This window comes from Protomyctophum bolini, assembly GCF_963924005.1.
Source record: "Protomyctophum bolini genome assembly, chromosome: 20".
Classification (NCBI taxonomy): Eukaryota; Metazoa; Chordata; class Actinopteri; order Myctophiformes; family Myctophidae; genus Protomyctophum; species Protomyctophum bolini.
The window spans coordinates 24,955,708-25,073,842 of NC_137881.1; the positions used below are offsets into that span (position 1 = coordinate 24,955,708).

The 118,135-nt window shown below is 43.0% G+C and overlaps 6 protein-coding genes across 9 annotated transcripts; 5 read left to right on the forward strand and 1 right to left on the reverse strand.

The window, feature by feature from the left end:
* The first annotated feature begins 25,024 nt into the window (after window positions 1-25,024).
* LOC308335664 (RNA-binding protein 4.1-like) lies at window positions 25,025-29,384 on the forward strand. Of its 2 annotated transcripts, XM_080792781.1 has the most exons (5): window positions 25,044-25,149; window positions 25,245-25,372; window positions 27,051-27,491; window positions 28,261-29,046; window positions 29,249-29,384. In XM_080792781.1, exons 3-4 carry the CDS (start codon window positions 27,080-27,082, stop codon window positions 29,022-29,024), a joined length of 1,176 nt encoding a protein of 391 aa, XP_080648907.1. In that variant the 5' UTR covers window positions 25,044-25,149; window positions 25,245-25,372; window positions 27,051-27,079; the 3' UTR covers window positions 29,025-29,046; window positions 29,249-29,384. The 2 variants fall into 2 exon arrangements, with proteins under 2 accessions (XP_080648906.1, XP_080648907.1); XM_080792780.1 differs by lacking the exon at window positions 25,245-25,372 and having other exon boundaries at window positions 25,025-25,149.
* Window positions 29,385-32,442: 3,058 nt separating this feature from the next.
* sf1 (splicing factor 1) lies at window positions 32,443-59,513 on the forward strand. The gene is made up of 15 exons (XM_080792293.1): window positions 32,443-32,485; window positions 34,943-35,389; window positions 36,036-36,934; window positions 42,756-43,128; window positions 44,747-44,878; window positions 47,044-47,119; window positions 50,482-50,634; window positions 51,626-51,715; window positions 52,107-52,290; window positions 52,469-52,584; window positions 53,908-54,015; window positions 54,253-54,469; window positions 55,147-55,405; window positions 56,289-56,438; window positions 56,969-59,513. Exons 2-15 carry the CDS (start codon window positions 34,984-34,986, stop codon window positions 57,301-57,303), a joined length of 3,498 nt encoding a protein of 1,165 aa, XP_080648419.1. The 5' UTR covers window positions 32,443-32,485; window positions 34,943-34,983; the 3' UTR covers window positions 57,304-59,513.
* Window positions 59,514-61,405: 1,892 nt separating this feature from the next.
* On the forward strand, window positions 61,406-92,145 carry LOC308335603 (glycogen phosphorylase, muscle form-like). Of its 2 annotated transcripts, XM_080792693.1 has the most exons (20): window positions 61,406-61,817; window positions 66,549-66,650; window positions 67,471-67,549; window positions 73,892-73,995; window positions 74,444-74,575; window positions 75,514-75,625; window positions 77,508-77,590; window positions 79,417-79,560; window positions 80,058-80,150; window positions 81,662-81,808; window positions 82,262-82,425; window positions 83,058-83,172; window positions 83,927-84,028; window positions 84,503-84,650; window positions 85,904-85,962; window positions 86,403-86,544; window positions 87,001-87,208; window positions 87,644-87,778; window positions 88,185-88,251; window positions 89,534-92,145. In XM_080792693.1, exons 1-20 carry the CDS (start codon window positions 61,575-61,577, stop codon window positions 89,693-89,695), a joined length of 2,541 nt encoding a protein of 846 aa, XP_080648819.1. In that variant the 5' UTR covers window positions 61,406-61,574; the 3' UTR covers window positions 89,696-92,145. The 2 variants fall into 2 exon arrangements, with proteins under 2 accessions (XP_080648819.1, XP_080648820.1); XM_080792694.1 differs by lacking the exons at window positions 61,406-61,817; window positions 66,549-66,650 and adding an exon at window positions 66,691-66,705.
* Window positions 72,264-73,447, reverse strand: LOC308335846 (arrestin domain-containing protein 3-like; the record flags this gene model as incomplete). Its single annotated transcript, XM_080793065.1, has 2 exons — window positions 72,264-73,263; window positions 73,443-73,447. The coding sequence occupies 2 exons, from the start codon at window positions 73,445-73,447 to the stop codon at window positions 72,264-72,266; spliced, it is 1,005 nt and encodes a 334-aa protein (XP_080649191.1).
* Window positions 92,146-95,046: 2,901 nt separating the features above from the next.
* LOC308335791 (uncharacterized protein) lies at window positions 95,047-106,239 on the forward strand. Of its 2 annotated transcripts, none has more exons than XM_080792991.1 (8): window positions 95,047-95,253; window positions 97,925-98,135; window positions 99,460-99,580; window positions 100,052-100,122; window positions 100,576-101,073; window positions 102,696-102,820; window positions 103,076-103,347; window positions 104,428-106,239. In XM_080792991.1, exons 1-8 carry the CDS (start codon window positions 95,164-95,166, stop codon window positions 104,765-104,767), a joined length of 1,728 nt encoding a protein of 575 aa, XP_080649117.1. In that variant the 5' UTR covers window positions 95,047-95,163; the 3' UTR covers window positions 104,768-106,239. The 2 variants fall into 2 exon arrangements, with proteins under 2 accessions (XP_080649117.1, XP_080649118.1); XM_080792992.1 differs by having other exon boundaries at window positions 104,431-106,239.
* Window positions 105,734-114,764, forward strand: LOC308335276 (transforming protein p54/c-ets-1-like; the record flags this gene model as incomplete). Its single annotated transcript, XM_080792294.1, has 8 exons — window positions 105,734-105,761; window positions 109,753-109,866; window positions 110,314-110,517; window positions 110,698-110,775; window positions 111,446-111,610; window positions 112,216-112,452; window positions 112,852-112,970; window positions 114,555-114,764. 8 exons carry the CDS (start codon window positions 105,734-105,736, stop codon window positions 114,762-114,764), a joined length of 1,155 nt encoding a protein of 384 aa, XP_080648420.1.
* Between the last annotated feature and the right edge of the window lie 3,371 nt (window positions 114,765-118,135).

Consider the following 118,135-nt stretch of genomic DNA (forward strand, 5'->3'; position numbering starts at 1 on the left):
TTTCTCCTCGCCTCCACAGAGAAAGTTCCTGATGAACAGCAGGAGAGGAGCTCCAGTCTGTTCCAGGAGGAACCAGAACCTCCACAGATTAAAGAGAGACCAGAGGAGGCTGATGGTTCAACATTGACATTACTAGAAGTAAAGAGTGTACATGATAATGAGAACAGAGAGACAGAGCCTGTAGCCGGTACCTCAACTGAACACATGAAAACACAAGCTAATGTAGAAGTCTGTAGAACATCACAACCAATTAGTGATGACCAGCTCCTCTCTTCACACTGTTCTGATTATGACACTGGAGAGAAAAGTGAAGGTCATGATAAAAACAATGAGATGGAGCCTGTAGCCGGTACCTCAACTGAACACATGAAAATACAAGCTTGTATAGTAGGCTGCGTACCATCACAACCAACTAGTGATGACCAACACCTCTCTTCACACTGTTCTGAATCTGAGGCTGAAGAGAAAGGTGAAGAAGATGTTGAAAACACCTCAGTTGAACACATGAAAACTCAAGATGATGTAGAGGACTGTGGAACAGACCAGCTCCACTATTCAGACACTTCTGAATCTGACACTGAAGACAGTGATAACTGGGAGAACACCAGGGAAGGTCAGTCAGCTTTAAACTATCTGAAATCAGACTGTTCTGAATCTGACATCACTGAAGACAGTGATGACTGGGAGGAGACCAGGCAATGTCAGTCCGATTTAAACTCACTGAAATCTGACGAAAATGTGGAAGGATACAAAAAGCTGTCTCAAGACCTGAAAACTACCGCCACAAGGAGTCACACAGGGAAGAAAAGCTTGCTTTGTTCATTTTGTGGCAAAATATTTATTCAAAAGCGTGATCTGAAGAGACACACAATGATTCATACGGGGGAAAAACCCTGTACATGTACAGTGTGTGGTAAAGGCTTTAATCGAATGCATCATCTAAAAAGACATGCAATGATTCATACAGCGGAAAAGCCCTTTAGCTGTAAAGTGTGTGGCAAAGGCTTTATTCGAATGCATCTTCTAAAAAGCCACGCAATAATTCATACAGAGGAAAAATCCTGTCAAGACCTGAAAACTGCCTCCATGAGGAGTCACACAGTGAAGAATAGCTTTCTTTGTTCATATTGTGGGAAAATGTTTATTGAAAAGCGTGATCTGAAGAGACACACAATGACTCATACGGGCGAAAAACCCTTTGTCTGTGAAGTGTGTGGCAAAGGCTTTATTCGAATGTATATTCTAAAAAGACACGTAATGATTCATACACAAGAAAAACCCTTTACTTGTAAAGTTTGTGGCAAAGGCTTCAGACAAAAAAACGATATAAAAAGACACATGATAACTCATACAGAGGAAAAACCCTTTACTTGTACAGTGTGTGGCAAAGGCTTTTGTCAGAGTAGTACTCTAAAAGAACACATAAGAACTCATAAAGGTAAAAAACCCTTAACTTGTACAGTTTGTGGCAAAGGCTGTAGTCATAAGCGTGCACTAAAAATACACATGATGAAACATACAGGGGTAAAACCCTTCACTTGTACATTGTGTGGCAAAGGCTTTAGTCAGAGTTGTAATATAAAAATACACATGATGGAACATACAGGGGAAAAACCCTTCACTTGTGAAGTGTGTGGCAAAGGCTTTCGTCAGAGTTCTAATCTAAATACACACATGAAGACTCATACAGGGGAAAGACCTTTTACTTGTACAGTGTGTGGCAAAGGCTGTAGTCAGAGTTCTAATCTAAAAACACACATGAGGACTCATACAGGCGAAAAACCCTTTACTTGTAAAGTTTGTGGCAAATGCTTCAGACGAATAGACGATATAAAAAGACACATGAGGACTCATACAGGTGAAAAACCCTTTACTTGTAAAGTTTGTGGCAAATGCTTCAGACGAATAGACGTTATAAATAGACACATGAGGACCCATACAGGGGAAAAGCCCTTTACTTGTACAGTTTGTGCCAAAAGTTGTAGTCAAATGGGTGATCTAAAAAGACACATGAGAACTCATGAAGGGGGACAAAACCCTTAGTTCCACTTTGTGGCAATCGCGTTGGTCTACTCTAGATCAGGTGTTCTCAACCTTTTTTGGCTGGGGACCCCTGGAAATGTTTTGGCCATGTTGAGTTGTTATTGGACATTTATACATTTTTGACAGATGACAAATGTATGATCATTCATTCTAATCCAGGATGAGTACTAAAGCTGAGGAATCACAGATTATTTTTAGGTCGATGGAATTCATACGTGATGTTTTGACTCTGGCTTAAACATTTTGTTTTTTTTGTCACATCACATTACAAGTAACATGGGTGATATTCTTGTTTGTGCAGGCTCATCATTGCAGTTAAATGAAAAGAAAGTGCATAGTACATGACTAATCTACATGATACAATATGTATGCATAAAAAAAATAAGTAGTAGTGATGTAGCCTACGCGTGTGTGTATATTTTCTGTCACTTTCCCAGCCACCATTGTCAAATGAGAATGTGTTTATAATGACCTGATAAAAGAACCCCCCCCCTCTTATCATACAACAGTCAAACATCACATTCCGTGCTCCGCCAATCAAATCATCACGAATGTCATTCCAGCCAATCACAATTTGCGTTTTCACTTTTCTGTACTCACTTTTTTCTTCAATGTTTCTCAACATATCTATTCTACATTTAATTGGCCCTCACTAATGATCATGATGAAATCGGTCTGTGTCTCATAGGAGGCCTGTGGGCAGTTCAGAAACTTATTCCAGTGACATCATCGATGGGGAATCCAAGCTTAAAGAAACTGCAGGCTTTTTATTCCTGAAAAGTTGCAACGCAATAATGGAAGCCAACTAACTACCGGTATACTTAAAAAAAATCTCTGAGACACAAAACATTGTGCTATTTTATAATGAACATTAGTGAGGACCAATTATATGAAGATGGGTTGAAAAGTGGTGAAATGGTCCTTTAAGTGTTTATTCACATCTTTGGATGTATGTTGTCATATATTGTTTCTGTCAGCCAGAAATCCCTTATCTCCATCTTCAAACTTTTTGTGTTTTTTTATAAATGAATATCCTACCTGATGCTACAGCGTAACACAAAAGCATCAGAAGTAGAGCTCTTCAACGGGGCCCCCGATTCCGAAAAATATAAGTTGAACGTGTTTTATCATAATCACTCGGGCAGGGTCGAAATAGACCGTATCCACCGCAGACCTCGGGTCTGTCAATCATTATGTGTAATGCCTGAGTGGATCCGAGAAAACCCATAGGGCATAGACTACTGTGTGTGTGTGTGTGTGTGTGTGTGTGTGTGTGTGTGAAGAATGCCTCCTCCTTTTGTGTTTGTGTCTAAAACTCTCATACACTATTATAGCAATTATAACAATATAGAGCGCAGCAGTCCCGCCCCCTTTCAGAAAAGCGAGTGGCCCAGGAAATGAAACTCCAATGCATTTTTCCATCGGCACTTCGAATATAATTTATTTAAAGACGGTTACGCCGCGGACAAAGCCAATTCGGATCATGACAAATCATGACAATGAACACAATGTTTTGGGACGATCAAATAATTTATAAGACGAAAAACAAAACAAATAGTGTTGTCTCCTGCCTTTATTTTCTTCTTTCTAATGATTTGATCGTCCCAAAACATTGTGTTCATTGTCATGATTTGTCATGATCCGAATTGGCTTTGTCCGCGGTGTAACCGTCTTTAAATAAATTATATTCGAAGTGCCGATGGAAAAATGCATTGGGGTTTCATTTCCTGGGCCACTCGCTTTTCTGAAAGGGGGCGGGACTGCTGCGCTCTATAGGCTTAGACTACATCAGCGGTTCTGTGTGCATGCCGCAATGAGCACATGTAGGCGCGTGCGTGTGTATTCTGCCCTCGTCAAAACGTTCCCCCTTTTTCAACTAGGCAGACAGACAACTGGGAGTACTTTTACTTTCTCACAAGCAATGGATTTATTCCTCTCCACTCACTTACAGTAGCAGCTAGGATACACACACAGTACAACTGCAAAAAAGGAAAAGAATGTTGATTGGTTATATATTCTATACTGCACACATTAAACAAAGCTGTCAAATTGCACATGAGTGTAAACTACAATTCAGAACACAATGAATGATGCCTAATGTATAAACAAGTACATACTGTGCAACCCCAAACAGAAAGCTGGCTTATGCAATGCTACACCAGCTAAAGGCCTAATGCCATACACATGTGTAAAGAAAGCTAAGCTACAATGTCTAATGTAGTTCACAACTGAAGCCTAAGTCAGAAAATGTCAAACTATAGCATTTGTACAATAAAATAACAAACATAAAAGAAGAAAAACAAGAAAAAAAGTGTTGTTTGTTGTCATGATTTCTCACAACTCCAGTTGGCTTTGCACAACGCTTAAAAGGTCTTTAAATAAATACTTTTTCAATCAATCAATCCATTGCCTGTTTAAAATTAGTACATCACATCCGATGAGATTGTTGTGGGCTTGTAGATCTGCTATTGTCACTATTTTTGTGACGCATTGTAACCTTTATCTGCTATTTTTACCTTTTCAAATGTAAATATTAAAGAAAGGACATACAAGGTTTCCACCCTGACAGCATCTCTCTCTCTCTCTCTCTCTCTCTCCCTCTCTCTCTCTCTCTCTCTCTCTCTCTCTCTCTCTCTCTCTCTCTCTCTCTCTCTCTCTCTCTCTCTCTCTCTCTCTCTGTCAGTTATACACCTCCTCCACCAGGGGGTGGGAAACAGCGCCCTGTGTCTTTTTTTTGCGCATGCTTGGAACACGTTGACCAGGAAGTAGGGTCGTGTAGGTAATCTATGGCCGCTGGCGTCGTTTCGCCTTTTGTCTCTGTGAAGAATGTCTCGTGTTCATAAAGGAGTAAAAAGTAAAAACGTCTTTTAAAGGAGGTCAAATGTCTCTTAAAGGAGTTAAAACGTCTCGTAAAGGAGGAAAAACGAGTAAAATGGAGTCTGTACGACTGGAGATAAATGGACACATGACGTCGGTGGGAGAGCAGATATTGTGTGTTTTGGAGAAACACACAAGCGGTGATGTTTGTCAGGTCAAAGTGTTTGTGTTGGAGCGCCTCGGTGCCGCCGCACAGTTCATTTTCAGCCTCTTCCAGAGGGAGATGGAGACGCTACAAAACACCAAACTACAGACTGCAGGTATGTGTGTTAATGTTGCATAGGCAACATCAAACTACACAGTACACACTGCAGGTATTTGTGTTAATGTTACATACTTTGTTTGTTACTGCAAGTATTTAACCCCCCCCCCCCCCAGTATATCCATAATGCTTCCAGAGGGAGGGATCTAAAAAGAAGAGAGGTTACACGTAGGGTATAAAACTACCTTTTGTGCTGGATTGGTTTTCTAGTGATATTTGGCAGTGATATTCACTAGCAGCACTGGTTATAACAACTCAAAACATGCTGCTACAAACAACAAAAAAGTATTGTACAGGCATGCAAGGAACATCTAGGCCAGGGGTGCCCACACTTTTTGACTTGAGAGCAACTTTCAAAATGACCAGCTCAACAAGATCTACCCAATGAAAACATTATAATACCATTGCTGAAAATGGCTTTGGAATAGCGGCGCTGGCATTACATTTAAGACAAATGCACTTGGAATGGGAAAGGGGATAAATGGAATAGGTAGGCCTAGAGTTTTTTTGTATTTCATTTGTAATCTACCGACATTTGTGCACAGCAACACTCTTGAAAACAAAGTATTGCATTATGGGTTTGAGCTGACAGGCCCTTTTTTATGTCAGTCAACTTAATTGAAGTGGCAGATGCCAAACATTTAAATTAAACATTATTTAGGGGCATGTCATGTGATCTACCTGTCGGAGTCAGATCTACCTATTTTGGACACGAAGAATGTATTCTTTGAGCACAGACGCAGTTCACTTAATGTGGTCTGCAGGTTAATATCAGAATACTGATATGTTATTGATTTCAGCTGTTCCAATTGCAATTCCAAACATGCGAACATGACCCACTTTAATTACTTCAGTCTAATGTGTTAATAGCTTAATGACTAGTACTAGTCTCTTTTTATGTCCAATATTTGCATTTCAGTTCATAATCATAAAGTTAATGTATTTGAAATTAAATTAAAAAAAAGATTACTTTTCTGGATTCCAATTAAAAAATAGGTGAAAATAATTCAGGATTCCAATTAAAAAAATAGCAAAAAAGCAGATCTAAAAGCTCAAAATGCATTGCACTGCGACACGTTTTGAGCTTGTAGATCAGCTACCTTTGACTTGACATTGTGGCCCTCTGGAGTGAGTTTGAAATACAGTGGCCCTCTCCATCATCAAAGTGTCCCACCCCTGCCCTATGCAATGTTTTGTTTTGTAGCCTACTGCTGATGTTGGCAAATGGCAATAATAGCACAGTAAAGATGATAATAATCTAATATGATGTGTGTAGTTCTAGATCTAGCCTCTTCATTTTTTTTATCTCAAAGTGCACCAGATTGAAGCATTTTCATGGCAAAAAATAATAATCTGGAGCCCAGGGGGCCAAGCCCCCCCCCCCCGGACCCCCCCTGGTGGGTCAGCGCTATCATTCTAATCTTGCATAGGACCGCCTGAGTCATACAACTGATACTGCCTGCTTGATTTAACAACGCAATACAATCTCAATTGACCCCTCAGTCATTTCATCCTGGCGCCGGGCCTGGTCCCGTGCCATCTCTCCCAAGCTAAATGTTACACAGACGTACATACATTCGGAAACGTCACGGCGGTGCATTCTTGATGGGGGTTTGATGGGGGTTTCAAAAGAAGCATATAGGAGCTATAGGAGACAAAGGAAACGTCTAGCTGCGACAGAGCAGATCAGAGGAAGGAACGTAGGGACGGGCAGCTAGCCACTGTCGGTGCGAGAGGCGGTACAATGGGATGTCAATAAGGAAGTCAAGGAAGGAAGGACGAGAGCATTGCAGAGCTGCCAAAACGGTCAAACAAAGTACTTAACGGCTTCTGCGCCAAAGGAAAATTCTCAGACGTTTCCGTTGTCTCCTATAGCTCCTATATGTTTATTTTGAAACCAATCAATCAACCAATCAACCAGAATCAACCTTTTGCTCATTTAAATAGACTACTATAGGCTCTGGTAGACAGGATTTGAATTCCTCTAATAGGACTAATTCTCGCATCTGATTGAAAGTAAAAGCTTGGCTTGCTCAAGGTTCAAGGTTACTTTATTTTGTCTCCCGAGGATTACATTTGTCTCAGACAAGGACCTGCATGCAAGCGTGATCCATGCCCATGTCGCCGCACAGCAGCGCCACATACATCTTTCTTGCAACATCAAGGAGAAGCAGCGTGTGATATTGCCGCAGATTGAGTGTCCAGCTTCTGATTGCGACCGCCCTCTTCGAGCTCCGAGGCCCTGATACGAAGTTGCAACGCCTCAACTGCCTTAACCTCCGTATCAAACTCCAGCTGTCGAATGCAGACCGCCAGCTTGAGAGTCTCCCCCAGCAGTCTAGGAAATTTGGCATCAGTGGAAAATGTCAATTAAAGAAATGCTCTGCTTTTTTCTCATTTCATTTTCCCCTCGCCTCCACAGAGAAAGTTCCTGATGAACAGCAGGAGAGGAGCTCCAGTCTGTTCCAGGAGGAACCAGAACCTCCACAGGTTAAAGAGAGACCAGAGGAGGCTGATGGTTCAACATTGACATTACTAGAAGTAAAGAGTGTACATGATAATGAGAACAGAGAGACAGAGCCTGTAGCCGGTACCTCAACTGAACACATGAAAACACAAGCTAATGTAGAAGACTGTGGAACATCACAACCAATTAGTGATGACCAGCTCCTCTCTTCACACTGTTCTGATTATGACACTGGAGAGAAAAGTGAAGGTCATGATAAAAACAATGAGATGGAGCCTGTAGCCGGTACCTCAAATGAACACGTGACAATACAAGCTTATATAGTAGGCTGCGTACCATCACAACCAACTAGTGATGACCAACACCTCTCTTCACACTGTTCTCAATCTGATGCTGAAGAGAAAGGTGAAGAAGATGATGAAAACGGAGAGATGGAGCCTCTTTCCAGCACTTCAGTTGAACACATGAAAACTCAAGATGATGTAGAGGACTGTGGAACAGACCAGCTCCTCTCTTCAGACACTGAAGACAGTGATGACTGGGCAGAGACCAGGGAAGGTCAGTCAGCTTTAAACTCACTGAAATCAGACTGTTCAGAATCTGACATCACTGAAGACAGTGATGACTGGGAGGAGACCAGACAATGTCAGTCCGATTTAAACTCACTGAAATCAGACGAAAATGTGGAAGGAAACAAAAAGCTGTCTCAAGACCTGAAAACTACCCCCACAAAGAGTCACACAGGGAAGAAAAGCTTGCTTTGTTCATTTTGTGGCAAAATATTTATTCGAAAGTGTGATCTGAAGAGACACACAATGATTCATACAGGGGAAAAACCCTTTAGCTGTAAAGTGTGTGGTAAAGGCTTTATTCGAATGCATCATCTAAAAAGACATGCAATGATTCATACAGCGGAAAAGCCCTTTAGCTGTAAAGTGTGTGGCAAAGGCTTTATTCGAATGCATCATCTAAAAAGCCATGCAATAATTCATACAGAGGAAAAATCCTGTCAAGACCTGAAAACTGCCTCCATGAGGAGTCACACAGGGAAGAATAGCTTTCTTTGTTCATATTGTGGGAAAATGTTTAATGACAAGAAAAGTCTGAAGAGACACACAATGACTCATACGGGGGAAAAACCCTTTATCTGTGAAGTGTGTGGCAAAGGCTTTATTCGAATGTATGTTCTAAAAAGACATGCAATGATTCATACACAAGAAAAGTCCTTTAGTTGTAAAATGTTTGGCAAAGGCTTAAGTCAAACTGGTACTATACAAAAGCACATGAAGAACCATACAGAGGAAAAACCCTTTACTTGTACAGTGTGTGGCAAATGCTTTAGTCTAAAGGGTGGTCTAAAAATACACATGATGATTCATACAGGGAAAAAACCATTTATGTGTACAGTGTGTGGCAAAGGCTTTCGTCAGAGTAGTACTCTAAAAGAACACATAAGAACTCATACAGGGGAAAGGCCCTTTACCTGTACAGTTTGTGGCATAGGCTCTAGTTCAACGTCTGATCTAAAAAGACACATGAGGAGTCATAAAAATGAAAAGCCCTTTACCTGTACAGTTTGTGGCAAAGGCTCTAAATCAACGTTTGGTCTAAAAAGACACATGATGATTCATACAGGTAAAAAGCCCTTTACTTGTACAGTTTGTGGCAAAGGCTGTAGTCATAAAGGTGCACTAAAAATACACATGATGAAACATACAGGGGAAAAACCCTTCACTTGTACATTGTGTGGAAAAGGCTTTAGCCAGAGTTCTACTCTAAAAACACACATGAAGACTCATACAGGGGAAAGACCTTTTACTTGTACAGTGTGTGGCAAATGCTATAGTTTAAAGGGATGTCTAAAAACACACATGATGACTCATACAGGGGAAAAACCGTTTACTTGTGAAGTGTGTGGCAAAGGCTTTGGGTACAGTGGTTACATGAAAGAACACATGAGAACTCATACAGGAGAAAAGCCCTTTACTTGTAGATTATGTGGCAAATCCACCAGTTCAGCGTCTGTTCTAAAAAGACACATGAGGACTCATACAGGCGAAAAACCCTTTACTTGTAAAGTTTGTGGCAAAGGCTTCAGTCGAATGGACGATGTAAAAAGACACATGATAACTCATACAGGTGAAAAGCCCTATACTTGTAGAATTTGTGGCAAGGACTTCGGTCGAACGCACATTCTAAATAGACACATGAGGACCCATACAGGGGAAAAGCCCTTTACTTGTACAGTTTGTGGCAAATGTTGTAGTCAAACTGGTGATCTAAAAAGACACATGAGAACTCATGAAGGGGGACAAAACCCTTAGTTCCACTTTGTGGCAATCGCGTTGGTCTACTCTAGATCAGGTGTTCTCAATCTTTTTTGGCTGGGGACCCCTGGAAATGTTTTGGCCATGTTGAGTTGTTATTGGACATTTATTAATTTTTGACACATGACAAATGTGATCATTCATTCTAATCCAGGATGAGTACTAAAGCTGAGGAATCACAGATTATTTTTAGGTCGATGGAATTCATACGTGATGTTTTGACTCTGACTTAAACATTTAGTTTTTTTAAACTTTGTCACATCACATTACGTGACATGGGTGATATTCTTGTTTGTGCAGGCTCATCATTGCAGTTAAAAGAAAACAAAGTGCATAGTACATGACTAATCTACATGATAGTATATATAACATGTATGCATATACAAATAAATAGTAGTGATGTAGCCTACGCGCGTGTGTGTGTGTGTGTGTGCGCGTGTGTGTGTGTGTGTGTGTGTGTGTGTGTGTGTGTGTGTGTGTATATATATATATATGGAGTTTGTACTAAAACAAGAGACAATGTCTGTGCAGAGTCATCATACTTGGTTTACTTGTTTCTTTATTTATTTATTATTTAACCCAATCTGTGACAGATGCAGCTAAAAAGATTTTTTCACACATAACATACTGTTTCACAACCTGGTCACAGATAAATCAGATAACTTTAAAACGCATAGAATTAAAAACACTCGACCAAAAGTTCAAAAGTACAACTTAGGACGGCTTTAAACATTTTGCAGCTGCTTGTCTAATTTTTAGATCTTACTTAAATGGACTTGCACCTCCACCACTGAAACATTCAGTTCATTGGTCGAAGGGACAGTGGTGCCAGATCTACCAGAGGGGACTGTGAAGTACCAACCAGATGTATTGTGTTTGGTAAAACAGTCTTCTCTTTTAGAGCCTCATCACTGGAACATCTCCCTACATAAGAGAGATCTCCAACTAGTTGACCTTCAAATTCAACCTGAAGATGCGGCCAAAAACAAATCAAATCAGTAATCATGAGTAATTATCAGCTTTTTGGTTGTTCTGCGGTTGTTCTGTCCCCTGTACAATGTTTATAATTTATCTTGTATTGTATTGTAAATGTATTGTATGTGTTTTTGTCCCTGTCAAACAATTAATAAAATTAATCATTATTATATTAACAGTTTTATTGCCAGGATTATATGACCGTGTTTCAAGCTTCCCTGCCTATGTTTAAAGTTGCCTTTGAACAGCCACTGCACCGACCGCTGATTTGCTTGTCATGAAAATCCAATTTAAAACGGTGTAATTGCTTGTTGTGTTGAAAAGAATTCCAAAGTGCATGGCGATCACAACAGAGTGGACGAGTAATGAATAGGGACTCAATTTCCCTTAATGTACCAATATTTGATATCTTAATCTATATGACCCAATAATTATTTTCACTTACTGTTTGCTGCCATACTGTTTCAACATATTGGACGCCACTGAAAGAAATGCAGTGTATTTACTTGTAAAAAGCACAATCATGCTCAGCGAGGTTGAAAAAGTTAATATTGGTTGCCCGAATGAACATACAATTATCAAATTTATATAAAAACAAGCTATTTAATATAGTTCTTTCCTACAAAAAACAGACGTAGTAAGAAGTACAAACATGTGTGCACTGTGCACTGAATTTCTTTTGAATGTTGAAACATAGCTTGCACATGCATAATAGAAAGGTCAAGTTGAAATATAGTCAAGCTATGGAAACATCCTAGTTTTTAAGTTGCTTGATTCAGTATTTAGATATTTTATATTCCTTCCTATAGTCTTCATGGTTCTGGTGACTGATATTGTTCTTCTAATATGTGAGGAGAGCGTGTTTTTACTCTTTTCATTTATTTTTTCTGGGAAATGGAAAAATTAAGGATCTATAAAAAAAAGGAAAAAGTGATGTCATGTGGCAGCCAAGTCTATGGACGTTTGTTTTAATAAGCATGCCCCTCCCATCCCCATGACTTGTAGCTCTAATTCCACTGTCAGTCCCATCCCTGTGATTTGTAGATATATTTCCATTCCCATGATTTGTAGATCTATTTCCATAAAAAGTCGTTGACGTAAGCTCAGCTGGCGGTGACAAGACTCGTACTAACCACGAAACTAATTAAATATCAATAACATGTCAGTTTATGTTGGGCGGGCAGCTGCAGCCACCCCGTCTACCCGGAAATGTAGTCTATGGGTTGTTTGACTCGTTTCTAGCGCATATTGTGTTACTCTTTGGGTATATTTGTACATTTCCACCTTCAGTCGATGCTTCATATCCATATGAGTGAAAAGGCCGGGATGATCGGTTTATTTTTCAAACACAGTTCTTATATGAAGAGATCTAAAATCCCCCTATGGGGATTTCAATGCAAATAAAAAGTACACGAACCTGCGGACTGGCACCCTCTACTGACAGTGACGTCAGGACTTCGGTGCTCTATAGTAACTATACTATAGAGCATCGAAGTCCTGACGTCACTGTCAATATAGAGTATACATCGTACATGTATGATGGGATGGTTCTGCATGCAGTGGGGACCTCATGTTTTTGTATCGTCTTGGTGTTATGTGCTTGAAACACTATTGTAGGCTACTGTAAAAAGGTCTCTTTTCCCTTGATCTTTATCTTTTTTAGTATAATAGTATTAGTTTACTATAATAAGATTAATACACGATAATCAACACTAACACTTTCATTTAGAACACACCCAAATCATACAAATATGTATTCAATCATTCAATCAAATCAAACGGCATGAACAATATTAGTTTGCCTCTTCTACAAAAATAAAAGTTACAAGTTACTGTCACTCATGCCAAGCTGTCATTCTCTTGTACTTATTTCCCACCTCGGACGGAGCACCGTCTGGTGAGACCAGTGGTATTCTGTAGTAGGCCAAATCAGTGGCAGGCGGGGCGTTACCATGTCTATGCTCGGACGTAGAATAGATAAACGCGATGGTGATATAATCTATCAGGTTGTGACGAAAGGATGAAATTTGGCATGAGTGGAAGAGTGGATGAAGGAGAGACAGAAAATGTCAATAAATAAAATGCTCAGCTTTTTTCTCATTTAATTTTTTTCCCCTTAGACTTCCTGTCCTCCAGAGAGGAGGTTCCTGATGAACAGCAGGAGAGGATCTCCAGTCTGGTCCAGGAGGAACAACAACCTCCACAGATTAAAGAAAGACCAGATGTAAAGAGTGTACATGATGATGAGAACAGAGAGATAGAGCCTGTAGCCGGTACCTCAACTGAACACATGAAAACACAAGCTTATATAGTAGGCTGGGTATCATCACAACCAACTATTGATGACCAGCTCCTCTCTTCACACCGTTCTGAATCTGACATCACTGAAGACAGTGATGACTGGGAGGAGACCAGAGAAGGTGAGTCAGCTTCCAACTCACTGAAAACTACCAGTCGCACAGAGAAGAAAACCTTTAGTTGTAAAGATTGTGACAAAATGTTTCATCTAAAGGTATGCCTGAAAAGACATGCAATCATTCATACAGGGGAAAAACCCTTTATCTGTACAGTGTGTGGCAAAGGTTTTAACCGAACACATCATCTCGAAAGACACAAAATGACGCATACAGGGGAAAAACCCTTCACCTGTACACTGTGTGGCAAATGCTTTATTCAAAAGCATCATCTAAAATGTCACGTTTGTGAAAACAGCAGTACTCTAAAGAGTGATCGAAAAACACACATGAGGACTCATACAGGAGGAGAGTCCTTTATTTGTCAAATCTGTGGCAAAGGATTAAATAAAATGTCTGCTCTCAAAACACACATGTTGATTCATACAGGGGAAATCAGAGAGACAGAGCCTGTAGCCGGTACTTCAACTGAACACATGAAAACACAAGCTGATGTAGAACACCGTGAAACATCACAACCAACTAGTGATCGTCAGCTCCTCTCTTCACACTGTTCTGAATCTGACGTTGGAGAGAAAGGTGAAGGAGATGATGAAAACAGAGAGATGAAGCCTCTATCCAGCAGCTCATCTGAACACATGAAAACACAAGTTGATGTAGAGGACTGTGGAACAGACCAGCTCCTCCCTTCAGACTATTCTGAATATGATGCTGAAGACAGTGATGACTGGGCGGCGACCAGGGAAGGTCAGTCAACTTTAAAATCACTGAAATCAGACTGTTCTGAATCTTACATCACTGAAGACAGTGATGACTGGGAGGAGATCAGGGAAGTTCAGTCAGATTCAAACTCACTGAAAACTACCAGTCGCACAGCGAAGAAAACTTTTAGTTGTAAAGATTGTGGCAAAATGTTTAATCTAAAGGGATGCCTGAAAAGACACACAATCATTCATACAGGGGAAAAACCCTTTAACTGCAAAGTGTGTGGCAAAGGTTTTAAACTAACACAACATCTAAAAAGACACGAAATGACACATACAGGGGAAAAACCCTTCAACTGTACACTGTGTGGCAAAAGCTTTTTTCGTAAGGATAATCTAAAAAGACACGTTTGTGAAAACAGCAGTTCTCTAAATAGTGATCGAAAAACACACATCAAGGCTCATACAGGAGGAGAGTACTTTATTTGTCAATGCTGTGGCAAAGGATTACATAAAATGTCTGCTCTTAAAACACACATGAGGATTCATACAGGGGGAAAACCCTGTATTTCTACAGGGAAGAAAACCTTTAGTTGTAAAGATTGTGGCAAAATGTTTAATTTAAAGGTATATCTGAAAAGACATGCAATCATTCATACAGGGGAAAAACCCTTTCTCTGTACAGTGTGTGGCAAAGGTTTTAACCGAACACATCATCTACAAAGACATGAAATTATACATACAGGGGAAAAACCCTTCACCTGTACATTGTGTGGCAAAGGCTTTATTCAAAAGGATTATCTAAAAAGACACGTTTGTGAAAACAGCAGTACTGATCGAAAAACACACATGGGGGCTCATACAGGAGGAGAGTCCTTTATTTGTGAAATATGTGGCAAAGGATTAAATCAAATGTGTGCTCTTAAAAGACACATGAAGATTCATACAGGGGAAAAACCCTGTATTTGTACAGTATGTGGCAAATGCTTTAGGCAGAGTGGTACTTTAAACTCACACATGAGAACTCATACAGGGGAAAGGCCCTTTAATTGTATGGTGTGTGGCAATGGCTTTATTAAACCGTCTGATCTACAAAGACACACAAGAACTCATACGGGTGAAAAGCCCTTTCCTTGTGGAGTTTGTGGGAAGGGCTTCAGTCGCCTGGACGAATCAAAAAGTCACATGAGGACACATACAGGGGCAAAGCCCTTTACCTGTGACGTCTGTGGCAAAGGCCTTAGTAGTCAAAAGCACATAAAAAGACACATGATGACTCATACAGGGGAAAAGCCCTTTACTTGTATAGTGTGTGGCAAAGGCTGTAGCCAAAAGGGTGATCTAAAAAGACACATGAGAACTCATGAAGGGGTTAAAATCGCTTAGTTCCACTCTAGATCAGGTTCTCAACCTTTTTTGGCCATGTTGAGTTGTTATTGGACATTTATTAATGTTTGACACATGACAAATGTATGATCATTCATTCTAATCCAGGATGACAATGACAAGTCATAGATACTAAAGTTTTTTTTTTTTTAGGTCAATGAAATTTAATACGTGATTTAACTGTTTTCTGACTTGGTTTACTTGTTTCTTTCTTTATTTATTATTTAACCATTTCTGTAAACTGTAAATGATGGATGTACGAATTGCACCCGCTTTGACAATAAAGATGAATGTGATAATGGAATATCAAATTTTGTTTTTTTTAAGCAACTCAGAGGTTTTGGTAGAACAATTTCAAGATTAAAAAAACATCCACACGCCGGTTTAAAGCTCCCAAGGTGTATTTTATTTAATGGTGCAACATTTCCTTCATCAGGCAAATAGTAGACTGACAAAGGAACACACACACCGATATTGTCTTTCTAATGAATGTTAGACTCATTGAAAACATGCATCTGATTCTGGTGACTGATATTGTCCTCCTAATGAATGTTAGACTCATTGGAAACACACTGATATTGCCCTGTCAGAATCTGCTTTGTTTGCAGTATATCTTTACAAGAGGGCGTTTGTTTATTCAACTGAACATTAACTCACACACAAACCCACCAATATCATATTCAATATTAACATAGCCGATAGCCTATATACAGTAATATAGGCTCAGCCGGCGTTGTGCAGTTGGACATTTGGTAGTCTTTTTATTTGCCTAAAATATTGTCTATCATAACTCCACTTTTGGACATATGAGTGTCTGTCCCAATATGACTACATTGTCCATTCAACCTTATAGCCCTGAAACATGACTGTCATAATCATGACATGCTGCAACTTAAGCCTGTTTTTTGGGACCGCTACATTTACAGAGAAAATGTGTAGATTAAACGTTCAGATTTAAAATATATTGTGCTCATCCAAGGTGCCACAGGTGCAGCGCCGTCGCTACGTACGTATACCCGCAAGACGCACTCACTGCGCGTAGGGCAACACGTCGTGAGGGGCAACAGAATGTGCCAAATGACACAGAGGGGAGAACACGCCCCCAGCGCCCACAGCATCCCCAGCGGGAATCGAACCCATGGGACCTTAATTCTAGCTGTGAGGCGACGCAATATGTAGTTTACCTATGTGGTAAATGTGTGTCTCCATCCATTGTGAAACACATCATATAGGCTACTGTATAGTAAACGCCAGTAGAATTACCCCTCTCTCTCTCTCTCTCGTGCCTGCCTGCCTGCCTGCGTGCGTGCGTGTGTGCGTGTATGTCTCAAATGAATATGTGAACACCACAGCTGTTAATGCATTGCGACCAGAGAAGATAAAACAAGAGCCTAATCCAACCCAGGCTCCACTGTGACACAGAGACCATCGCCTCAGGCTGACATGCTGCTGGCTCCTCAACTCCTACTGCTGGGTCTCATGGCACTAGGTACATTTGAATTATATGCTTCTTTAAAAGGACATGTATGGTTCCATGTAACAGTGGTTGTCACAGACCCCTGTTTTTTCACGCTTTCTCTGGAAAGCCTATATCTGCTCTGTAACATCCGTAAATGTAACTCTGTGACTTTGAGTGCACATACGTACGGTAGTAGCATATGTAGCCTACAATGTATGGCAAGTTCACGACGTTTCACGACTCACTCCCAAATCCCTCCCTTGCGTCGTAGTCTGAAAACCCTTAGTCCTTAGCACTTGCCGTATAGCACTTGCCATATAGCCTCGACGACCTTACATAAGTTAACTTATGTAGAGATAGCACTCTATAGTGTAGGCCTATATACGCATAGCCTATAGTTTCATTATATAGATATTCCACTGTTACATAGTATTTTTGAATACTATTTTTTATATAGGCTATTAATGTATTACCTTGTTTGTTCTTGCTTACTGTAAGTCACACTGGAATAAGTGTGTCTGCTAATTTAAATGCATAAATTGTATATTGTGTGTGTGTGCGTGCGTGTAGGCACTCTGCACGCTGCTCCCTCTGCTGAGCTGAAGCTGGAGCGTGGATCCTGTCCAATGTTCTGGTTCGGCCTCAACGGTCGCTGCTACAAGTACGTCCCTGCGTCTCTGACCTGGGCAGAGGCGGAGAAGAACTGCGTGTCTCAAGACGCCAACCAGGTGTCCATCCACAGCCAGGAGGAGCACGAGTTCGTCCAGTACCTCAGCGCAGACGGGAGGCCCACCTGGATTGGACTGAGCGACACCCAGCTGGAGGGCTGGATGATGTGGTCCGACGGCTCCAAGGTGACCTACACCACGTGGCACGGCACTGAGCCAAACGGTGGTGCGAGTTCAAACTGTGTGACTACAAGCGCTCGTACGAAATGGGCTGACTATGAATGTTCCAAGGTTTTCCCTTCTATCTGTGCACTCCGTACAGTCTGTCCTTGATGAGCTGATTGGTCTGACTCAACCTGCTGACCTGTACTAGGCTACTATAATGGTGTGTCAATAAACATATGCATGTGTTTACCGGTTCATTCAGTGTGTCTCCATTGTAAAGAACATTCCATGTAATGTGTGTGTGTGAGAGAGAGAGCAGAGGTGTAGGCCTATGTGAACGCCACAGCTGTTAATGCCTTACGACAGCGGTTCCCAAACCTTTTTGGCTGTGCACCCCTGTTAACTCCTGACCTAGCTGTTGCACAACCCCCCCCATCATATGTCACATATGTTATATGTTTATCATATGTAATTATTCAAAATTGGCCACCTGCATACCTGTATATGTTGCATAAGCTATAGAGAGACATAATATATTTCCTCTATCCACAATCAACATATGTGTATGTGCATATATCCACATGCACATAGGAACCTGAATATGGCATATATTCTGTATATACTTGCAATATATTGGCATAATATGTTCATATATTTAAAATAACATCATCACCACCATTAGCCTATTCAGGTCATGCACCCCCTATAGGAGCTGGCGCACCACAGGGGGTATACAGGCACCGCAGTTTGGGAACCGCTGCCTTACAACCAATCAAATGATGCCAGCTGCAAAGGTGTCCTCGTGTGGAGCAGATAAAAAAGACCCCAATCCAACCCAAGCTCCACTGTGAGTCTGTGACACAGAGACCATCACCTCTGGCTGACATGCTGCTGGCTCCTCAACTCCTACTGCTGGGCCTCATGGCACTAGGTATTTAAATGATTAAAGTATACATTACCCCACAGACCCCCATTTCACGCAGGCTTTTTATCTCTGGAAAACATATTTGCATGCTGATCCGTAAAGGTAACTCATGCTGCATGTGTACCAAATGTAGTTCTTATATGCCAGGGGCAGGGCTTGACATTAACATTTTACTAGTTAATTTAGTACATTTCCCATTCACTTGTCCGGGCACAAAAGTCACTCAGCCGGAGCACGAGCACACACATTTTAAATTATCTAACTAAGTTGGTTTTCGTAAATACATGTTTGAATATTAGTTGAATATTCTAGTTAAGTTAATAGCCCTATGTCTGTGATCTAACATACATTTCATGTATTCCAAATACACAGCCATATATCGTTTCTTTCGTTAGCAGACTGACCTTGTCGGCATTTAAACTTGTAGTACTGCGTGCAGTCGTGCACATGCAGTGCTACAAGTTTAAATGCACACTGTGCACTCACCCAATAATTATTTCCTAAGGCTTGGAGTCGTTTGGGGACTAGTTTCATATTCATTTGAAAGTTCTGTCATTTAGTAAAATATCTCAACTTTTCCACTGGCTGCACACGGATGACATTCTCTCCAGTGAGGGGCCCGGAATGAGAGCAGGACCAGTGTTGCCAACTCCCCAGTAACGGAAGTAGACTTTTAGGCGCCCTATAGCAAAATATGGAGAAACTTCATCCATAGCTCAAATTAAACTTTAGAAAGCTATTTTGTTTCCGATCCATATACAGGAGTACTTAGAAGGTTGCTTTATGCATTTGAGTATGTACAATCTTTTTACTAGCAGTGTGAGAGTAAATGCCGACATGGTCAGTATGCTAAACGTGCGTGGATAGGACCAATCGATTGCTGTATATTTGGAATAAATCTATGTAAGACATTCACACAGACATTCTAGGGCTATTACCAATATTGGAAAGGTGATTATTAGGAAAGCCAGAGAATAATGCCAGACAATATTGTTGACTGCTAGGAGCATCACAGAAAAAGTGAAACCAAGAGTCACTTTTCCAAAGTAAAAATTTGATGCATTTGTCTGGAAAGATTTATTCATACTTTTTATTTTCTAATATATGGCTTCCTTTGTGTGAACGCCCCTGTTCTATGCCAACCTTTATCTTCTTGTGTGTGTGTGTGTGTGTGTGTGTGTGTGTGTGTGTGTGTGTGTGTGTGTGTGTGTGTGTGTGTGTGTGTGTAGGCACTCTGCACGCTGCTCCCTCTGCTGAGCTGAAGCTGGAGCGTGGATCCTGTCCAACGTTCTGGTTCGGCTTCAACGGTGGCTGCTACAAGTACGCCCCGTCACTTCTGACCTGGGCCGAGGCGGAGAAGAACTGCGTGTCTCAAGGCGCCAACCTGGCGTCCATCCACAGCCAGGAGGAGAACGACTTTGTCCGGTCTCTCATCAAGAACTTTGGCGCAAATGTGAGGGGCGCCTGGATTGGACTGAGTGACAACCACTTGAGGGGCTGGTGGAGTTGGTCTGACGGCGCCAAAGTGACCTACACCTCGTGGCTTGGTGATCAGCCTCAGGCTGGTTCAGGCTGCGTGGCTACAGAAGTGGCAACAACTAAATGGCTTGACTTGATGTGTTTTGATAACAAGCTTCCGTCTGTCTGTGCACTCCGTACAGCCTGTCCCTGATGAGCGGAATGTTCTGATTCAAACTGCTGACTTGTACTATAATGGTGTGTCCATAATAAAAGTACATTAAACATATGCATGTGTTTACTGATTGATTGATTGATTGATTGATTGATTGATTGATCAGCCTTACGACCAATCAAATGATGCCAGCTGTGAAGGTGTCCTCATGTGGAGCAGATTAAAAGAGCCCAATCCAACCCAAGCTCCACTGTGACACAGAGACCATCACCTCTGGCTGACATGCTGCTGGCTCCTCAACTCCTACTGCTAGGCCTTATGGCACTAGGTACATTTAAATTATGCTTCTTTTAAAGGACATATGGTTTCGTATGGCAGTGGTTGGAAAACCTTTATTATTTTTTCAAAAGCAGTGAAAGTAAATGTTGTGTTTTGACAAGATGGGACCATGGGGAAGCATGTATAGTATATGGAAAAGGAGTGGGCCCAGTATTGAGCCCTGGGGCACCCCACATGTGAGAGGGGCTGGAGGAGAGGAGAATTGGCCTACTTGGACAGAGAAACTCCTATTGGATAAGTTTACACCTTTTGTCTTCAATGCTAGTTATTCTATGCCAACACTGACACCGTTACCGTTGTGTGTGTGTGTGTGTGTGTGTGTGTGTGTGTGTGTGTGTGTGTGTGTGTGTGTGTGTGTGTGTGTGTGTGTGTGTGTGTGTGTGTGTGCGTGTAGGCACCTTGCACGCTGCTCCCTCGGCTGAGATGAAGCTGGAGCGTGGATCCTGTCCAATGTTCTGGTTCGGCTTCAACGGTCGCTGCTACAAGTACGTCCCTTCACTTCTGATCTGGGGCCAGGCGGAGAAGAACTGCGTGTCTCAAGGCGCCAACCTGGCGTCTATCCACAGCCAGGAGGAGCACGACTTTGTCCTAACCATCATCCAGAACTTTAGCGCTTTTACCCCTCTATCACACAAAACTATGTTTTTGTGTCCATATCACTATGCCCAAAAATAGTTCCATGTGATAGAGGGGTCAAAGTTGCGCTAATATTTTAGAAATAGGTCAACAATACAAATTATCCTAGTTTTATGGATTAATTTACTTTTAATGCGTGACCCCAGTGCCCCCTCACAAAATGACCGCCAAAACCAGAGCAGAACTCCCACCACTGGACTCGGGCAATCAATTTATATTAATGGCAATTTTGGCAAGTATTTCATACAACTTAAGTTCAAAAATTGTGAACTATCCCAATGATTAGTAACAACAAAGGTGGGTAAGAAATCAATCAATAATAATTATGCAAAAAAATAGCCATGGATTCAAGTCTCCATGCATGTTGAGAGTAATATCTATGGGGGGGGGGGGTCATTTTGGGGGTGAACTGGCTTTAACTAAATCAACAATCACCAAGATCCACCAGAGGCACATTCGAGATGATTAAGCAGGGTATGATGGGGCACATAATGTAATAAATATAGAGCATATAAGGAAGGAACAGAGTCGACTGTAAACCACTAGAATTTCGTGCGCGCTACGCGCGCACTCATCCCAGAGCGACTTTGCCACGCACTATGGGAAGAAATAAATGGCGGGAGTTGACTCCACATGTAGTAACGAATGGGTTATTGGAAATGTACCATTGTTTTGTCCTGAATATTTCCACAGCCTAAGTACTAAAGGATTGTGACTGTGGGACAGACATACAGTCTGACATACAATAGGCTACACGTGTGCACAGTGAATAAACAATGACCTATATGCCCAGAGTTCTTAAATTAACATAGTTGGATTTTAACAGAAAGACAATGCCATAAATCAGTCAAAGTAAGTGACAGACTCAACAGTAGCACACAGCATGCAAGGCAGCGATGCATGCATGCAAACATGTTTGTCCAGCTGAGATTTAGTGTCTCCATCTCTCTGTGGAAGAGGTTGCACATGACCTGTACGGCCACACTGAGGCGCTCCAACACAAACACAGACACAAAACAACACCACGCTGTTTGTCCAGTTGACCCAAATCAACACCAATACCTAGCCTGTTTGTCCAAAACACAGTATCTGCTGGCCACGTGTCTACTTCGCCACAACCTAATGTTAGTAACAAATGTAGGGGAGAGCCGCCAAGGTTGTAACGCTTCACGGTTGTAACATGGACGTTATATCTTGATTGGTCAACGCCACCATGACGCCATCGCGTCAGTATGTGTACAGCAACGTACTCTACGTGGCCAGGAGTTTGAAGTTTGAAGTGTTTACCTTCAAAATGCGTCTAATTTTACACCTGGAGTATATGTGTGGTACAATTTTTGTCTTTGGTGTTGGTGAATAAAAATCCACATGGATGTGTTCATGCTTATGTTCTTCATTAGTTTGCATCGTGTTTAGACGGAATTCACGTTCATTCTGGTCTGTAAGCAACTGCAAAGAAAACTTGCAAAAGCGGGTCATTTGTAACATGTGTTACAAATGGTCCGCTTCCATTCAATGCCATTATATGTAATATTTACATATTTGACATATTGGCCAATATTATATGTTCTGAAATGGTATTGTATCGTGTAGTGTATTCTGAAATTAGTTTAGGGTTGTATAACGTTGTACAACTCAATCAATCAAACGTTTGTTTAATCAATGTATTGCCCCATTGAAAAAAAAGAAATGGCCAAACTGGTACTGGTACACCCGATACTATTTAATATTTCCCTTATGTTTGATACATTTTCTTATCACATCCATGGTATAAAAACAATGCTAAGGAGTTGCTTCAATGAAATGTAATTGCTTTAAGCTGAGAACGATATGTTTAATGGTGTTTTTTAGCGTTGTTACATTTATCATGCATGCCGTTACAATTGATCCGATATGCGCAGCAAATGTAACACTGAAACAGCGTCCACGTTCGGTTGAATAACTCCCGACCTGTTTTATCAAAAAAATAACTTGAAGTGGTTTATGGTAGCTGACATGTGTAGGTCCGTTGCCTGAAAATATTACATGTGTAGCTAAACGGATCTCTGAGTAAAAGAATGAAACGTGCAAAATGTTACATCCTTGGCGGCTCTCCCCTATTAGTTTACTCACAGCACAGCACCGTCACTCCTGTCAGTTATTTCGTCCTAATAACTTGAAGTGGTTTATGGTAGCTGACATGTGTAGGTCTGTTGCCTGGAAATATTACATGTGTAGCTAAAGGGATCTCTGAGTAAAAAAATGGAACGTGCAAAATATGTTCTAAAATTGTATTGTATTGTGTAGTGTATTCTAAAATTAGTTTAGGGTTGTATAACGTTGTACAACTCAATCAATCAAACGTTTGTTTAATCAATGTATTGCCCCATTGAAAAAAAAGAAATGGCCAAACTGGTACACCCGATCCTATTTAATATTTCCCTTATGTTTGATACATTATCTTATCACATCCATGGTATGAAAACAATGCTAAGGAGTTGCTTCAATGAAATGTAATAGCTTTAAGGTGAAAACGATATGTTTAATGGTGTTTTTTAGCGTTGTTACATTTATCATGCATGCCGTTACAATTATTCCGATATGCGCAGCAAATGTAACACTGAAACAGCGTCCACGTTCGGTTTAATAACTCCCGAGCTGTTGTGTGTATTGCGTGGTGAAAAGGCCGTGTGTTTGTGTTGTAAACAACTCATGTTATGTCTGCGCACACTGTATGTTGCTATGGCTGCTGACGTTAGCATGTGTGCTATCAGGCAAAAGCTGAGATAGATATGCAACTACTACTGGGGAAAATGCCATACAAAACACAACACCTAATTTCGGAATGTTATTGTGACCTATTGAGCACAATCAGACCATCATGATTTGCTTGCTGGACCTATAATTAATTTATTAGCATGAAATGTCCACTCGCCCATCCAAAAGAAAAGCAAGATGGCTGCGACAGATTGTGAGCGCGACGGACTACGGAGGCCAGGAGGAGCAGAGCTGGTGACGTAAGAGGCAGGCAGTGTTGCCAGGTTTGCGAATTGTAAGCGAGTTGCAGTGTATGCAAGTAGCGTGGTTAAATTCCTTGTTTCTCGGCGTGTTGTGGCACCCGTTTATCTGCTGGCTCGATCGTGATTTTCATAAAAGTAATATTTGCAGAGTAAATAAGAAACTTGAACGGCTAAAAAATAGGCTATGTCAGTTCGGGGAGGGTGGCGAATTTATTTTGCATATAGAGATGTGTGGTAAAAGTGTGGTTCGGTCGGAGATAGAGCATGAAGAATGAGTATGGGTACACCTTTTCACTTGTATATAAGATACATTTACAGAAGCAGCAATACCAGGATCATTCCTGAGGGTGTCGCTGTTGACTGACTCTCAATGACATGATGCATTCGGAGCCCCAAGCAGTACTCCCTCTAGTGATTGATTGATTGATTGATTGATTGATTGATTGATTGGGCCTACTTTTTCTAGCAGTTTGAAAAAAGGGGTCCTTTGTACTAAATTAATCTCAAAGGACCCCAAAGCCATAGCCTCAGCCTGGCAAGCCATGGCATACCTCCCTGTGCCTGTCTTTGCAAACTGTTTGGCTATTAAATAAACAATAAATACACCGTTCATTCAATCAATCAAATGTATTATGTTAAACGTGTGATGATCAGATAAACTCGAGTTAGAATATTGTTATTAAGAAAAAAAGGCTTGTGTGAACGCCATTACGCCCACCGTCGTCAACTCAACGTCACACATGCACGCATCTAGGGAGAAAGAAAAAAAACGTCGTTTACCACCACCTCTATGCTTTTACCGATACCGCCATTTTAGACCATTTCATTCATTGAGGCCAACCAAAGGAACGGCGCGTCGTTCATAAAAAGGTAATTTCCACTGTTTAAACCTCGTTTTAAAAGAACAGCTCTTCTGCGTTTTGCTTTTTAATTTAACACGCGTTTTTTGTTTTGTTCGTTAACAGGCGCTGCCAACTAAACTTAGCATTATTAGCTCGTTAGCTTAGCTTCAGGCTAGCGAGCTGGTACACGAGCCGAGCGTAGCAACGCCATTACAGGACAGACGGGAGGACACAGTGGCCTGTACTCTGCGGTAAATTAACGCTTTAATAATTGAAATGGTTTAATTACAGCAACACGGAGAATGTTCAAAACTACGGTGTTGTTCGACGTGATGCAGGCTAGCTCTCAGTGTGTTGCTAATGTAGCTAACGGTAGCGCAAGGCGGCTGGTAACCGTGTAGCATCGTGTTACTACTTGGCGTTTAGCATGGTGCTTAGCACAGCAATGAGTCTAACGTAACTAATGATTAAATACCCCGATATTTATTTGTATTGATTCTCGAGTGAATCAGTCTTGGCTTGTCATTTTCTTAATGCACCAAAAACATCGCACAGCATACATCTATAGCACGTCAGACTAGCACTAGCATAAGATCCACAAATCTCAACAACATGCTAGTTTCACTTTAAAAAGTAACTTAAACGTGACGTTATTTTTGATGGATTGATTGAATTATTAACAATTTGCAGAAAAAAAGCACAGGAAAGTACAGTTCAACACAATCTTCTAAGATGATTAACAAAAAATCCTAGTATGGGCTTGTTTCCATTGCGGTCCTTCGTGTTCAATTCTTAGGAATTCGAACCGATGAAACCACAGTTTTATAGTATTATACCGCTCCAAGCCTCCAACAAGAGGAAAGCCCTTCTTTATGTGCTTTATATGAGATGCGGCCATTTACCACACAGATCGGTTAAATTATTTCGTCTTTATGGAGTTGAAATCTCTGTTACGTAACGTATCTGAGTCAAGGGTTGCACGCTAGTGACGCCACACACACACACACACACACACACACTGTATTGTGTACACTGTGATGGAAAGTAACTAAGTGCATTTACTTATTTCCAATACATTTGCTTCTACTCCAATACATCTCAGATCCAAATATTGTACTTTACGCCACTACAATTATTTTAAAACTTTAGTTACTCGTATTATTACAAAACATACATTAAACACTTCAGCCCTGTATACATTTTGTCCATTTGAACTACTGATCTACAAGCTTCACAATGTGTCTCGATGAACAAGACGATAGCAGGATTGATATATCTTTCCATCTGATAAATAATATACTGTAAAATCAATTGTGCAAATTGAACCAAATGCACCTGTGAACCCATACCATTTCATTGGCAATTTCGACATGTCTTCGTGCTTCGCCCTGTAAAAGCAGCCTAATTATAGTTTTGAATTAAGTTATCTGTTGAAGTGTAGATATAGATGCAGGTCTGCGTAATTATATGCAGGTCTGCGTAATTATAGTGGGTGAAATGGTCATTTTCCTGCTTTTTTCAATGTCAGTGTTTCCCAATATTGTTAAGCCCTAAGCCATGCCGCAGTCTAGCGCAAGCTAGGTTACTGTGGTAACGAACAGGCCTACTCAAGATTGACCTTTTTATTGATCGATTTAATTCTTTATTAAAACTTTGCAGAAAATTGCACAGGAAAGTACAGTTCAATACAAGGTTTTAAAACATTCATTAAATTCCTCAGAACATTTAATGACACAAATTAAAACATACAGTACTATGCAAAAACATGTGAATGGTTAGAAATACAATTAATTGTACATTAAAGGGGGGGACACATTGACTTTTTACTAGGGTCAGTTTGAATTGGGCCATTGGACTTTGCACCCGTTACACCAGAAAAATAACTGATAATCACACACAACAAATGCTCTTCTGTCTTATGTTTTCCAGGGTGAACCCCCCAAGGTGCGACCGCAACCATGGTGAAGATATTCGTGGGCAACCTGGCCTCGAGCAGCACGGTGGAGGAGCTGCGCTCGCTCTTCGCGCAGTACGGCAAGATCTCCGAGTGCGACATCGTCAAGAACTTCGGCTTCGTGCACATGACCAGCATGACGGAAGCCGAGGAGGCCATCCGCAACCTGCACCACTACGTGCTCAACGGCGAGGGCATGAACGTGGAGATGAGTAAGGGCCGGCCCAAGGCCACCACCAAGCTGCATGTCAGCAACCTGGGCGAGGGCACTGGTGGCGAGGACCTGCGCGGCAAGTTCGAGGAGTATGGCACGGTGGTGGAGTGCGATATAGTCAAGGACTACGCCTTTGTGCACATGGAGCGAGTGGAGGATGCCATGGAGGCCATCAGCAAGCTTGACAACACTGCCTTCAAAGGTGAACAAACTCTTTGGTGCAGAAACTAAGGGGGAGGAGCTTGTTAAGTTCTTTGCTAGCCCTCGAGTCGGTACCCAGGCTTTTATTTTCGTTCGCATTTGGTGCAAAAAGAAAAGCCTGGGAGAGAAACCCTTTGGAAAATCTGGCATAGGAAGTGGGAGAGTCACTTGTATTTCGCTAACCAATAACAGTGCAGAGGGGCGTCGCTCCAAATTTGGAGACATCAGTGTTCTCCGCTGTTCCGCTGTTTTCTAACGGGGAGGGGGACGGGCGCTAAGATCGGTGAACCAATAGGATCCACCGGTTGTCTTCGCCGGCACCTGCCCCTCTAGACCAGAAATCACACAGGCTGGGGCAGTCTTAAGTCTTTGCTAATCTAGTAGTAGGCCGAAAGTCCTTTTTTCCCCTTTTAGTTGCCGTAAACATAAAAAAGAGCTGCCGTTACTTTAACAATTCGCTCTAGTTCCGCCACTTAAAAAAAATAGAGAAGATGGATGGATAACCCTTATGTATGACTTTTAATTGACGAGATGGACAGTTAATCGGTTCGTAATATTGGCCCAGTGAGTTCTGTAACAAATCTACATTGTAACTGGTGAATACGTTGACCTTTAAATGTGCTGCGAGTGGCTTCGCTTCGCTCTGTCAATCAATTTGTCGGTGAAATGAATCCTCTTTTCTTTAACGTGTTTGTCTGATCGGTTAAGCAGCTTTCTCTCGTGCCAGACGAGCCCATCGGTCTCATGCGTGTCTTCTCTTTCCTCACAAGGCAAGCTGATGAGCGTACAGCTGTCCACCAGTCGGCTTCGCACGGCGCCCGGAATGGGAGATCAAACCGGATGCTATGTCTGCGGGAGACAGGGTCACTGGTCGAAAGACTGCCCCGTCGGTCGGAACGGTCACAGCGACGGCATGAGGGGTCGCAGCGGCCGCGGCCTCCCCCGTGGTCCCCCGGGTTACGGCAGGGGCGGCGGTGGTGGCTACGGGATGTCCCGAGACCCGCCGTCCAGTTACATGGACGGGTACAGTCGGGCTAGTTACATGGGTGGGCTGCCTCCCCCGCCTCGCAGGCTTAGTAGCTACGGGTCCGAGATGATGGCGGATCGGTACGCCGGCCGGGCGGCGGGCTATCTGGAGAGGTCCTCGGTTTACGACCGTGACCGCTACGCCAGCAGCGTTGATTACTATGAGAAGTACAGAGCACGCCCCGCCTACGGTGCGAGCTATTTCGAGGACCGCCGTCTCCCCTATCCTCCCCCTCCCCCACCCCCCGCTTCCTCCCTCTCAAGGCTCTCCAACAGCGTCGACCCGTACGACCGCCGGCCTCCACCCGCCACGGCAGCCACCGCCGGCGCATACTACGCCGCTCGAGACCGCAGCCCGATCAGACGAGTGCCCGCCACCTCGGCCACCTATTCCTACGAGCGCTCAAGGCTGTCCCCGGTGGGCGGCGCTGGCGCCCCCAGAGCCACCTCCTATGGTGCCGTACCGCGAGCCAAGGAAGCATATGCGCCACGCTATGCGCCTTACTAAAAAAAATAACCACACTGCCAAGGTGAGCAAAACACACGAATAACGGCAGCTTGTTGCATCTCCCAACAGTGACGTTCTGTGACACGAGTATGCTCGGTGGGAAGTGGGGTTTCTCAAAAAAAAAGAAGCTTTTCCTGGCACTAGGTCCTTTTGAACCAGTGCTGCGGGAGCGTGAAGTTTAAATGCACCGTTTCTCAAAAGGGAATGCTCTGCTCTCTTTCTAGGTGTGTTTGTGAACTGCAGGACTTTTCCTTTGCTGTCATTTCTCCGAGCTGCATGGTTCCATCGATCTGCGTGGTGTGCCGCCGCCGCAAAAACAACACCGCGTGCGAGACGGAATGTGCTGACGCGCGAGAGACGTGTTCGGAAATTGTCGCCGCGGGCGTCTCCCTCGCCTGCAGCTGAGTTGTCCTCTCAGTCATTGAATCAATCCACATTCACACACTCTTCTTTTACAGATTTCAATACAAAAAGATTATTTGCTATTTTGAACCGTTTGTATGACATTTATACCGAGAGTGATGTTAACTTACTAGCTTGCTCAGCGAATTCGAACTCATTTTTTCTCATGTGTCTCACTATTGATTTAATTTTTAAACCTGTGTTTCTTCCTCACACATTTTAATTTAAGGCTTAATAAAAGCACATGTGATTTGTCAGACGATAAACAAAAGTAATTTACGGAAATGTTTGTTAAAAGAATTATTCATATTTTCCTAAAATCTATTGGATTGTTTGGACAGCAATCAATAGTGTGGGTCTTTTTTTCCCTTCCTATTAACTTGGCCCCAAATTAAGACATTCTGAACCGGTTGCAAGGGACTTGGAATAAGTAAAGTCCTAGGCTGAATATGATCATAACTGTGCATCAGGCCAAAAAGGCACACTATTAAAATTGCTTTCACTATTTACTAACGAGAGAGCACATAAGGATCTTGATGGAGGTAGGAATGTTGGTCACTCGTTAAGAAAACACTTGGAGCAAATGTAATGGTGTGCAAATGCTGATAAACTTTGATTTGGTCCATCCTGCAGCTGTCTGATCGGATATGCAGCTCCCCCACGTGCCAGGCCCTTCAAATTTTAATTTTAAACAAACCCATAGACCTCACCATTATTTGATTCTGTTTTGAGTTTGTCTGATTATATTTTATCAAAACAAACATTCCAGCCTTGTTCTTTTTTTCGTCTCATTTGACTGTGACTTCAGTGCATAAGACAATGTCGTCGTCCTCTGATAATTAGAAGTCGGAATGCTTGAGTTTAAAATACTGTTTTATTTTGTTGCCGTCACAATTTAGGTTTTCGTGTTTTGTGATTAGGTTTTTACCAAAATAAGAATGTAGGCTGTCATTGAAAGAGTGAAAGCCAGTTAACATCCCAATTATATAACTTCTGCTCCTGTAATCCTGGTTTTAATGGTGATGGCAAGATGGTCCAGCAGCAGCAGCAGTAGGAAATCCAATGTGAGGCAGAACTCAGGGCTTTGGCCATAATGTTGTTCTCTGGGCATTTAGGTTTGGGGTGCCTTTGTTAGTTTTGAATATGGGTGGTGTTGGAAGTTTGTATTTTTCCTACTAGCTGTAATAGTCACAGCATACAGTTTATGTCTAAAATGCATATGATTTTTAAATAAATCCAAGGTTATTTTGGTGACACCCCTGAACATTTTTATTTTATTTTTACCTCCTTTGATTGGGCAATATGCTGTTATCTCCTATGCGGGGGTGTTAAGCGCCTACCAGACGTACCACAATTACAGAGGAACTTAAAACATCGTTCTCGTGCTAAAACTGGTAAGTTCGGTCTTTTAACTTGGTGTTGAATTATTCAACTGAAGGTTTGCAAATGGTACACATATGCACTATGCAGTACTAAATATGACGACACTATTGTCGCTGAAATCGATACAAATAAAATACCATCATGCTGGACTCTACCCTAATATATAGTTTAGTATGAACATTTAACCCTGATGTCCCTCTTTTTGTCATGCATGGGCTTAACGTTCTCAATTTTCACCATTTGTCATACGACAATGTGTATATAGGGTTTAGTGGTAAAAAACCTTTTATTTGTTGATTTTACATTACACTGAGCTGAATACTTAACCAATCTAAACAATTTATTGTCCAATCGCTGAAGAAAGCCACTTTGATAGAACACTAAACCCAAGCGGTTTAGGTTCTAAACACTTATTTGCAACACTTTTTAAACGTGTCAGTGTTTGAGTACCAATATTTATTATGACAGCAGTTAAGACAGGAATATCCAAAGTGTTTAGATTATAAACAGAAGAGCATGTTTAAATGCCATGATTGCACTGACTCATCTGGCTACGCCTCCTTGTGAACAAGTAGCCTATTGCAGTCTAGTACAGTACAGTACTATGCATACCCTACCTGGCAAGTGAAAAAAACCCACCAGATTAGCATTTGAATACCTGATCTGCATGTCTACAAGTGGACAGGCAACGCGGTCCACCACCCCCCGGGCCAGGACAAGAGGTGTGAGGCGGCTGTTTTTACGCGCGGCGTGTGTGTTGTTGGGCTATAGTTGCAGTAGCAGATCATGTTATTAATTAGAATAGTCTACTAATGGAAATATATCAGTACAGATAGGCTTACTGTACTAACTGTAGTAATCTGTATTCAGACAGTGCTTGTCAAGCTTGGTCCTTCCTTGGCCAAATACAGGCTAATTTGGTGATTTTGGTAGTCCTTGAAAATTGAAATTGTGAATTGAAAATATTGTAGAACCAGAACAACTGGGTGTAGATGGATGCGTTTGGAAATGCGCACCGAGAGCGCACTCGCCTATTAGTTTGCATTGCACAGTGCGCTATTTCCGAACGCGCCCTAATGCCGAATTTCATTAATGTGTTGGGTGACCGGTTAAACGATGTTGTGACTAGATGTGCCCTGACATGTGTCCCGGACGGTCCGGGACACATCCGGGCCGGACCCCCAGTCAGTCAGCCAGTCTTATTTGTCCCTCCATATAGCCATGGTTCACAATCACATGATCGTCATGGCATTTTAATCCGATCGCCGGTCATTTTATCAATTAGCCTACTCTGTAATCGGAGTGCAATACACCTCCCAACCAATTGGATCGCGTATTTGAAACGGAGAAAATGACCACCGATCGGATTAAAATGCTTTGTAAGTGAACAATAAAAAATACAGGCCTACGGGTACTTATACCCACAGGAGGCGAATTGTAACATCTGGGATGAGCACTTTATAAAATCCGAAATTAAGCAAGTTGCAAAAACAGGTTTAAATTCCGTCACGACTGTCATGTTTCGGGGCTAATGAATCTTGATGATAATCTATCTGTCCCTAGTTCATTTTTAACGTTGTAGCATTTGCGCTGCACACTGTGCGCGCGCACGCAGCAGCAGCCATTTCACGTTGTTGGGAGGGACATTGACTGCACTGCAGGGCAGGCACACCAAGGTATGAGCGGCTAAAGGACATATTAATGCAACCTCTTAACGTGACTTTATCATGGCATTATATCAGCCCTGTTTAATGCCGTTGCACTTCACGTAGCTTTAATGCAAATCAATTAAAGCTAGCTAGCAGCGGGCTAACAACTTCTCCTATGAATGGGATGCTAGCTTTAGCATGCTGGCTAACTGTTGTGTTGTCCCTCAAAGAATAGATGTTGGTTTATGTGTTTTATGTCGTAACCGTAAAGTGCTGGTATTCTCCTTCTAAAGTGTTTCCTGACCGTGCACCCGGAAAAGTGTTCTTTGGATTAGGAGTTGTGCGTGCTTCCTTCTTTTCGATATGTCGTAAACCAACATCACTTTGTGGTTTGATTTATTTAATTGGATTGAATTCCTTTTAATTTCAAGGAGGGACCCTCAAGTTTGATTTGCATACCATCTTTACCACTATGCAGTAAATTCCACGCTTCTTGTTGTTATTGTTGTTATTATTATTATTTTTTAAATATATTTGGTTATTCACTCTAAAACCAATGTGGGTACCCATCGGCAAAACGAGGAAAAACAGAGCCCTCGAGTCTGATTGAAGTATTTATTAACAGTTTGCAGAATTACAGTACATTTCAAGCACAACTCAATACAACCTTTAGAGATGTACAAATACACACTTCTATATATAGTAAGGGCATTTTATCAGGTATTTGACCAATCTGGGAACTAAATTGTTACCAAGAAATGTATTCACCAATGTGTTTCTAAAGGTGTCTAATAACATGTACTAAAAGTTTGAAATTCAACTCCCGGGGGAAATTGAGTTATTAGCATAATATGTGACCATACCCATAACATCCTATATAAAGAAAAAAAGTCCAAATTTCATCATTCTTTCAGTAGCATGTGACATATGAAACTAGGGGGTTTTCATGATTCTGAATCCATTCCAAGCATTAGTTTTGCACAAAAAACACTCCTTGGGAGGAAAACAGCCATAGCCGTCATCACAAACGTGATGAGGTCAGCACGTGGATATGGCCTAATTTAGCCCAAGGAGTGTTTTTTGTGCAAAACTAATGCTTGGAATGGATTCAGAATCATGAAAAACCCCTAGTTTCATATGTCACATGCTACTTAAAGAATTATGAAATTTTGGCTTTATATAGGATGTTATGGGTATGGTCACATATTATGCTAATAACTCAATTTCCCACAGGAGTTGAATTTCAAACTTTTAGTACATGTTATTAGACACATTTAGAAACTCATTGGTGAAGAAATTTCTTGGTAACGATTTAGTTCCCAGATTTTCATAGATTTCTCTTACTAATAGCCAAAAACAGGAAATCATTATAAAGGGGGAAAAACATACAGTAAGGGGGGAAGGGGGTCGGTGGGGGATTCAGATTTTACCGGGGCCAGTTTCGAAATGCAGCCGTCCTTAGGTGCCCGTTGAGAGCAGTTTTTGAAGGAGTCCAGGGATTCACATGTCTTAATGGCAGATGGTAGGGCATTCCACATTTTTGTGGCATAGGAGCGAAATTAATTTAGTCCCTTGTTTGTGCCGAATCTGGGTTGCACTTGGTTTGTTGAACTCCCTCTGGGTGTGTGGACTTCATATTGTGTGGATGACTTTTGGACTTATTGTCTGTATAATAACTAAATAATAAAAGAGCTATGATACTTGGGTAAGTAACATCAGGTAAATACTTCACTTATGACTCATATCTACCTACGATATTTACCATCTCGTCGTGATATCAATATAATTTTGACAATTTAACAATTTTGTCCGGCCCTAGCCTGTATCAGCAAAGTGCCTTTCTGAAACTGAACATCTTTCCCCTACCATGGTGGATTCTAGGTTCTGTTCAGTTATTCATTTTTCGTTTTAATTTTCTGACTGTGTTTGGCATACTTCTCAGATCAGCAGGCTTCATATTTTTCATTTTTATGCATGCCTGCAACTATCGAGTATCATCTTACCAATTCTATTTTTTTATTAAAAAATAATTATGAATATGAATCAGATATTGTGAAATGCAGTTTATTATATTTGTAGACATGTGATATTGTTGGCTTGTGGTGGACATTTTTGTCAAAATAAAACAAAATGCCACGACCATACAAAATGAGAGGTCAATATTATTACCAGAAACACAGAGCTATCCCTGAATGATCATAACAGGTGACTGTAACTCGGGTCCATCAGAGTTAAGGGGGTCCTTGCAAATAAAACATTTGAGAAGTTGAGAACTACTAGTACTACTTGGACTCCTAATATGCCATACATGGTGTCATAGTTACGTGTCATAAATATTCTGAAGAAAACCTGGAGACTTGTATGATCAAAAAAGAACGATAACGAAATGATGATAAAAATAATATTCCGATATATATTTTTTTGCCATGGACAAGCCAAGTACGGACATATTGATGACCCCCTGCTCATAATTTCTTCCCACAGTGTTGAAAAAAATAAAACGCCCAAACTAGCCCGCCGCAACAATGGTGAAAATATTCATCGGGAACCTGGCGCAGGACACCACGATGGAGGAGCTGCGCTCGCTCTTCTCGCAGTATGGCAAGATCGCCGAGTGCGACATCGTGAAGAACTACGGCTTCGTGCACATGGACGACAGGGCGGAGGCCGACGAGGCCATCCGCAACCTGCACCACTACATGCTCAACGGGCAGCCCATGAACGTGGAGCGGAGCCACGGCAAGTCGCGCGGCTCCGCCAAGCTGCACGTGGGCAACCTGGCCTGCAGCAACCAGGAGCTGCGGGCCCGCTTCGAGGAGTTCGGCAGCGTGTCGGAGTGCGACATCGTCAAGGACTACGCCTTCGTGCACATGGACCGCATGGAGGACGCCATGGAGGCCATCGCGAAGCTGGACAACACGGCCTTCAAAGGTGTGAACTCTTAGGGTGTGCGGCGAGGCCAGGGAGGGGCTGCTGTGGAAACCATTCTTGAGCCTGTTAAAGGGGGGGGGGGGGGGGGGGGGGGCAGCATTGGCAGCCATTTTCTGGTTACAGACCCCATTAATCTTTACAATAGAGATTTCCATAAAAAAATATATTTTTTATTTTTTTGTATATTACCACCAAGAACAATGGCTTCCATTATACCATATATTCTGTAACTTTTCAGGAATAGAAAGTCTTGGATTCCCCAGCGAAAAGTGGGAAAATATCTACAGGCTCACAAAGAATTGCATTGCAAGTGCAACACGTTGTGAGCTTATAGATCAGCTATTTTCCCAAGAATGTTGAATACCCAAAATAGGGAAAAAAAGTAATTTTATCCCACTGAGCAGGGAAGTTATTGATACAGCAAAGGTAAGTGAGCTAGGAGAAAGGGTAAGACATAAAGACATGGTAAAGGTAAGCCTGACCAAATGCATTCGTCAGTCTTTATAGCTTCGTAGATTGCTTTATAACAAAGTACAATTATTTTTTTCTTTTTCAGCACAAACCAAAAAGGCAGGCAAGAAATGTCAGAATTGCGTTGTCTGTCATTACTGCACGAGTAATTCCTTATGCATCTTTTCTTTTTAAGGAAAACTGATGAGCGTGAAGCTTTCCACTAGCCGCCTGCGTACTGCGCCGGGAATGGGAGACCGTTCGGGTTGTTATCGTTGCGGGCAGGACGGCCACTGGTCCAAAGAGTGCCCTCTAGACCAGAACAGCTGGCGCGGTGGTGGGGCGAACGACTCCGAGCCGAGGTCAAACGGATACGGCGCCTCCTCGAGGTTTGGCGGGCGCGGTGGTGGGCGCACTCGCGATTATCACCCGGGCTATGGCGGCGGCGGCGATCCAGATTTCGGGGACGGCTACGCTCCCGTGCATGGGTTCCCCCGGGGTTCTGCGGCCGGGTACGGCAGGGGCGCGGGCTACGAGAGCGCCATGGGTTACGGGGTTATGAGCGCCGCGGCCGAACACAACATGGCTCAGATGTACGGAAGTGCATCTTCCGCATACGGGAACGGCGGCTCACACTACGGCGCACCGCCCTATCCGATGGCAGGGCGACGGTCGTCCGGCGAGGACAGGGATCCGTACGGGGTCGTGGATTTCTACGAGAAGTACCGGGCGCACCCACCGTACGGAGCCGGGAGCTATTTCGAGGAGCGCCATTCCGTCCCGCTGCCCCCACCGCCTTCGTCTCACTCTTCCGCTGCCGCCATGATGCGGGAGCACCACCTGCCACCCTCAGGCCTCGACCCGTACGAGCGCCACACCCTCCCCCCTCCTCCCCCGCCGCCAGATGCCGCCCTCCCCTCGTACTACGCGATGCGTGACCGGAGTCCGATTCGGAGAGTCCCGGCCGAGGCGCCGCCGGACGGGTACGCGTTTGAGAACTCGCGCCTCTCCTCCCTGCCTCCGGCCTCCTCCGCCCCGAGAGGCTCAGCATACGACCTCGGACCGCGGAACGCCTACGCTGAGCGGCCGCGCTACGCTTACTAACAAAGCTAGCTGCTACAACTGCCGAACTGAGAGCTTGGCCGGCTTCTTTGCGATTCTCTGGAAAGCCCGAGAGTGCCATTGGACTTACTAATCAAAACACTAGCTGTTTGATAGTACTGTATATTTACTGCTAATTTTTTGTCTATATTAGGTCTTTGGATTATGTAAGCTCTCATGACGCCACATTAATGCTTGCTGACAAATGGCCAAGTGGACGCCCCCCCCCTCTCTCTCTCACACCTTGATGGATGCAGGTTGTGTTGTGGTCATGACCCAGGTGGTGGTGGTGTCACAACAACTGATGCTCGGACGGACGGCCGCCTTGCGTTGGTCTCGTTATCGGCTTAACGTGATTCTGAGGTAGTTTAGCGACGTCACGTGCAGGCGAGTCACTAATATCCACGTCTGAGCTCCCCTGTCTCCTAAAGGAGAATTTTGGACTAACCATTTCTCTTCACCTTATTATATCCTGGAAAGAACGAGAGTGGTACAGGTGAAAAATAACATAACTCCATCCCGAGTCCATCTCAGCGCTGACATACATTACAAAACCAGCTTTGCTACTGTACACCACCGTCTTTGTAACTAACAGTTCTCTCGCCCATCTGACCTTGCTTACTAGTGCTGCACTTATTAATCAAAACATATTGTGATCTAAATTCAGACACCTATGCAATCTCATTTCTATATTTTAGCAAGAATCGTGCAGCACTAGTTGGCTGTCCAATACATTTTAGTTACTCTTATGTTTTTGCTACAAGAGAGACTGTAAGAGAGGTTTAAATTGAGCACTTTGTTTAAAGCCACTGTAGTTGGCTCCAGGTGCCACATTTTGAATGTAGTACGGTAGTAATGTTCAGCAACTAAAAGACAATAAATATTTTCATGGAAAAAATTTGAATCGTGTGAGAATCGTGATCTCAGTTCCTGTGGAGGAATGTCGAGATTCACAAACTAGTGTCAAACCACAAACTAGAGTCAAACCATCTCGACGTTCCTCTTTGACTCGGGAAACGCAGAACATGGACTTGCTGGGAAATGGGTAATAGTCGCAAATTGGAGAAGGCTTTGAAGCAGGCACCCTTTAATCTATAAAACCTGGAGGAGCTCTCATCTGTATACTGTATACGTAACGTGTGCTTTCTCTGTACAAAATAATGATTTTGTTTTTGTTTTTGTGGATTTTAGGTTGTAAAAAAGACACTGAATGCAAAAGTTTTTATGCTTTATTTGTCCCATGACCTGCGTTACACTAGGTACAGTACTACTACTAGGTAGTAAAGAGGTCATTAGGAGACCTGTTATTGCAGTTGCTAGCAACATGCAGTCCAATACAATTTAACGTCTAATCAAGTAGTAAAAAGTGTTTGTGTTTTCTAGCTCAAAACTTGCCCACATCATTGTCTTTGCTATTTCAGACGTTGAGCAATATGGCTGCCCATTACCAACAATAACATGTGACTTAAGCCTGATTTATTGTTAGTGTTTCTACTTCCAGTAGTCTTGCAAAACGAGATTTCCTTCGTGATTCCATCCAAGGTCCCATTTGGGCCATCTGGGACACACTGGAGAGTATTAAGTCATTGTGAAAGACACATGTCTACAACAAAAGTTAATTTTTGAGCGATCAAAACAAGCTCAGAGCTGCGGTGGACTCGGGAAGGAGTTACGAAACGTTTCACCTATAGGCCTACCACTCGTTCTGGGATAAAATGGCACCAGATTAAACCGTTTAGTCTGGAATTCTCCTTTTAACTACTTCCCATTGGAAGTAGATTTGACCCACGGTAGACTAGATTACACGAGGAACAAGGAATCTGTTTAATGCATGCTACGTGTTTTAAAAGGTGAGTCTTGTAAGTACTGTATTACTATATTGTAGTATCCTCACTCAGCAGCATTTTATTGTATTAATGTGGTCAATTTTATGTTTGTGTTTTGTTTCGGCCACTTAACCCATTAAGATCGGCTGCCGCATACCTTTCCCTTTAAGACCGGCTGCGGGGCCGGGCAGCATTGCTTTATTCCTGAAGCCGAGAATGCATGCAGCCGTGCACGTTTTGTAGTCTTTTAGGGAATGTGCTTGTCTCCTTGTAGTCCTTTTCTGTACTTTTCCGGATACAATTCTGTGAAGTTTCTCAGAAAGACCTCAGGTTTTCGTGTGTCTTTCATAAAACTGCTGTAGGTTTTAGAAAGCCTTTTCAAAATTGGCCTCGGGTCTAAATGGGCTAAAGATACATTACGGTTCACATAAGGGCTGGGCAATTAACAGAAACGTATGCAAACCGATATTTAGATCCAGACTTAATCCTTGAGAATTGAGGAGCAAGTTTCAGTTTTTGTCACACACATCGAATCGAACAAAAACTTGATTTGATTAAAATCGACTCAATCAAAGTATACTACAAGGTTAAGTGGTGGTAGAATCGAAGTATAATACAAGGTTAAGTGGTGGTAGATAACTACCACCACTTAACCTTGTATTATACTTCGTTGTGAATGATGGCGTACAAAATATAGAAAATAGCTAACATCTACAGTGCCACATTGTGATGAGCTTGTAGATCAGTTACTTTTCACGTTTCTTTTTTTTAAATCTTTCATTATCATAATCAAGGCAATTGTTTTAAATAACCGTGCTATTAATTTGAAGACATATCTGCCCTAGGTGACATGCCTGTGCAACTCCATTAAAAAAAAAGCATGATTGGGGACACAATAGAATGTTGAATGATTTGTTTTCTGTGACATTTCATGTTTAACTTACAAAACAGGTTTTGCGTACAAGCTGGCAGTGTACACATAATTTGGATATAATTTTCTTATGTGTAGGTAGTAGTCTGCAGGTTTTAGTTTTTTTTTTAATTTTTTTTATTAATTAGATTTATCTCTGAACATTAATACTTCAGTTTCTTGTCCCGCCACAAGGTTACCAGTATACAAGAGTTTTAGTGCATTGCAGTAGTGTATGCTATCTTAATGCAATTGAATTTCACTTATCGATAATGTGGTTTTCATTAAAACTGGGCTCACAAAGATTTTTGTTGTGTTTATTTTGTCCTGTGAATTTCACCTGTGTTCCTACAGTAGCAGAGCATGTGAAGCTACCACAGATGAAGCAGACCAGTGGTGTAAACTAATGCAGTTGTTTTCAACCCTTTTCATATCAAGGTCCAATATTTATTCAGCATTTGAGCCACATTTGATTTGACGATTAGACTCAGCCCCAAAACTTAGAATAGGATTTTGTCCACAATTCCATGCTGTATTGATGTTGGTAATGAGAACAGGCAAATGTTGATCAATATAACAATTCTTCTACATTATCTAATTGTGTAGACTTGTAAATTAACTAATACACATGTTTAAAGATAATTTAACACTTAAGAGCGTAAAATGAAACCAAATTGGCCCATAAGGTAAGGATCCATTTGGTTTAACTTTACACTTATATCATGTACCGGTATGTATGTACTGTATATAGGCGATGAGAAAACCCTTCAGCATTGTAGATCTACTAGTTTTGGATATCGGTGGTAGCCAACGTATACAACACCTTTCCAAAAAAATAGAATAGCATGGAAAAGTTGGTTTATTTCCATAATTCCATTCAAAAAGTTTAACTTTAAATAGATTATAGATTCGGTGCACGTAAATTATTTCAACTATTTATTTGTTTATCTTTACACAAGTTTGGCTTCCAGCTCATAAAACTCACTAAAACAGAATTTCCAAAATGCCACATTAAGAAATTAGGATCGCATCAAATCAATCAAAATATGGTACTTTCAAAACAAATGTCAATCGCCAATACTTGGTTGGGAATCCCTTTGCCTTCATCACTGCCTCGCTACGCCGTGGCATTGAGGCAATCAGCCATGTGGCATTGCCTGGGAGTTATGGAAGCCCAGGTTTCCTTGATGCTTGCTATCGGCTCTTTTGACCTAGTACATTTTCTCCGAAACGTTAATAGGTCTAGGTCACGTTTAGCTTGGGAGAGAGGGTTGATATTTCACACTGGATCTCAAGCAGCTTGGATTCTGTTCCTCACCCGTCTTCCTCCAAACCCTTGGACCTTGATTCCTTCTGCTGAGGATCTGTATGTATATGCAGATTTCATCTTCTAGCAGGACCTGGCCCCTGCCCATACCGCCAGGCGCCAGAAGCACCACAACCTGTTTTGATGCCCATGCCATCACAGTGCTTGGCTTGCCAGCCAACTCACCGGACCTAAACCCCATTGTCAAGAGGAAAATGAGGGGCACCAGACCCAAAAACCAAGAAAAGCTGATGGCAAGCACCAAGGAAACCTGGGCTTCCATAACTCCCGGGCATAATAATACAAATTGTAAAATGGGTGCCCAGATTGGACCAAACCAAAGACTATAAAAATGAGACCCAATGCCTCCCCTGCTTGGCGCACCGCATCAAGGGTTGCACGTTGGATGGACACTACTTGATCAAGTAGTGGTGTAAAGTACATTTACTTAACTTACTTAAACTACTAGTAGCCGCTACTGTACCTAATTACAATTTTGAGTACTCCACTATATACTGCATCTATGTGAAAACTATTTAGCTAAAGCTATTTACTTTGTAGATTTGGGTTATTAATAGCCTAGTTTATTACATTAACCACTTCAGCCCAATGTATTTGAAAACATTTTGATGTCAATACTTTTGTACTTTTAGTCAAGTACATTTTTAATTCTGGGCTTTTATAGGCTATACTTAACAGAGTATTTCTACAGTAGGCCTATTGATAATTTTACTTAAGTAAAAATGTGAGTACTTTTCCCAGCACTGACATCATGCATGCTACAGAAACAGGAGATGGGCTAGGCTCCTCCTGCATGCTCCTGCCTTATGGGCCACACAGATGAGGCTGGGACCGACGACCGAGGCAGGGTGCCTGGGACCGAGGCCACATGGCTTGGCAAGAATTACATAGCCTGGGTTCCAGCCTGAATCTGAATTCACTCATTCAGATAATAGGAAACGCAGCGATTCACTCTGGAACCCAGGCTAGGAATTAAGTTAGTTATTCTATAGTCTTTGAACTTTTTTTAAATGATATTTTCTTAGTTGTTTTTGTTTGTTTTGTGTTTTATAAAGAGAGTTTGAGTAGCAGAGAAAAGTACTTGGATGTATTGTAAAAACACAATTTGGTCACTTTCTACAAACTTTCTTTTAATCAGGCATTCTTTATATAAAACACGTTTTATAGGCCTACAGATGAAAAAAAGAAAAGAAAAAATGATATGAATCACAGAATCAGACAACAAAAAACATTGACACAATACAATAGTAGTGTAGCCATGTTACCCCTCAGTAAGGCCACAATGTGCCTTAGGAAAAAGCCGATCTACAAACTCAAATCGACGCGGATGCGACCACAATGGCTTCCATGTGTGCTTGTAGATCAGCTATTTTCGGCGCGTGACGCCGTCGTACGGAAGACTGAGGGTCAAAGTAAAAAGCCAGCATGGATGGGAAAGTAGGCGGGAACCTTAATGCGATTGACAACCCGAACGGCCAATCAGCGTGCAGCGTGTGCGCCGGCGGAACCGCGCTCGACCAATAGCAGCGCGTCACGATGACGCGGCCGCTCGTCCTTTGTGGTTCAGCGCGGTGCGCCATTTTGACCAGAGATACACGACACAGTGACCGTACGTACACGTACCGCTAGAGAAACACTAATTTAAACCATTTCTTGTATATTTATATATAAAAAACCACGACGTGTAGGAAAATCTGCTGGCGTTTCTCACGGAGTAACATTTTTGTTTTTGTTTTGGCGGTGGTTAAATAAATGGCCACGGGAGCGAACGCGACGCCACTGGGAAAACTGCACCCCAGCATCGGCGCCAAGCGAGGCTTCGACGCCGGGCCGGGCGGAGGAGGCAACGGTCTCATGCCCACCCCGCAGGGCGCTCTCCCCGTGCCCTTCGCGTCCCTCGGGGCCTTCCAGGGGGCCACCGGGGGACCCGGAGGCGTCGTCCCGGGCCTCATGCAGCAGCAGCCCGGTGTTGTTGGCGGCCTTCCGGGCGTCGCCTTCCCGCAATTCAACCCCGCGGTGGCGGCGGCTGCCGCTGCCGCGGCCGGGTTCGCGCAGCAGGCCGCGGCGCAGCACGCTGCCGCCGCCGCAGCTGCTGCTGCCGCTGCAGCGGGGATCAACAAACCAGGTAGGCTATTTATTGATGCTAATGCTAATAGTGTGTCCATGCTGCTGGGGTAGTCAGCCTATACCCTTTCGGGACCGTAGTCTTTGTTGTATTTGGAATAGAATAACACACCCCCAAATACAAAAATAGGTAAATAAGGTCCCGAAAGAGCTAGGAGAATTATCCCGGCTCGTGGCTAGTACGCAACTACGAGGCTTTAAAGAGGCCTGTTCGAAACGCAAAGGGGGCTCGAGACTCAAAATGACGTAATTAATTTATGAGCCGCCAAAAACACTAGTTATGTATTAAGACTCTAAAAAATGATTTTAATTACTTAACGAACCCTCGAAATGACTCATTAGAATATGGACCTTTAAAAATGACTAATTCGTTCTCAAATGTACTACTATCATTAGGCCATGCATCCCCATTTCAAAATTATTCTGGACCAAGGACCCCGATAAGAAAATGTGTTTTAGATAAATCCAAATTGACTTGCTTGTGATATTGAAGCATACTGTTATATATGATATGATATTTGCTTTATTTTCATTTGTATGTATAATTTCAATTGAGTTTGAATTATGCTATTATAAACGACTACCCATGGACCCCCTTACTACCCAGAGACCCCTCATAAGTCACAGAGCCACAAACAAATACAACAGCTGGTAGCACACATATTTTGTTGATTGATTGAACACTTAGTTAGAAATGTAAACATCACATGCTAAAGGATAACACAAAAAAAAGTAATGGACTTGTTTCCATTGTGGTCTTAAATGTAAGACAAGTGAGATATTAGCAAAAGGTTTAAATCATTTCTACACTGCTGTGTATTTTGAGTCCTCTGTTTACAGGGGTCTCTTTCCAGTTTCCAGCTCTTTCGTAAACAAAATATGAAATTTATGTCATCTTCATCTATTTCATCCAATCAGGAGAGAGAAACCATTCATCTGATTTAACGTTATAGTGTCCAATTTTGTCTGCTCATTTTGTGAGTATGAGTTCTCCCTCCTGTGTGGATCAAATAGTTTTTTGCTGACCTGAATATGTATTTTGTGTTCTGTTTACTAAAGAATTTGTTACAGAACGCTGTATTCGGAGCCACACTTATTTTAACAACATACGTTTATTGAGGTACTTTGATTTAAGACTTAAATCAACCTACCTCAACAAACATCTTGGTTTTAGCATGACTGAGTGTGCGTAACACGAGCGTTCCCCCATGTTTTCATTTCTAACGTAGACTTGGTTAAACATAAGTCTAGTGCTTCACGATTCTTGCTCAAATGTGAATCTCAATTTTCCTCCAACAATTTAGATCACGATTCTCACATGATTATTCTTTTTTCATTAACATACCGGTATATATTGTCCTTAGTCTGTAGTTGCTGAACATTACTACATTCAAAATATATCACCTGGAGCTAGTACTATGGCTTTAAACGGACAACAAAGTGCTTGATTTAAACTATAATGAATTGGACAGCAAACTAATGCTGCACGATTCTTGCTCAAATTTAGAAATGAGATCGCATTGGTGTCTGAATCGATGTTGCAAACCTTTTTTATTTATTATTTATTGTGCACACTACATAAGTCACTGTGCTTTGTTGTTTTGTATTGCGTCACACAGACTTCGGTAATAAGAAAGGCAGGAAGAGGAGTCGATGGAGCAGCGAGACGCCGGACCAGAAGACGGTCATCCCCGGCATGCCCACGGTCATCCCGCCGGGCCTGACGCGGGACCAGGAGAGAGCCTATATAGGTAAACTGGACCTCAATGTCATTAAGTTAGCTTGTTGTAATATATCACACACCAATATTATAATGTATTATCATACATTTTTGGGATGATCTGTGACTTGGTTATTGCATTTCTTGCATTTGTTTTAGGGATTTTGTTCATGGTTGCTGAGTTCCCATTAACTGCACCGGTGTAATTAATTATGATAGTAGTCCCATTGTTATTAAATGTCTATTACTATTACATTTTATAATGCATCTTACCCGTTGGCATTCGGCCAGCTCATTCCACAAGCCGGCTACTAGAAGTGTCGGAATTCAGCAACCAAAATCCAATGAGCATCAGTAACATGAACCTTTTATTCATAAAGTGTTAATTCTCCCGTGTTGGCAAGTGTTTTTTTTCTGTGATGTCGGTTGGGGGGGTTTGCATACCATTGGGCATCCATTAGCAAGTGGAGCTTGCAGAGAGAGAAATGGCCAGATGCCACTGCTTGCAGATTTGATCATTGTACTGAGAGCGTCAGCGGGTCACTCACTGTCTTGCCTGTTTCCCCCATCCCGCCCTGCCCTGTACATCATCGGTATCGTTCCCTTCCCTTAAGTTGCATGGAGAGGATGACGCTCATGCCGTCCTTCTAAACATGCTAAGTTATGCTTCTGTTTCCCCCTGGGTATCACGTGTGAGCAATGCTGCTTCAATGGCAAAATACTAGCAACACTCCGGTTTGACCCCATCCACAATTTATGTTGGTGGATCTCGCTTAAACAACAACTTATGCCATGTGTACTTTGGTCTTGCGATCAATGATGGAATTGGCTATTTTACAAACTCACAACGTGTCAACCTTGTGAGCCTGTAGATAAGCCTTCATTATGACCAAAATGGGGTCGACACGCCAGCGTGAAAGTGGTAAAACAACCAAAATTGTAGCTAGACGAGGTCTACCCCCCAAACCAAGTCAAATGGTTTAGTCTGCCCCCAAACCATATCAAATGGTAGATAAGGACACGTGTATCCTGGCGATGCCTTCCAGCAGCAGTGTTGGCACCGACGCGCTGCCTTCATGCACCCTCACGGGGCGCCGTGAAGCCAGACGGATTCCTTTGTCAATAACCCGGGAAAAAAAGTTATTGATGTGCCGTTATTTATTATCTCATTGTTAATGGTTGGTCTTCCTTGGTATGTAAACATTCACTTGTGCCTACCTTCCGTTGTCACACACTTATACTTTTTTGATCATTCAGTAGACCCTCCCCCCCCTTTAAAAACTAAATATATATATATATATGAAATAGGGGGCTGTACTCATCTCTCTGCATCCGCAGTACTGATCTCAATGAATGTTGACTGTCTGTCTGGGTGGGGGTGGGGGGTTCATTCTTAACCTCATAATGTGCATGAGATGAGTGATGTCCTTTTTTCATTCCTTTTTCTGAATGTGAGAGAGTTGCCTCGATGTAACAGTCTGTGGCCCCCTCTCTCGGGCTTCTAGCTCTGCAGAATGTTATCACCTGTCTTATTATTAAACCCACTCGACTGATTAGGGACTTATGCGACCTTGATGTCTCCTTAAAATGCCAGAGCCACGTTTATATTACGAAACGAATGGCACACAGACCGTAGTAGAGTAATCCTCTCTTTCAGAGGGAGAATGGTATACATTTAATTTAAATATATGAGTGAGTGGCAGGCATTTTTAGGAGGAACCCTGGTCCTGTTCATTGACTGAGATTTTGCAGTTTTGTTCTTGAAACCTTCCATCGTGTCTGGGATGCCAAAAGATACTTAATCTTAATTAGAAACAATTACACAAAACAAAATAATAAAAACGGATATATATATTTTTTAGAATTCTAAAGTGTACCAGCAACATTTCAATAATTTGTTCTGATTTCCCCCAGAAAGGATCAAGGGTTTTCATGTTCTTGCTATAATCTGCTGATGAGATGTTTTTTTTGTTTGTTTTTTGTTTAATCTCCCTTTGTGTTTTTAACGTAAAATTACTTCATCATCATGTCTTCTCTGCCTGAGTTATACAATTATATAAAAAAAGAGACAGTGCTCTTAATGTTGAAGTGCACCGTCTCGCCATGAATGATGTTGTTGTTGGTTGTTTGTTGTGGTAACCACATTTCTCCCCATCCTTGTTTTTTTTTTTTCTTTCCTAACCTGAATTCTTCCAGTCCAACTGCAGATCGAAGACCTGACTCGTAAACTGCGAACAGGAGACCTGGGAATCCCTGTTAACCCTGAGGACAGGTCGGAAACACAGATTAAACCCCCCTGATGTTACAGTAACACTTTCTCTACCTTCTTTGACCGTTCTCTTTACGAAGACAAAACAGTTGTTGAACTTACTCGTTAACGTGCTAGTTCCTTGATTAGCATATATATTCTCTCAGATGCTATGCTAAATGTAGCTGACTACTCTTGGTGGTATTTAAGCCTATTGCCTATTCATACTCCAGTTTTAGGTGATAAGGTGGTTAGTAAAAACGGAAAGATGTGTTCGTGTGAGAGGTGACCACCGCAGCGTGATGTCATGTTGTAGTTTTCGGTGGTCACCTTATCACCTAAAACTGAGTAACAATAGGCCTTTAGTCACATATTTACTCTAGTGGAAGCAGCATTTATCCTAGAAGTTTTGGAGGCTGTATTCTGTGAAAGATTAACGCCCTATGTCAGTAAGACTAAACTCTGAATTCATACTCAGCAGTGGGTGTGATTCTTTTTTCTCTTTTTTTTGGACCCACTGAAATATCGTCGTCATTTTTCCCATAGAGAGATTATTTTAAGCCTAGAATCAATCCTGGTGAGTCATGAACATAACAATTTTGATTCTGTAAAAAAATTAAGAATGCTAAACAAGGGGTATTTATTAAATGTAGTATATCATTGAATATTCAATTATCTTTTCCCCACAGAATCAAAGGTTCTGATTCACCAGGATCCTGGATGGATTGATTCTAGGCTTAGAATAATTTATATATTTAGTAAATCTCTATGGGAAGAAATAAATTAAGTTTTCAGTGGGAATGAGTATAAAGTAGGCATAATTGTAGTCTTACTTACTTTCTATATCTGCACCCCTTTTTCTCTTGGGTCTCAACTATAATTTTTAATATGACAATGTTCATAATATGCTTTAAAGTTACTTTCTGCATGCTGAGATTTAGTGTCAGGCAAATTAGAAGAAAAAAAACCCATAACTGACAGGAATAATAAACGTAAGTTTTAATCATTGCGGTTTCTGTTAAGTTAGGAGCACAGGAGAGTGGTTACGCAAGTCCTCGCCTGACAGAAGCTATCGCAATTTAACAGACAATATAGTTATTTTTACGTAAACATTCACAAGATTAATTAAGTGGCAATGTTTTAGTGATATAGTACCATATGTATAATTGCATGCATGTCATCGCTACATAATGACGCTGTCTTGGGTGTACTTGTCAGTTGTGCTTGCCAACTCCGCTGACGTTGAGCTAATTATTTGCCTCCCAAAGTTCTTAGTTTTCCTAGACGGTCTCGAGTCTTGATATGTTTTTCATTACGTCTCAAACTTTGCATGACATGCTAAGTAGTCAATGTTGACTGACTGACTGTTGTGTGGATGATTGTGTGAAATATTAATGATGCCTATATGTATATGTATATGAAGACACATCTTTCCCTCAATCATCCTGATTCCTGAACACAGGTTTTGGGGGCAAATAGTTCTGACCAATAAATGATTAATTTAAAACCCTGTATACCAGGGTACCCCAGGGCTCTCTATATTAGGTCGGCACCCTCCCCCCCCCGCCTCCCCCTCTTAATAACAAATCTCTCTGCCGGAAATGGCCGATCTACAAGCTCAACATTGTGAGTTGTAGACCTGCTATTTACGTCCAATGTTGGCCCCCTCTAGCATAGGAACGTCCTGGTTAGTGTGTGGCTAAGCTCTTTATGAGCTGCTGAGGTTTAATGTGGATCATACACCCCCTACTTCTGTTTTGAGCAAAAAAATATTTATTTGTACAAGATAAAGAAACAAATTTAAAGTCCCACACTGATAGTTGAATAGTTGAGTATTTAATATTTTATAATCTGTAGTAATAGGGCTACATTTCAAGTATTTGACTATGATTCCACCTGAGAAATGCATTGCTTAATGACTATATTACTAAGCATTGGTCATGGCCATTGAATGGTGTTCCCATTATGTGACTTCCAACATTTCCCACCAAAGGAAGGGCTTGGTTCCAGTTTTCCCCACGTGTAGGACGGTTGGGTTCTGGAAGAAAGTGAACAACTCCCAGAATCCTCCTGGGGTGTGTTCTGGGGACTTAACCACTTGGGCTGTGGCTAATAACAATAACAATAATAATAGTGTCCATTTATAAGGATTTATTCCTGCAGGAAAATGCCATTGTGCTCAGAAGTGTGTGTGAGACTTAAAAGTCCCGGTCCTTATTTTTTTTATTTACTTTTTACATGCTATAGTTTCTTCATCATAATCTTTAATCAGACATTTCCACAGCGATCGTAAAAAGTTGACTCCAGGTCACTTCTATACGCTCACTCTGAACCTCAACCAAATAACCAGGGTTTCAGGTCCTCACCGCTGGAACTTTCAAGCATAACATTGAAAGACCTATTATTTTTTATTTTATTTTTTTCCTCCTTACTCTTACTTCCTCTTCTGAATTAATCCAAGTGGTCACTCACTGACTCGTTTTTTTGGTTCTCTCGTCTTAAGAGAGAGCGCATTATCATCCTAGGAAAAGGGTTGAAACATCTAATCTTAATAATTCCTTTTCTCTAACCCTCAAATTACCCCCACGACGACTTAACCCCCTTCTTCAAGCACAGAGCCTCCTCTTAACGAAGCAGGTTTTCAACAGCCATCATGCCTGCCACCACGGGGAGGTAACACGGACCTCTGCACCGGCCGAGCCTCAAAGCCCCCCCCACCTCAACGGGCAGCTTTCAAAGCCAGCATTTCACTTCAAACACTTAACTTTAACATTGCCCCCAACCTTCCTTTTCTGGTAGCCACCAGGCCAACAGTCCTGTATGCAGGTTTATATATATGGCCATTTCACGAAGGTTTTATCTCCTTTAGTTCTTTATCTTCTTAATATCTTTTGTTGTAATCTACTAGTGTATTGGTTTTATATAACCGCTAGTCCACTACACACTTTTAGGTTGGCACCCCCTGCCGCCCCCTTTTTATTTTTTTACCTGAAATTGAGTGATAAATGGGACTCGTAATTTGGCTTGCACACTCTTTTCTATTTCAAATTGTTGCTGCATTATCATCAGCATGAGTTACATAGATATACCCAGCCCCATTGAGATAATGTTTTATCCATATTTCTAAATTCCTTTTTTCCCTAAGTGACGGCTTTCATAAGTTATATCCACTTTTATCCATTATTAAAGAGTCTATAGCACGGGACATGTCATCGTCGCTCTGATCCTAGAGTTTCCATACTGGTTAACAACGAACATTGTCTTGGTAAAAAGGCTCAGGTTAGACTGTAGACAAGTTTAGGGAATGTGTGTGAGTGTCGGCGCCGTGGCTTCACGTCCAGAGCGATGCTGATGGTGTCGGCCGGTCGCTTCTGTGTGCTCCGCAGGTCGCCCTCTCCGGAGCCCATCTACAACAGCGAGGGAAAGCGGCTGAACACCCGCGAGTACCGCACGCGCAAGAAGATCGAGGAGGAGCGCCACTCGCTCATCACCGAGATGGTCGGACTCAACCCCGAGTTCAAGCCCCCCGCCGACTACAAGTAGGAGCTACATTTGACTATTTAGGCCAGGGGTGCCTGCACTTTTTTGACTTGAGAGCTACTTTCAAAATGACCAGCTCAACAAGATCTACCCACTCAAAATTGTATCTCATTGCTGAAAATAGTTTTAAAATGTACCTAAAGGGGCTTTGGAATAGCGGTGCTGGCGTAACAAGCCCACTCAGAATGAAATGGAGGTGGAAAATGGAATTGGTACTGTTTTTTATAACTTATGTAATGCTACTGACGCTTGTGCACAACGCTCTTGAAGGCCCTATTTGACTTGCAGTAAGCAAGGTAAAACACATGGTAATACATCAAATACATAGAAATGGTCATCTAGCATCAATAGTAAACCATCAGTCTAAACGGTAGAATATATCTGCTTTTGGGAAAAAACCAAACTCCAAAATGTTCATTTATCAGGAAATTAAAAATATATTTTCTTTCAGGAAATGAAGAAAAACATATTTTTAAAACAAAGCAATACTGCCTCATCAAAGTTGGTGTTGTGACTTTGTCAGCCCCCTGCCTCTGTCACCACCAGCTATGGGACGTTGCAACTCCTCTCCATTTACCTCGGTTCAAAGCAGGATTTTCAAACCTCCATAAGTCTGAATCTAGGAGAGCTGTCCTTTCAGCCATCCAAAGTTCGGATGTCATTTGTGGCTTTGTCTCTCATCGCTCCCGACATGTAAACATTTCTGGCAACAGGTAAACGGTGTGCACTAATGATAGAAAATGGTTGCAGTAAGTGTGTGCAGGAGGCTACAGCGAGACTCTTAAAGTGGACGCAGGTGGTGGAACAGGTTAACTACATTTATGCGAACGGCTAGCAGCAAAGAAAATGAGTTAAGCTCCTCTAAAAGACTCCTCGGCTCCATGTGTATCTTCGTTCACCTCACTTGACACTTGTGATGTTATTATTTCCCACATTGCTCGCTCCGTGGTTGGTCTTGATATATTTTAATGTCCTTGTTGTTCTCCACAGACCTCCAGCCACCAGAGTGAACGACAAGGTCATGATCCCCCAGGATGAATACCCAGAGATCAACTTTGTTGGTCTGCTCATCGGACCACGGTGGGTTTAAACCCAACACTCTGTTCTGGTGCCTGCAGGAGATTTGACTTTACTTATTTTCAAAGTGTAATGGATAAGAATCGGAAACAAACTTTATTGTCAACACAATACAAATTGCATGGCTGAAAGTCTTAATTGTCTAGGTCCATCTATCTATATATATATATATAATATATAGAGTGGCAAAAAAAGACTTCTGGCCTTGTCAACCCATACATCCAAACAGAATAGTCCTATCTGATTGCATTAAACAACGTTAAACTCACTTTGCCACTCCCATTATGCATGTGAATCTCCATTGCTGATCTACAAGCTCACACTTGACACTGTGGCAAGTTGATCATAAAAAGGATGCCATCTTATGGTCTGTCCTGTGTGTGTGCATGCGCAGTGGCAACACCCTGAAGAACATCGAGAAGGAGTGCTGCGCTAAGATCATGATCCGTGGCAAAGGCTCCGTGAAGGAGGGCAAGGTGGGCCGCAAGGACGGCCAGATGCTGCCGGGTGAGGACGAGCCTCTGCACGCTCTGGTGACTGCCAACACCATGGAGAACGTCAAGAAGGCCGTGGAACAGGTCAGTACGGCCTATTCATACTACAGTTTAAGGTGATAAGGTGACCACCGTTGGACAAAATCAGAGAGATGCGTTTGGGTGAGCAATGAGTCGCTTATCACCGCAGTGTGATGTCGTCATGTAGTTTTCGATGTTAACATCGGTCGCGTACTAATTGTCCGAGGTCTGTCTCCAACAGATCCGCAACATCCTGAAGCAAGGCATCGAGACGCCCGAGGACCAGAACGACCTGAGGAAGATGCAGCTCCGAGAGCTGGCCAGGCTCAACGGAACCCTGAGAGAGGACGACAACAGGTCAGCTTTATGTCCACTAAACTAACTGAGAGAACAGGTCCGCTTTATGTCTAAACTAACTGAGTCACTATGTGAGAGAACGGCTCAGCTTTATGTCCACTAAACTAACTGATTCACTCTGAGAGAACAGCTCAGCTTTATGTCCACTAAACTAACTGATTCACTCTGAGAGAACAGCTCAGCTTTATGTCCACTAAACTAACTGATTCACTCTGAGAGAACAGCTCAGCTTTATGTCCACTAAACTAACTGATTCACTCTGAGAGAACAGCTCAGCTTTATGTCCACTAAACTAACTGATTCACTCTGAGAGAACAGCTCAGCTTTATGTCCACTAAACTAACTGATTCACTCTGAGAGAACAGCTCAGCTTTATGTCCACTAAACTAACTGATTCACTGTGTGAGAGAACGGCTCAGCTTTATGTCCACTAAACTAACGTGATTCACTCTGAGAGAACAACAGGTCAGCTTTATGTCCACTAAACTAACGTGATTCACACAGAGGACAACAGGTCAGTTTTAAGCCCAGTCTGATAACAGTTCAACTAAACTGATTCAGTACATTTTCATTTCAGTTTTTTACGTTACTTTAAGTAATAATAATATATCGGGAAGATGCCAGACTCAATGTCAGGATACAAACGTCATTTTTTATTGTCAATTTCAGAGAGGTAACAGATGGCTCCCCTTACATGGGCATGGGGCTACTTTAGGTACCTCTCTCATTAGTGACTTGCATAGTTTAAGATATTTGTAAATAGATTGGGGCGAGTCGGCTGTCTGTAATGAGTTTATCATGGAACAACAGGTGATCATTAGCACCCTTGCAGTTTCATATAGTAATACATTAAATTAATCAATAATACGTTATGTGAATTTTGTCCACATTGCATATTTTATAAAAGCAATGGTTAAAGAATCAGACTTATTTCTTCAACTGGTTGGCTTCATGTAGAACAGCAAGAACATAGGTTTAGAAACATAATTCTACATAGTTTGCTAATTGTTTAAGCAAAGCACTTTTCTTTTTATAGCACATTTCAACAAGGTAATTAAATGTGCTTCACGTCATTTGGATGCAATAAAACAAGAAGTAGGGCCTAAATGGAAACAAGACAGCGAGGACTAAGATTGTACCTAGTTGCTGTTTTTACATTTCTGTCAAATAAACTATTCAATCAATTAAAAAGCACATCAGTTTGTTTGTTCTTTGGTCCGTTGAAGACTGTATAATTGCCTTATTTATGGAAAAAAATAGTTCACTGTGGTTGTAGTGTCTTTATCTTCCATTAGTAAAGTTTCATGTGTTTTTGTGTTTCAGGATCCTGCGTCCGTGGCAGAACTCTGAGCCTCGCAGCATCACCAACACGACACTCTGTACCAAGTGTGGAGGAGCAGGACACATCTCTTCTGACTGCAAATACACCAGGTACACACATGAGATAAACCTCAGGGTTTTACTTGATCATACTACTATCGCTACACGAAAGCATCAAACGTAGCAGATTCAGAAGTCGCTGAGTGAAGTTGACTCACAAGGTCTAAATCAGGTTTTCACTTGGCAAAAACGAAAAATAGCTGTAAACAGTAACACCTTTTTTTTGCTATTCACTGTATGGCAGCGTTTTAGAGCTTTAACGTGGTTAATAAAGTGTTTGTGCTGCAGTTCGTTTTCAGCTCACGGGCGTTCGGGCGGCGGAGGAGGAGGAGGAGGTGGAGGAAATGGGGAGCCTCCCCAATCGGCCCAGGACAAGGCCCGCATGGACAAGGAGTACCTGTCCCTCATGGCCGAGCTGGGGGAGGCCCCCGTCCCCTCTGGGGGTGGAGGAGGAGGACACAACAACCATGGAGGAGGACCGCGAGGAAACAACCAGCCCCCGCCGGTCAGTATCTGTTCACATGGATTAACCCATTTAGGACTGAGACCAGATTCTACAAATGTCTTCTAAATCCTGACAGATTTCTGGAGAACCATATGTGTCTACATCAGTGGTTCTCAACCTATTTCATGTCAAGGAGCCCAGAATTATGTTATTTGGCTATATGTTGTTACAATTTACAATCACTCTTGATTAGTAGCCCCTCTTAATCCAGAGCGACTTGCTGTAAGCAACATCAAATGCATAGAAATATTCATCTAGAATCGTATGTAAACCAAGAACCTATTGTCAGTATAAAGTATCTAAACAATATAATATCAAGAAAAAGAAGAAGAAAAAAAAGTACATTGAAAGTTCTCAGCCACGACTGTCATTTGAAAATAGCCAATCTACAAGCTCTCAATGCATCTGTGACGCATTGAGAGCAAAATGTGTTTACATAACATCTTAAGTCTCGGATATTTAATCTAAAAGCAAAGGTTTTAAGCCTCTCTCTGTGATCTCTTCACCTGCTTGGCAGTGTGTAGAACAGCAGGAATGATATTACTAAAACATAATTTAGCATATTGTGCTAGTATTAGTAAGTATTGTCATCAGAATTTAGTTTTCTTTCCAAAAATGTATACTTGTGACCGGCCTGTGACAATCTGTTGTGTGTGTGTGTGTGTGTGTGTCCATAGAACCGACCTCCCTGGATGAACTCGGGCCACTCGGACCGGAACTTCCACAGCATGCACGGGGGCCACGGAGGAGGTCATGGAGGAGGTCACGGAGGAGGTCATGGTGGTCACGGGGGTCACGGCGGGGGCCACCACAACTACCCTCCCCCCATGTCCAACATGGGAGGACCCCCCATGCCCCCCAACCCCAACGGCATGCCCCCACCCTGGATGCAACCCCCTCCCCCGCCCATGGGCCAGCAGCACGGACACCCCATGGGTAGGAAACGCTCATCTGCCTGAGTTGTACCGAAAATAGCAGATCTACAAGCTTGCAACATGTCGCACTGCGATGTGTTGGCGGCTTGTAGATTGGATATTGTCTTCATGTCAACTTGTATCGCAGTGGAAATGATGGATTTTCTTCTTTTCTTGTTTTCAAGAAGTATGCACATTTATTTTCGTGCCATTATCTTATTATTATTTTTGTCATTACCGGTAGTTCATCCACATCCCCCAATGCGTAAATACCTCTTAATACATACCGTACATGTCAAAGAGGACGGTGCAAGAAAAATATGAAATATCTATCTAACTTGTTATCCATGTAACTGCCTGGATTGTCACCTTTTAATAAGCCTAATTACCTCTTGTTTAATAAGCATAATTATTGCTTTTAGGCAAGTTGTGCAATGGTTACATTCTGGTCAAGTCTGCATCTGTATCAATGATATGCCAGTAGACTTGGAAGAAAGTATGAAAATAGGTAATTGTTTGCTCATGACTCGGACACCGATGTAGGCATTTATATAATATAAAGCCTATTCTCAGGTGCAACAGTCCCGACAGAGCTACAATATTATCAACTGCCAACTTTGCTATAATCTAGTAGATTACATCAATCATTGCCTCTTAACCCAGATACATAGCACGAGTAATGTGCGTCACGGTCGGTGTCCAAAATAACAAACATACAAACCATCCACTCATGCCGTGTCTCGACAGCATACAGATTAGTTTTTTTGGGCACAGCCACATATGATAGAACAACGAGGCGCGCCGACGGCTACAATACTAAGCATTTTGGAAACCAAATTGCCTTGTGTTTATACACAGGTCTATATAAAGGTTTAATTTGAACCAATGTGTGTGTGTGTTTCCAGGTCTCCTGCCTCCTCCCATGCCCATGATGCCCCCTCCCCCTCCTCCCCCCAGCAGCCAGCCCCCTCCCCCCTCCGGACCCATGCCGCCATGGCAACAGCAGGCTCCGCCTCCTCCTCCCTCCAGTAGTGCACCGATGCCATGGCAACAGAGTAAGCACACACACACTGCTCTGTGTTTTACAGTAAAAGCAGAGCCTGTTTCACTGGTTTGATTAAAGGCCGACAGATGGCAGATTCCGGGGTCTCTTCCGGGGTTTTTAGATTTTTATTCTGGGAATGAAGGAACGAAAAAGTCTTAATCGATTTGAAGTTTTATTTGAAAAGTTTACAAAGTGCTTCACATAATGAACATAAACAGGGGGATTACAATAAGTGTAGTGTAGCAGGAATAATACAGCTTGTGGACTACCTTAAATTGGATCAACTTGTCTAGAGGTTATGGAGCAACTGTGTATGGCTTTAAGATATGATTCCCAGGCCAGCTATCATCATCAATTGTTATAACAAGATCTTTTTTGTGCATTCTGTTGGCACTGCTGCCACAGCACCGCAGTCGATGCTGGCATGTTCGGTTAACGGGAGTTTCGTCACTTGTTATAGAATCTCTTTGATAAGCCGTCTCTCTCTCTCTCTCTCTCTCTCTCTCGCCATGTTAACCAGATGTGTCTCTCTCTCCCCAGACACGCCCACCTCCTCCAGCGGGGGCGGTAACCTCCCCCCGTGGCAGCAGCAGGCCAATCAACAGCAGTCCTCGGGCTCGGGAGGTGGCGGGGGTGCCGGTGGTGGGCAGCCCCCTCCCCCCATGGGCGGGGTGCCCCCTCCACCGGGCGTCCAGCCGCCGCTCCCCCCCGGCGCACCCCCTCCCCCGCCTCCCCCCCCGCCCGGCTCCGCCCAGATGATGTATGCCCCGCCCCCTCCCCCGCCTCCCATGGACCCCTCCAACTTCGTCATGATGGGCATGGGCATGCCCCCGTTCGGCATGCCCGCGCCCCCCCCACCACCCCCGCAGAATTAATGAACCCGCCCGCTGGGTTCTCAACGGTAAGGTCCGGGGACCGCCGGTTGGCCTGAGTGAGGACCCTCGACGGGTCTGTTGAAAATAACGTAGCAGTGTAACGATACATTCTAAAAAGTCGGGGCATAACAATGCATTTTAACAGCGATATATGCGCATCACCATACATGGTTGACGATGCATGGACGATATTGGTTCATTATGGCGATACGATTCTACCGGCCAAGTTGATTATTTGCATTGCAAAATGATTTCGATACAAAGGCAAACGACACTATTTTTCTGTATATCTATATAGTTGGAGCGTTGGAATTAAAACCATGCATCGATGCAGACATTGTATCGTTACACCTCTCTTAAAAAGTTTAAATGATTGGAAACCAAATGGACCCGTAAAGGGTCTGTAAAATCAACACTTTGAGGACTTTACTTGTAGATAAAATGGCCTAATGTAAATCAAACCCCGGGGGTCCTTGAAATAAAAACGTCCTCTGTGCTTATTACAGTTAAAAAGTTGCAGACGGCAAAGGGTTCCATTTGGACCTTCACTGGTCCCCGGACCTGACATTGAGAAACACATTAACCAATCAGATTTATTATTATTATTCCACGTCTGCTCAATCAAATACATATAATAATAACCTGTGCTTTACTTTTTATTACCGGTCCTTGGCATTGTTTTGTTTTTTTCTTGGAAGACACCCGCAAAAACAATGAAAGGATTGTGTAGTTGAATTTGTAAATTAGCCTATAACTTAATTTGTTTTTGTTGTTTTTAAAAGTTCGTTAAAAGGGTCTAAAGATGAAGCTCTCTTTCTGCGTGTCGAACGATGGTCATCTTTGCTTCTATCCAAACGAAAATAAATCCTCATAGCTGCCACGTTTTTGCTGAACACCTTTTTTTTGTTGTTCCACTTGATGAATAAACTGTATATTGCTTTTCTTTTCATCTTTGAGCTTAAACGTTGATCAATCGGGCTAATGGAGCTCAGATCAATGTTTAATTATTATTTTTGCATGTTCCTGGTTCACATACTAAGCTCACCTGTTCTGTTTTGTAGTCCATTTAAAGTAGCTTTGATTTGAATGAGATGAATATTTTTGTAAAAACTTGAACGAGATTGTGAAGTGTGTGTGTGTATCATCGCTCAGTTCCTGGTCGGCAAACAAACTCCCCCGGTTTTTGTTTTGTAATCGTTGTTGCCGGCCGTTTTAAAGAAGGTTTTGAGTATCTTTTCTTTAGTGTCATTGGCCTGTATATCTATCTATCATTCTACCGAATAAACTTTGTCATGCAGTCGTTCAGCTCGTAAGTAAGGAATTATGTTGTTTTACTGCAGGCTTAAGGTCAGTTTTTATGCTTTTGAGCGACGAGTGTTGAGCTTTATTTTTTACACTTGCGTTGTCTCGCCCCGCATGAGCAGACCTGTCGCTGATCCAAGCGACAACGTCTGCGATGTTCTCCGTTAATCTATTCCCGTCTGAAAGTACCTTTACTGTCTGCGTCTGCCACTCGCATGGCAATGTGGCCACAAAAAACATGTGAATGTACAGCAAGTCTTAACTAAGGCTTAACTTCGCTTTCCCAAACCAGAGTGGTTTTGGACGAAGGTGTCTGTCTGCCTGCAACTGTTTCATTTTGTACAGACGTATTGTATAGCAGACCGTTGTGTCATCCGATGTGGAAGTCCTCCATTTTGTTGGTCTCTCTGACGCCACTTCAGTCGTGAGACACTTGCCGTGCAAAAGCATAAATCGACCTTCGTGTCATCTTGGGACTACTTGAATACTGAAGCATAGTTTATAAACTGCATTGCTTCTCGAGAAGAGCTGATCTACAAGGTAACGACGCTGTGGCATCGCCATGTGTCAAGTTTGTAGATCAGCTTTTTTTTCTCCCCCGGTAAGCAATGACGTGTGACGGTATACAAATTAACCTTTGAGTCTCTAGGATTGTCTGCTCTATGGAGATCTCTGCAGTGTTTCTGTTGCTCTGACCATTACTGACATTCTTGTTTTATTTTCTATACCCACGGTTTAGCATAGGAGAAACTAATGTAAAATTAGGTAAGGTTAGACATAGTATTTTTACTCTATTTTTGGAATTTGGTCTGTGGTGCCCCCCTGTTTTTTGTGTTTGTTCTGCTGGCCTTGACACTAGCTGTTGAAAATCTTGCTTGGAAACCATTAAACGTCTTAATTCCCCCCTCGGTCTGTCCTTCAGTGTCCCCTTCATTGTACCTCTGTCTCCATCAGTGTGCAGAGAGACCCCTTAATTGTACCTCTGTCTCCATCAGTGTGCTGTCCCCATCAGTGTGCAGAGAGACCCCTTCATTGTACCTCTGTCTCCATCAGTGTGCAGAGAGACCCCTTCATTGTACCTCTGTCTCCATCAGTGTGCTGTCCCCATCAGTGTGCAGAGAGACCCCTTCATTGTACCTCTGTCTCCATCAGTGTGCTGTCCCCATCAGTGTGCAGAGAGACCCCTTGATTGTACCTCTGTCTCCATCAGTGTGCAGACAGACCCGTTCATTGTTTCTCATTCACTGTGATCCGGTCAAAACGCCTGCTAAATATACTAGGCCCTAGGGTAGTCGCCTTCAACATTTTCTGCTTCATCTCTCTCTCAGCTAAAGGGTATTTTTTGGCCTTTACGGAGGTTTCCCGGGCAAACGGACAGCAATGCATTCAGCGGCTTGCAGCCTGAAGCCTGTCTAATTTAATGGTTTTAGACATGTTACATAACCTCGCTGTTTCACGAATCCTGTTTTTGTTCCAACTCTGCTGTTTAGGAGGATGAGAAGGAAGCGTTCTGTTTTAGGAGGATCATATGGAACGGTTCTCCTTTCAGTGGCTGATAATGGAGTTATCGTCTCAGTTGGGTGGAAACCTCACCATGTCCCAAAACTGTCACTTTTCAGGATTCAGAAATTATAAAATGGCAAAAGCAGCAGATCTACAAGGTCGTGTAAAGCTCGTACAAAACGTGTTGCTCTGTGCTTGCGCTTTGAGCTTCTGGATCTGCTACTTTTGGTGCAAACACAAAGTAATTTCTTTTGGAGATAAGTGGTTTCTGCCCCACAGTCAACACTGCCTTGTTCATCAGCGTCACCGATGAAGGCTGAATAACAGCCCAAACGTTTGGCCTCCATGTCAATGTGAGGCTCATGGAACAATAAACAGGATGACCCTCCACAGTTTGATCTGTTATTAGTTGATATAAATACCACGCATATAAATTTGAGATGATTTGATTGGCTGAGCACGGCATGTGATGTATGACAATAAAGCCCTCACTTCACAGAAGTTCACAGTTCACACGTGATTTATTTTCTTAAATAATATAATATAGAGAGAACGGCCAATAGCCGGGGAGCCACAGGCCCAAAGTTGGACAGGACCTGTGATGTAATGCCGTACTTTTTATTTGTGTTTTCTCTATTCATTTGGTCATTAAGGTCCACAGAATGAGAGGCCTCTGCTCTTCTTCTGCCAGAAACATCGCGAAACAAAAGTTTGTATACCACACCATACTGTAGACAAGCAAGCAACATTTCCCATGCTTTAAGTAGCATGTGACAATTGTGACATGTCAAACTAGGGGGTTTTCATGATTCTGAATCCATTCCAAGCGTTAGTTTTGCATGAAAAACACTCTTTAGCCTAAATTCGGCCATAGCCACTTGCCAAACTGTCTATAGCAGTGGTTGTTGCTGTTGCACCACTCAAAAATTCACATAAATGCAAAACATTTGACAAGGATAAAAGACAAAAGTAATAGGTTAAAATCTGGTCAGTAGAATTAGTTAAAATTGAAAAGATTTTAAAATAAGATTACAATATCATAGATAGATTGATATTATTAGTAGTAGGCTAGCCGTATAGTAGCCTAGTAGTAGTAGTAGACTATTGCATTTTGTATTGAATCATACAATTATTTTGAATTATTATTGTTGCAGGTCGACTAGCTACATTGTCATGTTGTCTGGTCACGTGGCCTCTCTCTCCAGCCAGCCAGCAACCAGCCCCGCCCCCTGGCGGTGATGCCCGACAGACACACAGACACTGAAGCAGAGCTTATATATACAGGCAGCCAGTGGACCATTACGACTAAGCTCAGCTCAACCGCTGTGTCTCAGCCATCAACCCAACCGCAGTGCATCCATCCCCAGATTCTCCAGTCCACACGCCTTATTCATCGATCTGTCCCCATTTTTAATAAAACCCCTTTTTCTTTTGGTGTGATCATCATCAACCCCTATCCGTCCAAGATGCCCAAGCCTCTGACGGACCAGGACCGGAGGAAGCAGATCTCGGTGCGCGGACTGGCCGGCGTGGAGAACGTGGCCGACCTGAAGACCAACTTCAACCGCCACCTGCACTTCACGCTGGCCAAGGACCGCAACGTCGCCACGAAACGGGACTACTACTTCGCGCTGGCCAACACCGTCAGGGACCACCTGGTGGGCCGCTGGATCCGCACGCAGCAGCACTACTACGAGAAAGACCCCAAAGTAAGAAAGACTCCCTAAAACAAAGACCCCTTTTTGGGACCTCCTTCTTTTGGTTTATCCTTTTCTGCATCGTCTATCTATGACAGTCATGTTTCAGGGCTAGCATCAATCATGATTCATTATGAAACACATCATCATCTGATGCGATTTTTTACGCATCATCTTCCCGCAAACTCTAGAGGCTGATGATTTGGGTACAACATTGGGGTAAAATAGTAAATGGCAGATCTACAAGGCTACAAGCTCACTGAACTCATTGTTTTGTTTGTGGGCTGCTATTGTCTGCAGTTTGGGGGCTGGTTTCCGCAGTCATATCAGTGCGGAGTACCAGTGTGCCACGCCCCCCTTCGGCAGTCTGCACGTACACACACACACTCACGCGCGCTCACGCACGCACGCACACACCCACCCATCCTACCGGCTGCATTATGCATTCATGCAGGCTGCATGAGCGCAGCATCAAGCAAGCATCATGCAACATGGCATGTTGCATGATGCTTGCGAATTGCGATCCATCTCATGCATCATACATGCATCATGCATGTGCACGAGACGTGCGCGTGCACATAGCAGGTCCGCAGCACTAACTTGCTGCTCCGCAGTGCATGCACGTACGCCATCGTGCACGCACGCACTTGTGTGAGTGTGTGTGGTAAGGGGGTGTGTGTGGGGGGGGGGGGGGGGGGGGGGGGGGGGTGAGTGGAGTGCGGGTTCCCCCTCCTACTTGGTTATTATGGTGCACTATCAATGAATCCTGATCATCTATGGTTTTATCGTTATATAAATCTTATTGAGGGGCTTTTGGTTTGTCAACAAACGTTGTCCTGCCCAAACATTACATTCCCATTGACAATGACAATGAATGGAGAATGTCATAGTGTCTGAGAAAATACAATAGACATAGCTGTCTATTTTACGTCATGATGATCATGATGATGTACAAATTGTACAATGATAAATAAGAGCGCCCCTCACTTCACACTGGTGTGATTTTATTTATCTAGTACATGTAGGCTATTGTTTTAAAGAACTTGTTGTTGCAGCCACTGACCAAGCAGGCTGTTGCCTGTGCTTTGGTCTCTCTCTCTCTCTCTCTCTCTCTCTCTCTCTCTCTGGGGGAATGAATGTGACATTCCTCCTGGTTACATAATATGTCACTAACCTTGTCTCTGCAATGCCCGCATCCACTTTAAATGTCCTTATACGGTATACACACACACACACACACACACACACACACACGTACTAATCACATATTGAAAAAGAATAGCAGATCTACAAGCTCACGGCAAGTCACTTTGTGCTGCTTTGCGAGCTTGCACATCTGCTGTTGTTGAGCATGTTTGAAGAATCTTGAAAGTGTGAGAACTAGTGATTTTAGAAGGCAACCTGTGTGCAGTGGCATCAACTGCAAATTATGCATCAATGTTGTGTAACAGGTAGCTCTGGCCCATAGCGTTACAAGTCCTTATAAGTTAACGCTATGGACCACAGATATGTAACAGGATAGGATAATGGGATATCCTCCCCCTCCCCTCCTCTCACCCTGTCATTTAATCCAACACGGACAAATTACATAAAAAAGCCTTCTTAGATATGCTGCACTGTTTTCTTATTTGCCATTATCTTTGGACAACCATATATATTATATCTTGCTGCTTTTAAGTTTCTATATTATTATCTGTGAAATGCATGACAATTAGAAGCTTCTAAATGTATATTCCTTGGTTCAGAAAGAATGATCATTAGCTGTGTGTGAAGAAGTGCGTTTGGTATGAGATGCTGCAGCAGCATACTGCATCCAGCACGTATGGATGGATGGGATGGATGCATGCCTAGAACACTGTGTACCAGAGCAGCAGGGAGGTATGGCCATGCACGTCACACGGTGTGAGTGTGAGTGTGCGTGCAGTGGATGGATGGGTGGATGAATGAAATTGATGAATAAATGTATGTTACTGCTGTACAAGTAATCAAACATAATATTGTGATCTAGATTCAGGCACCTATTTATGCGAAGAATCGTGCAGCACCAGTTGACTGTCCAATTCATTTTAGTCACTCTTATGTTTTTGCTACAGGAGAGAGACTTTAAGAGAGGATTAAGCCAAGCACTTTGATGTTGTCTGTTTAAAGCCACGGTAGTTTGCCACATTTTGAACGTAGTAATGTTCAGCAACTACAGACTAAAGACCAATATTTTCATAGAATAAACAAGAATCGTGTGAGAATCGTGATCTCACATTTGAGCAAGAATCGTGCAGCACTAATAGATGATCTGTACTTTACTGTCCAGGTAGCTTATTGATTCATCATTCATTTATGCTTGTAGATCTGCTACTTTTGAATTAGAATCCAGAAAAGCAACAGTTTTGGACGTATGAGGTTTCCACCCAACAGAGGCAACATGTTGATCTATTGTGTTCATCAATGAGATGATGGTTCTATTCAATGAATGACAGACAGCCATTATTTAATTCCCCGTGGTAACCAGAATACTGGGCCCCATTTTCTTTTAAGCACTTTTCTTTTGCAATTTGAGATTTGTTCAAATGTAGAAGTGCATTATAAATACAATCAATCGGGGACTCGTTGGCATAGTCAATAGTGCTGTCGCCTCATAGCTAGAAGGTCCTGGGTTCGTTGGGGATGCTGTGGACGCTGGGGGCGTGTTCCAACCTCCACATTATCAGTGCTCATACCCAAGGCGGGGTTGGCAAAAGGGCCTTTTCTGTGTGCATGTTCTCCCCTGTATGTGTACCCTCACAAAAACATGCAGTAATCCTGGTCTCTAAACTTCCTCCCCCTGGCCAGTCCGGTCGGGGAAACTCTCCCCTGTCGGGTGAAAAGAAGCAGTTTGGACTCATGAGTCATCATGCATAGAAGGAAGCATGAGGTCAGTCCGCTGCCTCCCCCAGGTTGGCAGAGGAAGTGTAGCGCCCAGGATTACATTAGATAATTGACACTGGGTGAATAAATGGGTTACAAAATTGTGGGATAACAATGTAAGAAGAAATAAATAAATAGATTCAATCATTATTATTATTTTGTATTTGATTTGACGTTTTATTACTTTTAAGGACCGATATATCTACAATTGCTACACAGCCGTTGTCGGGAGTGACAACACCGACATGCGTGGCAGGTTACAAGTAACTAAGCCGTCGCTCCCGACATGCGTGGCAGGTTACAACTAACCCGTGGCTCCCGACATGCTTGGCAGGTTACAAGTACAACTAAACCGTGGCTTCCTGTGATGTTAGGTTTTGGGTAGGGTGTCGGCCTCTCATGACTGTAGGACTGTTAGAACATCGGACCAAACACATTTACCCCAATGTAGCCATTGGTCCAGGGCATTGGAGATAACTCGCTAACGCACTGGACCAGGGCTAGGGTCGATGCTTGATGTGTTTGTAGAAATCTGGGTGGTTTGTTGTCACTGCCCAGGGTCAATGAGTTTGTGAAGTTGTTGCTGTGCAGAAGAGCGATGCAGTGTCACTGTGAATCAGTCAACGAGGACAGGAATAGAGGGCATGCTACACCTGAGTTCATAAATGCACAGGAGTGGGACTTGAGGAGGTTCCAGACCTGTATCAACATGAATGGCTAACTGAACATACATATGAAAAAGACAAAGAATAGATTTGGTTAAACGGTGTTTACCAACGGGAACGTGTGTCAACAAAGCCACACCTTCAGTGCACCCTGATTAGAGTTCAAGATCATAACATGGAGAAACTTATATGGAGTCACAATGTTTAAAGTCAATTCCTGGATATACAGAACAGATATACTAAACCAGTGGTACTCCTCACCCCATAACTCAGAGTTGGGGGTCATTTTATAAAATAAGAAAATCACACCCGTGTGAAGGGAGGGGCGCTCTTATCATCATACGTACATCATCTATACATCACATTCCGTGCTCAGCCAATCAAATCATCACAAATGTGGTACACACAGCTGGGCATAGGAGGAAACAATGAGTCATGGGTGGCTGTGGCTCAGGAGGTAGAGCAGGTTGTCCAATGATCCATGGGTTGGCGGTTCGAATCCCGGCTCCTCCTGTCCACATGTCGAAGTGTCCTTGTTCAAGACACTGACCCTACATTGCCTCCAATGAGTTGGTCGGTGTGAGCTCGCCACCATTGGTGTGTGAATGTGGGAAGTGAGGACGCTGGCGTCGACTGTTCGCCGCTTCACCTCCCAATGTATGAATGAACCATTGTAAAGCGCTTTGAGCACTTGGAAAAGCGCTATAAAAATGCAATTCATTCATTAGTCATTATGTATGGCAATTGATTCCATCCCACAACTGCTGTTGTATCCTACTGACTCACATGCCAGTGAGGAGCCCCCGCTGGGAGGACGTATCGCATCACCCTCCCTGCCCAGGTGTCCTTCCCCGAACGCGGGCCAATGGTTTTCGTATAGACTCTTGTGCCGGATTCAAACCCCCACCCGAGTGCCCACATACCAATTCTAAATCTAAAGCCTCACTTATACTTGGTTGTGCGCCAATGTCACACACTAGTAATGGCAGATCTACAAGTGCACAAATGTGTCTCACTGCGATGCATTGTGAGCTTGCAGATCTGCTATTTCGGTGCGTGCGCACGACACAATCTTATTGAATCCTTCTTCCCATAGGATTGTGTGATAGCTGTGTTAAATCAACCCAGTTTCTAACAAGTTTGTGTGTGTGTGTGTGTGTGTTCTCTGTCTCCACAGCGTGTGTACTACCTCTCTCTAGAGTTCTACATGGGCAGAACCCTCCAGAACACCATGGTTAACCTCGCTCTGGAGAACGCCTGTGACGAGGCCACTTACCAGGTGACCAACACTGTGCTTTTATGCTCCCTAACCCTGTGACGAGGCCACTTACCAGGTGAACAACACTGTGCTCGTATGCTCCCTAACCTGTGTAGAGTTCTCAATGGGCCCGGAAATTAAAACCCTACCCTACCCTAACTGGGCCGGCCCGAAGCTCTGCCCGGCCCTAATAATTACCAGAATGTTAGACCTGATGTAAAAAAAAAGAAATCCTTTATGCAACTTGTTTCTGTGAATGAATTAGAATGTTGTCCTGTCTGTAATTGGACCGTGTTCATTCCACATAAACAGTTTTTTTTGTTTTGAAAACTTCTTCTGTTTTTGGTGTCTTTCAATTTTAATAATTTCATATCCCAATACTCAAAAGGAGTAGTTCGCCCAAAACATGAATCCCTGAACTCATTGAGATTTATGTGCTTTTGTCACATTACTGAAGCCAATAATTTGACGACCAGCGCTGTCTCCAGTAGGAGACTCGTAAAGTCTCAAATGAAAAATAAAAATAAAGCAACAATAAGTTCAAGCCAAGGCTTCATGGGGTGTGGTGTTGGTAGAAATTAAGTCTTTAAAAAAAAAGTTAACTACTCAGAGCAATCATACGGTGGAACAATAAATGACGTGTAAGACCCAGCGATAGCTTGTGCCATTCTCAGTGGTAGGCCTATAATGTGTGTTCTCTCAAATCATCTGGGTCTGGACATGGAAGAACTGTTCAATATAATGTCTTCTCTCTCCATCAGCTGGGTCTGGACCATAGACTGTAAAAAGGTCTGGACATGGAAGAACTGTTTATATTTATAATACCTTCTTTCTCCATCAGCTGGGTCTGGACATGGAAGAACTGCAGGACATCGAGGAGGATGCTGGCCTGGGGAACGGTGGTCTGGGACGTCTGGCCGGTGAGTAAGATGCACTCCATACCTGAACGCTTGCCCCTCATTGAAAATTAATTAGAAGCGCCAGTCGCCTCCATCTACCGTGCGGCGAAAAAGCCCTTAAAAGCTTTTTCTTGCCTGCTTTTTGCCTCAACAAGCATAACAACTGCCCACCTGCCTTCGTCTCAAATATTTTAGAATAAAGTTGTCTTCTGTTACATAAACACACATTCCAGTGTGGGTTTTTTTTGCTCTCTGCATAGCACAGAACCCAACCTAGCTGAAATGTCACTATGATAATAACATCCTTCTCTCTCTCAGTCCATTCCACTTGTTGTTCCATTTCAGTCCACCTCCATCTCAGTGCAACACTATTCAGTCGAGTTTCTTCTTCTTCTTCTTCTTATTATTAATATTTATTACAGGGTTACAGCCTAGGGCACACAGTTTTAACATTCTTCACCTCTATCTTCTGTGGTAGAGGAGGCTGAACAAACAGTCAAAAAGGACACATCTATACCTATAGGCTGGGTGCTGGATCAAAATGAAGAAATATAAGAAATGAAAAATTCCTTGAAGGTCTGAGGAAGGGCTGCGGCCCGAAACGTTACCTGATTAAAAGTAAAGATACTTGGGAGCCTGAATTGGTGTGCCGTCATCCTCGATCGAAAAGCACTTTAGATGCAACTCCTGTTGTTTTTAAATGTGCCACTGCTGTGTTCAGTGAGGATGACATGACTTTGCACTCTATGGACCTCATGTTTATTTATTTTTTGTCAGATGATGGGCCATAAGAGTGACACAGCAGTGAATAAGAGAGGCTGTGGAAGGGTCAGTGCTGACTGTAGCACGCAGGGCTAGAGCAGTGCATAATGCAGCCTGTCTGATCAGGCTGTTGGCTCGCCAGCTGCTGTTCTCTCCTAAAAATAGAACTAGGCACTGATGCTCACTGGACTGGACATAACTACTGCATCTCTGTCCGTCTCCCTGTGTTTCACTCTCTGTCCCTCTTCTTTTTTGAGGGGCGCTAGCCCCTCCTATACACAGTATGAGAGCCTCGGATCTCTCAAGGAATTGATCCCGTAGCTGGACCTGACTGACGCGCCATTCTAATGCCGTGATGTTTATTCCTGTGTGTGTCAGCCCCATTAACGTCACACAGGCAGCTCTCCATTGGCTTTTAACGTATTTATTGCACCATGTAAAGAGTCGTGTATAGCATCAGATCTGCGTGATATATAAACATAAACCATAATTAGACAGATACAGACAATGGATACTTTAGACTGAAACAAACAAACATTTCGCTCCAACCATTTCACAGTGTTGACTAACCTGCGGTCAAAGCCGTTTGCCCTTCTGGGTCAATCCTTCCCTCACCCTGCCTGTGCACTTGACGCTTATGTAGCAGCAGCGCCACCCCAAGGTTACATAGATGTGTTCAGCATTAGTCATTTTGGCCCTTACACACCGGCCCCTAATTGTTAAGGCAGCCGTAACAATTCAAAACAAACAAAACAAAACAACAAACTGGCCTTTCAATGGTGCTATATTTAGTCCTCCATTTTAAGGAATGTCCCAGACCTTGTTTGCCTGGAATGACCTCCTGACCCCGTCAAATGTCCAGAACCCATGAAGAGCCAAAGAGTCAATGATGACCTTCAGCTGCCAATCTCCCTTTCCTCTGGTTTCACTTCCGCCTCTCTTAAAGCAAGTACAAGTGCTCATGTGGGTATCCTTTCCAGCAAATGGGATCTCTATCTTAAAACGGCTCTTCTCCATCCCCTTGACCTTCAACCGGAGTACCCAGGCCACATCAGTCTTCGGTTTCTCCGAATCTGAGCAGCAGGCGATGCCCTGGTAAGTAGGAGTGTACATGTCACACACATTGATATTTTGTGTCCTGTGTCCTCTTTTCTCACATCCTGGTCATTCGAATCCAAATAGATCTCCAGCACTGTTTTGGACCACTCCTCCTCCTTCAGCCATGCCTCTTTCTTTTCCTGCTCCTTTGGTGAGTCTACAGTGACAGAGTCAGGTAACTCCTGGTGCCAGCCTTTGTTGAACCCTTTCCTCAAGCCCGGGATCTTTTGCCTAGCCACTTCAACCTTGTTGGGCAGACAGGAATCCTCGTTCTGAACGGGCAATTCCAAACAGCACCTCTCCTCCTTGAGCACTGCTGAACCTTCCACCGTCATCCTTTCTTCTAATCTGCACACGGAGATCCTGTTCACCATAGCAGCTGAACGCTCTGCCTCCACAACTCCACTGTTTCCATTGAGTGGACCATTAACGACCCATCCCAGCACTGTCCTTAGTCTAGCATATGGGCCATTCCCGTGACCTTTGATGACCTCCCAAGGTTCCAATATCCTGGGAGCATTGGTTCCAATCAGCAAGTCAACATTTGCCTTTAAGCATGGGATGTGGACGTTGGACAAATGCGGCCATTCAGCCCGTTCCTCAGGTGTTGCCATGTTCTCAGCGGTGACTGGCATTTTCCTCTGTGTGAGAACTTCTGGCAAAGCATAAAAGTTATTACTGTCCAACTCAGATACCTCCAAACCATTCAAGGAGTAAGCTGGAACAACTGCCTCTTGGCCCATGGTGCTCAACACGAAGTTGGTTCTTCCACCTGTGATGTTTAACTTCTGCATTAGATCTTCAGAGCAGAATGTAGCTGAGCTACCAGGGTCTAAGAAGGCATACGTTTCTATGATGTAATTTCCTTGAGCTGCTTTCACTCTGACAGGTAGAATGGACAACACACACCGGTCCTTACCGGCCCCTGTATGTCCACATGTTTGCGATGCCGTTGGTTGATCATTGGATGGCTCCTCTAACTGTTCTGAAGCTTCCCTATTGATGTGAAGCACAGTGGGGTGACTTCGTCCACAGACTTTGCACATCAAGCGCTGTCCACAACTACGGCTCAGGTGGCCAGCACATAAGCATGCAAAACAAAGCCCCCTTTCCTTCAGAAACTGTATTTTTTCCTGATGTGTCTTTTCTTCCAGCTGTTTACACTCCTCCAATGAGTGACTGTCAGCACACCATAAGCATATAGCGTCTTTGACAGCTTCTCCTCTACCAGGCAAGTCCATAGATGTAACTGTGGTGGCGACAATATTTCCTCTCATTCCATTGGCTGGGTATGCAAACCTTGTCACAGCCTTTGTGCCCACCACACCAGATGTTGGATCCTGTATGTCACCGAACAGCGGGTCAGAAAGAATACTGACGTGTCGTTCCACAAAATTAACAAGATCCCAAAAGTGAGCTCTTTCCTGATTGCTTTCCATGATGTCATGAGCTGTAGTCCTCCATTGCACCCTCATATTATATGGCAATTTTGCTACAATGGCTCTCATATTGACGGGCATGTCCAATTCCTGCATTGACTGAAGCTCCTCCATCACATTACAGCATCCCCGCAAGAATAATGAGTATGTTTGGAGTGCAGTAAGGATTTAATGAATGCCCTATAATGGAGAGGGTCGCCTTGAAATATTGGAATGTCTCTTGGTGGTAGAGAGCTTGACCGTTGTTGCTGAACCAAAGCCGTAGTTATTTCATTTTGTTTCTCCATGATGGAGAGTAGGGTTGCAGATTGATTATGATTTATTGATTGCCTTTCCTCGTTTACAGTTGTGGATTGATTTTGTACATGCTGTTTTGCTCCAATGTTGCTTTCCTGATGTTCATTGTGAATGCGGTTTGAATGACGAGTTGTAACAGTGTTATATTTGCCATGTTCCTTTGGTGGTCTGTTTGGTGGTATTGACTGGTGTGTTAGTTTGTTTTGTTGCATAGTATTTCCAGGCTGATATAGTTTTGCCATGGGATTTAATGCCTTGACTATTTCCTTTTTCCTTGTTTCCCTTTTCAAATATGAATTCATAGCATTTGAAGGTGCATGAGATGAGCTTATAATGTCGGAGGCTGCGTGCAATACATTCAGCCTTGCAGTATTTTCCGCTAATTGTGCATCCAAGTCAAGTTGCTCTCTTTTTCTCTTTAGCATTTGTTCCTCCTCCTCTCTTCTCCTCCTTAGCCCTTGTTCCTCCTCCTCCAAGGCATGTTTTTTCTTTAATGCTGCAGCACGGACAACAAGAGCAGCTCTATCTGCGTCTGCTATGATCTTGGCGGAGGCTGTACTTGATCTTGGGACAGGAAGTCGGTGTTCATCATGTCCGGGAGGTTGAACGCCGGTGGGGCGGAGGGGGACGTGTCGGACAGATTGTACGACGGGGCGGAGGGGGAGGACATGTCCGACAGGCTCATGTTGTACAGCTGGTCGGTGGGGGGGGGGAGGTCGGACTTCTGGGGGAGGGCCGGGGCAGAGGGAGGTGGTTAGAATGCGTGAGGAGGCGGAGGCGCAGACGCAGGAGGAGGATGCTTCACTGGAGACGTCGAAGACGAGGTGAACGGAGAGCCGTAAGGAGACGGCTGCGTCGGCAATGGGTTGTTATAACCCCCTGCCAGGGTCCCGCCGCCGGGCAGGGCGGGGTACATGCCTGGCTGCGCACCGTACATAGGTGGCTGTGCGGGGTATCCTCCTGGCCCAGCACCTGGGCCGGCCGGGTAGCCGTACGCCACCTGACCTGGGGGGGGTCCATACGCGACCTGACCTGGGGGGGGTCCGTACGCCACCTGACCTGGGGGGGGTCCGTACGCCACCTGACCTGGGGGGGGTCCGTACGCCACCTGTCCTGGGGGTCCATACGCCGGGGGTCCATTAGGGGCCAGCAGGATATGGGCCCGGAGGAAAAGCGGGAGGTGGGAAATCACTGCTGGTTGGTCCGCCGAAGGCCCCCGGGTGGCCCTGGCCGCCGCAGAGATCCATGTATCCAAATGGAAGGAGGACCACCGGGAACTTGACCTCTGGGTCCGAAGAAAAGCTGATGTCCAAATATGCCTTTATCTGGTACTCCAGGATGATGATGTTCTCACAGTTCTGGATGGTCTGGGGTATGTTGGAGCCAAGCGTCATTTTACACGTGATGGATTTTTCCGTGTTGGGACTGATGACGTCTCCGACCACTTTGCTCAACACCCTGCTCTCATACTTGCTATTGCCATTGGCGTGGAACACCACCTTCTGCTTCAGACTGAACTTGGGTGTCATTTCCTTGGATGACGCATTGTTCACTTTGGCAACAATGTTCACAGTCTCACCTGGAGCGTAAGCCCTCTTGTCGACAGTTACGTCCATGTGAACTTGACCTTTGGAGAACATGCCCATCTCTTTATTCGTAGAACCACATTGGGGAGCCATCAGGTGGCCAATGTTGTGGAAAGACTTGGAGACAAAGTTGAGGTGCTTTGAATCGGTTTCATTCATCCTCCAACTCCTTTCCAATTTAGCTTCGATATCGTACACAATCTTCCCATAAGTCCCTTTGAAGGAGGATGGCATGGATCCCGCTGGAATTTTCAAGCAGAATGGAAAGTGATGTATCCCTCTGGGAAGAACATTATCCTTCTCAACCAGAGCCTGTTTCACTTTGAAGAACCTCCTGTGCGCGTTGTAGTAGTACGTGCGGTCGCGTTTCTCCGACCAGTGCACGTCGGCGTCTCCCTTGGCTTTGACAAACAGCGCCTCCACTTTAACGTCTTTCTCCAGCTCCACCGTCACTTTGCCGCTGATGTTGTCGCCCTCGGAGAACGTCCCGTGGTCGTTCAGGGCGTCATAAGTGACCTTAAACTGTCTTATAGAAGAAAAAGAAGAAAACAAACTAAACCAAAAGGATCGTCGGGCTGTCGGTGCATCCAGTTTTGTTTGTTCCTGCCCTGTATTGATGTAATTACGTTTACATTACTACTCGTCTTCTTGTCTATCCGCCCAGGCGTCCACTTTAATGTTTGTTTTATAAACCCCATTGACAATGACGGAAATCGTTACGTCATAATGTACCTCATTACGTCATATTGTCTCTTTATTGTTAATGGTGTTTATTTATTGTTTAATGTTTGTTTGTTTGTGTTTTACATCATCATTACATCACCTAATCAACACGAGTTAGACTTGTTAGCGCCTCACTTCACACGGGTGCTATGCCCATGCACTGTGTATTTCTAAACCTCATGTACATAATGTTTGGATGGATAATATGCTATAAATATGTGTAAATATATGTAGATACCTTGTTGTCGTTCTTTGATTCCTCCTTGTCTCTCTCTCTCTCTGCCTCTCTCTCTCTGCCTCTCTCTCTCTCTGCCTCTCTCTCTCTCTCTCTCTGCCTCTCTCTCTCTCTCTGTCTCTCTGTGTCTCTCTCTCTCTCTCTGCCTCTCTCTCTCTGTCTCTCTGTCTCTCTCTCTGCCTCTCTGTCTGTCTATCTCTCTCTCTCTCTCTCTCTCTCTCAGCTTGTTTCCTAGACTCCATGGCCTCTCTAGGTCTGGCTGCTTATGGCTACGGCATCCGCTATGAGTTTGGCATCTTCAACCAGAAGATTGTTGACGGCTGGCAGGTACATTAATGTTAACACTTATGCATCTCTGCATATGATTTGTCACCATGTCAGTTCTGAGAAGTACAATGTAAATACTACAGTGTCACACAAAAGCATCAACCAGTAGCACATTTGTATCGCGTCACATTTTGAGCTACTTTTTTGAGCGGTGCAACCACTCCAAGGAACAACTTTGTTCCTATGTCCTAACCTATGTGACTATGTCCCGATGTTTAGAGTACCAATAGGGGGTGCTGTTGCACCACTCGCTTCAGACTGGTCTGATTTGTTTTTTTTTAATCCTGAAAAGGTTTCCACCCGCCCATTCTTTCAAGAACATGTGACAGTATAAACAACATTAACGTATATGTTTCATATGGTTCGGTTGCTATCCTGTATCTCAGGACGTCATTCAAGAGTGAAATGCAAACTAATATGTGGCGTGATTGACATGTTGCTGCTACAGGTGGAGGAGGCAGACGATTGGCTGCGCTACGGTAACCCCTGGGAGAAGGCCCGCCCCGAGTACATGAGACCCGTCCACTACTACGGACGAGTGGAGCACACGCCCGAGGGCGTGAAGTGGGTCGACACACAGGTGAGTGGTTCTTCAACATTTCCATGTCCAGGACGCAAACTAGTTTGATTCCCCGGTATGGGCGGGACTATCGCCCTATTGTTTTTGCCGTCTCAAGCGAACTTGAGCCACGCAAGCTAAAGCGAGGGAGTTGCCGAAGTTCGCTTGAGCCTTCTCAGCCCCGTCCGAGTTGCGACTCGATATGCACAGAATAGTAAATCCCCCCCCCCCCCCCCCTACACAGGCTACACTGAACACAGCGGAACGCTCCCTACCTCACTGATGGCTCGTCTTGCCCAATCACAAGCCTCGGCGCTCCTTCCAGCCCCTCCCTTCGTGGGTCGTGTCCAGGACCCCAAAATTGATATTTGGCTTCAATATTTAGTGCCATCTGGTGCAAAAGCGTCGCGCAATGCAAAATGCCTAGCACAGCTGAAATGCCCCTGATCAAGGCACAGAACCCCCAACTGCTCAATTAATTTCCAAAATGTTCAAAATTAAGATATTTGGAAAATGCTCTGAAGCAAGTATACGTGATTTTGCGACACGTTGTGAACTAGTATATCGGCTATTTTCAGCAAGTGTAAAATAAGCCATTACGACGGCATCAAGGCACTCCAAAATACATTTTAGTCAACTAAATCAACTGTAGGCTTAGTCGACTAAAATCCTATGATATTTAGTCAACTAAAACTAGACTAAAACATTCCAGGTGACTAAAATGTGAATAAAACTAAATGAAAACTATTCAAAAGACTACTTGGAACATGGTTGAACAACTAAGGCCTGATATTTGTACATGTAGGTCTGATAGTGAATGCACCGTGCATGTAGTGTGTGCATTACTTCTGACCATTTTACAAATATCATTTAGTTTTTTACATTTTGGAAAAAAAGTGGAAAAAGTAGCGCATTATGTAACTAAACATAAACTAGTGTTTTATTTGTGTTTTCTTTAGGTGGTCCTGGCTCTTCCCTACGACACCCCGGTCCCTGGATACAGAAACAACATCGTCAACACCATGAGGCTGTGGTCTGCCAAGGCTCCCTGTGAATTCAACCTCAAAGACTGTGAGTTGGTTTAAATCTTCTGTGAATTCAACCTCAAAGACTGTGAGTTGGTTTTAACCCATTTTGGGCGGGAACCCCTTTTGGTGTTTTAAACATTATGTTATAATTTAGCTATTGAAAAATAGCAGATCTACACACTCATAGCGCGCCACCGAGTGGCGCACTATGAGCTTGTAGGTCTGCAAATGTGGCACAAATCTTTCAATATATTCTTTCAGAGTGAATGTTTTTAACTCAAAGCTTTGCTTTCCAAGAGGTTCCTGAAATAACATATTTTCAGATGGGGGTCCGCGGCCAATTACATATCATTTTTGGGGTCCTTGACATGAAATATTGAGCACCACTGACATAGAAACATAGGGTTTTCAGAAAACCTTTAGGATTTAGAAGACAGTTTTAAGTTTTAATTTCGACGTCAGGCCTAAATGGGTTAATCTTCTGTGAATTCCACCTCAAAGACTGTGAGTTGGTTTAAATCTTCTGTGAATTCAACCTAAAAGATAAAAGAATTAAAGAATCATCTATGAAATTCCTTAATTTTAAAACACATAAGAAAAGCGAGGCGTTGTAAGCTAAGCTTGCAAGATCATCGGCTATTTCCACTAGTGTTTGTCCCGGGGGAGACATCACGTTTCTATTCTGGTTCTCCAGCTAAAGGTTTTGGGAACCAAACCCTTTCTCTGTTCTAGACAGACATGACCCAGAGAAACCCTTTGTGTTCTAGACAGACATGACCCAGAGAAACCCTTTGTGTTCTAGACAGACATGACCCAGAGAAACCCTTTGTGTTCTAGACAGACATGACCCAGAGAAACCCTTTGTGTTCTAGACAGACATGACCCAGAGAAACCCTTTCTCTGTTCTAGACAGACATGACCCAGAGAAACCCTTTCTCTGTTCTAGACAGACATGACCCAGAGAAACCCTTTCTCTGTTCTAGACAGACATGACCCAGAGAAACCCTTTCTCTGTTCTAGACAGACATGACCCAGAGAAACCCTTTCTCTGTTCTAGACAGACATGACCCAGAGAAACCCTTTGTGTTCTAGACAGACATGACCCAGAGAAACCCTTTCTCTGTTCTAGACGGACATGACCCAGAGAAACCCTTTCTCTGTTCTAGACGGACATGACCCAGAGAAACCCTTTGTGTTCTAGACAGACATGACCCAGAGAAACCCTTTGTGTTCTAGACGGACATGACCCAGAGAAACCCTTTGTGTTCTAGACAGACATGACCCAGAGAAACCCTTTCTCTGTTCTAGACGGACATGACCCAGAGAAACCCTTTCTGTTCTAGACAGACATGACCCAGAGAAACCCTTTCTGTTCTAGACAGACATGACCCAGAGAAACCCTTTCTCTGTTCTAGACAGACATGACCCAGAGAAACCCTTTCTCTGTATCACAGTTAATTTTTGAGGGAACATCCACTCTGTTATAAACTCTCTGTCTTAGTTAATGTTGGAGGATACATCCACTCTGTTACAACCTGTCTGACTGCTCTACAGTTAACGTTGGAGGATACATCCACTCTGTTACAACCTGTCTGTCTGCTCTACAGTTAACGTTGGAGGATACATCCACTCTGTTACAACCTGTCTGTCTGCTCTACAGTTAACGTTGGAGGATACATCCACTCTGTTACAACCTGTCTGTCTGCTCTACAGTTAACGTTGGAGGATACATCCACTCTGTTATAACCTGTCTGTCTGCTCTACAGTTAACGTTGGAGGATACATCCACTCTGTTATAACCTGTCTGTCTGCTCTACAGTTAACGTTGGAGGATACATCCACTCTGTTACAACCTGTCTGTCTGCTCTACAGTTAACGTTGGAGGATACATCCACTCTGTTATAACCTGTCTGTCTGCTCTACAGTTAACGTTGGAGGATACATCCAGGCTGTGCTGGACAGGAACCTGGCAGAGAACATCTCCCGTGTTCTCTACCCTAATGACAACGTGAGTGGATGAATGGATTTCTGAATTGAACCTTTTATTTCCCCCGTGGGGGATTTTTGTACCCAGTGATGAGTTGGCAGTAGAGATGTGTACACACACACACACACACACACACACACACACACACACACACGCACACGCCAATGTTCCTGGCATAGAAAGCCTCTAAAAACAGCCGACGTGCTGCCTGAGATTTATTGGTGCGCCAAATGTGTGTCTTTTGATTTGACCACTTTCAACCCGGTGTCCCTATTTTGGCATGTGTCGTTATAGGCGAACAAAGCTCCAAAAAGATCAAAGATAGCCGATGTACAAGCTCACAGCATGTCACTTAATTCCGGGCCAAACTGGCTCATGCACGAAATACGCACAAGCCTGTTTTAATGTACGGTACTTTTTCCAGCTTATTTTGGTAGAATATCTAAATGATCATGATCATGATGATACTTAGTTTTTCTGTTGTTAATCTGGATCTCAGATTAATTCCATTCATCAAGTTGCTTCATCCTTTTCGGTTTCGTAATTTGCCATAAGAGGGATGTTTTACAAACTGAAATCCTCTGTGAATGAACGCTAAACGACAGAAATAAAGTTATTTCTTGAGTGAACTGGCTTTAAGCTTGCGCCGGTGTGCGAGAGGTAGCCGCTAGGACACGATTCCAGATCTCCTCTGGGATCATTACCCAGAGTATCGCCTCTCCCTTCCTGATTAGATTATTATCAACGGAAAACCGTATTATATACACTGAACCTATTATAGACATGAAGACAAAGGCTTCAGTTCAGAATGATGATGGATCTAATGGATGAGATGGCCTACTCCCTTAGCCAATCACACAACACCAATGGTATGCTAACCCACTCATTCACAATGGTACACTACACACGCACGGGCACATTTGAAATGTTTATTTATGTCCACATAATGAGAAGTACAGGAATACCTTGTACAAAGGACATAAACACTGCCAGTGCACACACACACACACACACACACACACACACACACACACACACATACTGTACATACACACACACACGATCAATTCTTCTTCTGTCGACAACCTGTGTGAAAGTGAAAAGAACAAAGACAATAATGTGTGACTGAACATTTCTTCCGTGTCTATTTTTAAACCGAATGTGTCCGACACCTCATCTCCATATTTAAACTTTTTGTTTTTTTGCGTAAATCAATGCCATACTAGATCATATGATTATTGGCAGAATTGGAGAGAACGTTTAGAATATTTGTCTGTTTTTTAATGGTAGTTTGTTTTTATTTTAACAGTAGTTCTTCGAGGGTAAGGAACGACTGTTGAAGCAGGAGTATTTAACCCATTCAGGATGGGAACCCCTTTTGGTGTTTTAAGCATTATGTTATACTTTGGCTATTGAAAAATAGCAGATCTACAAGCTCATAGCGCGGCACCGAGTGCTGCGCTACGAGCTTGTAGTTCTGCACATTTTGGAAAAATCGTGAAAATGTGCTGCAAATCTTTGAATATATATTCTTTCAGAACGAACGTTTTTAACTCAAATCTTTGTTTCTGGGGGGTCCCTGGAACAACACATTTTCAGATGGGGGTCGGTGGCCAATTAACATGTATTTTATGGTTTGAGAATCACTGATGGGTTTTTCAGAAAACTGTCATGATTTGGAAGACATTTGTAGAATCTGGTCTCAGTCCGACACCTACATGGGTAAATCCCCATTGTTAATTGTTTTTATTTTAACAGTAGTTCTTTGTTGTTATTGTTTTTAACGGTAGTTCTTTGTTGTTATTGTTTTTAACGGTAGTTCTTTGTTGTTTTTATTTCAACGGTAGTTCTTCGAGGGGAAGGAACTTCGGCTGAAGCAGGAGTATTTCGTGGTGGCCGCCACCCTCCAGGACATCGTCCGGAGATTCAAGGCCTCCAAGTTTGGATCCACCGATGTGGTGCGAATGGACATGTCTACCCTGCCTGAGAAGGTCATTATTTAATAATAATAATATTTAAGATGGAGTGTCGTGATTGTCTTTTCCACCCTAAAACATGATCATCAGGTATTATTTTATATAAGGAGGAATATTTTCTTCAAAAAGGTGTACAGTATTTGTTAAAATGTCGTTTTCATGTGGACACGCCCACCAGTTCATTAAGTATGCCTGGTTTGCCTGGTGGGTGGTGATGGGTGGTGATCCACCTGAACTGAAGCCGCACTCACAGCTGTTGTATGATAAAGGGGGAGGGAATGATCATGTGATGTCACTATATCGCAGTTGTTTGACTGTCAAGGTTCCAGCCTCCAGGAAGAAACCCTAAAAAAGGGGAAGACATCATTGCATATAGAACCACACCAAGGGGTCTAATTAATTACTGTCACCTCATAAACACGTGAAAAACCAAAAAAATCATGGCACACTTCCTGAGAATGCATAATGAATAAACATATGTCTATGTCTGTCTCTTTCTCTGTCTCCCCTAGGTGGCCATCCAGTTGAATGACACCCATCCTGCTCTGGCCATCCCTGAGCTGATGAGGATCTTAGTGGACATGGAGAACCTAGACTGGGAGGAGGTACGACACACACACACACACACACACACACACACACACACACACACACACACACACACACACACACACACACAGAGTTACGTGCTAATAAAGTTCCAGAGTCCATCCTTACAGCCTCATGATTGGAACATGCATTGGCGTGTCTTTGAGGTCTCCAGATCTGTCCCATTGTCAAATCCTAAACTAAAGTGTGTGTGTGTGAGGCTCTGGCAGAGTCTGTTATGCGCCCTTTCCTTAAAGCTGCACAATGTGACTTTCCCTTTTTTCTTTTCTATTAATTATTTTTTCCCATGACTTTGTAACCCTTTTTTGCCTCACCCGGTGCCAATGGGATCTGCACGTAATTCCGACGGAGCATTAGTCCGACATGCGGGAACCGCTCCGTGCTTGCGGTTATGGTTAGGTTAGGGTTTGAGGTAGGTTGGCCTGAGCTGTAATCTTCCAACCTGGGGAGAGCAAGGGACTGACCTCATGCTTCCTTCAATGCATGAGGAGTCCAAGCCACTTCTTTTCACCTGACGGGGGGGGAGTTTCCCCGGTTGGACGTAGCGAGTGGAAGGAAAGACGTTATTCCGACCAGTTCCTTTCCCCTCCATCAGGCGCCCCGGGTGGCTAGGGGGAGGCAGTTTAGAGACCAGGATTACTGCATGCTTTTTGTGAGGGCACCTACCCTAGGGGACACGGGGAGAACATGCAAACTCCACACAGAAAGGCCCTTTTCTGTTCTACGCTACACAGATGGGATCAAACGGTTTATTCACAAAAAAAGAAAATACATTACATAATGGAGCTTTGAGTCTGCATGGATGGCTGCAGACTCAAAGCTGGAGGGAATTACCCATAATGCATAGCGTCATGGCATTGAACTCATGGTTGCCAACATGCCACGGTATCCTCGGAAACATCCATTAATTAAATATGCAAATGAGTCCCGGAGCATGCTTAGAATGTCAGCACAGCAGTGTTCCCTCACTGTTCTCACAGAGAGACACAATGGAGGAGATGGGTTATATATTCAGTACAAATATTCAATACAAATACCTATCTCAAACCCTATGTTAATTTTGACGGCAAATTTAGATTTTAGTTTAGTCTCTTGAATAGTTTTCATTTAGTTGTAGTCACATTTTAGTCACCTGGAATGTTTTAGTGTTAGTCTAGTTTTAGTCAACTAAATATCATTTCTAAATTCAGTTGATTTAGTCGACTAAAATGTATTTTGGCGGGCATTGATGCCGGTGTAAAACTCTTGCTGAAAATAGCAGATCTATATCTTGTCCACTAGTCCCTTTCTAACAACCATTTGGTTCCATTTATACACTGTACTCTATATACACTGTACACTTTCAGAGTTACAGACCCATAAGGGTCCATTTGGTTCCTGACTATCATTTAGCTGGGGACCCCCTGGAACCCCCTCAAGGACCCCTAGGGTTCCCCGGGACCCCACTTTTTGGGAGCCACTGTCGTAGAGGTACCTGTGCATAACGTTGTTAACTCTTTGTGTCCAGGCGTGGGACATCGTGGTTCAGACCTGTGCCTACACCAACCACACGGTTCTCCCCGAGGCTCTGGAGCGCTGGCCCGTCGACCTGTTCCACAACCTGCTGCCACGCCACCTGGAGATCGTCTACGAGATCAACAGGAGACACCTGGAGGTACGGTAGAATAGATCACATCAACAGGAGACACCTGGAGGTACGGTAGAATAGATCACATCTTGTTGTCCTCTGAACCACTGATGTAGAGCAACATTTGACCTGCCCTACGCCTGTTGTCCTCTGAACCTCTGACGTAGAGCAACATTTGACCTGCCCTACGCCTGTTGTCCTCTGAACCACTGACGTAGAGCAACATTTGACCTGCCCCTACGCCTGTTGTCCTCTGAACCACTGACGTAGAGCAACATTTGACCTGCCCCTACGCCTGTTGTCCTCTGAACCTCTGACGTAGAGCAACATTTGACCTGCCCCTACGCCTGTTGTCCTCTGAACCACTGACGTAGAGCAACATTTGACCTGCCCCTACACCTGTTGTCCTCTGAACCTCTGACGTAGAGCAACATTTGACCTGCCCCTACGCCTGTTTTCTTTTCCTCTGTGCCGTTGCAGCGGATCGCCAAGCTCTACCCCGGAGACGCTGAGCGGCTCCGTCGCATGTCTCTGATCGAGGAGGGAGACTGTAAGAAGATCAACATGGCGCACCTCTGCATCGTCGGCTCGCATGCCGTCAACGGAGTGGCGCGGATCCACTCTGAGATCATCAAAGACACCGTGTACGAACTATATGATAATAACATCATTTTAGACCTGAGGACGCATCCGTGTCACCTTATAGCTTTTAAACCACTTTAACCATTACTTTTAGCTTTAGCTGTTGAAAAATAGCAGATCTGCGAGCTTGTAGGTTTGGAAAAATCTGTCATGATTTAGAAGACCTTTTGTAGAATCTGGTGGGTTAAGATATTATGTACGGTACTATGTATTGTAAGAATTATATTATACTCATCCACTCTGACACTGACTCGCACGTGCACGCAGACTGACTTTTCCCAGACAATGGGTCGGAGACCGAATGGACCCTTATGGGACTGTAACTCTGAGAGTGTACAAATGGAACCAAATGGACCCTAGCCGCCTAGCGGGTCCCTTTGGTTCCATTTGTACACTCTTAAATTAACTTAATTAACATTAAACTTAATTAACATTGATTGTACAATATAAATTGGTGGCCCAGAGATGGAAATGGCATTAAATTGGAGTCCGTAGCCTAATGCATGTCAAACTGTGGGTCCTTGAAATTAAAATGGTTGAGAGTCGCTGCTAAAAATCCGCGGCCTAATAAGTGTCAATTTGGAACCACTGACATAAAGTACATGATGGTATGTGGTTGTGATCTGTCCTCCAGGTTCAAGGACTTCTACGAGGTGGACCCCGATAAGTTCCAGAACAAGACCAACGGCATCACGCCCAGGCGCTGGCTGGTCATGTGTAACCCCGGGCTGGCCGAAGTCATCGCAGAGGTACGCTCTCTCTCCAAACTCTGAGACGGTCGGTAGTCACAGTACTAATGGAACCCATATACGTACAATAGAGTTTTGTTCTTTCTCAACCACAAATGTACAGCATGTTGTTTAGACAGATGCTAGGTTCATTGTTTTACCTGGCCGCAATTTGTAAAACTTTTTTTTTTAATATAATGGGATGAATCTAGAGTTGCAATACCCTCACCCTCATTGACATCCCATTGATCCAAATTGCATTTTCGATCTGCTTGTATTAAACGACGTTAAACTCACCATCGGGAAAATTGAATTAACCTCTTTCAATCTGCAAAGTGTTTGCTTCATAAAAATCCACCGTAGACATGTTATGAGCTACTTTCTGTCAAGAAATTCCATGCCGTGATATTTTTTCCAAGTGTTGGAGTTTGGAAGCACTCGTTTTTATTAACGGGTCGTGCTGCTGCACTGTTGGTGAGTTTAACGTTGTTTAATACAAGCAGATCGGAAATGCAATTTGGATGAATGGGATGTCAATGGAGGTTATTGCAACTTCATCCCACTATAAAAAACCTCGGCTATGTTTTTTACCTGCTGTCCTATCATTTCATAATGTACATTGTAAGTGTTGACTAAGTTCAAGTTCATGCTCGCTCTGCCTCTGCTCAATCTGATCTCGACTAGTAAGCGTGTCTGTTAAATGTCTACATTGTGAAGTTGTGAATGTCCCGGTGTGATGATTTTAAATGGAGGTTGTTCCTTGTTCACTATTTAGAGGATTGGAGAGGATTACATCCGTGATCTGGTCCAACTGAAGAAGCTTCTCAAGTTTGTGGACGACGATGCGTTCATACGTGACATCGCTAAAGTCAAACAGGTGAGAGAACGTGTTGGCAAATGTGTGTTGGCCAGTGTTGATTTTAGTTTTAGTCATATCATAGACTTTGGAATAGTTTTCATTTAGTTGTCGTCACCTGGAAACGAAATGTTGAAACTTGCTGAAAAATCTCACAGCGCGTCGCAGCGCGAGCTTGTAGATCTGCTATTTGCATCTCAACCTTACAGTCTATGATCTCAACCAAGTGTAAAAAATAAATTTGTTTTCTTATAGCCTACTGGATCTCTTGTCCACTAGTCCCTTCCTAACATTTTAGTCTAGTTTTTATTCGCTGACAAAATCCCTTTTCAATCCTGCATCTGACTTATTCGTCAGGTGCGCAGGATTGAAACAACTAAAACTAACACTAAAACCAATAAAAACTCAACTAAAACTAAGCGTAAAAAACGAAATACAAACTAGTAAACACATGGTCGTGTGTGCCTGGCTGTGATTTATTAATTTACTTTCCAGGAGAACAAGATGAAGTTTTCCGTGTATCTGGAAGAGCACTACAAGGTGAAGATCAACCCCAACTCCATGTTCGACGTTCAGGTGAAGAGGATCCACGAATACAAGAGACAGCTGCTCAACTGCCTGCACATCATCACACTGTACAACCGTAGGTCTTCTCTGGTTTATTAAAGTAGCACATATGACACTGTACAACCGTAGGTCTTCTCTGGTTTAATATTAAACTAATCACATTATCACACTGTACAACCGTAAGTCTTCTCTGGTTTATTAAACTACTGTAGCACATCATCACACTGTACAACCGTAAGTCTTCTCTGGTTTATTAAACTACTGTAGCACATTATCACACTGTACAACCGTAGGTCTTCTCTGGTTTATTAAAGTAGCACATTATCACACTGTACAACAGTAGGTCTTCTCTGGTTTAATATTAAAGTAATCACATTATCACACTGTACAACCGTAGGTCTTCTCTGGTTTATTAAAGTAGCACATATGACACTGTACAACCGTAGGTCTTCTCTGGTTTATTAAAGTAGCACATCATCACACTGTACAACAGTAGGTCTTCTCTGGTTTAATATTAAACTAATCACATTATCACACTGTACAACCATAGGTCTTCTCTGGTTTATTAAACTAGCACATTATCACACTGTACAACCGTAGGTGTTCTCTGGTTTATTAAACTAGCACATTATCACACTGTACAACCGTAGGTGTTCTCTGGTTTATTAAAGTAGCACATCATCACACTGTACAACCATAGGTCTTCTCTGGTTTAATATTAAACTAATCACATTATCACACTGTACAACCATAGGTCTTCTCTGGTTTATTAAACTAGCACATTATCACACTGTACAACCGTAGGTGTTCTCTGGTTTATTAAACTAGCTCATCATCACACTGTACAACCATAGGTCTTCTCTGGTTTAATATTAAACTAATCACATTATCACACTGTACAACCATAGGTCTTCTCTGGTTTATTAAACTAGCACATTATCACACTGTACAACCGTAGGTGTTCTCTGGTTTATTATATCAGTAATTTTCAACCCTTTTCATATCAGGGCCCAATTTTTATTCTGCCTTTGGAACCATTTGATGACATTTAGCCTCTCAGACCCCAAAACCAAAACTGAAGAATGTTTTTGTTATTGTTGGATATTATTTTGTTCCCAATTTGATGCTGTATTGATGTTGGTACCATATAGGAGAGATAACAGGCAAACATTGATCAAAATAATAATTCTTCTACATTCTCTAATTGTGTAGACTTCTTGTAAATTAAGTAATTCACATGTTTAACAATAATTTAACTATTGAGAGCGTAAAATGAAACCAAATCAAAGAGTTGATATACTTGTGTAATATTATTTCTTTTTTCTTCAGGCATCAAGAAGGAACCCAATAAGTCATGGACCCCTAGGACTATTATGATTGGAGGAAAGGTGAGCAATATTACATACGGTACTTTACAATCGTTATATGCCTAATTTGACATTTGGTTACATGCATTTACATCGCAGCCACTCCAGCCTGTCAAAGTGGGCAGGGGTGAGGTAGGTTCGGGGGGGTGAGGCCAAGTAGGAGCCTGAACAGTTTGTTTTGGGAAGTCTGGAGCCTTGTTTTAAGGGCCTTTGAGGTGCTGTGGTACCAAGAGGTGCATGCATAGTCGAAGAAACCTTTTACGAGGTGTTTGGGCTCCACACACACTCACAGAGTGCAAAACATACTCTCTCCCCGTGCCTTCGGCCTGGTGGAGACAACAATAGGTTTAGAATGATCATACCTAAAGCATTGTTACATTTTCAGTCTTGAGATTTTGTTTTGCTTTATTCCATCAACACTGCTGTACAACACCGTTGCTGGTTAATGTCTCCCCCTGCAGGCTGCTCCGGGGTACCACACGGCTAAGATGATCATCCGCCTCATCACAGCCATCGGAGACGTGGTGAACTTTGACACCGTGGTGGGCGACCGCCTCAAGGTCATCTTCCTGGAGAACTACAAGGTCACGCTGGCGGAGAAAGGTCGGTTCGGTGCTCGGCTAGTACAAACGTGTGCGTGCGTGCGTGAATAGAAAGAAGGAAAACGACAAAGAAAGTGTTGTACCCTGCCCTTTTTTTCTTCTTTCTAATTATTTGTTCGGCCCAATTTATTTTGTTTATTGTCATGAGTTGTCAGTTGTCACGATCCAAGTTGTCTTTGACAGAGGCTTACAGGTCTTTAAATACATACTTTGTGAAACGTCAATGGGGGGAAATGAATGGTAAATTGCAGTCCCGCTCGTCGGGGGCGGGACTGCGACGCTCTATCGGCGGCCGATAGATCGGTCGGGCACTACACACATTTTCAGTTTTGACATTTGCTTTTGCTTTAATTTGCTCTGTCTCTCTCTGTGTGTCTCTCCCCCCCTCCCCCGCCCCGCCTTTCTCTGGTCTCTCTCTCTCTCTCTCTCTCTCTGTCTCTCTCTCTCTCCCCCCCAGTGATCCCAGCCTCTGACCTCTCGGAGCAGATCTCCACGGCGGGCACCGAGGCGTCGGGCACCGGCAACATGAAGTTCATGCTGAACGGAGCGCTGACCATCGGCACCATGGACGGTGCCAACGTGGAGATGGCGGAGGAGGCGGGCGAGGAGAACATGTTCATCTTCGGCATGAGGGTGCCCGACGTGGAGGCCATGGACAAGAAGGGGTAAAAACAATCCCACTATAAGGCCCTTCATCTCTGCTGTTGCGCAGAAGCCGATTATGTGGTTTGACCGACTTATGTGGTTTGAGCTTCCAATGGAGTTAGGAGGTTTAGTCGGAAGCGCTTTTTAATACTTTTCATTGGCTCAATATGACCATGTTGTGAGCTTGTGGGCTATTTTTGACGACTGTTCGCCCCAGAATAGGTACACTAACTAGGGTTCAAGTCTTTCACTCGACTTGGACTTCAACGCCAATGACTCGTGACTTGACTTGAGACTTCAAGTCTTCTCAAGTCACTTGATGCCTTCCAATAAGATTAGGACTTCTATGGGACTTGAAACTAAACTTGGTACTTGACTCTGGGACTCGAGAGCAAAGACTCCAGACTTACTTGTACTTGACTCACTTTTTAACTGAATCCCATTTTCCCCACCAGCTACGACGCCATGTCTTACTACAACAGTATCCCAGAGCTGAAGCAGGCCATGGACCAGATCTCTTCTGGCTTCTTCTGCCCCGAACAGCCCGACCTCTTCAAGGACATCGTCGACATGCTGCTGCACAATGACAGGTTAGTAAAACTGTTAACATGACAGGTTAGTAACACTGTCAGCATGCTACTGCACCATGACAGGCACAAGTCGGTGACGACAGAGACATTGTGTCACCACTGAATAAGCACTTTGGGACGTGCTGACACAATCATGAGCTTGTTGTAATGCCATACTCATGCATCCATGCACGGAACTGACACAGCTGGTATGTCTGTCTGTGTCTGTCTGTGCCTTCTCTACACACTACACATTTCACCCCCCTGCCTCCAAAGCCACAGTATGGAGTGTGGATTGAATGTAATGTTATGTAGCCCAGAGAGGTTCCCAACCACTGTACGTGCACCACTAGTGGTACTTGACGTGCTCTATGAATAGCCTTGCCGTGCATTGTGTGAATCATGTGGTCGTTGTGTATCGTTGCAGGTTCAAGGTGTTTGCCGACTACAAGGCCTACATCAAAGCTCAAGATAAAGTCAGTGCTCTGTACAAGGTGAGTGCAATAACACTGTACTGTAGTATCCCTGAGTGTTGATCTCACTCTGAGAGTGTAACAAATGGAACCAAATGGACTCTGAGAGTGTAGATCTGTTATTTCGGATGGCATGCAGCCAAGTCTACAGTAAAGCAGGCACAAACCCTAACTAACCCATGAGGCTGGTAAGGTCAATCCCTACAGTAATACTAAATATTAAGTACCTACATTGACCAAACTAGCAATAGGATGTTCATCTTCCATAAAACCCGAAACACCAGACCCAAGACACGTTGTGAGCTTGTAGATCTGCTATTTTCACGACATTAGTCCAAGGAAGCTTAGGAACAAAGGTCGCTGACGTCATTTTGAACAAACACTATGAATGGTTGAGACCATTGATAAATAAAATAAGACATGATATTGAAAAGCAACACATTCTTGTCTGCTGTGTTGCTTTTCAATATGTACACTGTCATTTTTTTGAGGTATCTAAAGAGCCCAAACTAAGTTTCCGAACGTGCCAAGTATCACGAGACTATCCATCATTTCCTGTCTGGCAACCAAATCTTGCGATACCGCCAAGACAGAAACGATACCTTACACTGTTTAGACCCTGTACTGTGCACATCAAAAAGCAAGTGATTATGTCTGTGATATGTCTTCTTTTATAGTCCTGAGCCGATTATTTGATGACAAAGGTCTCAATGAATAGTGTTTGTTCATGAGCTGGTCCATTCACTGCAGTATTGATTTTGTCGACTAATACTATGGCAAAAAAAATCGTCCATCGTCGTACCTTTTTTCACTGACGAAAACTAAATGGAAACAAAATGAAAACTAAGCTATGATGACTAAAACTAAGATTTTGTCAACAAATAAAAACTATACTAAAATGTTAGAATGCTGAAAATAGTAGATCTACTATTTTCAGCAAGCGTAAAATCAGTCATTACGACGGCATCAAGGCCCGCCAAAATTCATTTTAGTCTACTAAATCAACTATCTTATATTTAGCCGACTAAAACTCCAGGACTCCAAGACATTCCAGGTGACTAAAATGTGACTAAAACTATTCAAGAGACTGACTGAAAACAAAAATAAAAAAATAGCTGTCAAAATCAACACCGATTCACTGCCATGTATTTCAGCAAATGTGACTCGCGTCCCTTCCTTAAGTTTCGCCGGCTTTAGTCTAACTCTTGTTGAAATGATATGGAGAATATGAGGTTTCTTATACAGTACTATAGCTATAAGAATTATGACGCCTGGTTTCCCCTCCTCCAATGTTTTTTGACAGAATCCCAAAGAGTGGACCAAGATGGTGATCCACAACATCGCCGGCTGCGGTAAGTTCTCCAGCGACCGCACCATCGCTCAGTACGCCAAGGACATCTGGGGTATGGAACCCACCCTGGAGAAGATCGGAGCCCCCGATGATCTGAGCCCCGATGATCTGTAGTGGCTCAGCCGCTACACCCACCCGCCCGCCCCCCCAGGCCTGTTCTTCCACAACTGTCTCTGTTTGTCTAAAGGTGGTGTGAGTGATATTCTTTTGGTTAAAATAAGTGTTAAATAGCTCTATATTGTTATTGAGTGTCTGTTCAGTAACGGTAAACGGGGCCATGTCTCCCTGTTTCTCCAGCTCTTTTTAGTAAACACGGAATACATTTTCATGTTTTGGGGATGCTAAATTCATTCAATCCGGGGAGAGAACTCGTATACGTGGGAATGTATAAGCAAGTTAAATTGGAAAGTGATGAGCAGAGAAAGAACGAGTGAGCGGAGAGCATCGGGAATGGATGCGTTGGAACGTCATCCTGTCAACCTGCAAATGTGTTTTACTGAAGAGCTGGGGAGAAACGGGAACCTGAATATAGAGCGCTTTTTTAACAAACGCGATGCACACACACCAACACACCAACGGACCGACATGCGGAAACAACGGTCGGACATGCGCTCAAACACGTGCTGCTGCCGTGCTTGCGTTTAGGGTTAGGTTAGGTAGGAACAAACAACATTTTAGTTTTAACCAGAAAGAACATCCCTTACACTGCCTTCCGACGAGAGACGAGAGCATATTCTTTCTTCTATCCACTAGTGACTAGTGTTACGTTGTGGCAGTATCTCTGTAGTAAATACTTAATGACTGAAACCTTTCCAACATGGAGTATTATTTCACGGTATGTCTGTAGTGAATGATGACCTTTGAACCTTTATACAACACGATTTTCCACACCAGCAAACACGTACAGTAGTAGCCACGGCGACAGCTTGTAAACAAACACAGCCATTATGCACTAAAATGTATCACCTCTGCTCTGTCCAAAATGTTACTTTTCAGGAAATTTATAAAATTCTGCCATCAACAGCATCGAGTTTTGGCATTTTTTGCCTTGCCAGGGAAGAGCTGTACTTCCATATTCACTCTATACATCATCACTCCAAATAATAACAACCTATAGCCAATTTATGTTAACGTTGTGCGACGGCCGAGAATAACAGACCTACAAGATCACAATCCATCACGGACGCGACGGATTGACCCGATTCATACTTTAATCTCTCGCACAGAGAGAATAGCAGACATATAAGATCACAATTAGTACCAACTGGGCCAAAATAGCACCTCTTTCTTCCAACAGTATTTTATGATGTATGTTGAATGTATGCATTTGCTTCTGTGTGTGTGTTCCTTCATTGATTGTCTGACCTCTGCAATCCAGACGGCTGTTATTGATTATGAATTAATATGGACTAATAAGTTAATAATCGTTTTTTAGCCGTGTTCAGCATGATCTTGTCGGTGTTCTCTCAGTATCTGCCCAGTGACTCCCAATCTGTGGCCCGCAAGGGCCTACTTGATTCTTTAGATTCTAAATCTAAATCATCATTTCTATGTGAAGGACTCCAAATATTACAAATATGTAATTGGCCGCCGACCGTTTCATAGACCCACCAGAAGCAAAGTTTTGAGTTAAAAATGTTCACTGTGAAAGAATATATATATATATCTTTGAATATATTATATTTAAAGATTTGCACACGTTATCCCAATGTTTCTAAAACACTAAAACGGGTTTCCGTTCCGAATGGGTTAAAAAGATGAAGTCATTTTTTGGATGAACTAATCCTTTTGAAGTACCGGTATGTTGGTTTTGCTCATCCAAGCCGAAACACGATTGATAATAATGATAATGTGCAATATGTGAAATCTGATTTGATTTGATCGATCGTTAAACCTAAAAACATGCTATGTTTAGTGGTCAGATGGGTGTGAGCTGCGAACGTGGCCTGAACCAGAGAACAGGTTGGGAGTCTGTGGAGTCACGGTACTGTGCTTTGTTCCTGAGACGGTTTCACGATGGTAAAGAAAGAAAGAAAGACCCCTTCTCTTCTCCTCTCCTCTCTTCTCCACGCTCACTACCTGATACCTCTCTCTTAATAAGGCTTCTGTTCAGACTAGCAACCCCAAAACCTGCACGGATCACGCATCAAATTAGAGAAATGAGGATTGGGCTGCGATCTGAAGGAAGCATATAAACGACTCCATTTGCCTTACCGACCTCGCACGTTACACGTGCATGTTGTAATGCTGACCGTGTAGTCGCTACGCATACATGTTGTGATGTTCATTCTGAAGCCTGTCTGTGAGCGCTGTAGACTTTAATCACATCATACCAGGCCGCTGTTCAGTTCTCTATCCCAGCTGTGTTACCATCCCACTATACTTAACTTACACACTGTGCACGACTGTGAATCACCGTTGAAGAGCATTTACTGTGGTGGGAGAGATGAGGAGGAGAATCATGATGGGTTTGGATTGTTGCGAGAAGATTGTATTATGGAACACTGACCTAACATTTTAATGTCGATGTCTTACGTTCAATAAATAAAACGACAGAAAATCTACCAAGCTGTGTGTTTATGGTGGTGAATAAAACATTATACAACAGGTCGTTTCGAGGAAGCAATCTGAAACGGCCTTCTAGCCGTGCTTCAAACCAGCATCATGGAACACCTAATTAAAACAAAGAATTAAAGAATAGCTCATTTCTTGGGACATTGGTGGTCGTAGTGGCTTCATCTGTCATTTTTTGGCGACTATCTTAGTTTTAAGGGTAACTGTTGCATTATTGCAATATTACACTCGAGGGTGTGCGTTATTGTCATTAATGGCACTTCTGCGCTGCTTACAGAACTCTGCTTGTTCTTGCAGCAAGGCAGGCGTGCCATTAATGACAGTAACACACACACCACTATTGCTTAATTGTATTTTATTTATTTGGCCGTCTGAGAGGTCTCAGCATCTCGCTGTGAAATTGGCTATTTTTAAATGTCAAGGATACAAGTGCTTACAATTCTTTTAAGTAATGTATATAAGTGTACATGATTTGAACGTGCATGGTGCAACAGGTGCATCATTATCGGACCAAAATTTACACTTCATAATGACTGACTATTCTGATGAAGACTGTGTTGAAACGTTAATCTATAAAGCCTTGACTGGGAGCTTTACAAAGTTACAGTGTTGCGGACTTGAATGACCCACAGACCCACAATTGTTGAAATATTGGTCAAATGTGCAGGTGTCTTCGAATCATGTATAGCCTCTTACTTCAGAACATTTTCCAAAGCATTATTTGTTTTAATTTCTGATTTTGGAAAGAAGTTAACTTGATTTTGAACTTGAAGTGCCCATTCTTCTCAGGTGCCTACTCTTATTTTCTTCTGTAGGATAGCTTAGTTTAAAGTTAGAATGTATCCACATCTGCAGGAGCTTCCATTCAAAAGTTTACAGTGTGTCAGGTCAGGTGTGACATCTGCTGGTTGATGAGGAGTACTGCAAGCAGCTCACAAGTGCTTTAAAAAAAATGGGATTGGTCTCCCAGGAGAGGATGCAAAGTTTATTATATGAAAATATACAAACGTATTAAAGCATTTTTTTACATTTTGGAGAAGAAATCACAAACAAAACAAACGCACACAAGTCAATACAAAATCTGCTACGAGGATAAAACCAGAAAAAGCACTAAGACTTGTTTACATCAGGGTCCTCCATTTTCAATGTATCAATTCAGAACTGAAAGACATACCCAAATATACACTTATATGAAAAAAAGGAAATCCATCATATAAACAGTTAAAGAATGTAAAAAGGGGAAAATGTGTAGGCCTACACCTACAGTATGGATGCGTACAGTCAAACTAAAGTGCAGGTCAATACAAAAACTGCTATGAGGATGAAGCCAGAAAAAAATACATATACATTATTACATGACACATGTAATGTATTATATACATGACACATACATTAACATTACTATAGCCTACTTGTCATTATACATCGTGAACATAAGCTACTTATCCAGCACAGCAATAAACCAACTCTATGATATTACGTCTCTAATATCAGCCATAATAAATTCCCATATTTTGCTAATGTTGTTCATCACATCTCAAAAGCAGCAGTTCCACATGAGTTTCAGCCACTGTATATTCGGTCAGTAACTTCGGTCTAGTGGTTCCAAAAGTGGGGCCGGGGACCCCCAGGGGTACTTGAGGGAGTTCCAGGGGGGACCCAGCTAAATGATAATTTGGAACCAAATGGACCCTTATGGGTCAGTAACTCAGAGAGTGTACAAATGGAACCAAATGGACCCGTTAGGGTCTCAGTTAAATTAGCATTGATTTTACAATATAAATTGGGGGTCCCAGAGATAGAAATGCCATTGAATGGGGGTCCGTAGAATAATGCATGTCAAACTGGGGGTCCTTGAAATTAAACGGGTTGAGAATCACTGCTAGAGACATACAAATATTCTCTTACGGGGGTCCCTGGCATATCTTTTCAAATGAGGGTCTGTGGGCTAATTAGTGTCAATTTGGGGGTCCTTGACATGAAAAAGTTTGGGAGCCACAGTGGCTATCTGAGTTACTGACCCATGAGGGTCCATTTGGTTCCAAATTATCATTTAGCTGGGTCCCCCTGGAACTCCCTCAAGTACCCCTGGTGGTCCCCGGACCCCACTTTGGGAACCACTGCCCTAGAGAGAGACTGTTGCTGTTTTTCCTTGATGGGTTCTCAGATTGTTTGTCCCCTAACAGACATGAACATTTGGGCACACAATGGTAAACTTTGTTTAAATCAATCTTTCAGAGTATTTCAATACCATCATCCAGGAGATGTTTTTCAAAGTATTACAAATGCCTATAAGAATTGGGCCCCTCTTCTTTTGTATGTACTCTCCACAGCAGCAGGTGGCGCACATGAGCAATAATGTACACCGTGAGTCAGTAGAATTACAGCAGATCCAGTGTTGCCATGTCCGCTTATTATAAGCGACTTTGTGCATGTTGTTTTTCTGTAAAGATGCCTGTAGTTGCGGGTTGAGGTTGTTTGGGGCTTAATTGTTTCTAAGTGTAGCATATATATTTAAATTGCTTATTTAGGTTTGGTTCCTAAATGTTTAAACCAATGGTTCTCAAACATTTCCATGTCAAGGACCCCCATGTATTTGCCCACAGGCCACAGCCCACACAAACCCCCATCTGGAAAATGTTTTGTGCTAGGCAGGCCTGGCAGGGGGGTCCCTACCTAGCATATACCAGATTTTATTTTATATTCTGCTATGCTTGTAGATATGCTATTTTCAAATAGCTGATGAATATTATCTGAATCTGAATTTTAAATTTGCTTGTGGAGTGGCTTTACGTTTGGGCTTGTTTTCATAGACTTGGTGGCTTATTTCTGTCGCAAAATCCGGCAACACTGGCACACAGTGAGTACACACAGAAGGAACAACAATGGCGGACCATCATCATCACCAGAGCTGTACTAGTGCTGTGTTGTAACGCTTCAATGTGTGCATAAATTCATAAAGCCTCCATCCGAGCTCCAGTAGAACCAGACTGACACCGTTCAGCGGCATGAAGATGAGCAGCAAGCCGCCCTCCTCCCCCTCCGTGTCGGCCTGCTTTCAGGAGGAGCTGGTCAACACCATCCATGGAGCCTTCGAGGTTAGCCCTATGACAGTCATGTCGTCATCGCAATTTCACATTGCGTTACGCACTGGCTTCATACCTCACATATACATAAAGGTTACTATTTCCAATATAAAGTGCTCAGCCCTGAGGTACGGATGTAGCACAAGTCTTCGGGTGGGTATATGTACCAGTATCTTTCTTATTGTTCAATAAAAAGCATTTTTATTTAATCGGTGACCATTTTCTCATGCATTTTACTGCTTTCACATACGCGAACCTATCGTTTGGGAGGTGTATTGCACTCTGATTACATTATAAACCATGATGAAATGTCCACCGATCGAATTAAAATGCTTTTTATTGAACAATAAGGGGAATTTATACCCGCCCGAGGAGATTTGTAACATCTGTGGCCCTGAGGTAAGCACTTTCTCTTTGAAACCTGAACGTTTCAAAAAGAGTTCTGCAATGACGCTCATGAACCTAGCCGCAATTTGCACCTAGATTTTTTTATAATGAAAATTGACTCCCTACTCACCCAAATTGCCTTTGTGATCTGCTTGTATTAAACGACCTTAAACTCACCAAAATTGCAGCTCTAGGCCAAGCTTGAATTATACTCTTTCAATCTGCCGAGTTTGTTTTTCATAAAAATCCACAGACATGTTATGAGCTACTTTCTGTCTGAAATTATGTGCAGGTGATTATTTTTCTAAGTGCTGGAGTTTGGAAGCACTCGTCGTATTTCACTGAATGGCCCTGTGTACCACCTGTTCGAATTTGCACATAATGCAGGAGGCAGCAGTGCGACCCGGCCGTTAATAAAACGAGTGCTTACAAACTGCAACACTAAGAAAAAGAATCGCATGCTTACAATTTCTTGACAGAAAGTAGCTCATAAGTCATAACATGTCGGTGGATTTTTATGAAAAAAAAACTCGGCAGATTGAAAGAGGATAAATCAAGCTTGGCCTAGAGCTGCAATGTTGGTGAGTTTAACGTTGTTTAATACAAGCAGATCGCAAACGCAATTAGGATGAGTAGGACTAGGGAGTCTTTTTGATTGATTGATTGAAATATTTATTAACAGTTTGTAGAAATACAGTACATTTCAAGCACAAACTCAATACAAAAACTGTTAACTGTGAGTGGACGACCCAATTAAGCATTACACTTGTTTACAACAGGGTCCACATTGTTCAATTCATCAAAACATTTAGAGACATACAAATAGACACTTCTATGTATATCAAAAACAGAACAGGAATTCATCATATAGGAAGCAAAAAGGGAAAAGATACATACAGTGAGGGGAAAAGGGGGGGGGGGGGGAATTCAGATTTTACAGAGGCCAGTTTCGAATTGCAGCCATCCGTAGGTGCCCTTTGAGAGCGGTTTTGAAGGAGTCAAGGGATTCACATGTCCTTAATGACTATTGGTAGGGCGTTCCACATTTTGGTGGCATAGGAGGCTATTGCAAATCTAGATTCATCCCATTATCAAAAAAATATTTTTTGCGGCTAATGTGAACCATGGCTGCTTCCAGGTATGATGATACTATGTATATGTTTTATGTAAAGTTGCAACTTGCAACACCAGCCATTGACAGACACCCATCCAAACAGAAAAGTCCTTTCTGATTGAATTAAATGACATTAAACTCACTAACATTACAGCTGAAAGGCAAGCTTGAATTGTCCTCTTTTTGATTGGTGCTCCGTTTGTACTCACCCATTAAATAATTCCAAAGACTTGGAGTAAGATATGGTCCTCTACTTTCATATCCATGTGAAAGTTCTTGCACAAAACGTGTATTTAGTCAAATATCTCCACTTTTCCACCGCATTCGCACAGACACCTTTCACTCTGGGGAGGGGTGAAAGGTCACAACTGAATGACTGAAGCTATTCACAGTTTACCTAACTTTGCTACTACAGGGAAAACATGCACATGTACATTATGTTACTATTATTTTTACACTTTGCTCTTTCTTGCACACTTTATTCTTGTTTGCTGTGGTTTAGTTTTTTTATGTTATGCTATCGATGCTGCTGCATTGTCTGTAAGGAAGCCACACAAAAATAAGTTTAACTCTTATGTACCTGTAGTACTGTACACAAGATGTAACAATAAATACAACCATGAACCTACTGAATCAGATGAGTGCACAAATTAAATGTAGAAACATGTAATGTTTATTTTTACTTAAGATTGTACATCATATTTGATTTGGCTTTTGTTCTAGACTAGAGGTACTAGACACTTTTATATTGAACTCATTGATGATTTTTTTTCATTCATTTCTTTATTTTGATGGTGAAAACCGATTAAATAATCAGTGTTATTTTGACACCGTTCCTATACCGATATGGCCTTTTTGTGGCCGATTTGTCCGATTTTGATTATGCTACCGATTTACAGTATATGGTGCATCCCTAATGTATTACTGTAATGTAATGTAATGTATTCCCTGTGGGTGGCGGTAGAGATAACGGTACAGGAGGTCACCAAGCTGTTGGTCCAGAAGATGTAATGTAATGTATTCCCTCTAGGTGGCGGTGGAGATAACGGTACAGGAGGTCACCAAGCTGTTGGTCCAGAAGATGTAATGTAATGTATTCCCTCTAGGTGGCGGTGGAGATAACGGTACAGGAGGTCACCAAGCTGTTGGTCCAGAAGATGTAATGTAATGTATTCCCTCTAGGTGGCGGTGGAGATAACGGTACAGGAGGTCACCAAGCTGTTGGTCAAGAAGATGGGCGACCTGAGGGGGAAGGTCACCCACACCCAGCGGGAAAATGACACCCTGAAGCAGAGGCTGCAGGAGGCCGAGGAGCAGCTGGAGATCTTCCGAGTGTACATGGGAGGAGAGAGCAGTCCTTCTTCTGGAGGTCCTTTTGGAGATCCAGAACCTGGTGAGTCCTCCTCAGCGGATTCTAGGCCAGTCAATCTAAGGTTAAAAAAAAAGGCTGACCCAAAAGAAATGGCAAACATAATCGTTCAAGGCTTTTTATGATCCATTCGCCCAAATGAACTGAACTCATCACATTTAGGCAAGTGGTTATAGCCGTTTTTAGCCCCTGGAGTGTTTTCCGTGCAAAACGAATGCTTGGAATGGATTCAGAATCATGAAAACCCCCTGGTTTGACATATTTTTTTGCCTTATGGGTTTTTAATGGTACTCCAAAAGAAAAGCCATGTTGCTATGTCGTTCATTTTCATGTCAAGGACCCCCAAAATATATCTAATTGGCCACCGACCCCCATCTGAAAAAATGTTGCACCAGGGACCGAGGACCCCCCCCAGAAGCAAATATTTGAGTTAAAAACGTTCACTCTGAAAGAATATACTATTAAAAGATTTTCTCCACATTTTCACGATTTCTCAAAAATAGCAGATCTATAATGGGCACGCGCTCCCTCGCCCCGCTCATCCTACGCATCCAAATGTAGCAACTAGCGATGGTGAATGTAAAACCATGATGTAAACAAACAGCCTTGTGATAGGAAGTACAACAGAACGGTGGTTCTTGTACATGTGGTGCCTGGTCTATCTGTCAGTCCCTCCCCGCCGCCTAGCAACCTCGGCCAACCTGGCATGCACATTACAGCGTGTTCAGTGATTGACTGCATCCCCTTGTAAAAGCTGAATTAAAAAATGAGAACGCGACGGGACTTTGCCATTTTCTCTGGAGCCTGTTTCTGTCTAAAGGTGGCCCCAGAATGTTAGTCGTCCTCATGAGGATACAGTCCTGTGTTCATCCTGTGTCGCCTGGCTTTACCTGCCGCTTCTTCCCCGGTATCAGTCTGGACTTCGTCCCATCCAGAGCCATAGAGTAAGATATTACGACATTGAGGGGGCAGAAAACAGCCCGGTTCACGTGGTTCATGCAACTCGTTTGTCACTGTGAAGCCTATAGACTCGTAACTGTCTCACACTATGGCTTGTTTCTGTGGAAACCTTTAAACATGTTGTGTCGAGGGCAGCCATTGTTGTTTTTGAAATACTGCAGCGTGTAAGTTATGGCCACATATACATGATATATACAGTATATACTGAAACCATATACATATACACTCTTGTCCACTAGTCCCTAGTGGATAAGAGATCTAGTATAAGTCATTTTACACTTGATTGCATGCTGAAAATAGCAGATAGATCAGAAAGTGTAAAATCAGTCATTACGACAGCATCAAGGCCCACCAAAATACATTACTACTACTACTGTGTCCCCGACAGTGCTGTCCAGCCGAACTCTCCAGAACCTGTCCGGATCCCAGGATGAGATGATCAGTGACCTGAAGACAGAACCCCAGGTTGACCTAGACGGCTCAGAGGACGGAGACAGCGGCACGTTCAGGTAGGCGTGGGCCATACGCTGTTGAATACAACGTCTCTCGTATATCGTGACACTGTGAATGCAATGATTTTCAGTTCTGTACCTTAATTCAGGGGTTCTCAACGTTTTTGGCTGGGAACCCGTTTTTGATCCTCACCACCAATACAAATGGACCGCTACAATAACCTTAATAATTGAGAAAATACATACAATATATACAGTATATACTGAAACCAGATGCATGTATAATCATTAAGGAAAGTTTATGCATGCCCAATGTGTACTATCATATGTAAACAATCAATTTTCACGAGACCATAAAGCATTACACTTGTTTACAATAGGGCCCACCATTTTAAATTCATCAAAACATTTAGAGAAGTACGAATATACACAACTATATAGTCAAAAGGTATATAGTCAAAAGATTGTGATACTGCTTGAAAAATAATGGTGACATTCTATTTTTCCATATTTCGGCCCTCCGTACAGGGAGATCTGTGCAGATGGAAGGGTTTTGTCCCAGCAGTATCCTTCTGAGACCTCCACCCTTCCTGACCACGGTATGTTGGTGATTTATATCCCAAATCTCCTTTTTTATAGTGTGTGTGTGTTTTTGTTTGCTCTGTGTCTAAACCCAATAAGACCTGAGGCCGATTCTACGAATGCCTTCTAAATCAGTGTTAAATTACGGGTCCATTTGTTTCCATTTTACGCTCTCAAGAGTTAAATTATTGTTAAACATCTGCATTACTCAATTTACAAGAATTGTTATTTTGATCAACATTTGCCTGTTGGTACCACCATCAATACAGAATGGAATTGTAGACAAAATCCTATCCAACGATATCAACATGGTGAGGTTAAACGTCATCAAATGGTGGTCCGTGGCTCAAATGCCCAATAAATAATGGACCTTGACACCAAACCCACTGACAAAGAGGATTGAAGTAGACCTGCATGTTTCCCTAGTACACTGACCCCTACCCGTTCTGTTGTCCCATCTCTCTCCACAGAACCCCAGCAAGAAATGTCTGGTGTTCGTAAGACGGAGAGCGCCAAGCGGTCGTGTCGAGACGCAGCCCTGCCACCTCGTCCCAGAGACAAAGAGGACAACGTGTCCGGTACCATCTGTCCCAGAGGCGCGGAGGACAACCGGTCCGGTACATTGCATCCCAGAGACACACAGGACAGGTCCTGTAGCGTCCAGCTGGTTAGAATCAAGGTGGAGAACACGTCGAAGGAAGGCATGGCCGCAGACTGCTGCTTTGACTCCATGGCGGTGGAGGACTTCGGCCCCGATGGTCTGTCTTCTCTCGTGCAGTCCAAGATGGAGGACTTTGGCCCGGACGGCCTGTCTCTCGACCAGTCCAAGATGGAGGACTTTGGCCCGGACAGTCTGTCTCTCGTCCAGTCCAAGATGCTGGAGGAGTGGAAGCCTTTGGAGATGTTGGACACTGACGTCCACAACCATCACCCGGAGCCTGTGGTTCCTGGCCCCAGCCGTGCACTAAGTAAGAAGAGCTTTTTGAAATTATACGACCGCAGATGTTCCCTTATTATATCGACGGATAACTAGGATTGTTTTGCAGAGATGTACAGTGGTTTTACGGCATGGTGTCTCGTGTAGCCAGACAACTATTCGATTTAAAAGTACAGTATTTTATAATTTAGGTAATAAGAAACTCACTTTTTTCAGTAGTTGGAAAAAACACTAATGTGTTGGTGTTTAACCCATTCAGGAAGGGAACCTACAAGTGCCACGCTACGAGCTTGTAGATCAGAAAAATCGTGAAAATGCTGCGCAAATCTTTGAATATAAATTATTTCAGAGTGAATGTTTTGAACTCAAATCTTTGCTTCTTGTGGGTCCCTGGAACAACATATTTTCAGATTGGGGTTGCAGCCAAATTACATTAAGTTTGGGGTTCCTTCATGTTTTTGTATCAGCACCACTGATACAGAAACATAGGTCTTGAATTAGATTAGAAGACATTTTTTGAATCTGCACCTCAGGTCTTAATGGATTAAACTAGGCCTGTCATGATTATAAATTTAAGTTGCCGATTAATTCATCACACAAATAATTGTGATTAATGATTTAATTGTGTTTTTTGCATTGAACATTGGAACGTTACAATTTGTATTTGTTTGCCTTTTAGACTTCCTAATCACAAATTGCACAGGGTTGATATGAAAAATAAAATAAAAATTAAATATACAAGGAAATCACAATTTTTACAAAATAGCAGAAATACTTGATCTACACGCTGTGTTGTAAGCTTGTAAGTTATAAGCCTGTAAATCTGCTATTTCTTTCTGAAAACTGTTTATGGACATTTTTTTCAACGTGGAAACGATTGACGATTATGCTAAACAATTGTGATTATCTCAACTAATTGCGATGATGAGGCAATGATGCAATAATTGTGACAGGCCTAGTTTAAATAAAGGATATGATGTTGATTAGCTCTGCACGATTCTTGCTCAAATGTGAATCTCGAATTTTCTCCAAGAATTGAGATCACGATTCTTCACACGATTCTCAATATTTATTGTCTTTATTCTGTAGTGGCTGAACATTACTGTACAAAATGGGGCACCTGGAGCCAAATACTGTGGCTTTAAACAGACTTAAACCTCTCTTAAAGTCTGTAGCAAAACAAAGAGTAACTCTAAAATTAATTGGACAGCCAACTAGTGCTGCACCATTCTTGCTCAAATTTTGAAATGGGATCGCATAGGTGTCTGAATCTAGATCTCGATTTTATTTTATTTTATTGTACAGCACTAATGTTCCATCTATCCATATTCAACCACTTATCCATAGTTGGGGCAACAGCTCCACCAGAGCTCTAGACTGCTCCACCAGAGGGCTCTAGACTTCCCTCTCCAGAGCAACATTAGTAACGTCCTCCTGGGGGATCCAGTGGCCAGTGTGGCGATGTAATCCCTCCATCTGATCCTTGGTCTGCCCCGGGGGTCTCCTCCCCTGTGGGACGTGCATCGAGGACCTCCCTAGGGAGCTTAGGTGGTTCGAGCATCTGGTTAGGATGCCTCTCGAGCACCAATGTTGATGAAGTTATTCGTGGAAGGGCTCCCTCACTAACCATCCTGTTTTCCTCCCTCATTGCAGCTCATCCCCCAGACCTCCCTCAGCTCAGCGGGGGCAGCGCTCCAGACTTCTCCTCTCCAAGAGACTTCTCCAACCTGCTCCCCCCAGGAGACATGGCCCCCACCCAGCCCTCCTCCTCCTCAGTGGTGGGAAAAGTACTCCATACTGAACCCATAAAGCGCCATTTGCGTAACTTATGTTATTTGGTTTAGTCCGCCCGCCAAACCCGTAAATCGATCAAATAACATAAATTGATGTTTTATCCATGTTTTGATCCGCTTGAGTAGATTGCCGATTCACGTTAGCATTGAGGTGTCGAGTGTGACACTGGAGCGGGCCATCTTGGAGTGCGCGTGCATCTACATGCGTTCAATGTGCTGTTTTGTGCACCTCACCCCCAGGTGTACGGCGTCAACGTCGGGGCCGCCGGCGGACGCAACCACCCCCCCGCCACGGGCGCCATAGCCCCTCCTCCTCCCAGCCTTCACCACGCCGTGGCCCCTCCCACCAGCCTCCACCACCACAACGCGTGCAAGCTGTGCGGTCAGACGTTCCACGCCCCCAGCGTGCTGCGCAGACACTACGGACAGTGTCAGCAACACGCCCTGCAGCAGCAACGCCAGCAGCAGCAGCTGCAGCACACCGTCAGGCAGCAGCAAGCCACGTCTGCAAGGTATCGGGAACAGTGTTGTTTTTGACAAGCAGTTTTCGTTTTTGTCATAGTCTTTTGAATAGTTTTCATTTAGTTTTAGTCACCTGAAATGTTTTAGTGTTGGTTCAGTTTGAAAAAAATCTACAGTTGATTTAGTCGAAACCTAGACCACTGGGTACTTGGTGCGTCTTGGAAAGTCTTGTGCGTCTTCTGTTGAATCTAGGGGGACGCGTTCTAACGTGCACCGTTCCATTCCGTCCCTGCGCGTGCGCGTCAAAAAAGTACTGGTACCACGGTGTGGTACTGCGTTCTACGAGCATGACACCACTGGGGACGTGCACCTATGGTCAAATCATTCTACAGGCCACAGGTTTCTGCAGGGTTTTCTTTTTTACCCTTGTGACGCTAGAACGAGACGTTATACCTTTTTATTTTTGAGTAGTGCTAGCCACTCCATTACGCAGCTATGTGTGTCCCTGTGTCTGTCCGTCCGAGCACGGAAATAGCATTGTTTGACCACCAAGTGTCACTGCTGATCAGCCTAAAACACACACACACACACACACACACACACACGGCACCACTCGGTTCAGACGGATCTGATGTTTTTTTAAATAATATTTCTTCCCGTGCTGCTAGATTTGGCTTCTACTTAAAGGACCACTTTTCAACCTATCTTCATATAATATGTCCTCACTAATAATCATGATAAAATGGCACCATTTCTTTCTACTAAAGTGGTGAAGTGGTGTGGGGACGTCATAACGATCATTGATGAAAAATATTCTGTTATATTCTGTATATAATTTTTTGAGTTGGCCTCTCCTTCTGCACCATACTCCTTGCTCTTCGTGCATCAGAAAGAATGCCTCGTATCTCCTAATCTAAGGAGCTCTCCGTGGTTTTGACCAGATGGATATACTAAGCTCTTCATTTCTGACCTCCAACATGCCTCTCGTTCAAAATATGAACGCGAGGGATTATTCAGCGTCTTTACTTACAGAGTAAAAGCGGACATATCTTCGTGGCACCCCCAGCTGTTATTTTGAAAGAAATCGCGGCACTGATTGTGGTGTTAAAATGTCGTGATGGTTCCCCCAGCAGGCCCCAGGGTGGTAGCGCCCCCCGGAGGACCAAGCTGCAGCTGTACCCGCCGGGCTGCAGCCCGTTCCGCTGCACCGTGTGCAACCGGGACTTCAACCGCGCCGAGAACCTGAAGACGCACCTGCGCATCCACACGGGCGAGCGGCCCTACACCTGCTCCGTGTGCACCAAGCGCTTCCGCCACTCGGGGGCGCTCAAGAGGCACTTCCGCATCCACACGGGCGAGAAGCCGTACGCGTGCGCGCAGTGCGGCAAGACGTTCCGAAACTGCGGCGGCCTCAAGTTCCACCAGCGGTCTCACAGCAGGCAGCGGGAGTACGGCGGAAACCTTCACTGATTTCACTTTTTTACTTTAGAAAACAAAAACAAAAAAACTATTTTTGTCTTTTGTTTAAATCAGTGTTTCACAAACCTTTTAGCTCAAGACCCAAAAGAGAGATTAGACATTTGCCCGGGACCCGAACTAGTGGAAATTGCTGATCTACAAGCTCACAACGCGTCGCTTCATGACACGTTGTACATTTTATTTTGACTACTTCTTCAAACAGTTTATTCAAGATAGTTAATTTATTCTTTGAATTTCCTTTGATTTCTTCATGAAATTACTGAAAAAAATCATTGCATTTGTTTTTAAGTCATGGAAGATTTTTTATTTTTTGGGGAAATGTTTTTGGAATAGGTTTTGAAATATTAATAATTATAAACAAAAAGGGACCCACAAATATGTGTTCGCAACCCACAAATGGGTCCCCGACCCAGTGTTTGGGAAACAGTGGTTTAATCCAGTGGTTTTCAACCCTTTTCATTCATATCAAGGTCCCTTATTTATTCTGGATTTCAGCCACGGACCACCATTTGATGACATTTAGCCTCTCAGGCTGAAACTAAAACATATTTTGTTGTCGTTCGATTAGATTTTGTCCACAATTCCATGCTGTATTGATGTGGTCCCATAATTTAGGAGAGATAACAGGCAAACGATCAAGTTACTACATGTAGTCTCGCATAGCCAGACAACTTTTCCACAATCTCCGAATGATATAATAGTCTGGAACTCCTGAAATCAAATAATTAAATCAATGAATAACACAATCAAGTGCTACACTGCCTACATCCTAAATACATGTACTAATATAGTTAAACATGATACTATTCTGCAACATTTTCTAAAAGCCATGCTTTGACCCTTATCTTAAAAAGGAGATGGCTGCTGATTCTCTTCATATTCCGGGGTAGCGAGTTCCAGTTTACTGCTCCTCCAAATCTAAAGGACCGTTTTCCCATTTCAGTGGTGAATTTGGTCATGGCCAGGGTCTGCTATGCTGGCTCTGGTAAGATGGGAATGAACTTCACTGCGCTTCTGAAAAAAGTTTTTACAAAGGTACTCGGGGGCGCTGTTGATATATACGTTATGCACTATGTTCAGTAGAAGTTGAACAGACCTGACTGCTAAATGGGGCCAACCCAACTGCTGAAAGTGAATTTGACCAACATGGTCCCTTGCAGACAGCCCCAAAACGAGCCTGACCAGCTTGTTTTGAGAGACCTGTAATTTATTAATTCCCATTTCTGCTCATTCAGCAGCAAACTATATATGCTTAGATTATTTTGCTTAGATTGTTTTGATATCTTCTATCTATAAATGTGCCACGTCTATGTATGTCTGTAATCTGTAATCCACGTAACTCGAGATCCGTTCGCCCCACCGACTTCAAATTCACACACGTTCCACACACCCTCATGGTGTGCAGAAACATCAAATTGGTTATGTCATCCACATATACATACATATTGTGTATTTTTGGTGCATGGTCAGTTCTCCGCAGCTTTCTTATTTAGAAGTGCTGAAGGCGTGTAGCGCCCAGATTAGATAATTGACACTGGGTGAAAAAATGGGTTGCAAAATTGTGGGATACAATTTTTTTTTAAATTAAAATAAGCTTGTTATCAGGTATTCGGGTATCATGTTTTGAATCCATCTCTAGTCTGTGCACACACACATAGAGTTGGGGGTTCTTTAACAATTCCAGTTCCTTAACTTAACGATTCCCTCTTAACGGTCCTATTCCCACAATATGAGACTAGCGGTAGTTTAGTGAAATAATCAATAATGTATCCCTACTTTGGGCATGTCATCATAGTCGAAGATTGTCAATACATTTCATAACATTACGTTGCTTTTGAAAATGGCTACCAGCTCACAAAATGTTATGAGCTGGTAGATCTGCTGTTTAATAGATGTGTTGGTTATAAAAAATTCTAAAAGCTAATTGATTAACATGCTTGTCTAAGAACCTCACAATTGGTAAGTATCACGATACAGAGGCACTATAGATTCTGAATCAACGCTTATCACGATACATATCGTATCGTGTGGTGCTCAATATTTCATGTCAAGGACCGAAGTGTTACGTTTCCAAATCAATTTGAATCATTGATGACATTTAAACTAAAAGCATATATTGTCACTGTGTCGGGCAGAAACTGATGCTGTTTTATTTTATTTTTTAAGCCGTGTCACAAACGCCATTTCCTGCCATATCGATATGGTAGCCTCTGTATCGATTAGGAATACGTTAAGATTGTTGCTGTATCGATTAATTGAACACACCCCCTACTAGTTTTAATACTTCAGCCCTGACAGTTCCCCGGTCGGTTATTTAAACGCATGCATTGAAGTCTGTTTTTCTTTTCTTTTTTTGTTTATTTGATTTACAATAGAGCGCCGAAGTCCTGACGTCGCTCGCTCATCCCCTGGTTCACGGAAGTAATTTCTCTATGGAGAATAACATGGGCCCATCTTAAAATTGTGCAATTGTCCAAAAAGAAACAAACTCTCTCTGAGAAATTGTCGGGGAGGTGTCTCTGTATCGTTTACGACCGTCAGTCAGTCATATTTCATGTAGTCTGTTTCTAGCTCATTTCTAACTAATTCAGCAGCCGTGACGATAGCGTTTTCTCTCAGTTGATTCTTCATATCCCTATGAGTGAAACGGCCGGGATTTGTTCAAACACAGTTCTTATATGAGGCGATCTAAAATCCCCCTATGGGGATTACAATTATGTGATTATTAAAGAAAGTTGTTTTGAATCTTTTGGTGTTTTTAACTGTTCATTTCGTGAAGCTTGGATGTGTGACAGGTGTCGAGAGCCAATCAATGGGGAATTATTAACAGGTAAAGATATATCCGTAAATCCTGTATTCTGTCTTTCCTGGATGAAATTGATGACCTACAAAATCACTTTTGTAGGGGTGCCACACACACACGGCTTTGTGTTTGTCTGTATTAAGTTTTTAGCATGGAATGTGATGATTTGATTGGCTGTGCGGGTAATGTGATGTACAGTATGAGGATAAGAGTGCCCCTCACGTCACACGAGTGCGATTTATTGTTTAATAGCCAACGCGCAAATCTAAAATGTCACAGGTGCTTTCCTGGTCCTAATGCGTGAACACCATGCTCGATTACACCCCTCCCTAAAATGCAGACATAATGCCGCCTACGAGTCCCATGCCCCGCCTCATAACCGCATGATTGGCACGTGTCAATCACAGCTACAGCCCTGGCCCGGTCCCCTCCCACATATCCATCATATTAACCCATTTAGAACTGAGACCAGATTCTACAACACGTCTTCTAAGTCATTTTTCTGAGAGAACCTGTTTCTATGTCAGTGGTTCTCAAACTATTTCATGTTGGGGCCCCAAAATGTATATGTAATTGGCCGAAAAACACTATCTGAAAATATGTTGTTCCAGGAACCCTCCAGAAGCAAAGCTATGAGTTAAAAACGCTCTTTCGCTTTCGCTCTTTCGCTCTGAAAGAATATATATTTTCATGAGTTAAAAAAGAATAGCAGATCTACAAGCTCGTAGCATTCGGTGCCGCGTTACGAGCTTGTATAGGACTGTTTTCAACAGCTGAAGTTTAAAATAATAACGGTTAAAAATGGTTAAAAGCTAAGGCGACACGGATGCGTTCCCGTCCAAAATGTGTTAAAAGGGTCTTCCTCGCCCCGTGTGGGGGTCATTTCATCCACTCTGATCCCCTCTCTACACACCCCGTCGGTCCGTCTGCCATGGAGTGGAACGCGTACGGTAATTAACCTGCTTTTATTGTTTCCTTTTTATGTTTATATATCAGTGGTACTCAACCAGCGGTCCTTGAGGAAGTTGCAGGTGGTCCCCCGGCTAATTGACGGGAGAGCTGGTAACCAAATGGACCCTTAATACAGTAGATCTTTTTACTCTTGAGAGTGTAAAATTAAATCAATCGGACCCCTTGCGGGTCCATTTGGTTTCATGTGTTACACTCTCAAGAGTTAATTTATTGTTAAAGCATTACTTAATTAACAAGAAGTCTACACAATTAGAGAATATCTTATTTTGATCAACGTTTGCCTGTTGTCTCTCCTATAGTACCGACATCAATACAGCATGGAATTGTAGACAAAATCTTATCCAACGACAACAAAATATTCTTTAGTTTAGAGTCTAAATGTCATCAAATGGTGGTCCGTGGCTCAAATGCTGAATAAATAATGGACCTTGATATGAAAAGAAAAAACCACAGTGGGACCGGGGTATTTCTAATTAACCACTTGAACCCTCGCACCCCCAAGTTCACAACTGCAGTTGCTGATCTACGTGAGCTTGTAGATCTGATATTGTAGATGGGGCTTAAAGGGCCACTTCACCCCTTTTGCAACCATATCTTATATTTTAATGATGTTTGGGAGACTAAACTGTTTCCTGGGGGTTTTATTTGGGTAATATGTGTTTTTTTGTTTTTTTAGATATTTCAGTATTTCAAAGTGTCCATGGGCTCACTTCCTTCCTGGACTACAATTCCCATAATGCTTTGGTGCACTGCTCCTACTTGTGGATAGGGGGAGGGCTGTCTTACTGAGACAACATGTAGTCCAGGAAGTACCCCCATCTGAAAATATGTAGTTCCAGGGACCACTCCCCAGAAGCAAAGATTTGAGTTAAAAACCTTCGCTCTGAAAGAATATACCGTATATTAATAGATTTGCACCACATTTTCAAGATCTTTCAAAAATAGCAGATCTACAAGCTCGTAGCGCGGCACTCAATTCAAACATAGCAGTATGCAGTAATGGTCCACTTGATAATCATGTAATCATATTGTGAATTAGTAATGCATTAATGTGCTTTAATGTTGCAGCTGGTAAACATGGGGTTGATTTTTTTTATTACTTTGTAATTACTGAATGTACTTCAGTATACACCATTTGTTTTCTAATGAATATGGAACAAATTAAACGGCTTTCACTCAATTGTTTTTTGCTTGCGGTCAGACCCTCTGGACGTGCCCCCGCTGACCCCCACCAGTAAGGAGGTGTTGAGTCAGGCGGTCAGCGCTACGTTTGCAGGCTTCGCCCAGGAGAGAAGCACCCAGCACTTCCCTCAAGGTAACAAACTGACCCCAAACCCTAACGCCTAAACCCTAAACCCAGGAGAGAAGCACCCAGCACTTCCCTCAAGGTAACAAATTGACCCCAAACCCTAACGCCTAAACCCAGGAGAGAAGCAGCCAGCACTTGACACAAGGTAACTGTCTCCTGAACGCTAGCATATCTCATCTGTGCTGACAATTAACAGCCATGAAGAAGCGATAATCCCTACCCTCCTTCCAAACTGCCCTAAAAGAACACCTATACAGGTGGTCCCAGTAAAAAAAGTATTTTGTTCCTATGTGTTTTAATGCAGACCCAAACCCGTGTTCAGAATTCTGTTCTTATGTGTTCTAATGCAGACCCAAACCTATGTGGTCAGAACTTTGCTCTTATGTGTTGTTGTGTTCTAATGCAGACCCTAAACTGTGGTCAGAACCGTTTTGCTCATGTGTTCTAATGCAGACCCCAACCTGTGGTCAGAATGGGAGGTGAACCACTGGCTGGACTGGTGCCAGGTGGAGTTCGGCCTGCGGAGCCTGGGGCCGGAGTTACGAAGCCTGCAGGGCAGCGAGCTGTGTGCCCTGGACCGACACGCCTTCCTGGAGCTCACCTCAGACTGCACGGCCGGAGAGATCCTCTGGGAGCACTTGGACACCATGAGGAGAGGTCAGTGCCTTACATGTATATCATACATGTGGCCTGCAGGTTAATATCAGAATATTGCTATATTATTTATTTCAGTTGTTGCAATTCCAAACGTGCAAACATGACCTGCTTTAACTGTGTGTGTGTGTGTGTGTGTGTGTGTGTGTGTGTGTGTGTGTGTGTGTGTGTGTGTGTGTTCAGAGTGTGAATATGATTCTAGCTCATCACTGACCCTGTGCTCGATGTCGTCCTACTGCCACCACACTCATGTAAACAAAGGTGACAAAGTCAAAGATGTCGACCTGAGGTCGATTCTACAAATGTCTTCTAAATCTTCTAGACAGTTTTCTGAAAAACCTGATGTTTCAGTGGTTTTCAAACTATTTCATGTCAAGGAGCCCCAGAATTATGTGTATTTCACTGCGGACCCCCATCTGAAAATATTTTGTTCCAGGCACCCCCCAGAAGCAAAGATTCGAGTTAAAAACGTTCACTCTGAAAGAATATATATTCAAAGATCTGCGCCACATTTTCACGATTTTTCAAAAATAGCAGATCTAGCATAACATTTTAACATATGATACACACCACGATACATGGTTGACGATACGATACACACATGCTCGGGGGGTAGAGTGGCCGGTAGAGCAGAAATGCCATTAAATGGGGATCTGTAGCCTAATGCATTTCAACCCGGGGGTCCTTGAAATTAAACGGGTTGAGAATCACTCCTAGAGCCGTTAAAATCATCTCTTATGGGGGTCTCTGGCATATCTCTTCAAATGGGGGTCCACGCACTAATGTAAATTTGGGCGTTCTTGACATGAAACTGTTTGGGAGCAACTGACCTAAGGGATGTTATCCGGCAAATACATGGACATTATATTTTAAACACATAATGGACAAACATACTGTATGGCATTTCTCAGTTGTGTGTGTTGTCCTACAGACTACGAGGACCATCTTGGGTGTCCAGACAGACAGAGCGTGGGTCTCCAGTCAGACGGCGTCCAGCTGCACAGCCTCGAACCGGTGTCTGCCACGCTGTCTCATCACCCTGACCACTACCACCTGCTCCCTGTGTCGTTACTGCACCACCTGGGGGCCGCCGGAGGTAGTATGCACTTAATCTCTGGTCAAGGGTTCCGAGTATAGCAGTAGGTGTGGTTTTCTGGGCCTACTGAAAACCAATAGGTTAGCAGCGAGGAGACAGCTGGGCAAGCTGTCCTTCTCCCCCATAGAGATGCATGTTAAATAAATGACGGGCTTTCTCTATATAAATCCATCCATCATTTCAGTAGAAAGAGCATAAAAATGTCTTCTAAATCTAGTCAACCAGGCCTGTAGTGTAGACGCCTTATCAGACGACGTCACGCTGATAGGCACCAGCATGCGCACGCAGGCCGGCAGCACAAGAACCCATTACTCCACCTCTCATAAGTTCTAACTCCACTCGCAAGATGTTGGAAATATATTTTGATGTGGTGTCATAATTAAACGTGATGTTGACATGGCACACTGACTATCAAGAAAATGAAAACATGGAACTTCACGTTAAAAAACATTGCCGACCCCTGCTATATGAAGTAACACTATAGGGGTCATTTACAGAGGATCAATTAATAATTATTTCATCAATTGATCGCTTATTTTCCATGATGGATTTTAGTTGATTTGCTTGATTAACTCCTCAGTGTCCTGTCTGTGTGTGATGTTCAGAGCCGGACCTAGAAGAGACCCTGCGCTATGACGACTCTGACGTGGCTGACTCCATATCCTGGAGCGGGTCTCTGCAGGACGTGGAGCCGGGGCCGGTGGCCGCTGGCGCGCTGGAGGAGAGTCCGTTCCGCTTCCCTCCTCCTCAGCACCAGCACCGCAGCTTCAAAGAGTTCGTGGGCAACCAGACGGACATGAGCCGAGCCGTCATACCGGCTGCCATCCTGGCTGGATACACCGGTGAGACTTTTATATTTATACTCACCTGCTACTATAATGGCTGGATACACTGGTGAGACTTATATTTATACTCACCTGCTACTATATAGTGGCTGGATACACCGGTGAGAGTCTATAGGCCTCATTTAGAATGTCAAATCTGATTCCAATCTGATGTATTTCTCAAATCTGATATTTTCGTCCGGCCAGTCACACTGCACTGATCATCTGCCACAGATCATCTGTGTGTTCAGACTCGCAGCCAGTTCCATAGATTGGAATCCGATTTGTTTAAATAAGTGTAAATACAAACAAGCTAGGTCACGTGGAATCCGAGTTTTACAAATGCCACTTTTTGTTTTTCTTTCTAAAAAGGAGTTTAACTTTTAACTCCAGGTGTGTTTCTCTCCTTTCAAACAGGAAGTGGTCCCATTCAACTGTGGCAGTTCCTATTGGAGCTCCTTACAGATCGCAGCTGTCAATCATGCATCAGCTGGACAGGCGACGGCTGGGAGTTCAAGCTGACCGACCCTGATGAGGTATGACCGTTTGTACTGATTGATTGATTGAATACCCTATTAACTCATTACCTGATGAGGTACGACCGTTTGTATTGATCGATTATGTACTTTATTAACTCGATTGTTAAAGGGTTTGACTCTAACTTTAACTTTTGACTCAAGGACCACTGGATGACTGAGTCACGTTTAAGGTTTTCGCTGAAGAACTCAGCTGACAGTATGGGGGGAGGAGGAAATAAAAGTCCGGAATGAAATGAGTACAAAAGTATTGGTATCAAAATGTACTTAAAAGTACCAAAAGTAGTACATACTCATCGTGCACAATGTCCCATTTTACAAAATTTAAAATATGAAAATATAATCTAAGTAGATTGGCTATTTTCAACTAGCCGAAATGTATATACTACTGAAGTGGTTAATGTATGTTTTGTAATTATAATCGTGTTTGATTAATCACCATGACGTCACGGACATTTTGTTCTCAAACGGACATTCCGTGCACAGACAGACAGACAGACAGACAGACAGACAGACAAAGTAACTAAAGTTTTCTAACACGTGCAGTGGAGTAAAAGTACAATATTTGCCTCAGAGAGGCAGAAGTATTGAAAATCGGAAATGCTCCACTAAAGTAAAACAAATCACACCCGTGTGAAGTGAGGGCCGCTCTTATCATCGCCATCATGTAAAATAGACACTATGGCGTAAAATTGTCCATTCATTGTCAATGGGAATTGGGGGTTTGGGAGTTTGTGCACATACACCAAAAGCTGGACATAGGAGGGGCCCTCAAAAATCACACTTGTGTGAAGTGAGGGGTGCTCTTATTATACATCATTACATTCTCTGTTCTCACTGTTTATCCTCAATTTCGTGCTCAGCCAATCAAATCATCGCTATGGGATACAAAGCTGGGCATAGGAGCCCTCAAAAAATGCAGTAATTTTGGCCCCCACTGGCCTTGCGGTCCAGGCACATGCCACATATAGGCTTTGGCCTGACAGTGCGTAGCGTGTTCGAGTCCCGTTCATGACGACCTTTGCTGCATGTCTCTCCCCTTCCAATCTGAGAATCCCATCAGCAAATATTCGGGAAAACAGCGACCCCTGTTTGTTCCTCGAAATAACAATCTGTCTTGAGAGACTATTCTCCTTCTCGCTCTCCCTCTTTCCGGTCCATCTTCACTTGATACTATCAATAAAGGCAGAAAAGCAAAAAACTAATCTTTAAAGGTTTCATGACATTCATTTTCATTTAGGTTTTATGACCTCAATTACACCCACACAACATGAACTTTGAACATTCGGTGGATTTCCTGTGGTCTGGGGTTTTCTTTGTGTGTTCTGAAGCCTTTTGAGCTGCAATGAAAACAGTGCTGGAAAATTCCTGTCATATGGGATTTGTGGACTATTACCTCACAGGAAAATCAGAGCACCTGTTTGAGCCAGAAAATCTACTGAATGTTTAAAAAAAAAAAGAGTTCAGGTTTTTGGGTGCAATTGAGCTAAAAAAGAAACTTTTTTGAATGTCACAATCCCTTTAAAAAAATTATAATAAAATACAGTAAATGTACTCGGTTACATTCCACCCCATCGGCCACAGGTGGCGCTGTTGTGGGGCCGTCGCAAGAACAAGCCCAAGATGAACTATGAGAAGCTGTCGCGCGGCCTGCGCTACTACTACGACAAGAACATCATCCACAAGACGGCGGGCAAGCGCTACGTCTACCGCTTTGTCTGCAACCTGCAGGGCCTGCTGGGATACGAGCCGGGGGAGCTGCACGCCATGCTCAGCGTCGGCAAGGACGAATGAGTGACGTCGTCGCCGAGCGCATGTGACATCATCGCAGACTGCAGTGACATCATCGAACGCCTTATGGTGCGTTCGCACCAGTGTTCTTTTGATTTTTGTTCATAGTCTCTTGAGTAGTTTTCATTTCGTTTTCACATAGTCCTAGAGACCTCTCAGTGCCTGCTATCCCCCAAGAACACACAAGGCAGAGAGAACGTCCTGTTAGTTCTGGCAGGAGAGTGGCAGGAGGAGTGCCTTGGGCACGGCGGTTGCTGGGGTGTGGCCGGCACTATAACTCACCTATACTCTTTATGGCATAGGCAGGATCCGCCGGGAGAAACTAGACACAGCTGCAGGACATGAGACTAATTAATTAGAGCCACAGAGAGAGAGGAGTGTGTGTGGGTGCGTGTGTGTGTGTCAATTTAACAAAGGTGCAGATGATCAGAAATGTGTGCAGAGAGAGATCGACGTTTGCGCTACTGTATGCCGAATTTAAGTGGACTTTTTTTTCTCCCTGGAAATAAAAACGTCTGGCTTTCCGAGGCTAGGCCGGCATTGGTTTGCTGCACCTGGCTGGCAGGGTTGCACCTCGGTGATGGCTGTGCCCAGGGCGCCCCTCTGTGGACTTGTCTATAGCTGGATGAGTCAAAGGATTAATTTATCAATCAATGACAATCAATGGATGGCAATGGGCTATTGTGTTTGGGGAGAGGAAAGTGGACAAAATGTTAGTGAGTGAGACAGACAGGCAGGCAGGCAGGCAGGCAGACCCCCTTTAGAGGCCACAGTGTAAAAACACTGTCTGACAACCTGTAACACTCAACAACGTGATTATGTATTGTCAAGAAAGAAGGAAACAAAAACATCCGTCTGCACACGTGTGTGTGTGTGTGTGTGTGTGTGCTCTCACATGCTCAGGTATTGATATTATTTGTGAATATTGATAACTATAAACAGCATTTGAGAAATGATACAAATAAAGATAAGCTAAACAAACATACTTTAAACTTAAAGCCATCCGATTTTGTGTGTGTGTGTGTGTGTGTGTGTGCGTGTGCGTGTGCGTGCATGCTCAGTGAAGTGCACACGCTCTTCACTTAAAGTGAGAAGTGCTAGGCGTTGTGATCATGTGCGAGAATTAATGCTCATCACAGCATGGCTTCTAGTCGGTGTTTAAAAACAGACCTGGGGGGGCGTGGGAGCACGGTGGAGAACAGCGCAGCTGGTAGCTGGGAGTAATGGAGCCTGCATGATGTGCACTTTATTCTTCCGCATGCTGCAGTCGTCTGTCTGCCTCTTCATGCGTGATCACTAGTGATCAGTGGTGGAAAAAGTACTCAAATGTTTTACGTATAGGTAGTGCAAGTGATATTTTTGTTAAAAGGTTAAAGGACCACTTCACCACTTTTCAACCTACCTCTATATGTTAATGACATTTAGAAGATTTCCTGGGGGTCTTTATGTGTGTAATATGTGGTTTTAGATTTTAGCTGTGAGCCCAGTGTCTCTGATGTCATGGACACTGGGCTCACTTACTTCCTGGACTACATGTTGGCTCAGTAAGACAGCCCTCCCCCTATCCACAAAGAGGAGCAATGCACCAAAGCATTATGGGAATTGTAGTCCAGGAAGGAAGTGAGCCCAGTGTCCATGATGACATCATGGACGCTGCTAAAATCTAAAACCACGTATTACACACATAAAGACCCCAGGAAAGTATTCTAAATCTGTGTCCCTTTATTCAAGGCACAACAGATGAAATCAGACGTCTCCACAAACACTCAGAGGAGAGACTGAGACACTGTCTAAACAGAGGAGAGCCATCTGCTCTCCTGTGTAAAAACTTTCTATGTTGCATTATTCCCTGAACTGAGAGGAATAAAATATAACCTAACCAAATTAAGGACGCTGCCCTGTGTCTTGTGCTTTCTTGCCCTGAGTGGTGACTAGTCGCTCAGAGAGTTGGTAACCATATGGACCGTTATAGATCTTTAACTCTTCATTTCACGCTCCAACTTATTTTGGAATATATTTTATTGGCACATACCAAAAGACAGCCTTCATCAAAGCATGGTTTATTTTGTATTGTTTTATGCTTTATATTGGCACGTTTTTATAGGCTACTTAATTCAGTTTTATAAAACCAATAGTCGATCCATACAAGCAGCTCCCAACAACACATGTAGGATACAGTAGTTGAGTAGCCTAATATACTTTTTTGCTGTGTGTGTGTGTCAGTGAGGACCACACAGCACAGCTCTCCTGTGGAGATCTTAATTGAGGCGATCCGTCCCTGATACAGCACTCAGGTTGATTTATTGATCGTATATGCGATTCTTTAATTCTCTATCTATCTGGCGTGTAAAAAGGACCCTGCAGCTGGCTGGGTGGGTGGATGGGAAGTCTGGAGGACCCCTACAGGGCCAGCAGTGGCTCAGGGGTAGAGTGGCTGGTAGAGCAGCCACTTGGGAATCGTAAGGTTCCCAGGGCCTGCATTAGCAGTCCCTGGGTGGGTAGGCACCCCGGCCTGGCGGAGACCTAGATTGTGTATATCGATATACGCGTGTAGTCGACTTATATTAAATATACGCCAGGCATGTTTTAATATAAGGGACCAAGTCCGAAGGGACTTTTGACCCCTTATTGTATTTGTCTGTTTTTAAATTCCTCTTCCCCTTCTCCTTCCGCCAAAAATAGCAGTTCTGGCTGAACCGTGCAGTCGTTTTTTGCAAAACTTGGCAATATGGTAGAGGGCTATCCCAAACGGTGACCATTGGTCAAATGGTGGCACTATAGCACTCAATTGAAAATAGCACTCAATTTGAACAGGCATAGCTCATGAACCGTTTGACCGTCATCAATACAACTTTGATACACATGTGTCTCCTCGTGCCGAACAACTTTCGTATTCTGACTTTTGACCTCTGACCTCTAGAATCTAGATCACCCACCATTTTGAATTATAGGAAAAATAGTTCAAATCTATCTCCTCCCGGGGTCTTTGATCAAAATGCACACAATTTGCTACACATGAACTTTGGACCTATAAGGATTTTCTTTTAAAGTGAACGAATGAAGGTTTTATGAGCCAATGAAATTGCAGTTAACTTTTAACCAATGAAAATTGCAGTTTTAGCCAATGGAAATTGCAGTTTTAGCCAATGGAAATTGCAGTTTTATGAAAATTCTTGTGCCCCTATACATACATGCAGCGTCACATGTTTATGAGACTTTACACTATGATAGATGGACATGCCAAATGATACTGAAACCAGTCTTACTCCACTTTCACTTTGACCACGAAGCTCTGCCCTCAGATTTCTTCCACCACGGATAGTGAGCATGCCGCCCACCAACCGCCGCCCACCAACGCACCCACCTCCTCTCTC

Excerpts from the sequence above, each read along its gene's own strand:
- LOC308335664 (XM_080792780.1), top strand. The coding sequence starts at position 27,080 with ATGGTGAAGATATTCGTGGGCAACCTGGCCTCGAGCAGCACGGTGGAG. Across the intron at positions 27,492-28,260 it reads TGACAACACTGCCTTCAAAG|GCAAGCTGATGAGCGTACAG; the intron begins GTGAACAAACTC and ends TTTCCTCACAAG.
- sf1 (XM_080792293.1), top strand. The coding sequence starts at position 34,984 with ATGGTGAAAATATTCATCGGGAACCTGGCGCAGGACACCACGATGGAG. Across the intron at positions 52,585-53,907 it reads CTGAGAGAGGACGACAACAG|GATCCTGCGTCCGTGGCAGA; the intron begins GTCAGCTTTATG and ends TTTGTGTTTCAG. Across the intron at positions 54,470-55,146 it reads GAAACAACCAGCCCCCGCCG|AACCGACCTCCCTGGATGAA; the intron begins GTCAGTATCTGT and ends GTGTGTCCATAG.
- LOC308335603 (XM_080792693.1), top strand. The coding sequence starts at position 61,575 with ATGCCCAAGCCTCTGACGGACCAGGACCGGAGGAAGCAGATCTCGGTG. Across the intron at positions 73,996-74,443 it reads AGATTGTTGACGGCTGGCAG|GTGGAGGAGGCAGACGATTG; the intron begins GTACATTAATGT and ends TTGCTGCTACAG. Across the intron at positions 75,626-77,507 it reads TGAATTCAACCTCAAAGACT|TTAACGTTGGAGGATACATC; the intron begins GTGAGTTGGTTT and ends TCTGCTCTACAG.
- LOC308335791 (XM_080792991.1), top strand. The coding sequence starts at position 95,164 with ATGAAGATGAGCAGCAAGCCGCCCTCCTCCCCCTCCGTGTCGGCCTGC. Across the intron at positions 98,136-99,459 it reads TTTTGGAGATCCAGAACCTG|TGCTGTCCAGCCGAACTCTC; the intron begins GTGAGTCCTCCT and ends TGTCCCCGACAG. Across the intron at positions 100,123-100,575 it reads CTCCACCCTTCCTGACCACG|AACCCCAGCAAGAAATGTCT; the intron begins GTATGTTGGTGA and ends CTCTCTCCACAG.